At 31.6% G+C, this 105,304-nt stretch overlaps 3 protein-coding genes and 4 long non-coding RNA genes across 10 annotated transcripts; 3 read left to right on the forward strand and 4 right to left on the reverse strand.

Annotated features, from left to right (window-relative positions):
* Positions 1-7,240: 7,240 nt before the first annotated feature.
* On the reverse strand, positions 7,241-26,861 carry LOC134691004 (pyrroline-5-carboxylate reductase 2-like). The gene is made up of 6 exons (XM_063551190.1): positions 26,674-26,861; positions 17,552-17,616; positions 12,659-12,838; positions 11,632-11,844; positions 10,833-10,925; positions 7,241-10,063 (listed from the first exon to the last, which is right to left on the reverse strand). The coding sequence occupies exons 1-6, from the start codon at positions 26,738-26,740 to the stop codon at positions 9,812-9,814; spliced, it is 870 nt and encodes a 289-aa protein (XP_063407260.1). The 5' UTR covers positions 26,741-26,861; the 3' UTR covers positions 7,241-9,811.
* Positions 26,862-52,272: 25,411 nt separating this feature from the next.
* On the reverse strand, positions 52,273-57,321 carry LOC134691005 (uncharacterized). Its single transcript, XR_010102076.1, has 5 exons — positions 56,941-57,321; positions 56,288-56,897; positions 55,491-55,560; positions 55,103-55,161; positions 52,273-53,996 (listed from the first exon to the last, which is right to left on the reverse strand). It is a non-coding gene; the product is annotated as an uncharacterized LOC134691005 (long non-coding RNA).
* Positions 57,322-61,201: 3,880 nt separating this feature from the next.
* On the reverse strand, positions 61,202-62,641 carry LOC134691006 (uncharacterized). The gene is made up of 3 exons (XR_010102077.1): positions 62,572-62,641; positions 62,205-62,266; positions 61,202-61,305 (listed from the first exon to the last, which is right to left on the reverse strand). It is a non-coding gene; the product is annotated as an uncharacterized LOC134691006 (long non-coding RNA).
* An 8,312-nt stretch (positions 62,642-70,953) lies between these two features.
* LOC134691007 (uncharacterized) lies at positions 70,954-78,022 on the reverse strand. 4 transcript variants are annotated; one of them, XR_010102078.1, is made up of 5 exons: positions 77,849-78,022; positions 75,835-76,125; positions 75,492-75,607; positions 72,173-72,608; positions 71,405-71,690 (listed from the first exon to the last, which is right to left on the reverse strand). It is a non-coding gene; the product is annotated as an uncharacterized LOC134691007 (long non-coding RNA). The 4 variants fall into 4 exon arrangements; XR_010102081.1 differs by having other exon boundaries at positions 71,677-71,690; positions 72,173-72,193; positions 77,849-78,010; XR_010102080.1 differs by lacking the exons at positions 71,405-71,690; positions 72,173-72,608 and adding an exon at positions 70,954-71,284 and having other exon boundaries at positions 77,849-78,009.
* Positions 78,023-89,582: 11,560 nt separating this feature from the next.
* On the forward strand, positions 89,583-91,486 carry LOC134690318 (uncharacterized). The gene is made up of 3 exons (XR_010101905.1): positions 89,583-89,714; positions 90,630-90,710; positions 91,051-91,486. It is a non-coding gene; the product is annotated as an uncharacterized LOC134690318 (long non-coding RNA).
* A 3,288-nt stretch (positions 91,487-94,774) lies between these two features.
* LOC134691009 (uncharacterized) lies at positions 94,775-98,242 on the forward strand. The gene is made up of 3 exons (XM_063551191.1): positions 94,775-94,901; positions 95,953-96,127; positions 97,009-98,242. The coding sequence occupies exons 2-3, from the start codon at positions 95,956-95,958 to the stop codon at positions 97,986-97,988; spliced, it is 1,152 nt and encodes a 383-aa protein (XP_063407261.1). The 5' UTR covers positions 94,775-94,901; positions 95,953-95,955; the 3' UTR covers positions 97,989-98,242.
* A 1,309-nt stretch (positions 98,243-99,551) lies between these two features.
* Positions 99,552-101,906, forward strand: LOC134691010 (zinc finger protein OZF-like). The gene has a single exon (XM_063551192.1). The coding sequence runs from the start codon at positions 99,642-99,644 to the stop codon at positions 100,848-100,850; it is 1,209 nt and encodes a 402-aa protein (XP_063407262.1). The 5' UTR covers positions 99,552-99,641; the 3' UTR covers positions 100,851-101,906.
* Positions 101,907-105,304: the final 3,398 nt, after the last annotated feature.

The raw sequence follows: 105,304 nt of genomic DNA on the forward strand, positions 1-105,304 counted from the left end.
GGACCCCGCTAGACCTCATTTCCCGTTTTCACAACACAATAATTTGACTTTCAAGTGTCAGCAATTCCGCGTCACTCTTAGACCCCAATGAGACCCATATGCAAGGCTATGTAATATTTGAACTTTGTTGAAAATTTATACCCAAGGTTTACTTTATCAATAAAATCTATGAGGTTTATTTTGATGAAAAACTTATAATAATGAATTCACAGAAATTTGCATTTATAACTTTACGCAATCCAAATGGACATGAGAAACTGTATGACTGGACTTATTGTGGATTCATTATTATTCGTTGGATACCAATTACTCATGGATACAGGTGAACCATGAAATTAAATGTTCAATGAATGACAAATTTTAAAAATTCATGAAAATTGATGAATCTACAGTAAATTTTATTGTAAGATCCAGACAGTTTGAGAGGAAAATGTGGAAATGATGATTTGTAGTTAATTTTTTATTATTTCTTTACTTTATAATTATTTTTATGATTTAGTTGTTATCATTAAATTCCATTTTGTTATTTTTAAAATGTTTAAAAAATGTAGATATTTATATATGTATATTGGATAGTAGAAAAAAGATATTTTGAAAGTTACTTCGGTTTAAAGAGCTTTATTTAAAATGGGGCTCTAGATGGGGTCAGAATTGAAAATAAATAAAAACGCAACTTATAAATTTAAAAAATAAATAGTGAAAAGTAAGCTTAATATAAATAGTAACACATTGTGCATTTTTACATCTGATTATGGACTTGATAGTGAAAAAGTAAAATATTTTCTACATTTTGTTTTGATTGATTTTTTTTTTAATTTTGAAAGAAAGAAAAAATAATACCACAATGTGCAGACTTTATTTAATCAAACTTCAACTTATAAATAGAACAAAATATTTCAATGATTTAGTATTATTCCTAAGTCGTAAAGATGGCCAGTTACATATAGAAATACATATTTGTTATAAATCATTGTTATAGGTCATTTAAATATATCCACTTATAATCTGTTGCCTTGTGCGATAACATTATTTTATAGTTATAGCCAAAAAATGCTAGTTGATCATTAGCCTTATAAATTTCATGCAAAACCACATTTTTTTTCTGTTCAATTTTTATCAAATCTGCACCATTAAATGCAAGAATCTTCCATCTTCTCACTCATAATCATATATATACAGTTGAATGCATAAGTTTATAGATTATAGTTTAAGATATGATTTAAAAATTTGGATGGCACCTATTTAAAATCAAACTGTCTTTTTTTTCTTTTTTTTTTAGAAAATCTTTCAAAAGAAAAGTTTTTGAAATAGTTGTTGCAGAACACTTCTGTTTGATTCATTACTACGGAACAAAAGAAATTTTTAAATCATGCATACGACTAAACTAAAAATATTGGCAAATGATTTTTTTTTGTCAAAAATTTCTTTTTATGTACATTCCATTTTTTCCACACATGTGATTTTGTTATTTTTTGTTGAATTTATTGAATGCTTTATAGGGCTTACAAAATCATGGCTTTTTAATTATTTCAGCAGATTTGTTTTCAGTTTGAATATGACCATTACAAGACAGAATATTTTTCTCTGTGTAATTTTAGACCATTTGGCCAACTTAAATTAAAAAGAAAGAAGATTCTCATCTAGGCTACAGGTCCAACAGATGTTTTGGGGATCCTGGTTCAAACTGCCAAATTCATACCAGATGTATGGCATGAACAAAACTATATGTTGACAGTTTCCCAGTTTATTCAATTTTTATGTCTTACTGTTTTCCAAAAAAACTTTTTAAGACCAATTTTTAGAATGCAATGGTTTAAAATTGTTAAAAACAGAATAAAATGCATATTTTTTTTATGAAAAGTCAATTAAATTAAAAAAAAATGTAAACAAAAATCTGTGTAAATTCTTGTTAACTCAAATATGAGGGGGGATAGGAACTTTATCAGGACTCCAGGATCGGGTGTTTTTAAGCTCTGGATTTCGGGATTGGCCCTTTCGGGATCCGGGAATTCTTGTTTTTGTGTTTCTGGACCTCGAGATTTTGTGTTTTTAAGCCCGGGATTTTGGGATTTTGTGTTTTTAAGCCTAGGAATTCGGGATCAGGACCCCTCCTACCCTCCCTCAAATATGAACTTCTTGCATGAGAATCTTTTAACTTTATTAACTTTGCCTCATTTTTGTTATAATTTTAACTGTGATTATGTTATAGTATGAATCAAAAAATTATTGTTGTACATTTGTATTTGTTTACATTGGTACAGATTATGTGTTACACACTTTTTATATATGTATATATAGTTTATACTTCTACACAGCTACTTTTGCATGGGTGCTATTTCTGTACTAAAATTTTGTAGTACTGGAAATCTACTTTTAATATTCAGTACTATTTTGTTACTCTAAAATTATTGTAATATTTAGGTACCTGAATTAACAGTACTTAATTTGTACTTGAAATTTAGGTACTACAGATTTTTGGTTACTACTGCTACATTTTCAGCATTTTGAAAGTTTTTCTATTTCAAATCTCTTAAAGTAATGATTTTCAAACATGGAATATTGTATTATTTCTGTACCAAAATATTTAGTACAAATCAAGTACTGTAAAAGACAATTACCTAAATATTACAATAGTTTTAAAGTAAAGAAATAGTACTAAATATTAAAAGTAATTTTCCAGTACTGCATTTTTTAGTACAGAAATAGTACCTATGCAAAAGTAGCTGTGTATCAATGATATTAAATATGTAAAGAGGAAAATGGGTGCAGATATAAATCTTCATATTAATAGAAGTAGATAAGATTTGAGAAAGCTGAAGATAGCTAACATCATCTAGTAGTATGCTAGAATTAGCATGTATTTTATTGAAGGATATTTATTGTTGTTTCTTTTGTTATATTTCTCAGTAAATTTATTTTTAGTTTGTATTATGTAGAATCATTCTACAAAAAAAAAAATATTAAAAAAATTATTGAAGATGCCAAAGTAAAAAGTCAGAATCACAAGATTTTTCAATAATTCTTTTCTATTTAATTAAAAATCATGTATACATAGGATTTTTTTAAATGACAATACTGAAATTCAGGGTGAAAATGTTTTTAAGAATTGGAACAAAAATAAGAACTAAATGAATAATCATGAATTCTTTTCGGAATTGCCCTTTAATAAGTAAGGAATAATCAAAAGATAGTATTGAGAGGTATTATTTTATCCTTTTTCCCCTCATTTTTGTTGAGCCTGCGATTAACAGCAAAAGTAGGACGAAACATTGGGTTCCCTGGAACTTTTACAAATTTTATAGTGTAAGGTTTGATTTGTCAGGTTTTTTGTACCTTTACCTTTTGAAATTTACCTTGGCGTTTGGTATTTTGAATAATGCCTTTTTCACAGTACATGTGTGTATAATTTATGAACATATACATGTATATCCTAAATAATTTTTCAAAATATTTCCACTATATCTTTTCAAATATTATGTATGTATAATATTTTTCTTCCGAAGTTTGATAAGTACTATTTGTTATAGAATAAGCATGAGACTTAGTTGTTTATTTGTTGAATTGTTAAATGTTTTTCTATTGTGTCATATTGCATGTAAAGAACCTTAACAATGTTATACCATTAAATAAAGAAAAAAAAAACGTCTTCCTGTCTTTTACATCCAGACTGTATCTATTATTTCTTTCCATGGTAACTGCTTCAATAGATATAAGAAGATATGGTTTGCGTGCCAATGAGACAACTCTTCATCCAAGTCACAATTTGTAAAAATAAATAATTATAGATCAAAGTACGGTCTTCAACAAGAAGCCTGGGCTCACAAAGAACAGCAAGCTCTAAGGGTCCCAAAAATGACTAGTAAGTGTTAAACCATTCAAATGTGAATACCAACCGTCTAATCTTTAAAAAAATAAAAACGGAGAAAAACTTATGAACCACATAAACAAAGACATCTACATACATCAGGTTCCTAACTTAAACCTTACCCTTAACTTAAACAATAGTGTAACATCACAACATAGAAAGACACACTATTAAATACCAATTGAAATGGCTTCACTCAATCAAAAGACATATATACTTTCAGGCTTTCTATACAAGCTCTATCTTTCTTTCTTTTCAGTCCCCAGCACAATGTCATGTAGAGGACATTAAAATACAATGTGTCCAAGAGTCTGTATGTCCATGTGTCTGCCAGTCCCGTCTTGTAAGCCTGCTCATCTACACATTTAACACATTTCTTCCAAGATTTGAACAAAAAGGTTTTTATCAGTTGTGTTAAGGACTTTTCAAAATCAGAACCCAACAACTATTTTTAATGGAATTATGCACCATGGATATACAAATTATATTTAAATTCATGAAATTGCATTGTGAGCACTTCCACACCTACATTTCTTGTTGATTTTAATAAAGTTTATATCAAAGGATTATTTCAGAAAGTTCTTGGAAGATTGCAAACCAACAACCTTTACTAAAGTTATGTCCCTTGGAAATATATGGAAAATAACATTATTAGACTTAATTAGTGATCTCATACACAAATAAGATGGGGTATGATTCTCAGTGAACAACTCTCTACCAGAGACCATATGATGTAGAGGTTATTTACTATGAGTCACTATACTGCCTTCAATAATTAGGAAAACCATAGTACCGTGAGGATGGTAAGCTGTAATTGGAACCAAAATGGGAAATCGATATTTAGTCCTATTTTTTGAAAAATTTTGGAAATTCAATATCAATCATTTGAAGTTGGTTTATTCAGCCCCTGCCTTTTACTTTTTTACAGATTTTCAAAAGTTCTTGGTAGCATATGAAAGCACAGTCTGTTGAATCATGCCAGATAGAGATATAGATCTTACAATCATTTCATACACCAAATATAGTTGACCTATTGCTTATAGTATCTGATGACATGACAAAATTACAAAAACTAATCATTTACCAATGATCTATGAAAATGAGGGCAAGGTCATATTCATCCTGCCTGATAAACATGTACACCCTATAACCGTTCAACACCAAAAATAATTGACCTATAACGTCTAATTCCTTAGACATGAAACAAACCATCAAAGTTTAACAGTCAAATGAATTATCAAATCTAGGTCAAGGGCAGAAGACAAATGCCAGTTGGACTTGTTCACCTTACAATTATTACATACACCAAACATAGTAGACCTATTGCTTATAGTATCAAGAGATGGACTTTGACACAAAAAATTTACCGTGTTTACTGATCCAAGTAATGAGGTTGGAGTCAAGTGAAAACTGTCTGACAGGCATGATGATTTTGCAAGGTACATATCAAATATGGTATTCCTATTTCGCATAATTAGAAAAATAAACATTACAAAATATTTTTCTTTTTCTTTCAAGTTATCTATGAACCAAGAAAATTACGTCAATGACAATGGACAAATGCCAGATGAAAACTTCATTTCATAAGGCATATAAATACAAAGTATGAGGCATCCAAGTATTCTACCTTCTTAAATATTAAGCTTTTAGTTAGTCAGTAATTTGTTAATAGAGTGGCCTCTGCTAGATCACCATCCCTTTGTTTTGCTTTTTGTGACAGAAGTCCAATGCGAGGGGAAAAAAAATCCTGAAAAAAAGATCTCATCATTTAGCCAAATTCTACAAATAAGCCAATAGGAAGTTTGAACTTTAATTAGACATTTTTATCCCTTGTTCATGTGTCGACTTGTGAGACTCCATACCTGCTTTAAACTTACATGAGCAGCATGACAGGTGCCATATGTGGAGTAGGATCTTCTTTCATTTCCACAGCACCTGTAATCACCCCTTTTTTTTGGCTGGGTTTGTGTTGATCAAGTTTTCAGTTTTCTATGTTATGTTTTGTATACTGTTGTTTGGCTTTTGTTTGGGTTTTTTTCTTCATTTTTTTGCCATTGCAATGTCAAAGCATTCCAGATGAAGGTAAATCCAGAAAAGCGCTTTGGATGCATTGAAATTATTAAACGTGTTGTTTTCAATTTTTTTTTATTATTTTCAACTTATGAATTTGAATGTTTGTCCATTTGGTATCATTCAACCTATCTCTGACATTTGCCATAATGGATCAACAATACAAACAGCATAGAATCATTTTCATAACAGCATGGACAAGACTGTTTGTTGTTGTGCTCAGGTTATCATTTGACTGGGTCAGATGAGGTGAACATTCGTCTGAAACAACCATTACCCTGGGTAGTCATATCGTAGGTGTTATTGACATTTAAACAGTGGGGTCTCCAAGGTTTTTAAATGCCTTAATCAGAGGTGGATTTAGATGGTTTTTCAGGGGCCTGGGCCCCCTTTTTCTGGGGAAAAATTGGTTGATTATATAGGAAAGCACTAAAGCATGATGGGAGTGAGCCCCTCTTTGGCAGTCAATGGGCCCCCACTTATGAAAATTTCTGGATTTGCCACTGTAAATCAAATAATACGAATAATTAGCAGAGGGCTTATTTTTGTGTGTGCATCTGCATGTACCTTACTCTATTTTTTTATTTAAATGCTTGCTGGAAATCCTCTGACAGATTGAGTGAGCCTAAAATCACTGCTATTGATAGCCGATAACAAACAAGTTAAAGGTAAATAATTCAATATTATTACCAACATAAGTATTGCGGTTGTCCATGCTGTTATGAAATTGATTCTATAATGAATGATTTTATAACTATCGGATAGAAACTGTATGATTTCAAGAGAAGGACGAAAGATACCAAAGGGACAGTCAAACTCACAAATCGCAAAATAAACTGAAAACACCACCGCTCAAAATGAAAAAGACAGATCCTGCTCCCCATGTGGCACCTGTCCTGTTGCTTATGTGATAACGAGTCCAATAAATAGTCTAATACTGTAGGTCACATTCATGAAAGGGAAGAGGATTGTAGTTACAAGGTAAGGAACATATTCAAAACGCGATCTGAAAATTACACACACATGTATGAAACCTGGCTAAATAATCATAACAGGATAAGTTTACACATTTAATTATCACAAAATATCACATTCATAAACATTTAGCGTCTAATTTTTTACTTAAATGTGCACTTAACAATAGGATTCCATCAAAAATAAAATGTTTTCATTCACACATAGGTCAAATAAGGATTTCAAAAAACAATACCCCAAAAACATTTATTTTATATTCTTATTGTGGACACACTAGAAATAGTGTGTAAATTCATTTGATCGGCTGTTTATGATGACTGCGTATTTGAATTTAAGATTTGGATCTCAAAAAAATTAAAATAACTGCAACATAACTTTTCTATATACAGTTTTCAGTTGAACAATTGAACAAGAAACTCTTTCTGAACACATCAAATAGTTAGGATGTATGCAAATTGATGACTTTCTATGATATATTGCACTAATACAAAAATTGCTTCAAATCATGGGAGATCATAAGTTACAAAAATAATTCTTTAAAAGTTTTTCAATCTTTGGTGTATAATAAAATGGTTACCCGGTATGGCATAAATATTAGTCATAGTGAATATTACCCCTCATAGAATATACATTACTCAATGTAAAATCTACTTCATACAATTTTCACCAATATAATTTGCACATAAACCCTATAATGCTGTCAAAAATAAAATATTTCTCTATTTTAACTTTCTGCGTAGTTCTGACATTGCAATAAAATCAAACTTTTTTCGTGTACTACAAATTTGATAATATAAAAGTAAAATAAAGAGATTGAACTGTAACAACACAATTTAACAGGGTTTGGATGGGAGGGTCATTCATTTCTATATTCTTTATACTGTTTAGGAAATTTTCTCTATTCTTTTTCCTTTTTCCCCAATATTCTCTAATCTTTAAAATTTTGGTCAATTTTCTCTTATCTTTGTACTTCCTCTAATCTTAATGTTTAGGGACAATTTTCTCTGATCTTTATATTATTGGTCCATTTTTCTCTATTCTTAATATTTTTGGTCCATTTTTCTCTATTCTTAAAATTTTTGGTCAATTTTTCTCTTTTCTTTATATTCAGGGTTCATTTTTCTCTATTCTTAATATTTTTGGTCCATTTTCTCTATACTTAATATTTTACCACCTCATATTTCTCTTTTCCAAATATTTCTTATTCTTTCTACATTCTACATATTTTTGGTCCATTGTTTCTCAATTATTTAATTTTTGGGTCCATTTTTTCTATTCTTTACATCATTGGTCCAAATTTCCCTATTTTGTAGACCCCTATCCACACCCTCATACAATAATGCTGTAACAATTTAACATATATTTTACAAATTCATGTCATACAGTAAATAACAGCTGTTGAAATACTACACATATAATTCTTTGGTGTGGTTAAATGTTTTTTTTCTAAGATGCAAAAATGTCATTTGTAAATAACAATCAATATTCTATCACATACATTAAATATGAAAAAAATTATGAAATAACAATCTAAATCTAGCTTATGAATATGAGATACAAAGAAAATAATGAAATGTGATATGATTGCCAATGAGACAACTATTCTCAATCAGAGACCAAATAACATAGAAACTATAGGTCACCTTAACAGCCTTAAACAATAACCGCACATATAAGTACAGTAAACTATAAAAGCCACTAAAGGACAAATGAAAAACAATTAGAACAAGAAAATAATTTGGCTAATTGATGTAAAAACCAATAAACGGTACTAATTGAAATGCTGTAAAAGTAGTTTTATACTCACACAGACAGGCACACACAAATAGCACTTTTTATTTGTCTTTCTTTTCACAATTTTTTACAAAAAAAATCACAAACATAAATAAAAAAAAAATTAAATGTGTCGATAATGACCTTTCACCCCACTCATGCTATCACATTTTTATGTTTAGTGAACCCAAAAAATAAATGGGACAAAATATTTTTTTAAACTCACATCATGATGAACATGTTTACATGTTTTCTAAGTTTTGTTACTATGATTTCATGTTTCACCAACTTAAGCCATAACTTATACCTGAGAATGTACTTTTTTCATCTCATCACAGTTGTGTGTTTGGTGAACCATAAAATCTGCGTCAAAACTCAACTAAACATATATATATGTATTCTTAAAAAAAAACCAGGTTATTCTAAAAAAGAGTTTGTTTAAAACAGATTTCACTGTAAATGAAATTGCCATTTCTATAAATTGTTTACATGAAATATTTGAACTTTTTAAACATTAGGAATACTGTATATCGGTAGGTTTCTGGGTATCACATCTTTTATGTACAATTAAAATTCTTAAATATGATTTTTTTTTTTATTTAACTATAACTTTATTCTAAAAAATCCACTTGCATGGGAAAAATCAAGAAATCATGTCAATTGATATAAAATTAAAGAAGATGTGATATGATTGCCAATGAGACAGTTCATCTCTCCATCAGAAGCTGAATGGCATAGACACTAACAGTAATAGGTCTCTGTAAAGCATTCAACAATGAGCAAAACCCATACCCCTTTAACTTTGAAAGGCCCCAAAATTACAAATGAAAAAAATGTAGAAAACTAATGGTATGATCTATAAGGTACAAAACAATAAATGAAAAACAAACATGATAAACAAAAACAAACAACAACCATTAAACGTTTTTTTGTTCCTCCTTACAAAAGTTTTCTGGATACTTCAGAATATTTCTTCTGTTTTGAACAAATATCAGAAAAGAAACTTGAATTCCAAGATGGATATTACAATGTTAGTAAAACCTCAGATATCTGCTCAAGGATCTATTTCTTTTTTTGAGATTCAAAGTTCTCTGGCTTTTTTAATGTTTACTTTTCAACATAATTTATTTAATCTTGCTCTAAATCCAGCTCTTCTAAGCTTTCCTCTAATTTCTGCTCTTCTGCGGCCTCTTTCTTTTTTTGCTGTCCAAGTTCTATGGCTTTTAATGTTCCAATTTCAACAGCATTTATTAAACTTGCTCTAAATCCAGCTCTTTCTAGAGTATGCATTGCAGCTATTGTGGTGCCCCCTGGTGAGCAGACTTCATCCTTTAGTTGACCTACATGTTTACCCGATTCTAAAACCATTTTAGCAGATCCCTGAAAATAAAAAATATACGCATATATTTAAACTAATGAAAAAGATGTTATATGGAAATTTGATGAACATTTTCTGTGTACAATTTGGTGAACTGAAATTCTAAACTATCAGCTATAAACAGAGAGGAAGATGATAGCATTGCTAAAGAAAAAAACAATTTTTTAAAATGTCCGACTATGACACAACAGGATATTTTAATCATACGCAGAAAAATGAGTACTTTGACCAATCATTTAAAAAAATTCTATTTGATTATGTTTGCAGGTTATTTGTACTCGGTTTGCAGGGTGAGAAATTAGTTCACTTTAGAATATCAATAAAATTAAGGACTTAGATAGTAACCCCATTTGATAGTGTCTTCCCAGCTAGTGATAATTATATATTATCAGGTTTTCTACACATTGATATCATAAACCATCAGCTGCAAGTCACAACGTGAACTATTTTGGCTATTGAGAGCAGAGAACAAGCAAAAAAGCTTCACATTGTGTTGAGCTGAATGACATCATGCAATCGATATCAGTCACAGTGTCAAAAGCTTTATCCAACCCTAAATACGTATTATGTCATGTTTCTTCTGAGAGATCAGTTGTACTTGAGGTACCGGTACATATAAAAATTAAAGTGTATTTGATATGGCTTTTTTAATATCACATCTGTATTAACAGGAGACACAAATAAATTTTCCAAGAGCTTCTGAGGGATCATTTTGGTTGCGGGTTGATATTCTCTTTTTATCATATATCATTACAGTATATGAAGACTCACCAGTAATGTCTGAGCAGCTAATTTAATTGCTAAATCCCTTGGGAGCCCCATCTTCACACCACCATCAGCTAGAGATTCTATTGCAGTAAAAGCCTGAAATAAATAATATTGATAAAGCCATGCAAGATTTTCACAGGTTTATAGGATTAATAATGTATATTGTACTTTAATACATGCAGGAACAATAAAAAGAAGCCTATTTAATCTAATTTTCATTACATGCATTAAGAGACAGGAATTAACTAAATTGGATGTAATCAAACTATATGCTCTTGTACATGTTGTATCTGTATTTAAATTGTATGTTTCTCTGTAAAGGAGTATTTATAATTTTTAGAGAATAAAGTATCTATCTATCTCAGTGTATTCTTTAACATTTTAATTTAGGTGGGAAATGGTTTTAGTTAGATTTTAAACTTACAAAAAAGAAGCTGTTAAGAATAACACATAATTTCCCCTTCCCTCTTATCGATTTATTTTTTAATTATTTTTAGTATCATAACTATATATTTCCTCAGATTGCTTTTTCTTATATAATTTGTGAAAATGTAGATTTTTAAATACCATACAATTTTTTTTCAAAAATATAAGGCTGAATTTATTTTTTTAAGTTGCTCTTTCTTAATCAAGTATCAGAATATCCTACCACAGAATAGGTGACCTGTTGACAATGTATACACTCCAGAGTCAAAAGTCAGGCATGTCATGAAAATAGCCTATTAAATCTTGGTAAATTTATAAATGTCCAGAATATATATGACCATATTGGAAGCCATGGTCCATTCTATTTTATACTTACATATGCAGGCCCACTGCCACTCAGTCCTGTGACTGCATCTAACAAACTCTCAGATCCTTCTTCACATATCCCTATACACTGTAGTAGTTCCCGTACCAGTTCACTATCATCAGGCAGGGCACCAGCACCTAGAGATATCACAGACGCCGCTGCTTGTACAGTGACAGGAATGTTTGACATTACTCTAACCACTCTCGTATCTGGAGGTAGATTCTGTAAGAATTATATTTTTTTAAATTCAAGTTATTATAAAAAAAAAGATGTGGTATGATTGCCAATGAGACAACTATTCACAAAAGACCAAAATGGCACAAACATTAACAACTATAGGTCACCATACAGCCTTCCGGGTCTCTTTCAAGGGAACCGATTAATTCTTATATACAAAAGATCATTTGAAAAGAAGAAATAAGTAAAATATATAATATGGGTTTTTTGATGGGTAATTTCATTGCTTGTACATGCTTGGCCTATTTTTCAGACAAAATTAGTATGGTAATAAATCTTGTCAGTTTTAACTACAGGTAAGCATATTTAGCTGACTATTTCTTTTTCTGTGATTTATAACTGAAAGGACAATTGTTGAGACTATGCAGATAAACAGATAATTTAACATTAGGTGAAAGGGAAATGGTTTTGTGCAGCGAAAAATATGTAATAAACGGAATTAGGCATAATATAAAGCAGTAGTTGGTAAATGGGAGTCTCATTGGGGGGTTCTGATCCCGGATCCTGCCTACTGTTTTGTCAGATTTCTGTATCCGGCTTACACTATGTATGTAAGTTATTCTCAGTTTTTTTTGTAATTTCCCATGTCCCCCTAGGCTTCATTTCCTGTTTTCACGTCACAATAGTTTTACTTTCACATGTCACGCTTACAAAAAATTGGCAATTCTGCATCACGCTAAGACCTAAATGAGACCCACTTAAACTGGTGTCACCTGAGTATCATGTTATAACTTGAATTTATTTCAGTTCTTACCATGCTTACCAGGCAAAATTATTAATTTTCAATATTTAGACATACCTCTTCTAATATAGACAGGGGAACTCCTGCTACTATGGAAACCATTATTTTGTCCATCGTCACATGATCTTTGACCTCTTTAAGTACTTTAGATACAATGGAGGGTTTAACTGCTATAACTATCATTTTACTTCTATCCACTACTTCTGTATTCTCTAGTGTTGTTGCGATACCAAGATTCTGTAAATAAAAAATAGTAATTAGGGGTATTGTCATTTTTTCTAAAGTGTTTTAACAAAAATATTTATCCTGTGTAAATCTTTTGAATGAATGCCATTGTTATTGCAGAAACACATCATTTTTTTTAAATTTTTAATTTTCATATTTATTAGAAATGCCAGCATAAAAAATGTTTATGAATATCATTTTTGAGCGTAAACAAAAAAATCTGAATTATATTTGATAACAAGAGTGCACACACTGAAATGTCTCGCCTTCTTTACTAATCATTGATATTATGTTGAAAGTCCTAAATATAAATAAAGCTTTATTACAACTGTCACACAAACCAAGTAAACTAAAAATTGACCTTTGAACAATGAAAATGAGGTCAAGGTCAGATGAACCATGCCAGGCAGACAAGTACAGCTAACAATTTTTCCAAACAACAAATATAGTTGACCTATTGCTTATAGTTTAAGAAAAACAGACTAAAACACAAAAACTTAACACAGAGCAATGAACCGTGAAAATGAGGTCAAGGTCAAATAAAACCTGCGCGACTGACATATAGATCATAAAATATTTCGCTACACCAAATAAAGTTGACATATTGGTCAAGGTCAGATAACACCTACCAACTTGACATGTACACCCTACAATCATTTCATACACCAAATATAGCAGACCTATTGCATACAGAACCAGATGCTTCACAGGGCGTAGCTTTATACGACCGCAGAGGTTGAACCCTGAACGGTTGGGGCAAGTATGGACACAACATTCAAGCTGGATTCAGCTCTAAATTTGGATTGTGATTAAATAGTTGACACAGCATAGGTTTCTGACACAGAATGAATGTGTTCTAATGAACTTAAAATTTTTGTTTTCTCTTAGAGCAATTCACTATGCTGTTCAATATTAATCCTCTCAAAATAATGTTTGAAGAAATTTTCTTTTTATTTATGAAATTTCAAATGAGAAAAATTGAACCCAATTTTTTAATCACATCCCCCTTTCCCTTATTCCAAAATTAATCTCAATTAAAATATTCTAATGGAGTTTGCAACAATAACTACTCATTTAAATACATCATAAAATAAACTGTAAATAAAATGTAAAAAAACTGCTTGTTATCACTGAATGGTAAAGATTATTTAAATTTATCAGTTGGTAGTAAAAAGTGAATATACATTGTATATTGTATATAAAAAAGATTTAAGTTGATTCTGGACAAAGAAAGATAACTTCAATTAAAAAAAAATTCTTGCAGTAAGATATTTCTTGCTTACTATTTTGGACAAAGAAAGATAACTCTAATTAAATTTTTTTTTGCTATTTCACAATATTGTGAAATTAGATATTTCTTGCCATTGCACAATACTGTGCAATTGAAAAGACTTGCTATTCCACAATACTTAATATAATAATTTTAGATCCTGATTTGGACCAACTTGAAAACTGGGTCCATAATCAAAAATCTAAGTACATGTTTAGATTCAGCATATCAAAGAGGCCCAAGAATTTAATTTTTGTTAAAATCAAACTTAGTTAAATTTTGGACTCTTTGGACCTTAATGTAGGCCAATTTGAAAACGGGACCAAAAATGAAGAATCTACATACACAGTTAGATTTGGCATATCAAAGAACCCCATTTATTCAATTTTTGATGAAATTAAAAAAGTTTAATTTTGGACCCCGATTTGGGCCAACTTGAAAACTGGGCCAATAATAAAAAATCTAAGTTCATTTTCAGATTCAGCATATCAAAGAACCCCAAGGATTCAATTTTTGTTAAAATCAAACTAAGTTTAATTTTGGACCCTTTGGACCTTAATGTAGACCAATTTGAAAACGGGACCAAAAGTTAAGAATCTACATACACAGTTAGATTCGGCATATCAAAGAACCCCAATTATTCAATTTTGATGAAATCAAACAAAGTTTAATTTGGACCCTTTGGGCCCCTTTTTCCTAAACTGTTTGGACCAAAACTCCCAAAATCAATACCAACTTTCCTTTTATGGTCATTAACCATGTGTTTAAATTTCATAGATTTCTATTTACTTATACTAACGTTATGGTGCGAAAACCAAGAAAAATGCTTATTTGGGTCCCTTTTTGGCCCCTAATTCCTAAACTAACTCCTAAAATCAATACCAATCTTCCTTTTGTGGTCATAAACATCATGTTTAAATTTCATTGATTTCTATTTACTTAAACTAAAGTTATTGTGCAAAAACCCAGAATAATGCTTATTTGGGCCCTTTTTTGGCCCCTAATTCCTAAACTGTTAAATCCAAAACTCCCAAAATCAATCCCAACCTTTCTTTTGTGGTCATCAACCTTGTGTCAAAATTTCATAGATTTCTATTAACTTAAACTAAAGTTATAGTGCGAAAACTAAGAAAATGCTTATTTGGGCCCTTTTTGGCCCCTAATTCCAAAAATGTTGGGACCAAAACTCCCAAAATCAATACCAACCTTCCTTTTATGGTCATAAACCTTGTGTTAAAATTTCATAGATTTCTATTCACTTTTACTAAAGTTAGAGTGCGAAAAACTAAAAGTAATCGGACGACGACGACGACGACAACGATGACAACGACGACGACGACGACGCCAACGTGATAGCAATATACGACGAATTTTTTTTCAAAATTTGCGGTCGTATAATAAGAAAAACAAACCAAAACACAACCAGATGCTCCGCAGGGCGTAGCTTTATACGACCGCAGAGGTTGAACCCTGAACGGTTGGGGCAAGTATGGACATAACATTCAAGCTGGATTCAGCTCTAAATTTGGATTGTGATTAAATAGTTGACACAGCATAGGTTTCTGACACAGAATGAATGTGTTCTAATGAAATTAAAATTTTTGTTTTCTCTTAGAGCAATTCACTATGCTGTTGAATATTATTCCTCTCAAAAAAATGTTTGAAGAAATTTTCTTTTTATTTATGAAATTTCAAATGAGAAAATTGAACCCAATTTTTTTAATCACATCCCCCTTTCCCTTATTCCAAAAGTTATCTCAATTAAAATTTCTAATGGAGTTTGCAACAATTACTACTCATTTAAATACATCATAAAATATTAAGATGTAAAAAAACTGCTTGTTATCACTGAATGGTAAAGATTATTTTAATTTATCAGTTGTTAGTAAAAAGTGAATATACATTGTATATTGTATATATAACAAAGATTTAAGTTGATTCTGGACAAAGAAAGATAACTCCAAATAAAAAAAAATCTTACAATTAGATATTTCTTGCTTACTATTCTGGACAAAGAAAGATAACTCTAATTAAAAACAAAATTGCTATTTCACAATATTTTGCAATAAGATATTTCTTGCCATTGCGCAATACTGTGCAATTGAAAAGACTTGCCATTGCACAAAACTTAATATAATAATTTTAGATCCTGATTTGGACCAACTTGAAAACTGGGCCCATAATCAAAAATCTAAGTACATGTTTGGATTCAGCATATCAAAGAACCATAAGATTTCAATTTTTGTTAAAATCAAACTAAGTTTAATTTTGGACCCTAATTCCTACACTGTTGAAACCAAAACTCCCAAAATCAATCCCAACCTTTCTTTTGTGGTCATAAACCTTGTGTCAAAATTTCATAGATTTCTATTAACTTAAACTAAAGTTATAGTGCGAAAACCAAGAAAATGCTTATTTGGGCCCTTTTTGGCCCCTAATTCCTAAAATGTTGGGACCAAAACTCCCAAAATCAATACCAACCTTCCTTTTGTGGTCATAAACCTTGTTATAAAATTTTATAGATTTATATTCACTTTTACTAAAGTTAGAGTGCGAAAACTAAAAGTATTTGGACGACGCCGACGACGACGACGCAGACGTCGACGCCAACGTGATAGCAATATACGACGAAAATTTTTTTCAAAATTTGCGGTCGTATAAAAACTTAACTATTTATAACCACTGAACCATAAAAATGAGGTCAAGGTCAGATGACACCTGCCAGTTGGGCATGTACACCTTACAATGCTTACATACACCAAATATACTAGACCTACTGCTTATAGTATCTGAGATATGGACTTGACCACCAAAACTTAACCTTGTTCATTGATCCATGAAATGAGGTCGAGGTCAAGTGAAAACTGTCTGACGGGTATGAGGACCTTGCAAGGTACGCACATATCAAATATAGTTATCATATTTCTTATAATAAGAGAGAATTTAACATTACAAAAAATCTTAACATTTTTTTCAAGTAGTCACTGAACCATGACAATGGGGTCAAGGACATTGGACATGTGACTGACAGAAACTTCGTAACATGAGGCATCCACATACAAAGTATGAAGTATCCAGGTCTTCTACCTTCTAAAATATAAAGCTTTTAAGAAGTGAGCTAACACCGCCGCCTCAGCCGCCGCCGGATCACTATCCCTATGTCGAGCTGTCTGCGACAAAAGTCTCAGACTCAACAAAAACTTAGAATCAAGAATTCCATATATACATGATGTCACAATTACCATTTATACAAATCATAATCCTTACCTACTTCTTGAAATTTAAAACTCTTATGCAAGGGTGTGAATGTTTTAATTTCTAATTTTTATTGTGACACTTTTTTTCTTTCTTTTTTGGGGCAAATGTTTTGCTTTTTTTTATTTATCAGATAAATTTGCCCTTAAAATATTCTGCAATTTTTGTCCAGTAAATCTGTTTTTTTTTTCTTTCTTTACCTTTAAATACCTAAGCATTCTGGGATCTGGATCACTTGCTGTAATGTTTTGTGCCTTGATAACACCTACAAAGATAGAGCAAAGATGATTTGGTCAATACAATTTGAAACATTACAAAAGCATTAAAAATACAAATTAATAATTGTCCATGTGATGTCTGAGGTCTGAATTTGATGAAATTTTTAATGAAAAATCATAAATGTGTACAGCATGTACAGTTCTTTATGATTTGAAATAATTTTCTGACATGTCATAACTGAGAAATCATCATTAGTACTGGTATACAAAAATTGAAATAAATGTGGTACATTTACCGGGTACTGTAAATTCAGAAATTATTGCAATGTTTTTATTATTGCGAAAAATGCGACAGGGTTATAATATAAATCGCAATAATTTAAACTGGCATTTAGAAATTTTTTATATGAATTAAACAGGATTTTTCTCTATATCGCAAAAATTTAAATCTCATTTTAGTCAAAATCCCAATAGCAAATGCACGCAATAATTTCTGAATTTACAGTACTTATAACACTACAGGGAGATAACTCTTTAAATCAGCTTAATATTTTAATCACATTTTATTGTTATTTAAAGAAAATATTAAACTTCTAAATGATCAGAATTAGAGTTTGTCACACTGATATATATATATCCAACGAATTTTTTTTGAGAAAGTGATTTTTTATATTTTTGTCAAGGGGTCAAAGTAAATATTTTGTCAAAATATTATGCAAATTAAAGTAGCCAAATTAATTTTAGTCAAGGTGTTTAGTACCACCTTAAGTCTCATATTTTTACACTATAATCAGTATGATTCTTGTATTTAAATTCATAATATCGGTATTTGTCTTTAAACAATTACCAAGTATTTTCCTAAATATAATTATCATAAATATTACAATTAACACGATTAACAACATTTTTCTGTATAAAAACGAGAGAAAAATATCAACATGATCAATTTCAGACAAGAATCATCTCTTAAGGACCTGTAGATATGTATTTAAACAGTGTTCCTAATAGATATAGAAAGGTTATTTCCAATAGTGGAACACTTATGACCTTAGACTTTGGACTTTACATGTATACATGTCTTAAAATTAGAGGACAAAATACGCTTCAGAAAACAATACAAATTCACTAGTAAAATTCCAAGTCATCCTGGTATTTAATATATTTGACATTATATCAATACTATTCCCATATTCATTAAATAATTTATGAAACTGTGCTGGTAGAAAGTAATTCTAAATTACAATAAATTACTTTCTTAAAATGCATTTCTTTTACAAAGGGAGATAAATCATATTTATTAAACAAGTAAGAAACAAGTTATATTTTCATACCTCAGTTTGTTTTTTCTATACAAAAAATAATGAAATTGTTGTGATAATTTCATTCCACAGACTATAACCCTGGTTAATAGTGTCATAATCATCTTTCCCGTACTTTTTCATGCTTACTCTTCATTGGACAAAATGATGTCATTGACTATTCTCACCGGCACTTGTTTCTGTCAATATGGGGTTTTATATCCATACCTGTACGAAAAATTACTTGACAGGTATGGATAGTAAACCCCATATTGACAGAAACAATTGCCAGTGACTATCATGACTATTCTGCTTGAATTTGTGTGCTTGGCAACGTCAAGCTCTAATATGTAAATGGCATAATCTGTTTGTGTCGATTGTAATTTCACTTAATATAATTATATATAAGAAGCAATTATAAAAGATCTAAAATATAGCACCTTATTCATAATAGATCATAATATGGGCTTGATCTTCGTAATCTAAAAGTGCATTTGCGTTTGGTGTACTTTAGCTTAAATTTATCATATGCACAAGTATTTCTAGCATTGTCTAGTCTTGATAGCAATTAATGAAATATTTACAAATACAACACGAGCTAAAAAAAAACGTATTTTTCATTTCTTTCACATGTTTCAGATGTTATATCTACACTTTTAGAAAATTAGTTAATTTGGTAAATATAAACACTGGATGACTGTGTTGTTCAGTTTTAATAAAACACCTAATGACTGGTTGTGTAGGTAATAGCAAGTTTTTTTGTACCTTCGCATACCAACTATTGCTCTCAGCTTTGTTTCAAGCAATAGTTGGTACCTCAGGGACAACAAACTTGTTATTACCCGCACACTCAGGCCATAGGTGTATACTGTCTCTTTGTTTCATCCACTCAATACAGCTTACTTAAGAATTGTATCCCAAGGGTTGTCTGTCAGTTTTCTTCAATGTATCCGAGAGAAATTAATTTTAAATAAACCTTAAGGTCACATACCCAACACTTTCACTAAAATTAATTTGACCCGTTTAAATTTCATAAAATTTTGTCAAAGTAAATCCTTTAACATGTTTAACAAAAATATAAAAAAATAAAAAAATTTGAACCAACTGTTTTGTCAGAAAAATTACACTGGTTATATAGCAGTTTGACAAACACCAATTTTGATCATTGAGAAGCTTAATATTCCTTTTACAACACAACATAATTAAAACATTTAGCTGACTTTACAGAGTTATCTCCCTGTAGTGTTAGGTACCACCTTAAATCAAAAAATGTCAACATGTGAGACATATATGCTATACTCCCTCTTAAGGATTTTCTGTCCAGATTTACTTTGTGCTTTTAACAGAAACATGAGTACACAAGCTGAAGTTGTAAATATAAACCAGATGCTCCGCAGGGCGTAGCTTTATACGACGGCAGAGGTTGAACCCTGAACGGTTGGGGCAAGTATGGACACAACATTCAAGCTGGATTCAGCTCTAAATTTGGATTGTGATTAAATAGTTGACACAGCATAGGTTTCTGACACAGAATGAATGTGTTCTAATGAACTTAAAATTTTTGTTTTCTCTTAGAGCAATTCACTATGCTGTTGAATATTAATCCTCTCAAAAAAATGTTTGAAGAAATTTTCTTTTTATTTATGAAATTTCAAATGAGAAAAATTGAAGCCAATTTTTTAATCACATCCCCCTTTCCCTTATTCCAAAACTAATCTCAATTAAAATATTCTAATGGAGTTTGCAACAATAACTACTCATTTAAATACATCATAAAATATTAAGATGTAAAAAAACTGCTTGTTATCACTGGATGGTAAAGATCATTTAAATTTATCAGTTGGTAGTAAAAAGTGAATATACATTGTATATTGTATATAACAAAGATTTAAGTTGATTCTGGACAAAGAAAGATAACTCCAATTAAAAAAAATTCTTGCAATAAGATATTTCTTGCTTACTATTCTGGACAAAGAAAGATAACTCTAATTAAAAAAAAAATTGCTATTTCACAATATTGTGAAATTAGATATTTCTTGCCATTGCACAATACTGTGCAATTGAAAAGACTTGCTATTGCACAATACTTAATATAATAATTTTAGATCCTGATTTGGACCAACTTGAAAACTGGGCCCATAATCAAAAATCTAAGTACATGTTTAGATTCAGCATATCAAAGAGGCCCAAGAATTTAATTTTTGTTAAAATCAAACTTAGTTTAATTATGGACCCTTTGGACCTTAATGTAGGCCAATTTGAAAACAGGACCAAAAATGAAGAATCTACATACACAGTTAGATTTGGCATATCAACGAACCCCATTTATTCAATTTTTGATGAATCAAATAAAGTTTAATTTTGGACCCAGATTTGGACCAACTTGAAAACTGGGCCAATAATCAAGAATCTAAGTACATTTTTAGATTCAACATATGAAAGAACCCAACCGATTCATTTTTTGTCAAAATCAAACTAAGTTTAATTTTGGACCCTTTGGACCTTAATGTAGACCAATTTGAAAACATGACTAAAAGTTAAGAATCTACATACACAGTAAGATTCGGCATATCAAAAAACCCCAATTATTCAATTTTGATGAAATCAAACAAAGTTTAATTTTGGACCCTTTGGGCCCCTTTTTCCTAAACTGTTGGGACCAAAACTCCCTAAATCAATACCAACCTTCCTTTTATGGTCATAAACCTTGTGTTTAAATTTCATAGATTTCTATTTACTTATACTAATGATATGGTGCGAAAACCAAGAAAAATGCTTATTTGGGTCCCTTTTTGGCCCCTAATTCCTAAACTGTTGGGACCTAAACTCCCAAAATCAATACTAACCTTCCTTTTGTGGTCATAAACATTGTGTTTAAATTTCATTGATTTCTATTTACTTAAACCAAAGTTATTGTGCGAAAACCAAGAATAATGCTTATTTGGGCCCTTTTTTGGCCCCTAATTCCTAAACTGTTGAAACCAACTCCCAAAATCAATCCCAACCTTTCTTTTGTGGTCATAAACCTTGTGTCAAAATTTCATAGATTTCTATTAACTTAAACTAAAGTTATAGTGCGAAAACCAAGAAAATGCTTATTTGGGCCCTTTTTGGCCCCTAATTCCTAAAATGTTGGGACCAAAACTCCCAAAATCAATACCAACCTTCCTTTTATGGTCATATACCTTGTGTTAAAATTTCATAGATTTCTATTCACTTTTACTAAAGTTAGAGTGCGAAAACTAAAAGTATTCGGACGCCGACAACGACGACGACAACGACAACGACGACGATGACGCAGACGACAACGCCAACGTGATAGCAATATACGACGAAATTTTTTTCAAAATTTGCGGTCGTATAAAAAGTAAAGGTTTTACCTCAACATTTGTAAAAGTATCCCACATTTAACATGTTTAGGTAGCTAGATAAAAACCTGTCAGTCATACATAGAAACCTTACAATTATTCCATGTACCAAATATAGTTGACCTATTGCTCTTTGTATAATAGAAAAACGAAAAAGCCCAACGCTTCACATTGAACAATTAACCAGAAAATGTGGCCAACGCTTCACATTGAACAATTAACCAGAAAATGTGGCCATGGTCAGATGAAAACTTTTTGACTGTCTGAAATTTAATTTGTGCCTCTTACACCATTAATATTTGGAGTGCATGTGATACTTGTAAAAAGTCTATATATGCATAAATCATGTATGAAGCTTTATAGAAGAAACCCTGTTCTCCTCCCCCTCCCCACTCATCCTAATCTGCCCCTGGGAATCACTTAAGGAAAATACCAAAGTGAACCTTGAAAGTTGAAATTAAATATATATAAAAAAAAGATGTGATATGATTGCCAATTTTTAACTCCAGTTTTTTTTTAAATCTTTAACACTTATTACATATATATATATATATATAAATGTAAGTACGTCTGAGCCAGTGAAAACTCTACAACAGATTTATCCATCGGATCACCAGCAGTGATGGTGATACATGGCTGTGTACATTATGTATATACAACTCGTCTAAACATCAACCAACAATGTTTAGACCTGTAAATTTGCTTTTAGCAAAAGCAAAAGCAAAAGCAAATTTACAGATCTAACATTATTGGGTTGATGTTTAGACGAGTTGTAAATGTATATCATGTATATAGTACTATCCATAAGGTGATGCAACTATTTGTAAAGTAGTACATGTAATTATTTTTCTTTTCTATACAAATACCAGATGTTACACGTTATATAGTCATTTTTCTACTGTAGATGTTTTATCACAATTTTTCATTCATAATTCACTTTTAAGTATAACTATCAAATGATCAAATGGACTACTGATAAGAAATTAAGGCAAATAGGCCTTTGTTTTTGCTCACACAAGTTGTTTGAAATATTGAATAGGGAAATAAAATGATCTTTACATCACATTGTAAGTAAAGAATTGTTCAATTTTAATGTGTGGTTTTGAACTTTTGAACATGTTGAACAATACTGATTTAAAATTATGGATCATGCATATGGATCATGCAATGTTTTTGGTAATTTCTTAGGTGTTTTTAAAGGGGGGGTCCAACTATATGCTCCCATTCAAAAGCATTGATCGTCCAAAAAAAGTGGGTTCCAACCCCTGGACCTCCCCCCTGGATCTGCCACTGCAGGGACACAACTTAAAGGATCAATTAGTCTAATCCTATTCTAGTATTATTTGGAAGGTTGAGGAGATGGAAATCAAACCATTTATTAAATTTGGCTTAACATTATTTCACATTCACATTATCAACATAGTAAAATGTATTTGTCTTCATAAATGATATCAGCCCCACATCAAAGTCAGATCAATAAACTTTTTATACAGTAAACAAATGTATTTGCCCTTTTTTGTATTGCATCATTTTTCTAACCGATTTATCACTAAGTTTATAATCAGGTGAACTAAGCTTCCTATTAAGATGTTTGTTCTGCACATGCTACAGGTTAAATAATTCGATTTTTTTAAAGTAAAAATATTGAGATATTGCATCATATTATACTTCATAAATATTTCAACCTTTTCAATCATTCATTTTGAACAATTTTTCAATTGTATAATGATATCAAATGTATTATATATTTCATCCATTAATCTATAAGATATTAATGATTAGTTCTGTGATTAATTTAAAACCATTATCAGACCTTTATTTTTTATCATGTTATGGTCTATACTGTATGGTTATGTTGAAGGCTGTACAGTGCCCTATAGTTGCTGAAATGCTGATGTACCTTCGCTTGTACTATGATGGATAGATTTCTAGATAGTTGGCATTGACATACTGCATCTTCTTATTTCACAATTGCATGTGGTGCTCTTTTAGGAAACTAATTATGTTATTTGTATATGCATGATGTGATGCTGTTGAAATGTTTAAGTTATATGTATTATATTTTTTCGAATAAAAACTCAATAGAGCAAGACGTATAATTCAGTGGTGTATCCAGTAATTTTATAAGTGGAGGCCCATTGACTGCCTAGGAGGGGCTCCCGTAATGCTTAAATTATTTCCTATATAAGCAACCAAATTTTTCCAAAAAAAGGGTGACCAGGCATACATGTAATCCACCTCTGAGTATTAAAGTCAATATGACATGTACATGATGTATGACATTCTAAAAAGTTTTCTGTATCTACATTGTATCTAATCATGCTTATCTTGGTCGACACTAATTTATACATGTTATAAATGATCTGGCATTTATAATTTAAAAAAAAACACTTAATTTTTAGTTTTTAAATAATTAACAAACTTTTTTAAGCCATCCCAAATGCCACGTCATTATCACTTGTCTTGGGGAAAAAATCCCCAGATTTCTTATTTCAAACTCCTACAAAAGTTAACTAACATGACTAATAACAATTTCTGGTTGAGATGCACTTCTACATATTATCATGATTATGTCGTCATTAACTACAAAGGTTGAGAAAATTCTGTAGTGTGGAAACTGAAGATTAAAGGGAGTTAATGCACTTACAAGCTGTTGCAATAGTTTATCAAGGTCAAATTCAAATTAAAAGGGGCATAACTCCTAGAAATGTATTCTCATGATTATAGCTTCCTGTCGATATGCACATATAGTGTCTTTATCAACTACAAAGTTTAATCAAATTATATTGTGTGATTTCAGAAGAGTTTTAATTAGTACATGTACCGGTAGTAATACTACCAAAATTCTTAAGAGGAATAACTCATAGAAAAAAACATTGAACCATAATTTTTATTGATATGCACACCTACCTATTATAACCTTATGATTTACAGTCTCCTTTAATTTTGTTGGGTGCATGTGGTTTCAGAGTTGCAGTAGTAATTTTTATACTAAGGCGTGCAAACTTTCATAACTCCTATACAAAAAAATTTGGAACCTCGCTTTTTTTTAAATCACTCTTTTTGAATGGGGACATATGGTTTCTAACACCCCAACCTCCCCCCTTAGGCCTACAAACCCCCCCCCCCCCCAAACCCTTTAAATGGCTAGATTGGCCCCTGCTTCTAATATTGACTATTATCTATAGCATCAAAAGTATTAATAATTGCACTTTACTAAAAATTGGGATGCCCAGTTTTCTGCTTATAGACAGAACTCCCAATCTATTGTCTCTCCCTATCCAATTACAAGATCACCAACAAAAGGGACAGTTGACATTTAAATTTCATGTTTAATCTACTATAGAAATCTGTTCATTGAGCATGTTGAGGCATAACTGAGTGGAATTTAACTGATTAACTTTTAATTAATATGAACAATAGATTAATTGTATTTACTTATTCACTTAAACCAAAAACAATAGACATGTGCATATTAAATGAAGTACATAAATTCAGTGGTGGATCCAAAAAGGGGGAGGGGTGGGGGGTGGGCTTGAAGTTCCTGGGGTTAAAAACCCCCCTTTTTTGGACGATCAATGCACATTTCAAAGGGCACATTTAGTTGAAACCACCACTCTCTCCCCCCCTTTTTTTATCCTAGGTTCGGAACCACCCTTTTTTTTTTTAAATGGATCCGCCTTTGCAGTTGGTGCATCCAATGATGCAGGTTACTGCCATAATAAGTAGGAAATGTGCATTTCAAGGAAGGATTCTGTTATTATTAAAAGGGGGTTCAAAATCTATGATAAAGGGGGTACCATCCATATGTCCCCATTCAAATGCATTGATCGTCAAAAAAGGGGGCTCCAATCAACCATATAATAAGAACCCCTTTTTACCATTCTTTATCTTTTTGACCCATTTTTTATTCTTTTTTTTCCCTTATATTTCTGTAAAATATATATATAGGAAAATTATTCTCTATTCTAAAAACCCCATCCAGACTCTGAAGTAATCTCAGTATACACATGTACTAATTAACTATTACATACATGTACACATTGCATTTATGTTATAATGCTGTATAAAAGAACAATGATATAATAATATCAGCACAAATCCCTGAAAAGTAGATCAATAACCTTTTAGGTGAATCGACATAATTACATGTCTTATCTATTTCCTCTGACATACATACATGTATAATCATTCCCTCTGTTTATAGACATGGAAATATATGTTTAGAAGAAGCAAATTAAAGATTTATTGTTTATACTAGAAATTAATTTGGTAATTCTACTCAATAATATTGTCACATAAAATATTTTTCCAGAAATTAACCCAGACACAAAGAAACATTGCATCATCAACATCTCAATCAGCTGATTATTAAAAATAACTGGTTTATTTCCCTTTAAATGCCGGCTCTTGGGTTATAAAATAACACGTTACATACCCGTTGAAATAAATCCCCTTGCCATGGCTTGGGCCATTCGGCCAGCACCTATAAATCCAATTGCCATTTTTAAAAAAGAGTTGTTTCCTGATGTAGCACACACTAAAAGTTCAAATATTTGACGATCGATTGCATTTTTGTGTATATTTATTATAGCACGTTTTCACCGACTGACTGGTTTCTCCAGATTGAAGTTTCAATTGGTTGAAATTCCAATGGTTCCGCCCACAATATGCATATTCATGATGGAAAACAGTTTACTTTTTTCCATCACTACGGTAATAGTATGGTACAAGCGAATTCCAGTTTAGCCCAGTCTACAATGGAATTATTTGATCGATTTTGGGTAAACGGAATAAAACACGGCTTATTACAATATCAAAATTAGGGATTTTTTATAATTGATTAAATACAAGTGAAATTAATAAATGCGTTTTAGATATTTAAACATTTCAATAAAGATTTTTATAGTTGCCCCCCCTTTTTCAAACAATATGACCGTTTATATATATAGTGTGAGGTATTGACAATTTTAAATTTGTTGGCAATGTTTGAGTGACTATGTGGAAGAACAAACATTGATGTTCATTAACAAAACTTGTGTGCGGAATATTTAAAACGAGTTAGCAGTTCTGAGTACTACTGTTTGAAAGCGTTATAGAAATGAGAAGTACAGCAAACGGATAAAACAAAAGGGGGGGGGGGGGCTGAAAATTTCAGATTATATTATCAGTCACATTCAATATTATAACATTGCATCAGAGGTTCTGAGATCTAGTGCTTAAAGTGAGAGAAGCTATGGTGACTTCAGGGAACTTTTAACTTTATTGGATATACAAATGTAAAAATATAACTTGATACTGAGGAACTGATGTCATTGCCAATGAGACAGCTATCCATCAGAGTACTACCCCCAATGGAGACTGGGAAATTGAAATATGGTCATCGTAGGTCTTCGTCCGACCGGCAGTAAAACACTTGCCAAAGTTGGGCGTCTGATACGGTGCTTTTTGTCCGCAATTTGCTTCTTGTCCGATACTTTTGCTTTTTGTCCGTATCGCTTTTTGTCCGATATTTTTTGCTTTTTGTCCAACACGTACGGGTCCGTTTGAATAAACACAGCAAAGTGCGGCCGGAATCGGGTATTGAATCGTGTAGAGATAGTTCCACGCCCACTCTAGCACGGTAAGAACCCGCTTGAAACAGCCCTTTGAGTGGTCTGTAGGTGGACAGTTGCAATGAAAAATCAATGTCCCTATTCAATATACCGGTAACACTCATTAATTAATGTCAGTTGAAATTTCTCCAACCCTCACTCCGCACAGACTCTTGTAACAACAGGATATATATATTGTATCTATTGTTGTTTTTTTTCTCGTTCTGACACAATATAATTAAAATATTGATCTCTGATTACGTAGTATAACGTAATCAGAGATCAATCAATATATATATATTAATTAGATTGGTTCTGACACGCATGAAATATTTGCCACTGGGTCACAGTTAATTTATAAGGGACCTACCATTTGATTTTTATGGGGGGGGCTAGGATGAAATTTGAAAAAAATAGGCAGGACAGGAGTTTTGAGTAAAAAAAAAGGCAGGATGAGCATCTTGGTAAAAAAACAAGGCAGGATGACAATTTGGGTAAAAAAAAGTCAGGATAAACTAGTAAAAAAAAAGGCAGGACCGAATAGAGTAAAAAATAAAAAGGCAGGACAGAGATTACAACTTAAAAAAAAAGCAGGACAAAATTTTTCATCCTAGCCCCCCCCCCCCCCCCCCCCCCCCCCCCCCCCCCCCATAACAGTCAAATGGTAGCTCCCTAAGCCACCAACAATCAATCAATCCATCCATCCACCAAACAGAGTTAAAACAAAGTGATATTTGTTCGAGTTGATATGCATTTGATTCTGGATTTTGGAGAAATAATGGGTTGTACCGGGTAAAATTTGACGATGAACACTGAAGTATAAACTTTCTTTTTACCTCCTTTTTTTGCAGATTTATTTAAAAGAATTGCCGCAAATTGACATGAAATGGCAACCCATTATAATGCCAGGCAAATTGGCAAAGTTTCGTTGTGTCTTATCTCCATTTCCGAAACTACTTTCTCTAATGTTTGTGCTATTTTCACATTTCCTGACCGGTGTGAGAAAAATATTTCTCCTCACTAGTGAAAAATCTGTTCTCGGCAAATGATTAGTCGAAATTTTATTATGACGTCAAAATGTTTTGTTTTCTTCTCAACTTTCCTATTGTGACGTCATGAAAAAAGGCGACCTTGCCTGATGACGTCGCATATAAAGAGCACAATTTTATGAAAATCTTTGAAAAAGAACGATAAAAAGCATTAGAGAAACAGATTCTGACACTATAACTCGTGTATTACGATATTTCTCCACTCTCGACAGTTAAATTTTATTACTTAAAGGGCTCGGCAAGCCTCGCGCTTTAAATAATAAAATTTAACTGTCTCGAGTGGAGAAATATCGTAATACACTTGTTGCAGTGTAAGAATCTATATTTCTAATATATAGACATGTTATTTTTCTCCTTTTTTTGTTAAATTGTTATACGATGATGACTGATGTTCCCATATTTTGACTATTTTATTGATTGTGACTGTTTATTTAACGCATCATGTAAATGTAACGGAATTTGATGAGACTGTTATTAAAGTGAGAGGGTTATAGCGCTATAGAACCAGGTTTAATCCACCATTTTCTACATTTGAAAATGCCTGTACCAAGTCAGGAATATGACAGTTCTTGTCCATTCGTTTTTGATGCGTTTTGTTTTTTGATTTTGCCATGTGATTATGGACTTTCCAAATTGATTTTCCTCTGAGTTCAGTATTTTTGTGATTTTACTTTTTTCTAGTCTTTTCAAATTATCTTTATTGATCTCCGTAGCATTCGTACTTTCCGATAAAAAAAAATGTTTGAACAATGTTTGAAATTTTTTGAAAAATGATGAAAAAGATGTATGAATACACAATATAACATTGGTTGCAATGAATTACATTGATTTCCCAGTTAGATAAAAACCGATAATTTCACATGTGAAATAAACGTGGTTATTTCACTCTCTGACGTCATACAACAATAGGCGTTGTCAAGACGTCGATAACGTCGAAACAAAACATGCGTAGGAAAAACATATAGTTCCTTACATATTCTACATTAATTTTTTCTGATATTCAAATACGGCGATTAGTTATACTATAATTAAAAGGACTAGGGGCTATAAGGGCCATTTTTGGCCCCACCCCAAAATTTCATTTAATTTGTCATGTTGTAACTCTATACCATAGACCTTCTGAAAATAATCGAATTTTGGGTCTAGCTCGTTTATTCTGTTGCCTAGCAACCACTAAAATGGCGGGGTTAAATTCATCAAATATGATTATTATACAGCTTTAATATATCTTTATTTGAAATTGAACCTGTTTAGCATGTAGTGAACTTTACACTTGTACACTATTTAAATATAACATAATTAATTGCACATTTTTGCCAAATTCACTGTTGTTTCTCCCTAGCAACATATCTGTGCCCATGGCAACCGCGATTTGTTTTCTATTTACAAGATTTAATTTTAAATATATTGAAACAGAAAGGCAATTTAAGATGTAAATTGTAAAAAGAAACGAACTCCAAGGTAAATATTAAGGGGGAAAGCAATATTGAAACAGGAACAAACAAAACAAAACACCGGGTATTGCTGATATATACAGATTGTGCATCTGATGCTGGGTTGGGTCTCACTTATCAGCGACAAGAAGAATGATATAAAGGCAAGACACATTTAGCGCTAAGAAATCTTAATATTGATTATCTTAAATAAATAGATACAGACACATTCCAAAGTCAGTGTATTTCCATGGCAGTAGTTATGTTTCCGGAAGGGATTGGGGTTGAAGGGGGCACTTCTATTTACACCTTTTTATGCTTGAATAAGTGAAAAGTTAAGAAAACTATCAGATATATATGATATAACTTTTTTTCCTAAGCAAATTATGAAAAGGTATATATTTTTAAAATGTAAAACTGGGTAAGGTGACAAAACAGCTGCACCCCCTATCATTTAAGTATTGAAGTACACCCCCTCCCCTTCTAGACTTATGTAAAGGATCGTTAGGGTTGACTTTTTGAAATTCATCTTATTTCTATTATCTATTTCAGTCGTCCAGACTTATAACCGTATCATTCTATAGAATTACAAAACTGGAACATGCTACTATATCAAATAAATCTGTATTCTTAGATTTTTTCTATATTCATTATATATATATCATTTGTTTTTTTGTAGTTTTTGTCAATGTGACTAGTTTACTTTTCGCCTTTACTAATCTTAGTGTCGTATGACTTGGTCTTTGATCATCATGACAATATTCATTATATATTCGTCAAAATTATTGAAAACAAGAATGTGTCTTTAGTACATGGATGCCCAAATTGCAAGACTAACAATGGCCAGGAAATCCTAGGTTAGGACAGGCCCAAAAAATCGGCAGATTTAAACATGTTATTTTTGCTATCTCAAACCCCCTCTCCCTTTACCTCTAGGCAAAGTAGAAAAAAATCAAACACACAATACACACAGTAAAATTTACTTCAAAAAAAGTCTGATGTCAGATTCAACTACCTTGACCAAACACTTAAACCTGAAGCGAGACACAAGGACAATCGGATGAACAGACTGACATACGCACGGACGAACAGACTGACATATGCATGGACAAACAGACGCATAGACCAGAAAACATAATGCCCACAAATGGGGCTTAACAACAAAGCCGGGTCACATTTTAAAATGTACACTTCATTTTTACGCATGATTATAAAACTATTCAAAACATAGCCTTTAAAAAGGCAACAGACATGTAGTATGCTTACAGACTTCAGGCTCTTGTTTCTATGCATGGAAAGGTCAATTATCCATATATATAATCCCCAAGGGTGACTGGGGTATAGAAATATGGTCACTTGGTCTTCTCCCGACCGGCAGTAACACACTTGCCGAAGTGGGGCGTCCGTTTGGCTGTGCGGGATGTAACAAGTTCACAGTCACGTCCGGTCAGAAGGGGGACGTTAAATCCGATGCCTCGTGTAAAGAGTGGGCCACGCTCTTTGCGCGTTTAGAACCTTTGCAACAACTCTCTGAGGGGTCCGTAGGTGGCCTGTTGCAAGGCAAATTTTCTGTCCCTATCCAATATGCCCTCTTTTTCCGGTGGCAGTCCAAATTTCTCCGACCTTCATCCCAGATGACCTCTATTGTATCAACCTACCTATTGTATTTATTGTGAACTTGTTCTCGTACTGAATATGCATGAAATATTTGCCACTGGACGTTAAGCAACCAACAATCAATCAATCAATCCATATATATATATATATATACATTTGCAAATTTACAGATCTTACATTGTTGGGTTGATGTTTAGACGAGTTGTATATACATAATGTACATAGCCATGTATCACCATCACTGCTGGTGATACAATGGATAAATCTGTTGTATAGTTGTCACAGGCTCAGTCGTACTTATATAATTATATATTTCTACGTTTATACCGGATATATGGATAGTCTACCTTATGCTGTTTCCATTTTTTACCATCAAATTTTTAAGAACTTGTTCTCTATGCACATTCCCCACAAAGACACATCCAATTGGAATATAGGTAGGATCATTTTCGAAATAAATCTCGTGTTTCTCGCCAATTATGGAAATTTAAGTAAAATACACCCCCCCCCCCCCCCCCCCTTTTTTTTCCGTTACATAAATCATGGATCTGACCCTAATACCAGAGAGAGAAGATTGCCCCATTCAAACAACAAATTTTGAATTTATAATTAGCAAAAACATCAAAAATGTACAGATTTTGTTATATTGAAGGTCTATCTAAAATTTCATAATAAAAAAAAATGTCCTCAAAGTTGTTAACAATTATTATTGACTGCCTTACACATGAAGGTCATTGCTGTCGGATTTTTTTAAAGAAACTTAACTAGATATACTTAAGAAAATATATAATTAGGAATACACTTTACATTCATAAACAAAAAAAATAAGTTTCTATAGGCATAAGAATGTACAAATGTATAAACTAAACTTTGTCAGATGAAAAGGTCCAATTTGGACGGCAAATTTCAGCTTTTTATTGCTCCGCTTGGCTATAAAAAATATAAAATAAACTATCGCACCAACCTTGCACCAAAAAGATTTTTTATCCGAAGTTTGATATGTATGAACTTGTCAAAATGTTAAAATTTCTAATTGGTGCAAGCATGGTGCGGTGGTCAAAATTTAGAAAAACCATCAAATTTTCGGTAATTTTGCTTATTTTCCCAATAATGACGTCATTTACACCTACCATTGTGACGTCATTGAACCTTTTGTAGTTAAGTAAAAACATTTTTTTTAAATAATTTACTCATATTCTAATAATTTATAGAGAAAAATCTGCTCTGTTAGAATTTTTATTATCTTGTAAATCTGGGGCCATTTTAGGCCATTAAAGCCCCTACTCCTTTATTACGGCAACAACCTGACGTCGTTTCGAATAGCGAAAACAACAACACTTTGAAGAAGAAAAAAACGGCGCCATAAAAACACTCAGATCAAGGGCACTACTTAGTCGATTGTCGGTGCATGCATTAATTGTTCATCTACATATATAGAGAGAGACTTTTTAAACTACAATTTGATTTATCTATGTGTTACTTATTTTTCGGATCCTTTTTGTTATTCCGTGATATTGAAAAGTGTTGCCCTTGACGCGGAACAGATTGAATCTTCGGGTTTTATTTTGCCCGCAACTTTTAAATTGCATTGGGTGCAGAACTTTCAAAATTTTTAAAACGAGTAAAACTTGGGTGCGTAATTGTATCGTAGCATTTCTTTTCAGAGATTCTATCTTTTAGCACTATTTAAAGAGGCTTCTTAAAAAAAATAGGGACGAAGATTTGAATGTTTCGGATGATGCTCCCAATGTATCTTGAGAACGGTACGAATATATCACTGTGAATTTAAAGGAAAAAAAATACACTTAGAAGAAAATGCACTTTATCGACATGTTATTCTGGGGGTAGGCGGAGTAGAAAGTTTGCCGGAAATTCCATGTATTAGTACTGAGCATTTGTTTTTTGGTAATAAGCCTGGATGAGAAACATGACCAATTGTTTACCCAAAAAGTTCAAACCCGTTGTCAAGGACTATCTAGATATGATTCGATATTACTGATGGACAGGTCAGTTGTCCGGTTCAATATATAAGTCACGAAATTGTTTTGGAATGTTGACCGACATTTGTTCCAAACACGGATATGAACTTTTTATTCGAGATTATTTCGAAACTTCTCACACAAAGGATCATAAGGACGCAGCCGGGGGCTTCTTAAAAAACAAGTAGACATGGCTTTTTTTCGCGAGAACAAAATGATACAATCTGCGGCAGATTTTTTTTTTAATATTGCGGCTAACATTTGAAGGAAACTATAAGTCATTGTATTGTAAGTGCCGAATATTCAGATATGTCGGGAGTATAGATCATGACAAAATATCTTTCAAACCCGTTCCTGGTATCAGAAATTTCCATCAAGTTTTTTCTTCTTTGGGCGATGCTTATTTGACAGTTAGAAAACTGCCTTGTTATTCTTGTGAAAACGGTTTGGTTGGTACTTACAAAGACTGCATATAAATAATTCCGTTTGCAAGAAAACTAATTTGCATACGAAAAATGAATATTTGCAGCAATATTGTCGCAACTATTTGCAGCAATATTGTCGCAACTATTTGCAGCAACATTGCCGCAAATATTTGCAAGAAGCATTATTGTTCTTAGTTTATACTTTGACCAATCAAAAACCAAGTTGCTTTCTTTAAAAAAAAGAAAAAGAAAAGCAATACATGAACCTAAGACCGCTGACTGCCGGGTCACCAAAATATTGTTGCATAATTTGTGTTTGATTTTGAATTGAAATAATTGTTGACTGTGAATAGAAGAAGCCGATTGAACGAATACATTTACAGCTTATATTTGAATAGTTCTTTTAAAGCTCGACTATTTTATATATTACTTGGGAATGCACATATTTTTTTCCGATTACAGCCCATCAATTGGCAAATCCTAATTTCTACTAACCGGATGACTTATGCAAATTGCACAAACCTATTGCAATATAAATTTATGCACTCCGTTTGCTTTATAATATGAAATTCTGGATGCATTTATTTTTCTATCATATCTTTATATTTTGTTTCCTAAATGAATGCCTTTATATTCTCAACTCGTATTTGAAGCTCAGCCTGCTGTCTTTACTCATGGAAGATGCTGTATGCGGTCAAACCTGTTGCATGCAATTGATTGGGACTTCTTATGAAGAGATTTATTTTGGTCTCATAAAACATCTCAAATTTTAAGGATTTCCTGATTTTACTTAAACCAATTCAAAAATTATACAGAGAAACAAACTTTGCCAAAGAATTTCTTAACTCCGAAGTTTATGAATACCTGTACACACTTTCAAAATAACCAATTTATATAAAAAGGTATGTAGATATAAAAAAACACGCCAGACACTAGTTAAGTCTACCAAAAAAGCATTAGTAACGCTCGAATGAAAAAAAAAAAAAATATAAAAAAAAAAGAAGTGGTATGATTGCCAATGAGACAACTATCAGGATTATCATTTAATACGCAAGACGCGCGTTTCGTCTACATAAGACTCAATATTAACAGTATAAAATAATCAACATTGGGGTTGTAATTAAATGTTGTTGTAATTATTGTAAATAATTTGTACGGTTGTTGTGAGCTGCAAGGATTTAAAATCATGCTTTATGAATTGAAAACACACAATCAAGTATTTTTATTCACGACCGTTTAAAATTTAAATATTTAATAAATTGATCTTACTTTCCGTTTTATAGATATATTACTGTACAATACAAAAAAAATAAATAATAATTACTCATAAAGTGTAAAAACTAAAATAATTAATGTAGAAATATTATGATTTTTGTTTATACACATCTTTTTTTGTAGGATGCAAGAATGTCTTTAGATTTAATTTTTATTTTTCCTTTACAAATGAATATCTAAAAATACCAAAGCAGAGTATCTTGTCATGTAAAATACTTTAATGCAACTCTGAAAATATTCTGATTCCAATCATTGGTAGTTTCTCCAGGAACATAAATGCAATATTTATTTTGTATATATTTGTTTGATTCCGATTGAATTAAATACTTTTGATAAGAATATTATCTTCCTGTTTTCCGAACTAATATTATCTTTCTGTTTTCCGAACTAATATTATCTTTCTGTTTTCCAATCTAATATTATCTTTCTGTTTTCCGATCTAATATTACAATATTTCAACCAGAATGTTATCTCCCGTAAGTCTAGTATGATGAAATACACAGTATCCCGTGGTTAAATCTTCAAACATAATTAGTTTACATGTTATCGAGACAACAGACAATACCACGCTATAATTGACCCAGATCCACACAGTGCACATTTTAAAACAAATATAAATGCGTCGTCAAGAGCCGTCAATGGACCACATCAAAGACGTAGCCAACAACCTGTTAAGACCTGAATAAATGACCGAAAACTTTAGAGACGTTCCGATAATTTTATTCTGACTTCCGGCCGAGAGATATCGAGTGGCCCATAGACACATCCAAAACTCGCCAATATATAAGCATGAACCCCTCAGGGGGTTCATGCAAAAAATCGTCGTATAAACTATGGATGAGAAACATTCCATCATTTCCATTGCATTTATTATTTAGGTTTCACCAACTCTTCAATGTTTGACGCGTGGAACTCTTAGTCTTCTGGAAACTACACATGTCATTTTATCAGTATATGATGAAAAGGATAGAGCACAATAATGTTCTTGTTTAAAAACCTCTTTGTTCATTTTATCTGTATTGGAATTAGATTGAAATGAATAACTTTAAAAGAGGTCAAATGGTTTGCAAAAAGTGATCATATTTATTGTATTGGGGATACCTATCATTACAGTACAATTGTTATTGATATAAAAAAAAAAGAAGATGTGGTATTATTGCCAATGAGACAACTCTCCACAAGAGACCAACATGACACATAAATTAACAACTATAATGAAGTGTTTACATCATGTAATGAAGTATTCACATCATGTAATGAAGTTTTAGCGTCATGTTATGAAGTTTTCACGTCACGTAATGAAGATTTCACATCATCTCATGAAGTATACAAGTCATGTAATGAATTTTTCACATCATGTAATGAAGTATTCACATCATGTAATGAAGTATTCACATCATGTAATGAAGTATTCACATAATTCAATGAAGTATTCACATAATCTAATGAAGTAATCACATCACGCAATGAAGTTTTCACATCATGCAATGAAGTTTTCACATCATGCAATGAAGTTTTCACATCATGCAATGAAGTTTTCACATCATGCAATGAAATTTTCACATCATGTAATGAAGTATTCACATAATGTAATGAAGTATTCACATACTCTAATGAAGTAATCACATCATGCACTGAAGTTTTCACATCATGTAATGAAGTTTTTACATCATGTAATGAAGTATTCACATCATGTTATAAAGTTTTTACGTCATGTTACGAAGTTTTCACTTCATGTAATGAAGTATTCACATAATCTAATGAAGTGTTCACATAATCATTTAATGAAGTAATCACATCATGTAATGAAGTTTTCACATCATGTAATGAAGTTTTTACATCTTGTAATGAAGTATTCACATCATGTTATAAAGTTTTTACGTCATGTTATGAAGTTTTCACATAATCTAATGAAGTGTTCACATAATCATTTAATGAAGTAATCACATCATGTAATGAATTGTTCACGTACTGTAATGAAGTTTTTATATCGTCTAATAAAGTATTCACATAATGAAGTATTGACGTAATCTTATGAAGTATACACATAATCTAATGAACTAACTATACATCACGTAAAGAAGTTTTCACATCAAGTAATGGAGAATTCATTTCATTTTATAGTGTTTTGAATTGACGTAAGCAACATTGACATCATGCCATTGTGTTTTCTTCTTATAAAGCAGGTTATGACGTTCCATACGTTGTCATCATTGTCGGTGTTACCTACTGCAACAAGAAGGTACGGACAATTCTTTTTTTATATATATCAGCCTAACAAATGCATGGTGTTCTTTGGTCCATCCTCACGATGTCTCTTTTTTCCATCTCGATCATTCAATATCCCCGGTTCCGTATTGACGTTTAAGATTTACTAGTATAACATTTTGCCTGTTACATGGAATATCCGTTCCCATGGCCAGATGACAGCACGTGAGAACCTAATGTCGTAACTCTTCCCAATCCAGCCCCTTTTTTCCCCCGAATGTGACCTACCGACTTAGATTTATTACCGGGTCTGTACTTACATTGGCAACACGACGGGTGCCACGTGCACAGTCGGATCTGTTTGCCCTTCCAGAGGAACCGAGATCACCCCTGGTTTTTGGAAGCATTCTTTTTGCTCAGTCTTTAGTTTTCTTTGTTGTGTTGAGTGTACAATTATTTGTTTGTTTGTCTTTTTGTCTATTTGTCTTTTTCTTTTTGTAAAGCCATGACGTAGTCGATTTATTTTTGACTTATGAGTTTGAATGTCCCTGTGGTATCTTTCGCATCGGATATGATTTTTCTTTGGCCTTTATTTCGTTATCCTCATATAAGACGAACACGCAAGTCAATAGATCAGAATTTAATCAAGTTGAAATAAGAATATTATTTTTTTTACCATTTTTATTCTAAATTTTGAAATTGTGTCATTTTCTATTTTGCTATAGATCCTTTTTATGTGATTAAAATGTCTATCCTCCTACTGGTATCTTATCTTGCACATACCAATGATATAATATAGTATAAGTCCATATGTCCTTAATAAATACTGCAACGCAGGCAAAATTGACGCATCTGCCAATGTGACTCGATATTTGATTCCAGATCTGAAATGAAATATTTAACACGTTTTTACATGATTTGTCAGTAACGTTAAACTTGAAAAAATTGATTAAAACAAATTTGAAAACGTAACATTTTATCGCAATTATGGTGCCTTCCTCCATCTTTGACTGTAAAAACCGGGTTAGAAATTTAATGAAAACTGCAAAAAGGCAGAAAACACCCGGGCTAGAAATTTAACGAAATGTGCAAATTTCGAGAGTAGAATGTCATGGTGAGATAACTCATATAACATTTCTTTTACACAGAAATATGTTATGAATTTGCCCACTGTGTTTTCTTCCTATATTCTATTTTCTGAAAGAACACTATCAAGGCAGTATCTTCTTACATTTTTTTCTGAAAATACAAGAATGATTTAGTTTTCTTTTTACCACACATAATTGGGTTACTTATATCTGAACTATACAAAATTTAACAATTTTGCGCCGCCTGCAGCTTGAAAAAAAGTTCCGTGACCGATAATTCTTTATAATTACATTAGATGTATGTTTCATTATGATACTTTATTTTGATTGGCTAACGGCACATCACTTGTTATGCCGTAAGCAATTGCATCACTCAATAAAACTTTTCATTCATGATAGCACGTGGTCCCAAAATAAAGTGCACAGGTGAATAATATACAAAATTTATAAAATTCGTGTTCTCATGATCAAAGCTAAAAAATGTAATTATTAAGTATTGAATGCTTCTTTTTGTAACTTTATAGGGTTGTAAAAGCGTTGACCGTGCGCACATTTTTAGTATGAAGCGCTTCCGCGCTTCATACAAAATGTACTTCGGTCAACGCTTTTACACCCCAATAAATTTACAAAAAGAAGCATTCAATTCTTAATTATATTTAAGAAAAAGCATACAAACCACATTTTTGCAAATTATTCAAAAAATCAATCGTTTTTAATTTAGACCCTCCAACTACCGTAAGTAAGAAACTTCGTTTGAGTAGCGGTGACAATTTAACAATTGCGAACGTTAAATCAGTAATTGAGGCTCAAAGTTCCTGTGATCAATGCATGACCCTCATGCATGTAATTTAGGTCACATTGTAAAGATAATATTAAATTTGCCGTTTAAACATTCTTACCAGTCTGCATGTAGAGCAAGGACGTATGATACTATGATATCTAAGGTCACGTGCGTCCTTGAGACGAATATGACGAATATGTCCGAGACATATTAGGTCATATTAAAACATTGAATATTTTGTAGACACAGTTTTGTCTCTGCGTGCTTTTAAGGGAGCTAGCTACTTTTTGGTTTCTAGTAAGATGAGGGGGAGGCTATAAGGGGCGGATCCAGGATTTTTGAAAGGAGGGGGCGGAGATTTTGAATTTCGCCGAGCGGAGCGAGGCGAAACATTGTTTTGTACCTTTTTAGTCTTAAAAACATAAAATAAGGGTAATATGCACTATTTAAACGTTTCCTGTCTTGGGGCATGTATATGTTATAGTTGCTGTAAAGTGTAAGGCTTTGACATTTTTTATGCTGTATTCTCCCTATTAATTCTCTATCATAAAATGATAGTATTGATCCAAAGCTATGTACTGATATATTTGATATAGGTAGGACTTGTCAGTAAAAAATAGACAAGGAAATTCGATTAAATTTACAATACGACCGACACGAGTTAAAAAAGACAAACAAGCAGTTTTTATCAAAATGTTTGATTGATATGTTTCACCAAACATAACTTAGAGAACCGAAGTGAGGGGTTCCAAATTCACCAAAGATTACGAAAGTGTCTGAAATGACAACGAAGTTAGAATGAAGGTCGACAAATGGAGACCTAAAGGTTACACCCAGCAGGCAGGTTACAGTCTGGTCTTGAAAAAGTATTCAATATATATAGGTCCGGCGAAACAGACATTCCTGTCAGACATGCAAACCCCGGCCACAAAAAAACTACGCCCGTTTTTTTCATCATGTTCATTTCATGCTAAATAATTTTGTTGCAAATTTTCGTTTTTAATAGCAAAAAAGTGGACAAGACTATTGTTTTCAATCCAGATACGGCCAGAATTTTTGTTTAAGGCAAGAATCAGAGTCAATTATTTCTTTCTCAGACTGCCTCCTCAAATTGAGCTTATTCTAAAATTGAGAATGGAAATGGGGAATGGGGAATGTGTCAAAAAGACAACAACACGACCATAGAAAAAACAACAGCAGAAGGTCACGAACAGGTCTTCAATGTAGCGAGAAATTCCCGCACCCGGAGGCGTCCTTCAGCTGGCCCCTAAGCAAATATATACTAGTTCAGTGATAATGAACGCCATACTAATTTCCAAATAATTTATTCTACACAAGAAACTAAAAATAAAATAATACAAAACTAACAAAGGCCAGAGGCTCCTGACTTGGAACAGGTGCAAAAATGCGGCGGGATGACTGGGGATCATTATTCAACTTTGTTATTTATAAAATAAGCTTGGGCATTTGGGGTTGTTTTCGTAGGTAAATAATATTATGGAACTTTTTCATGAGAGTATAATAGTTTATAGAGTATTTACTATTACTTTCTGTTTGGTGGAATAGTGAAATAGACGTCAATACGTTCTTGCTCAATCCTGTGTCGCTTTGGAGGTTTCCTGATTGTCATGACATTCTCAGCCTAAGCTATGTGTATTACTGTAATTTGAATTTCAAAATGACCGAGTGACGTTTTTTTAACGCACTGGTCAACTCCACCATAGCAAATCACATGACTTTGACAATCAGTAAATACCAGCGAAAAATATCTTTGTAAGAAAAGAATTGTCGTATAAAAATTAAACACTCGGGAAATAACAAAGTTCACGAAGTCTAGTCTGATTAATAATTTTACAAAAAAAAATAAAAAATTAATTCCCGCACCCGGAGGCGTCGAAGAAAAGAATTGTCGTATAAAAATTAAACACTCGGGAAATTGTTTTAAAAATGGACATTTGCGCTTTTCACATAGGACATTTGCGCTTTTTTTATATATATATCTATGACTTCCCTTTTCTTTTATCCGGGCTTGGGACCGGCAGGTTTGACCGGGCAGAGTTAAAGTCATTCTTTATGGTTAAAAGTTTAAAAATCATTTCATAGCACAAACATGTCATATTGTTGATATTTGTTTAAAAGTTTATGTACAGCTAAAAGTACACATTCTTATGAAATAAAACCATGCATGTACTGTCATCACAATTACAGGTCAGTTATAGCTTGATATTCGAAGCCCAATGAGTGAACAAATCTTGCTCTTGTTATCTGTCCTGATTGGTACTTAAATAAATGATCGAGTTTCTACTTCTCAATTCTTGTTTGGGGAGCCTGTTCATTAATGTACCTAATCATAAACATTTTTTTCATTTACTAGTCTCTATAACTTTAAACTCCATGTTCAAGACTCTGTAAATGTGAACTAACTATAATGACAAATATAAGTTATTATTTTTAGCTTAATGATTACTTCTCATTAAGATTACAGGTAGACCACTTTAGGTAAAAAGCGCAAATGTCCGGTCAATTTAATACAGGTGAATCAAAATTGAAGCGCAAATGTCCTATCGTTTTACAGGTAAAAAAGCGCAAACGTCCTGTGCCCGATAATACATGCGATATGAAAAATGCCATGTAATAATCTGATAATACGATTCGAACAATGCTATTTTCAAGTTAGCTGTAGTCAAGTCCTACGGTTTCTCAAAATTAAATTGTCCACAGAGCTTAGAATGTAACGCGCTTAATTCTTCTCTGAAAATTCAATCTTTTAGTCGTGGATTATTATTTTTATAATAGAAAGAATTGAAAATACTGTCACTCATTCAGCAAGCTGTTTTACTTTAATTGAAAACAAATAAGATGCAAAAGATATCATAGGGATATTCAAACTAACAAGTCGAAAATAAACTGACACCACCATGGAGAAAAGAAAAAATTACTAACAAACAAAAGTACACAAAACACACAACTATAAACTTAAGACTGATCAACACGAACCCTACAAAAAAACTGAAGTTGTTCCGTATCTAGAGTGCATTTCTTTCTAACAAAAACGATAAAAACGGTTCAGCGAGCACACGTTTATATCCTTTGTTTCTAACATACGTTTGCAAAGTTTGCAATAACCACTGGGGTAAAGCTGATGACCGTAACTGCATTCACGGTCATCCCAAGATGTCAGCTGAAAAATTAGGTCAGTATTTTTATTGTCTGTTAAGGTGTTTTTACATCATTTTCTTTACAAAGCATACATTGGTACGATGTAAATTTATAAACGATTCACACAGAAGTCACAAATCTCTACCGAGGAACGTGTATAGAACGGGAAATTGAATTTGAAAAAATCGCTAAGATGACCGTAAATCATCTTTAAAATATTTTCAAGATGACCGTAACATATAATAAGGATGACCGTGATTGTTAAAATGATGACCGTAATTTCGAAAGGATGACCGTAATTTATAAAGGATGACCGTAACTTTCGTAGTATAATCGTCATTTCTAAGAAATATCCGTATTAATTCAATTGTATTAACTTTTTTGTATCAAATAATTAATCGTGTTGTTGTAAGGCGTATTTATTAAACAACATTATCATAAAGGTAGACAAAAAATTGATGACCGATAGATATAGGATTATTGCATGCAGTGCTAGCATTGATTTCCTTAAAACAAGTTTATTAATGTAGTTATTGGTTAGAACAAATAAAAATATGGACCAAATCAAGTAAACCTTAAGTTACTCTGCACAAGGTATTTTGAAATTCATGCCAAGAAATTGCCTCCGTTGAAATTCTGCAAACACCCCATAGAGCAAATTACATGGATGATTAATATAGACCATTTGGTATATGGCTGTGTTCTAAGCGACACGTACATGAAGGTCATAAATTAATTTGTTGAATGAAATCAAATCTTTAAATACTAATGGGTGCCGTAGGAGGTCGATCGGAATTTTTAGCGAGGTTTTCTTGGCATGGAGTAACAGATAGAAAACTCTGGGTTAGAATTTATAGAACAAAAAAGAGGCATTGGCAAATATTTCACGTATATTTTGATCACAGAGAGAATTATCCCGGCACCCTTTGCCAAAACACCCTTCTTTTTTCTCTTTTGTGCCTTCGGACTTTATGTTTTGAATTGTAGTTTCACTTTCCATATTCGGTATTTATTCTAATGTAAGCTCCACGTGGTAAAAATCACGTGATGCAGGAATATACGGTATCTTGGAGTTAGGCTATTCCTTTCTTTTCGGGGCATATACTCCAAGCAAGCAACATGCATGTGTATAACGGCACTGTAGATTTTCGTACTGAATAAAGAAAGTTGCCGGTCCGGTACATGAACAGATTGGTTAGAAAGCAAGGTTTTAATTTTAATTAGATTGAAAAGCTTAATTCGAGGGTTGAAAATACAGAGTACAAAAAGGGGGGCGGAGAGGTGTTCCACAGGGAATATTTTATCTTATGAACTCTTTATTTGTCCAAAAGGTTTATTATTATTTGTATTTAATTAAAAGAGAAAAGACCAATGTAAAACCAATTGTGACTGGTCTTTCAACCTTTCTCCCGTACAGGTTGGTTAGAACTTTTGATGAAAAATAAACACTAGCACATCATAGAAAAGCAAGTGAGTAATCTATGTTTCAAATTTTATAACAAAAATCTCTTTATTAAAGGCTGTGGATTTTCGATAAAAATCTTGGTTTATTTGCCACAAAGTATACTCTTTTTCTATTACATGCAATGCACCAGTACATAATAATGATTTGCATCAAGTTTCCCCCTAGTATATGTTTAAAATGGGCTGTTTCTATTATTCATTATATCTGTAGTTTTGATGCAATTGATGTTTGAAAAAAAAATCGTACAAAAAGTGCTACAGAAGGGTTCATAAACCTTAAAGCATGGCAGTACCTTTATGTATGTAAAAGTTATATAAAGTCTATGTTTGAGAAAAAAAAACTAACTTACCTCGTTTTTCAGTTGCATTTTTTTTTAAATATGCAGAAGATAGCAAAATAAACAGACATACGAGTTTCATTTAATACGGTCCACTCAGTTACACAGTTAAAATCACATATTGTTTGCAGGTGTCTATTTTCTATAGTGTCCATTTAAATCAAAACTACCCAGAACATCGATTATGCTATTTACTATCATTTTCATATAAACTCAAAATACGCCAAATAGTTAAAAAGAACTTACCGATCCCCTATGGCGACTAACTCAACAAAAGACAATGCATACATATATGGATATTTCTTTCAATTGACGGTCATCCTTTTAAATTTAGTCATTCTTTATAAATTACGGTCATCCTTAACAATTTACGGTCATCTTTTAACCAATTACGGTCAGCCTTGTTATGAATCGCTAATCCTGTTACGGTCATCTCATTTACGATTTACGGTCATCCTAGCGAATTTTTCAAATACAAATTCCCGTTTTGTACACGTTCCTCGGTAGAGATTTGTGACTTCCGTGTGAATCTTTTATAAATTTACATCGTATCAAAGTATGCTTTGTAAAGAAAATGATGTAGAAACACCTTAACAGACAATAAAAATACTGACCTAATTTTTCAGCTGACATCTTGGGATGACCGTGAATGCAGTTACGGTCATCAGCTTTACCCCAGTGAATAACCCTTACAAACTATAAATTCGCGAAAAATGCGTCTACAGTTTAACTGTTGACAAGCGGATGATGGTAACTGTAGTTTTTGCCTGAATAGAACTTATCACCCTGTTAGTAAAATTGTATAAGATACCGTGAAAAAAAACAGTGTTTTTTCTAAGTGGTCTTGATTTATTTTTCGATTGTCTTCTTACTAGAACATTTGTGGATATCCAAGTGTGTATGTGTTGAACAATCTAGCTTTAGAGGCAGTTATTTCATTGTGCTTTAAATTCAAATAGAAAAAAATGCTCCTGCTCGATCTATAAGTTCATTATATTTTATGCCATTATTCTCTTCTTTTCCCCCAATATTATTATCTATTCATTTTTGTCCATTCTGTCTTCTTTTTCCGTTATTTTCTGTTATATCAACAACCCATCCAGACCTTCATGCATGTGTATGACAGGCACCATTGTTTGTCTAATTAGAACGAGGTTTACATTTTTGTCTTTAAGTTGTTGTTTACATATATTATTCTCTATTGTTATCCGATTGTTTTTAATTTCCTTTTTGTGTCCATTCTGTTGTCTTTTTCTATTATTCTCTAATATATATATATAAACATCCCTTCCAGAACTTCATGCATATATATGACAGGTCAGGCATTGTTATTGGTGAGTTATATGAAAAATATTAAGAACGAAAATTAAATCTTATTCTTTTAGCTTATAGTTTACATATTATTTAAATCTAAAGGAGATACTACAAAGCCAATTAAAAAATACTTACAATTTCAGGGTATTTATTCAAATTAATTCCGACAAAACAATTTAAATTAACTTAAAATGAGAAGAAAATAGTTGTAAATTAGATCTGTTTGTGAAAATACACATTTGTGGATATATTTTATTAAGTTTAAAAACGGTTGTGGAAGAACACAATGTGGTTTTTTTTGGCAATTAGTTAAATTATATCAATAATAGTTTTTTCTCTGAAAACTTAAGACACTGTGCAAAGGGAGGCAAATCAAATTTTCCCAAAAAGGTGCCATATCGCCAGCTGATGGTGCTATATCAGCAGGTGCTCTATCAGCAGGTAAGTGATCTAGACCTTATTGGTCTGGGTTGGTTGGCCAGGTCACACCACACATTTTTTAAACTAAATACCTCAATCAGTGGCGTAGCTTGCATGTAGATAGATAAGATAAGATAATTTTTATTAACCAATCATGGTGCCCAAAATTTGAGCTATACAATCAAATGAATGAATTACAAAATAAAGCACAGAAAATGATTAGAATGATTAAGGTACATTTAGACAACAAAAATCAAAAACAACACATGAATACACATTTACACTAATTAACCTGATATAAACCATCAGATGCTCAAGCATCCACATCATTTTGACCAAAAAAATAAAATAGCAGACTTCAACTCAGAAGTATCCAAATGTATCAAGGCTGAGGTTAATATCCAGTCATTTTCGAAGCAGTATGCCTGCATGGTCTTTCATTCAGGATAAATTAGAATATGTAAACAAGATAGTCCAATCGCAGAATAGTGTTTCAAGTTAACTTTTGTTCGTCAAAAAAATCTACGTTATCGGCTAATTAAGGTAAGCGGAGAGGATGATGAAACGCAGACCCTTGGACATGTTTCCTCTGAAATTGAACCTAGTGAAGTGATGTCTTCTCATCTGACTATAGCAACTAACAACTAAAACACCATATCCTGACTCCTGATATCGTTTTTGTGACATGGTAAACGACGTGATAAAAAAAATCAATTTGTAATATACCGTGAAAATTCCTAGGCTTATGAATTCCCGTTTCTATCTAGGTTCAAATACTAGTTTTATTTTCAATTAAAGAAAAGGTCCAAATTGTTCCCCGCCATGCACATCACAAATGTGCATGTCATGTTTTATCTATCAAAGGGCAAGGAACAAGGGAATAACTAAAAAAGCGCTTGTTTTCTTTTTCTTTTCTCTTTTCAATATCTTCAGAGAAATTAAAGCTTACAGCAAATGAAATGGGATTTCCATTACCATTTATATTTCAAAGGGTCATAACTGGTTAAAAATATTTGAATATTACTTATTTTTGAAAGTGTCAAAGACATTGCTGATGATATGCGTTTCACTTAATCTGACAAAAATTGTACACATGAGAGTGCTAACACGACCGGTTGGTCGGAGGCCCGGTATTTTTATGTCTCCTGCAACGCGTTTAGCTAAATACTAGTAATCAAAAATCAAAAACCTAAGGTTGTAGACGCAAATTCCTGGAAAGAAGAGTCACTTCAGTTCCTATATTGAAGTTCCTTAATTATACAAAAGTGCCGCTGTAATGGGGTCCGTTTTTGATATGTCAAATATAAAATTAGGTGGGAAACTTTTAAATGCAATATTCATGAATTAAATGAAGGTACTTTCGAGGAAACAATAAAATTCAGTTGAAAATATAAATATATGAAAAGGTGGGTATTTTGAATTTAAACAAAAATGTAACTAGTGTCGGATTCTGGGGGAGTACATGTGCTTAAAATGTATGTGAAGTTAGCAGCCGGTTCGTTATTCGATATTCGATATTCAATATCCAACCGGCTGCTAGCAGTCGGTTGGATATTCAAAAATTTGTTGAAAATCTTGAAAAAAAAGAAATACTTGATAACATGATTTTCATAGTTATAATGACTGGTAAGATACGCAGGAAATCGTAAAATGACCTCTCCAAGCTGTTGTAAGTTCTAGTTGTCCTCGAATATAAACCCTTTTCTATGTTGCATATTTGTCTTTATATAATATAGATTGTTGTCAATAAAACAACTTCAAAGATTTACTTTTATTCATGATATTTCTTTAAAGAATCTTTAAACAAAAAGAAAAACCACTAACTCTAGAAAACATTATGAATTATATATAGAAATATTTATGGAATGCCCCAAAAAGAAATATATAGACTATTGAAAACCTATCTGAGACCGCTTAAATGAGTGTGAGACCCCCCTGGTCATTCAATGTTCATAAAATTTAATTAAATTATAGACTCTGTATATATAAAGGTTGTATTAGAAGGATTTTCCAGAATATTGTTATATTCGATATCTATGGAGGGCTTATATTGTCACTTTTCAGTTAAAAATTATCAAAATTTTAGGACAAAGGGCACAGGGCATGCAATGATGATAGCCCCCTGATCTTTCAATCTGCATAATATTAAGCAGACATCTAGTCAATAGGTAGATACACACGTGACTAAAAGGAATTTGGGTACACTTCCTGTTTTCATGTTTACGGAGCGCCCAAAGTGCCAGTTGGATATTCAAAATATACAGTGAAAACCTACCTGAGACCGCTTAAATGAGTGTGAGACCCCCCTGGTCATTCAATGTCCATAACATTTAATTAAATTATAGACTCTGTATATATAAAGGTTGTATTAGAAGGATTTTCCAGAATATTGTTATATTCGATATCTATGGAGGGCTTATATTGTCACTTTTCAGTTAAAAATTATCAAAATTTTAGGACAAAGGGCACAGGGCTATGATGATAGCCCCCTGATCTTTCAATCTGCCTAATATTAAGCAGACATCTAGTCAATAGGTAGATACAAACGTGACTAAAAGGAATTTGGGTACACTTCCTGTCTTTCATGTTTACGGAGCGCCCAAAGTGCCAGTTGGATATTCAAAATATACAGTGAAAACCTACCTGAGACCGCTTAAATGAGTGTGAGACCCCCCTGGTCATTCAATGTCCATAACATTTAATTAAATTATAAACTCTGTATATATAAAGGTTGTAATAGAAGGATTTCCCAGAATATTGTTATATTCGATATCTATGGAGGGCTTATATTGTCACTGTCAGTTAAAAAAATTCAAAACTTTAGGACAAAGGGCACAGGGCAATGGGGATAGCCCCCTGATCCTCCAGTCTGCTGAATATTAAGCAGACATCTAGTCAATAGGTAGATACAAACGTGACTAAAAGGAATTTGGGTACACTTCCTGTCTTTCATGTTTACGGAGCGCCCAAAGTGCCACTTGGATATTCAAAATATATAGTGAAAACCTACCTGAGACCGCTTAAATGAGTGTGAGAATATCGAATAACGAACCGGCTGCTAACTTCACATACATGTGCTTAAATAAAAAATAATTTTCTGCATAAAAAGGTCCAAAATTTTTTAGCCTCGCTCCGCTCGGCGAAGCATCCACATCATTTCAACCTTGGCTACGCCACTGTCAATGATGATTGTGGCCAAGTTTAGTTTAATTTAGCCCAGTAGTTTCAGAGGAGAAGATTTTTGTAAAAGCTTTAAGCTTCTGTCAAAGTTTGGTACAAATCCAGGATAGTTTAAGAAAGTTATTAAAATTTCAAAAACTTTAACCACAGAGTGAATATTTGTGGGGGCGACGACGGAATGTAGGATTGCTATGTTTCACTATTTCGAAAAATGTTGAAGGCTAGCAAAATTAAGACCACTTGTAAGTAATATACAAAAAAACAGGAAATAAATTTTTACAAAATTTCCATCTGAATATTAGCTTGATTGTAAACAAACTTCTGTTCATGTTTAGAACAGAGTTATTAAAATTTCAAAAACTGAGTGAATATTTGTAGAAGACTACAAACGAAATGTAGGATGGCTTAGATAGTCTTGCTTTTGCCACTAAAGTTGCAGGCGCTATAAAAACATGAAAATAAGTTCATGGTCAGATGTACCTCATCAGACAAACATGTTTACCTTTATATAATCATTCTGTATACCAAACATAGTTGACCCTTTTTGAATATCTCTTATAACTTTTACTTATAGTATCCAAGAAATAATCCTTATCACAAAATTTAAATATGAACAAATATCCATGAAAATAAGGTCAAGGTCAGAAGAACCTTGTTAGACAGACATGTGCACCATACAATCATTCCATCCATTAAAACATAAATAAACATTAAATTCTCCCTCGCCCTGCTCGTCCGAATTTAAAGTATTTCTACTCTAAATTCAATTAGGCTTTAAACAAAACAAACACATAAATAGAGTTAGTTGCTCGCAGTAACATTATTATCTTCTCTTGCGATACAAATTTTATTTCACTCTATAATACAAACAACATAATATAAATACATGTAATAAACATAGCAGCCATTAATGTGACTAACTTCGTACTATACGACCTAACTGCGAGCACCTTCGATACTAATACATTTTAATGCCAAACTTTATATAGTACCCCACCCGTAGAAACCGCCAAAACTTTTCTCGTGCTTTGTACACGTAACATCAGACTTTATAAATAGTACTAGTCCTGCAGAACTAGTTCTAAAACTAGTTACACTAATTCCCATCTATATATAATAACTACAAATACCTAAAGGGAAAACCCCAATTTCAAACGAAATGAAATATATTGAAGAATTACCTTGTTTGAGAGAAACAAATAGTACATAATCACAAAACTGAACATTAATCACTGAACCATGACTTGTTTAGGCTAGGCATTCCCTCAGGATGGTAATAATGAATTACTGTTTAAAGTCCTGTTGCAATTAAATGCATATTCAGGACAGGTTCGTGAATATTAAGCCTACTTTGTGCAATCCACAAATAGAGCAGCAGCAAATGCCATTTTTTAAATCATTGGTTTTAACATGCCAGGGGGTCCAACTTGAGACCAACGCAATAACACAAAGACCACTGATGTAATCTTTGTATGAAGGACATGTATACCTTTTTTATAATTTTATAATATACCAAATATATAGTCAGCCATATTACACATAAGGTTGCAACCATTTGATTTTCTGGGGGGGGGGCTATGGTTTTTTTTTCCTGTTCAAACTTTTTTTTTTCGCCTTTGGCGAAGAACAATATATTTTTTTAGCGACAAACCAAAAACATTTTTTTTCTTTCAATTTTAGCATTACATAGTGGCAGCTGAGGGTGAAACCAAAATTTTTTTTTCTCATGGTCCAAAACAAATTATTTTTTCACCAAAACCTGGAAACAAACTTTTTTTTCCAAAAAAAAACATAGCCCCAGCCCCCCCCCCGAAAATCAAATGGTTGCTGCCTAAAAAATGTCAAATTCATGTCATAACAAGAATGTGTTCAAAGTACCCAACATGGATGCCCCCACTCGCATTATCATTTTACATGTTCAATGGAACATGAAATTGGGTAAAAAGTCTTCTTTGGCATTAAAATTAGAAAGATCATACCATAGGGAATCTGTGTACTAAGTTTCAAGTTGATTGGACTTCATCAAAAACTACCTCGACTAAAAACTTTAACCTGAAACTTGCACTTTCCTTTTCTATTTTAATTGGACCGTGAAATTGGGGTCAAAAGTCTAATTTGGCTGTAAAATTAGAAAGATCATATCATAAGGAACATACATACTAAATTTCATGTTGATTGCACTTCAGCTTAAAAAAAACCTACCTTGACCAAAAACTTTAACCTGAAGCGGGACAGACGGACGAACGGTACGACGAACGGACGAACAGACCAGAAAACATAATGCCCCTCTACTATCATAGATGGGGCATAAAAACACTCTGCTTATTGAACCTGAAATATAGGGTAAAATGTATAATGAAACACCATGAGGCATCTGCATACAGATATGGAGCTATCGAGCCTCTTCTACAGTTTGCATAATTATGATTTTACATAAATCCTTTTAGCATTATAGTCACCTATTAACAGCATTGGTAGCTATATGATGGTAATCAGCAAACACAATGATCAATTCTGTAAGGTAGTGCTTAAAGCATCGTTTATTTTGGGTCTTATTCAAACCAGCAAAGAAATTACACAAAAAATTCTTAAAAAAGTTGAATGATGATGATCGACACCTAATGAAAATATAAATCATCTGCATGTGTGTCATACCGTGGACCACAGAAATCTCTTCCCCCATTTACTTATCCAAATTCAAATGAAATGAGGCTGGTTTTTCAAATATATTTTATTTACCAATTATAATTATTATGATATATCACAATGATACAAAATATCCAAATGGAACCAAACACAATCTGCTTTTGTTAGGTGTGTACGAATATCAAAAAACAAATTGATTCTAGGGATATGATTTTGGACACGTCTGTAAATTATCTCTACAATAAAAAGGAGGAAAAGGATCTGCATCATGGGTTTTGTATCATTAGCATAATATTACATTTATACAAAATAAATGTTGACATTACTGAGGATTCTATTTATTTTCCGGGTTGTTTTTATAATATTGTTTTGAATACTAATTAGGGGGAGATAATCCTAATGTAATTTCCAATTAAATAAGCATTATGAATTAAATTAAATCATGTCTAATTTTTGATACATGTATTAAATTCTGTAAACAGAGTAATTATTCTTTGTTTAATAAAAAAAACCTTTTTATTGCTAACCAAACTTATAAAAGAATTCCATAAACAACAGAATCCTCAATTAGTGCCAACTTTTAAAAATGACATTAAAAAAACATTACAATTCTTAAACAAAGGAAATTAAAGCTATGTTTATGCTACAATAAAAAATACATGAATCAAATTATTTTTTGAGAACAAACTCAACTTATTTACTGGGTTATAAAAAAACAAAATAGCAGAGACGTGGATGAAGAGGATTTTTCAGAGGGCCCCCTTCAGTGGGAAAAATTTGGTTTAATATTTAGGGAATCACTAAAACATGACTGGAGCAGGGCCCCGCTGAAGCAGTCAGTGCCCCCCGTATTCCTGGAAAATTGCTGGATCCACCACTGACTAAATATCTTGATCTGTGCAAAAAATTATTAGATCACCAAGGATATGTTTAACAATTCATTTCATATTTTTAATCACATGCTGTTTTAAAATAAAAAGTAAAGTTTATTTACTCACACCAAATTTCTAAGCATATTAATCTTTATTAAATATCCCCCCCCCAAAACCCCTTTCGGAGGAAAAATTTGGTTGATTGTACAGGAAATGACTGGTGTTGGGCCCTTTATGTTAAGTTCTGGATTCGCAAATAGGTAAAGTGAGTAAGTGTATGATATGTTTGTTTATCCATCTACAACTTTAACCCACAATTATCAAGATTAAATGGGACTTTCTCTAAACTTTCAAATAATCTTCAGTATCTGCCAACACTGTGTTCCATTGTTTTCACTTCAAAAAGGTTGGGAAAACCCAAAATTTCATTATAATAAATTAAAAAACATACTGCCTTTAGTACAGAAAATCAGCTGAAAGTTTCAATGAAAATCTACCAAGCTGTGGATGAGAGCTGATGATGGACAAACAAACAAACAATACAAATCTTCTTTAACACCCCATTTCAAAGGCATATTTATGGGGATGTCTCCTCTCCCTGTTGCGGGAAAAATTTTGTTTAATTAATTGCGCTGGCCCCCTCTAAGAAAGTCCTTTAGGACCCCGCAAAATTTAAGTTTTAATGAATCATCAATTAAAAAACAATAATTGAATGCAAATGGAATACAAATAATATAAATAAAAAAATATCCAATTTGAAACTCAATACAGGAATAAAAACAATTTGTTTACAACTCATTCTGCCACAAGATTACTGTCTAAGGATTCTACTAAAAAAAGATAGTAACAGTTCAGCCACGGTTTGCAGGATATTGTCTGAAGATTGTACCACACAAGGCAGCAAAGGTGACACTTTCAACTGAAACAAATAAAGTCAAGTTTTAATTATTGTTTGATTTCGAATTAATTATTATTCTGGAATATAATAACATTTAATGTGCAATTTTTCAAATAAAAAAAGAACCTGATATCACTGAATGTGAAATATAAAAAATAGAAGATGTGGTATGATTGCCAATGAGACAACTCTCCACAAGAGACCAAATGATACAGAAATTCAAAACAACTATAGACTGTATGACCGTCGACAATGAGCAATGCCCATAAACCATTATCAAGTCAACTATAAAAGATTCCCAAAATGACATCTGTAAAACAATTCAATCAAGATAACTAATGGCCTCATTTATGTACAAAAAATGAACAAAAAACAAATATGTAACACATCAACATAAAACCCCAGAAACAGGCTCCTGAAGACAAAAATAAACTTTCCAAACTTTTCTGAGACTTAAGGTGGTACCTTACACTACAGGGAGATAACTCTGTAAAATCAGCTAAACGTTTTAATTACGTCGTGTTATTTAGGGAGGATTAAGCTTTTTAATGATCAAAAGTAGTGTTTGTAAGACTGCTATATAATCAGTGTAATTTATCTGATAAAATAGTTCGTTCAATGTTTTTGAAATTTTTATATTTTTGTCAAAGGGTCAAAAGTAATACTTTGTCAAAATTTTATGAAAATATAAACGAGCCAAATTAATTTTAGTGAAAGTGTTGGGTACCACCTTAACATCAATTTTCCATGAGTAATTATTTGAAATATTCAACATGATGAATGCAGAAGCTGCTGATAAATGCACTAAACAAAAAGTTAAAATAATTGAATACGGTATGTTATTTGTTGTTTAGTTGACACTTACTCCACACAAAATTTATGTTAAAAATGTAGGAATAAAATTCTTTTGAAAGTTGAAACGAATATATGAACCACTGAATGTAAGGCAGTTATTATGCATCTTTTTATAAAAGCTATTTTTTTACTTGATATCAGGTTATATCCCCTTCATATTTCTTGTTCAGGAAAGGGACAAAAAATCAGTAAAAATGGATACATAGATATCTAGGGGCATAGATACATGTATACTTAAAATTTAAATTGTTTGTTGATTAATAAATTCTCACCTTAAACAGCTCTCTTTACTCCTCAAGCAAGTTACCCAAAGGAAACTTGTGATGCTAACCTGTAAAACAAAGTTCAAGGTCAGTTATTCGCAACTTTAAAAAATATATATAGATCATAATAATTGAGTAAAAGTTCTCGAATAACATACAAAATTCTGTGAGAAAATAATTGGTATTCAAAATCAAACTAATGGTTATGTTTTCTGCTCTTTGTATGTTTTTTTTATCTCTCCAACTCATTCTCGATTGCTATTTTCAATTCTATTAAGTTTGCAATACAAAAATAAACTTGTACTTTATCATATAGTATAGTATTTCAAACCTTTAAAAAACAATTGATATCAATTACTATTAAATTATGAAAAAAACTAAAAGCTTGTATACCTACCATCATGTTAACAATATCAGATATTCAAGTCTTACTCCCCACACCATGAAAACATTGTAATTTCAACAACCTGGAAAAAAATGTTTTTAAGATTAAATTGTCCATAAGATTTTTTTTAAAAGTGTAACAAAATTATGCCTTGTCACATTTCTTATGAATTTGTCTTATACTATCATTTTCTGTATGTTAACTTGATACCTAAGGTACAAAACAATTCAATTGAATACAAGTTGTTGTTCACATCCATTTGTATTTTTGTGCATCTGATGAGTTGAGCCTTTTTCAACTGATTTTTATAGTTCGTTCTTATGTTGTACTGTTATACCACTGTCCCAGGTTAGGGGGAGGGTTGGGATCCTGCTAACATGTTTAACCCCGCCACATTATTTATGTACATGCTTGTCCCAAGTCAGGAGCCTGTAATTCAGTGGTTGTCGTTTGTTTATGTGTTACATATTTGTTTTTCGTTCATTTTTTTTTACATAAATAAGGCCGTTAGTTTTCTTGTTTGAATTGTTTTACATTGTCTTATCAGAACCTTTTATAGTTGACTATGCAGTATGGGCTTTGCTCATTGTTGAAGGCTGTACAGTGACCTATATTTGTTAATGTCTGTGTCATTTTGGTCTTTTGTGGATAGTTGTCTCAATGGCAATCATACCACATCTTCTTTTTAATGTGTTATAAAATTGTTCAGCATTGATGTAGATGTCCTCAAAATCATACTCATTATAAACAAATAATTTAAAATGCCTATAATAATATGATCATTAGTTTTGTGGAATATTTCAACTCACCACATATTTTTCATGGTAAGGCCTCAGACTGGGTTGAAGATTTAATTGACCATCTTCCTTCAGAGCTGCTATCCTAACCTTGAAGGTGGTTTATGTCCTCATCTTATTGTCCATTTGCTTTCAGAAATAACATTAGGTAAAAATAAATATCAGATGCACTTTTTAAGTCTTTTGAAATTTCACCTAATCAATTGTAGTTACCCACAATTTCTCCCACCCTCCAAATCTATTATCTATAGCTAGAGCTCTGCTTACATTTTTTTTTATTTACAGAACTCTAAATAAAAGTAATTTTAGCAAGTATACATCTGATATTTAAAGAAAATGTGTACAAAAGTGAATATTTTAATTAAAAAAGTTATATTCCATATAAACACTCAGGAAATTTCAAGTATAATGAGTATAACAAAGGAATTACCTCCCTTGTGTCCTGAAAATTTCACCCTGTTGAGACTCCACACCCTTTAAATATTTAACAATACAAAATTTGTATAATTAAAATAAAGAAATAATATGTAAAAACAACAACACATTTCAATAAAGGGATGCGCTTTAGCACATGATACGGCCGTTGCTCTTTTAAGTTTCACCAAAACTGCATAAAATCCCCCTTTTTTAAGTATAAAAATTCATTACTTAAGAAAACGTAAAACCTAAAATTAATAAAAAGGGAAAGGGAGCTTATGTCAATAGATATAAACAATTCACCAAAGTTTCATGGACATTGGTGAAAGCCTTTTTGAGTTATTGTCCAGGTGTGAAAAATCCCCCTTTTTTATGAATAAAGCCCCATAAATCCAAAACTTAAAATCTGGAATTTATAAAAATTGAAAGGGAGCAATAACAAAATGTATATAAAAATTCAGGAAACTAAAAAAAAACACTTTACATATTTTTTTTTTAGATTCTCCATTCTAAACCAACTGGAGGCCTTTTGACTAGACAGACCATTATTAAGTTGACAAGTAAAATTTGTCTGTTCCATTTCATTTTCAAAGTAAAAATGAAATAGAGATACAGGGGGTGGGGGAATAACGAAGATCTAACAATTGTAAATACAAGCTTCCAATCTAATTGAAAATGGAGAATCTTTACACCTTTTTTTTTTTTTTTTTTTTTTTTAAATAAAAAATTACATTTTTTGAAATATATACAAAAAAAATTTGAATAACATTCTTCAGTTTTATCACATAATCATTGCTGCAGCCACAGCTTCCTGAAATAGAAATAAACATTCTTAAACATATTTGTCAAAACAAGATCAAACCGATATACCGATTTATACAATTATTAGCAAAAAAGGATGATAAAATCAATGGTTGATGTGCATCATGTTTATTTTCCTTTATTAGTTGTATGAATTAATGCATTGGTTTTCTAGTTTGAAACTGTTTCACATTTTGTTATGTTCAGGCAGGGCCTTTAAAACTGGTACTGTAAAACCAGAAATTATTGCATGCTATTCTTGTGATTTTTCAACAAATGGACAAATATGCAAGATAAATAATCCCAAGATTTCAGAAAAATCTGGCCTCAAAGTTTTGCATTAGAGATTAGATTTATAAATACAAGTTCCTATTGTGATATTCAACCAGTTGCATTATTTACATTCATATAGGTTTTGCTCATTGCTGAAGGTCCTACAGTGATTGTAATTTGCTTCTCTTATTGATAGTTGAGTAGTTGGCAATCTTATAACATCTCTTTATTCTTAAATACCCAATCCAGATTACCAGTATAATTAAAACTATTAATTTGGAAAATATTTCAAAATACATGTGTTCATAAAAAAATACATGGTGAATTTAAAAGTTCATTAATCAATATTTTAGTTTCTTACCATAAAATTCAGCTCCAATGGCCGTTTCCCAGCTTCAATCCTTGCAGACAAGCTGTGGTGCTAACTTGAAATATAAAATACAAAATTGTTTTAAAGGATAACTTCTGAAATACTGTATCTATGATATATAAAATGGGTTATATATGCGATAGGTTTTGACAACATTGGTTAGACATCAATCCAACAACACAATTCAATTCTAAAAGGAGTAGGCTTAAAAGGGTTAAGTTGGCCCTAAGATTTTTTATTTTTTTTTAAATCAAGCCCAAATACTACAAATTTAACATATATATTGTTCTGGTATCATTATTGATACAAAATAAACACTTCATTTTGGCATCTGACACTATAAACTATTAAGTTATGACATCTAGATTATGCAATTCTGGTGTATTCGCAAAAGCGCCAATTAAGGTCCAATTTTTCACAATTCAGAACAGTTTTTAGCATATCCAGTAATAGTTTATGTCTTTTTATTTAAATACATGTATTACCCTTGGTTCCTATAAGTTACGAAACATTTTGGATCAAAGGTATTCTTTAAGCTTTTAGGTATGAAAATTCACAAAATTATAGCATTTTGATAATATCTCCCAATATAGCTAATTATGGAGACTACAATGTATTATAAAGAAGCGATTTATTTTAAGTCACATTAAGTTTCTTGAAATATATCCATTTAAGATCCAAATTGGGGCCCCTTTGATATTCTATGATAAAAGTTGAAATTTAAAATCTATTATAAGGCCATACTTTGCCAAGAGACCATTGTCATATGATACTGATAAAATAAAGAGTATATACTGTTGACCAAACTCTTATAAACCTTTAACCCTAGAAAAGTCAGTATTCATTTTAAAATAATCTTATTTATAGATTATTTTTTTTTAAACAGGATTAACAATACTCGTACCTACCTACATATTAGCTGTATTTGACCACCAAGTCTTATTCCCACACCATGAAAATATGCCACAGAAAGTACCTAAAAAGAACTTAACACATTTATTAATTTTACAAACCAATTTCTATGTCAACCTAAAGATTGATTTACACATTTTTCTGATTTCTTACTTCAAGTACCAATAGTATAAAATCCACATATTTTGTAAAGATTGAAAAACAAACAAAAGTAGTCAAGGTTTATGATTTGAATTCTGCACTCAACTAATTTGAATAATGAAAATGAGTTGTCTCCCATTGAATGAACAAATCTTGCTGTTAATTGTGCTAGTCTCCCCTTGAAAGTTAATTCCTATCTTAGAATTTACTCCTGCAATTGTAATAGAAATTCTTGTTAATGTACAATCAAGGGGTACAATCAAAATTACGTGATGGATATACACACACCGGAAGTTACAGTCGAACTCGCCGCTTGAAAGGTTAGTAGTTGCATTTTCTTGTTTATATCAATTAAATTTTGATTAATAAGTTGGCACACCGAATGTCGGATAGTATGTAGTTTTAAAATACACAATTGTTTTTGCTAGAAAGCGTGCAGTTATTGAAAACACTTCGACACAGTTCCAAATTTTCAACGAATTTTTGTGTCGAAGTGTTAGCATTAACTGCACGATTTCCAGCAATGATAATTGTGTATTTCAAAACTAGATAGTATCCGACATTCTGTGCACTACCTTATTTATTAAATTTTATTGATATAAACAAGTAAATACGACTACTTACCTTTCAAGCGGTCTGCTCGACTGTTACTTCCGGTGTGTGTATATCCATCACGTGATTTTGATTGTACCCCTTGACAATGGTATCCCAAAATATTAAACTGGTAAATAAATTATTGAAAGATGTTTTTCATGCAGAAAATAAGGATGAATATGTACATTTAACAAATATTTCTAGAAAATGTATAGAAATTGTTTGACTTCAATAAACTTGCCTTCTCAATTTCATGGTAAAGCCTCAGACTTGGTTGAAAATTTTATTGACCATCTTCCTTAGAGCTGCTCTCCTGGCTGCCAGAGTGGCTGTCATCATTATCTTAATTGCAATCTTTTCGTTTTTGGTCCATTATTTATAGAAATAAATAAAAAAAATATCAGATGCACTCTCAATTAATCATGTATCTTGAAAATTTCACCAAATCCAATTCTACCGATAGTGTCCCATAATTTCTCCCACCCTTAAATCTATTATCTGGAGCTCTGTTTACATTTTTTTTTATTTACAGAACTCTAAATAATAGTCATTGTTAGCTAGTATACATCTGATATTAAACAAAAAACTTATACATATGAATATTTAAGTAAAATAATAAATTTAAAAGAATGAGGAGTTAAACAGTGGAATAATTTATTACCTCCCTTTGCTAAAAATTTCACCTGTTTAGACTCCACATCATTGCTATATCTAACAAAAATACAAGATGGTATAGCTATAATAAATAATAAATAATTTGATATAAATTATTTAAATAATTAACAAAAATATTTAGTACATCATTGTTCACCTAGGTGGTTCACTTCCATTACTCCGATTTTCTCAACCAATTGAAAAAATGGACACCAAGATATATAACAAATCTTGCTTATTGTGGCATTTAACACTAAAAATCTGAATTAATCTTTTCTCACCAAGATGTGTTTTTTTCTATGCTTCTTGTGAAATAATCTTTTTTATAGCTAAAACACTGCAAAAAATAACAAACTAATGAAGAAAAAGAGATACATCCAACAAATCAGAAAACCAAAATGTACATTTTAACAAAATAACATTATTTTTCTTTTTTTTTTTAGATTCTCCATTTTTAACCTTCTGGAAATGTTTGATAACACATTGACCATAATTAAGATATCAAGAGTAGGTCTAAAAGTAAAATCGGAAAATTATGAAGTATCAATTTAGCCAACAACTTCCAGCTTTGTTGAAAATGGAGAATCTTTACAATTTTTAAATTTTTTTTTTGGTAAAAAAATATGAACATTTTTTAAAACATACACAAAAATAGTCTGAATTACATTCTTTAAAACATACACAAAAATAGTCTGAATTACATTTTTTAAAACATACACAAAAATAGTCTGAATTACATTCTTTAAAACATACACAAAAATAGTCTGAATTACATTCTTTAAAACATACACAAAAATAGTCTGAATTACATTCTTTTTGGTTTCAGTTGTATTGCACAATAATTTCCTGCAGCCACAGTTGAAGTCACCTGAAAAAGAAATATACATTCTAATATCTTTCAGAACAATATTCAATGCAAAGGAAAAAGTAACTAGTTAATAAATGCACTTATGATGCATAGAACAATAGAACATTGCTTTTACTTTGCTTTGAAGTGATTCTGTAGACTGAATTTACAAACAACCAGTCTTCAGTAGCAAACAAGGGATGACAAGTAGTTGGTTGTTGTTCGACGTATTTATAGATTATCGTTGAGATGACCACTGATAATCTGTTTATCGCTATTTTACCTATGACGACCTTGTCAATTTCAATGTCAATTTTGTTAGCAACGCCACGTGGTCTCCTTAGTTTCTAGCGATAATTTTTCCATCTCAAGCGAGAAGCATGATATGAAAATTATCACAAAAAAGATCAAAGGAAAAATGCACAAAATAGCGATAATTGTTATTATTTCATGGTTTCATTATAAATCAAGCTGTTGGTTTTCTTGTTTGAATTGTTTCACATTTTGCCATGTTTCTAACTTTTAAAGTTAACTGTAAGGTATATGTTTGGCTCATTGTTGAAGGCCATAGTGACCATTTGTTGCTTACATATCATTTGGTCTCTGGGAGATAGTTGTTTCAGTGGCAATCATACCACATGATGGTCCACATCCCATTCATTATACAATGTATATACGGGAACAATTTTAGAAAACTTACAGATAGTAAGATTTTCTAAGTAACTGAATAATTTTTTTATTTCCTTTATTTATCTTGATACCTCCCTTTAGATTATATCACAGTTATAGTTCAAGAAAAATTAAAGTTTACTACGTCTCAAGATCTGCATAATTAAAATATAATACTTCTTTGCATAACATTCTAGGGTATTTACATGTTCTTGGCTAAATGACTCATTAATTTATGTATTGGTTCTTACCATATTAGTCAGCTCCAATGGCCATTCTCAGCCTCAATCCTTACAGACAAGCTGATGCTAATCTGAAATATAAAGTGTTAAGTCTTACCAGAATGGTTTCAAAAGATCACTGTTACCATATGAAATTATAAAGAAATAGGTTATATATGTGTAATAGAGGCTGAGAACATATATTAACTAGATAGCAATCCAACAAACTAAATAATTAGGTTCGATATTCAAAATTACGTTATGTTTGTACTGATAAAAAAAAAATGCGTAAACTAGAAACCAAACTCTTACAAACTTTCAAGCCTGAACCACATAAAATTTAAAAAGAATATTTATAAAACATTTATTCTATTCGAAACTGTATACTGGCACCTACCTATATACTAGCTGTATTAGACCTCCAAGTCTTATTCCCACACCATGAAAAAATCTCACAAAAAAACCCTGAAATATATGAAAATTTACAATTTATATACTTTATATTTCGATTTCCCTGACATTTACCAAACATTATTCCAATTTCTTACTATAACATAAATAACTGTAAAATCAATATAAAAGATTAAAATCAAAAACAGTAAGTCTTAAGTTTATTGATTGAATTTTCAACTCCACAAAAATAATAATTTAAATATATTCCATTGTTTCTAAAGGTAAATTATGAGTTATCTCCCATTGAATGGCAAAAATAACATTTTACATTAGCAACATCAACTCTATCATATGCCCTTAATATACAATTTTTATCAAATTACTGATTGTATAGAAAATGTTTGGCTTAATTAAACTTGCCTTCTTATTTTCTTGGTGAAGCCTCAGACTTGGTTGAAGATTTATGTAACCATCTTACTTGGAGCTGCTGCCATGGCTACTTTTCATGCTTTTCAACATAATTCTTTGTGATAACTAGTTCACTGAATCCATTTTAATATTCCAATGTCCTTTCCGTTGTATATAATCCAATATACAATTGTCCAAAGAATGTTCCAAAGCATCTCACAATATTTTCTTTTTACATTCATGGCAGCATGGAAGTAATTCTCAATATAAAAAATAATTGTTTGAACTCATACATTTTAAACAGTAAAAATATCAGATGTGCTTTTATACATGTAACTTGAATTTTGAAAATTGACCAAATGTTTGTTTTTAAATACCCACAATTTCTCTTTCCATTTTTATTTAGAACTATGTTTACATTTTTTTTATTTACATAGCTCAAATTATTGCTCTTATATTAGTTAGCAGACATCTGATATGTAAATACCTAAAAAAAGAGGTTATAAAAAAAGAACAGAATATTTATTGGCTAACACCTATAAATCACAAACATTTTTTTAATATTTTGGAGCATAGTTTAATAAAATTTCCCTTGTTTTAAGTTTCTCTTCACACACATCATAAGTATGAAAATAATTCTACAAAAATTGATCATAGCCTTAAGTAGCTCAGTTGTGCAAGTTCATATTTTCCATCAACAAAGGAGAATGGTCTTTACTGAAATTTAAATATATGGAAATATAAAAGGTCAAACATTTGTGATGACGATTAACCTTAATCAATTTGCATGCTCATCATGTGAGTTCTAAACAAAAATTGTTACATTCTTACAAAGGTTTAAATAAAAATCTCCTAATTCAAGAATAGAAAAAATTATAACTGCAGGAGTTGATTACACAAACGAGTACTGTCTGTAAATTTTAATAAAATTTCACAAATTTCGGGAAAATGGGGGGAAATTTCTCAACCAGTTTCATACTAGGAATAACACAACTTCAACGTGAGTGCAATCTTCCTTTGAAGTTTCAATGGTAAAAGAAATGCTGATAATATAAAATACAAATATAATACAAAATAGTGGTATGTTGTAAGAAATCTTTACATTTAGGATAAAATTTAGGATGAAATATTGTAAACTCAAAAAATCCTGTTTCTTTAAATTAAAAAATAATTGTCCAAATTCAACTTCCATGTAATAAAATATTTAAACTAGAATAGTTGAAAGGAAATAGTTTCAAAATTTACAATTCAAAAGTAACATTTTTGTTCCCAAATTAAGTTTGATACATGAACCATATTAATCGGTGATGTCAAAATTTGTTTTTCATAAGAATGCTTCCAAAAAACTTAAGAGAAGAGAAATCACTGATATCTTGACATTAATAGAGATGGACTGACACAAGGTAAACTTTGGGAATGACTGGTTCCTTAAATGGAGGATAACAGTCAGAACTAGCTCCTGTCAACACAAGACAGGAAACACCTCTTTTCTGCCATTTGGAAACAAATCCCATGTAATAACGTAAATAGTTTTTTCCATCTTCAAATGATAAAAAAGCAATTATTCTCCCCCAGGGGTGGTTCCAGCCATTTTTAAAGAGATGGGGCTCCCACCCAGGATAAAAGGCAGGGTTCAAACTAGGTTCTGTTCTCATTTAATTGCAACCAAAAAATTTGTACAGGTTCTGCAGATCCCAGTGTCTCGCTTTTTTTTGCTGTTAATCCCAGGCTCAACAAAAATGAGGGGGGGGGGGGGGGGGGGAATATCAATAAAAATATTCCTCTCAGACTTTCATTTGATTGTAAGAAGCTTCTGTCCAAGTTTGGTAAAAATCCAGAATAGTTTATGAATCTAATAATTGTTTTAAAAACTTTAACTTCAGAATATAAGGTTAAACTAAGTCCATTAATAAGCAAAATACGGAAAAACAGGAAACAAGTTTTAACTATTTTTTGTCTAGATACTAGCTTTTGATCATAAACAAGCTTCTGTCTAAGTTTGTTACAAATCCAGAATATTTGAAGAAAGTTAATAAAATTTTAAAAACTTTAGTGAATGTATTGTATCCTGGCATTTATAAGTAGAATATGGAAAAATTAATTTGTTTCATTTACAAAATTTACTTCTGGGTACTATCTTATGATTATATACAAGCTTCGGTGGAAGTTTTAGAAATCCAGAATAGTTTTAGAAAGTTATAAAAATTTCAAAAAAACTTAAAACTAAAGAGTGAATTTTTGTGATCGCCAATGATGACGCTGCTGACAGAATGTAGGATGGCTAAGTCTCATGTTTTTTTCAATTAAAGTTGAAGGCTCGACAAAAAGTATTAATGGTTTAAAAAGAATGTTAAATAAAATTTGTTGAATAGTGTTTAATCAAATTTTGCAGAGGTACATGCTTCCAATTGGCTTCCCTCAGAGTTACATGCCTCTAATTGGGACCGCGCTGCCAGGGGTACTGCTTCTAATAAGCTTTAGCAGACAGAGGTATATATGTACTGCTTCAAATCAGCTTCGCAACAAGACAGAGGGTATGTGCTCCCAATTAGCTTCACTAAGAGGTACATGCTTCCAATTGGCTTCGCTCAGACAAACGTACTGCTTCCAGTGTCGAAATGGTACGGTATGCAAGTCTGTACTATATCCAGCCTAGTAAATGGTACATAATTGCAAGTCAAATGTCGTCCAAATATACAAAAACATATTTTATTTAACATTCTTGATCTAGTTTATTTTCGCATCTACCTTCACTCTCCTATTTATAATTTATCCTGATGGTGATATTGTGAAATGCAAATTATCATTACAGGATTCTGCAGTTCCCCTGATGAAGGTGCCATAGGATCCGAAATATGGCTATCTTATCAAATTCACTTTAGCAATCCCTTAATTTTTTTTATTATCTTTTGATTAAAAGAAGCATGTCCTAGTTCTGTCAAAGTTTGGTAAATATCCAGAATAGTTTATGAATTTAATAAATATTTTAAAAACTTTAACAGCAGACTGAATGTTATGTTAACTTGAAGAAAAACTAAGTCAGTTATAAGTGAAAAATACAGAAAAATGGAATTTTATTTTTACAAAATTTACTTCTGGGTACATGTACTATCTTATCATCATAAACAAGCTTTGGTCCAAGCTTGGTACAAATCCAGGAGAGTTTAAGAAAGTTATCAAAGTTTTTAAAACTTTAACCACAGAGTGAATGTAATATTTCCCAGGAGAAAAACTAAGTCCAGTTACAAGTAAAATACGAAGAAATGGAATTTTATTTTTACAATATTTAGTTCTCTATACTATCTTATGATCATTTACAAACTTCTGTCCAAGTTTGGTATAAATCCAGGATAGTTTAAGAAAGCTATTAAAATTTTAAAAACGTTAACCACAGAGTGAATATTTGTGGACGATGCCAATGACGGAATGTAGGATCGCTATGTGTCACTTTTTCAACTTAAGTCAAAGGCTCGACAAAAGGAGGATCCAACCTCTCCAGAACTCCCACCCTCTGAATCTACCACTGCCCCTAAAGTATGGTACATGATCTAATTTGAACCTGCTTAGTTATAAAAAAGTAGATGAGGTATGATTGCCAATGAGACAACTATCCACTATCCACTAAAGACCAAAATGACACAAACATTAACAATTATAATATGTTTAAAGTGAATATTGTATGCAATTTTTAAAAGAAATATAAGGGGAATTTCGAAAAGAAATGTCAAAATCTTGTCATGATGAGTAATTGTTAAATGTGACGAAAAAGTTAAAATTAAAAATAGTTGTTAATTATGTACTGATAATTATAAACCAAATAGTTATACCAAACATTTTTAAGAATTACACTGATTTTAGAAAAATATGATGCCGAATGGACAAATTGTCATTTTTAGAAATTTCTTAATTAAATTAAATTTGAAACAAGTTATCTCCCTTGCTTGAAAGTAAAAGTTTTCAGCTGTGTAAAGACAAAGCAAAGAAACAAACAACTATTTCGCTTAAATACAACATTCGAGGCTAATTGATGAAACTTGATTACAAATATTTTTCAAGCAAAATGTGAATACTGTGGATTCCTTATTATTGACAGTTTTTTTTATTATTATTATTCATGTGAATGACAAATTTTAGGTTTTCACAAAATTATTTTTTGGGGGATTTGTATGGAGAATTTGTAAAATGTCTGAATGAAAGCATATTATTGGGGGTTAGAGTTAAAAATGAACCCAAGAATGATATATTTGAAGCAAAATAATTAGATACTTCTGTTTAATACTATGGATTTTTATCTAAATAACTCTGGGAAATGATGATAGTTTCAGATAAATAAGAATGAAGGTTTAAGGGGGGTATTTGAAATGATTTAAATACTTGTTCTTCCCACTTGGTCAAAGCATTAAGTGAATTTAATTTAAAAGGTAGATTATAATTTTGAAATGTTACTTTTACTTCACCATTATCTTGTTAGCAATCAGTGCTTTTAAGAAACAGATACCCTGAAATAATTTTGATGACGCTTAAGTATATAACATTTTGGGTAATTTTTCACAATAAGGTATTTGAATTCAATCTAAGATACAAATATATTTTTAATATTTTGGTTTCCAATACATCATAATATGTCAAAAATAATTTAGAATTTGATTAAAGACCTTTGTTTTTGACATTGTTTCGAAAATTATAAAACTTTTTTACAGATTTAAGCTCAAAATTATAATTTTTTTAATACTTAAACTACCAAACAAATATCAAATATTTTCATTTCAGAATTACATATAAAGATTCCCTCAAAAGCAGAACACCATATCCTGAACACTTGAAAACCATGACACCATTCAAAGAACCAATGAAAAAACAAAAGAAACAACCAGACCCTAGCAACTGCAAGCTACTCTAAAGAGAAACTATGTTAGTAATAGATAAGAAACGCAGCGCTCTGAGCTCAATGTATTTCTGAAATGGTCATTTGATATTTGCTTAGTCTTCAAAAAAAAAATCAAGATGAACATTAATGTTCAGCTATGAAACTTTAAATGCAGATGACAAACTTTAATTTAGTTTCAAGTACAAATGTAATGTTATTCTCCAATTTGACAATCAAGATGTATTGAAAACAGTAAAATATTTAGGGAAGTTGTTAAATTACAAAACTGAAATTTCAGTTTTATCATTTAAACGAGTGTATCACCAAAAACTGCATGAATTGTTTTGAAAATTTCAACCACCCGAAAGCACTAACAATGCAAACAAGACAATGTTTAAAAATGTTTTATAAATATCTGTTGATCATTTGATCCAAGGACCTTAAACTGTTTTACAACCTAATAAACCTCATCCTAAGTTATTTCAACTATCACCCTTTCTGCATTGATCAATTTGATAAAGAAATTAAATAAATGGGCGTTCCACTCTGGGTTAATCTCCAACCTCTTTTTTAGCTTCAAATGTTGTTGCATATATAAGTATGGAGATTTGTCACATTGGCACTCATACCACATCTCCTATATATATCAATTTAACTATTGAAATTGATGGCAAACCATTTTGCTGCATTTCAGAAGAAAATCTTGTTCAATGGTTAAATAGTGTTGTAATCAAATTAAATCAATCTTCTTCCACGGTTTTATCATTTAATATCCAGTTTTTAATGTATATTATAATTTGTATGCCTGAATCTTTTTTTGAGTTTTTTCGGTCAAATTTCTAACTTGGTTGTTCACATGAAATGCTTAATAAAAATCTCTGTCATTTATGTATTCAAGCTGAATATGTTCTCAAAAAAAATACTTTTTGGTAATTTTTAAATATGAAATGAAAATTATTCCAGAATCCACCGACAAGAATCAAATAAGTACCACTTGTATTTATATCGGCATATTTATCTCAATATTTTTAAATTATGAGAAGGTGTCCATGGCTTTAATTAATCAAATTATTATTTGGCTACAGTTATAAATTATTGGATGAAAACTTTTACAACAAAAAAAAATTGCTCGACATAATCTTCCAGAATCGTTGATGGTGAATGTTTGGGATAATCATAAATATTTTTTTTTATTACAATATCAACTAATTTCAGAAATTCAAAATCTTATTCAATTAATCTGAACCAAACCATATTTTCCCCAATTACTAGATACTTTGCAGACATATCTTAATTTTCAAGCAGTTTTTTTACCACTTCCCAAGGGTAAAATATACATGAATTTGATCTTGGCATAGTGTACCTGAATTTTACTTCACAAATTTAGAGCAAAATTGCATCATTTGTTGAAATACCATATCGTATTGATACCCTTATTTTATACAACTTGCCTCCCCTTCTAATTTAGTGAATTTTTATTTCGCTACTCAGTGGCAGAATCCAGAACTTTTCATGAGGGGGCCCCCTCTAGTCATACTATAGTGATTCCTTATATAATCAACCAAAAGGAGTATGTTCGATAAGGTCCTAAAATGGCCCCCTTTTTAGCGTAAATTTCAAATTCAGATTAATCGACCAATATCACGATAAATTACAGCTAATCCAATTTGACTAGCTAGGATATACACCATTTTGTTGGAAATTTTACGTTTCTGCGTTTCATTATGACGTCACAAGTTGAACTCATATTGATTTTCACGAAAAAATCAATGAAAATGGGTAAATTTCCATAGATTATTGGACAGGAAATATAGAGCGCATACGTCGACAACAAAGATCTTTTTAAATAATGTTTGTGAAGACATTTCACACGTCTTATTTGAATCTTAAGCTTGTCGACGCCTGCGCTCTATGTTTCCTGGTCCTTCATTTGGTTGCAATCTGGCTTATTTTGACAAATTTCACCAAAATCCCTTATTTTGACCTTTTTGGGATGTAAAAATTAACATGTTAGAAGTAAACTTTGACAAAAACAGTTCTGTGTAACTTTCTAACATGTCTTTAAGGCAACTTGAAACAGTTATTGTCTTGTTACTATGAACTTTATAATTGGGGCCAAATATGGCTCTTACCGAACTTACTGTTTTACCCACAAAAAGGGGGGGGGGGGCAAGGCTCCCTGGATCCACCTATGCTACTGTCATTCAAGATATCAGTGTTTTCATGTAAACCCGAATCATAATTTGTCATTTTACCTTATATTTTCTGTAAAAAACAATACATTATTATATTCTGGAACAGTTCAATTGTAAAAACTCTTAGAAGCATATCTTAATTTTCTAAAAAAAAAATATAGAAATTTTTTATTTGTAATCTTTTATTTAACACATTTATTAATTTGGTTATGCATGAAAAAGGTTTGAACATTTATTTTCATATTCATTGATTAAAGTAAATTAACATTTCCAATAAAAAAAAATTATTCAAGAAATTATTTACTAATTATTTTTGATAGTCCAATGGAATTTTCAAAAAATTTCAATATGTAAAACATTTTGAAGAAAGAGATGAAAAACACATAAAAATTTCATGTTGCATTTTGACAATTTTTGATAGAATAAATGCAGCACAGAATGAAAAAAAACCATTTTACTTACACAAGTAGTAGATAAGTTAACATATCAAATACTTGCTAACATTCTGTGGTGTCTGAGATCACCCTTTTTTTTGTTTTGGTTGGTGCTTGGTGTCAGATCATTCCTGGTCTTTGGTAAGGTTGTTGTGCCTGAAAGCATCCCTGATCTTTGGAAAGGTTGGTGCATGGTGTCTGAGATCATCCCTGGCTATTTAGTTTAGTTGGTTGCATGGTGCCTGAAAACCTCTTAGGTCTTTGGTTGGGTTGGTGCTTTTTGCCCTAGTTCATGTCTGTTCTTTGTTTTGGTTGGTGCTCAGTGCTGGAGTTCATCCCTGGTCTTTGGTTGAATTGGTGCTTGAGAATCTCTCAGGTCTTTGAATGGGTTGTTGCTGTATAATATTTTGTTGTCAGTGTAGACAATTTTCTGTCACTTTTTTTGGTTATGTGTTGTCTTTTTTCACCACATGGTTTGAGATTGTACCTCTTGTTGATCAAAATATCTGACTGTTTTGTTTGAATTTTGAGGATAGTAGTAAAAATACTATTAGAGATATGCTATTCCCAGATGTTCCAGGACATGGATACCTTCATGATTACACTGTGTGTGCTGCTTCCTTGAAAAAAGGTGAAAACAAGATGTCTCATGTTAAATTTTGTGAGGTAGGATATTTCTCGTGTTCCAGGGTGTTCTCAAATTACACCAGTTAATACTTCTGATTGATTTGTTCTGTGGTTTTACCTCATTGACAAAAATACACAGAGACAAAAATAATAAATACTGCATACCTATACATCTTCATAAGAACTCTGAAATAGATATGAAGAAGAAAGATTAGTTATTTGCACTTCCATAAAAGAAATCTATATGCCACTCTTCTTCTGTCACAACATAGCCAAACTCTAGGGTGTATGACCGAGGTTGCATCTACAACAAAAACAAATTTGTAAATTATTAGTGTTTGAGAATGTTGGTGCCACTTCCATCAAATGAGTCCATGACTGAAACATCCTCTCGGCTGCATCTGCAAAAACAAATCTGTAGTGTCGTGGAGAACGTTGTTGTCACTTTCATCAAACGGGCCCTTTAACAAGCTCATGGTAGAGTGATCTTGCTACTATTGTATAGTGCTGCGGAAACTCTGCGCTACCCTCCCTGGCCTAGTACAACGGAGTCTATCCAACGTCTATGACTGTAACATCCCACTGCTGCAATCTGCGAAAAACAAAATAATAGAATTAATAATCTGTTGTTGAACTCTGAAATGAAATAAAAATACATATACAACATTACACATATAAGAAAAAAATCAATTAAACTTTATTTTATTTTCTTTGAGGTAAATTTCAAAAATTAAATACATATTTTTTTAATTTAACTTTGGTATCTTCCTTTTTTTTATGTAGCTCTTGTTGACCATTATACCAGACTGTTTTAACTATTAGAGGTATTGTATTTCTAGAAGTTCAAGGACATGCATACATTCTTGACTACACTGTGTGCTGCTTCAATGAAAAAAGGTGAAAATAAGATGTCGTGTTAAATTTTTATGAGGTAGGATATTTTTTGTGTTCCAGAGTGTTCTCTCTCAAATTACATTAGTCAAACTTATTACTTCTGATCGATGTACTGTTCTTTGGGTTTTAACTCATTGACAAAAATACACCAAAAGACAAAAAATAATAAATATTTTATACCTATGCATCTTTGTAAGAACTCTGAAATGGATATAAGAAGAAAGATTAGTAATTTGTCACTTCCATAAAAATGGACATACAGAAGTCTATATGCCACTCTTCTTCTGTCACAACATAGCCAAACTCTAGGGTGTATGACTGAGGTTGCATCTACAACAAAAACAAATTTGTAAATTATTAGTGTTTGAGAATGTTGGTGTCACTTCCATCAAATGAGTCCATGACTGAAACATCCTCTCGGCTGCATCTGCAAAAACAAATCTGTAGTGTTGTGGAGAACGTTGGTGTCACTTTCATCAAACGGGCCCTTTAACAAGCTCATGGTAGAGTGATCTTGCTACTATTGTATAGTGCTGCGGAAACTCTGCGCTACCCTCCCTGGCCTAGTACAACGGAGTCTATCCAACGTCTATGACTAACATCCCACTGCTGCAATCTGCAAAAATCAAAATTATAGAATTAATAATCTGTTGTTGAACTCTGAAATGAAATATAAATACATATACAACATTACACATATAAGAATAAAATCAATTAAACTTTATTTTCTTTCCTTTGAAGTAAATTTCAAAATTAAAATATTTCTTTTTTAATTTAACTTTTACTTTATTTTCCCACAAAATTTAGCTTTGTAAATGTTGTAAAAATACACAAATTATTAGTCTGTTCCTTATGTTACCTTTTCTGAAGTTGGACAGACTTCTTTTTAATGAGTTTTACGGTGCAAATTGCTGTGTTTGTTTTTTCTACATTGGCTCATAGAGGTATAAGTGTGGGTTGAGATCTCTCAAAACATGTTTAACCCACTGCATTTTTGCACCTGTCCCTTGTTAGAAGCCTCTGGACCTTGTTAGTCTCGTAGGTTTTTTAATTTCAGTTCATTTTAATATATGTTTGAGTTTAGTATGACATCCACTTTCACTGACCTAGTGAACATTTTTTTGTAGGGGTCAGCTGAAGCCTGCCTCCAGATGCTGGATTTTCTTGCTGAGTTGAAGAGTCATTAGTTGATTTGGCTGTTTTTTGCTCTTTGGTTGGGTTGTTGTCTCAGACATAATTCTTTTGTATAAGATTTGTACTTTGCAAATAATTGCACTCAAGTGAGTAAAAAATTGAAGCAAAAACATTTGAGTTTTACCACTGAAATAATATTTTTTGTTGGCAAAACTGTTTTATTTTGACATTCTGTTCTTTTTATTATCTGACCAAGCTGAGCAACCATCTACTACAATGGTTCTTATTAAATGTTGTATGCATACAGACCAAAATGAGGTTGAATTGTGGTTTTGGAAAAAAATATGAAATCAGCAATGCTTTTCAGATCATTTTTACCAATTTAACTATAAAAATGACTGTTAATAATTACAAGTCATTTCTTCATTATTCCACTTTTATTAATATTTATAAAAAAAACAAAGTGCTGTTATTGTTTATCTAAATCATTGCAAATGCCTCTTTAAGTGATAAATTATCTAATCGAATTTTTTTTAAGCAGAAGGTGGCTAAAATACACAAGATAATGATAATTAAGTAATTTTTATAACAATTTGAAGCTCCTACCTAAGCTTAGGAATTTGATGGTTTCTTTAATGTTTTTTGAGTGAAAGTGACAAGCTCCAGGGGAGGATCCAGCCATTTTAAAAAGGGGGTTCCCAACCCAGAGTCAAGGGGGGGAGTGGTGGGGGAGTCAAACTACATGCTCCCATTCAAATGCATTGATAGGCCCCAAAAAAGGGGGGTTCCCAACCCAGATTAAAAGGGGGGGTCCAACTATATGCTCCCATTCAAATGCATTGATGGGCCAAAAAAAAGGGGGGTTCCAAATTCCAGACCCCCCCCCCCCCCCCACCCCTGGATTCACCACTGAGCTCATTGTGTAAAAGGCATATTCTATTGTGCACACCATAAGCCTTGCTATCAACAATAAATTTGGTGAAAACTTTATCAAAAATGAAAGTCAAATCTTCTTATCACTAAAAAAAGGTTATATTGCCTTTTGTTCAAACTCATTTACACTCTGACGAAACTAAAAAAAAAAAATCAGTCAAAGTCAATCAAATGTTTAGCATTGACAATGCATATAACATTTCAATGGAACTAAAATACATAAGGTTCTTTGTGACTCAAGAGGTGAAAGCCCATAAAACTACTAACAATGACGAAATGCTTTCCATGTCTCCAACAAAGTTGTCACTAGTACCATTCAACAATCAACATTGTGTTTGTCTTAGTCAAAGTCAAAGTGCAGTGCTAGTGAAATTGTCTCAACAGAGTAGAAATGAGTAAAAAATGTTTTTGAAGATACTTGAACATTTATAAAATTATATTTATTTCAAGATGTAGGACACACGTTTGGACATTTTAGTGTGCTGATTAGGGTCTCCATGCTGTGGTATTTTGTTAGAAGAATGGCATCCTACATCTTAGTCTTGGAATTTATTTTGAAAAATTAAGAAAAAAATCTTTTGTTGATTGTAAGCATGGCAAAAGGCAAAACAATTTTTGTATTTCTTTTATCTTAGTTATCAATTATATATGAGGGGGGATAGGACCTATATTGGGACTCAGGAATCTGGTATTTTAAAGCACAGGATTTAGGGATTGACCCCTTCAGGATAAAGTTTTTTTTTTTTAATTTCTCGATGTCAGGATCTAAATTTATTTAAATTTCGGGAGCTCAGGATTTTGTGTTTTTAAGCCCGGGATTTCGGGATCAGGACCCCTCTTTAAGTTTTCAGAATTATTCCATGTGGTCAGAGTTATCTCCCATTGATCAAACAACTCCATATTTACTTACATTGTGAAATTTTGAAAAATGACCAGAGCAACTGAATTAATTCTGAAGACCATTCAGGTAGTGGCCATTGTCCTCAATGATAAGAGTGAAATTTTTCTCTTGTTGGGGAGTCAAGATTTCCATTATTTTTTTAAACCATAAATTGGCTTATTTAAAATTTGAAACCCCTCAATTTGAAAAGTTTTCTGTATGAAATTTTGTCGTTAAATGGTTAGGCATTGCACAAAACAGGCTCAAGCTTTATTTAAAAAAAAAATTTCACCCTGCAACATGCTCATGTGCTTAGGTCAGATATTTGTGTGTATGTAAGTTATTTGTCAGTCTGTTCATTTTATTCACAAATATTTTAGACTTTGGATGATTTACAAGTTCACGTATTGTATAAACATCAGACTATAGTTGAAACCTCTAGACGGTTTTGGTTATTTATTTTCCTTTGGTCACTGTCTTGTTGGAGTATACCCTTGATCCACCATTTTCCATAATGATGCTTAATATTTAACCAACAATAAGAATACTCACCAAGTATAATTTAAGATGAGGTTCTTACCATACTCTTTGGTAACCCCAAATATACTTAATACATTGCTTACTCTTCAAGGTCATACGGTTCTTCTTTCTGCTCAGTTGTTTGGTCCCTACAAAATATCATTTTATTTTAATATATGAAAGGATTGAAACACAAAACTGTATTGTTCATCCTTTTTTAATAAAATGTTTATTCAGTCACATGTTTTCCTTGGTACATCTCCTTTAACCAATGCCATATTTCACCTCATTTCTAATATATTTATTTCAAGAAAGATAAAATTAAACACCACTATTATCCTATAAAACAAATCTCAAAATTTTAACCAATACATACCTGAGTAATCATTTCCAATGCTGTAAAGCTTCATCATAAACTGATTGATGAAATGCAGCTGGCTGATTTTCTAATCATTGTAATGTTGACTATAGTCTGATTCTCTAATCATTGTAATGTTGACTCTAGTCTGATTTTCTAATCATTGTAATGTTCATTGTAGTCTGATTCTCTAATCATTGTTATGTTGACTATACAGTCTAGGTGTCTGTAAGTCTTCACATTTCTCTGGTTCAACAATTCATCAAAATAAGACTGTTGCATTTTGTGGATAATAGTCTTGTAAATTCTCTGAAAAACCAAATGTAATTAACTTTTATATAAAAAATGTATTCAGAAGGTATTGCCAACAAATTCAGTTGGTACAGTCAGTCTCCTAGACATATACATGAATGTGTCCCCTATTCCTGTTGTTGTAGGTAGATACTATTTGGAAGCAATACCTGGTCAAGTTACATGGATCTTTCAACTTGAAATGCATGATATATTTGCCACAGGGGGTTATGCACCCACAATCAATCATGAATTTTACCATGGTTACAGAACTTATAGTTACAGTTCGATGATGTTTATACAAGAGTAAAAGCTTGAAAACAAAACAACTCTAATAAATCAATAAACTTAAAGAAATGGGGTAAAGTCATCATATTGTAATTTCACATGCAACATGAAAAATTAGTGAAATCATTCAATTCTCCAAAAGTAATTTTCTGGAACTTTTAAAATCTAAAATCCAACACAGATCACATTGAATCAATTAATTGCCTTAAAATTCTTTCAAACATATTTCATGTCCCCTAATATTCTAATGAAACAAGAATGTGTCCATAGTACATGTACACGGATGCCCCACTCACACTGTAATTTTCCATGTTCAGTGGACCGTGTAATTGGGGTAAAAACTTTAATTTGAAATCAAAATTAATAAGATCATATCATAGGGAACATGTGTACTAAGTTTCAAGTAGATGTGACTCAGTTTAACTTCATCAAAAACTACCTTGACCAAAAACTTTAACCTGAACTTTGCACTTTCATTTTCTATGTTCAGTGGACCATCGTAGGTGGGGCATAAAAATACCTAGGTCTTTGTCCAAGTAAAAATCAATTTAAACTGATTTGGCTTCTAATTCTAACCTATTGATGACACGACCATATATCGGTTCAAATTCTAACCTTTTGATCACATGACCATATAGGTGTTACACAACAATCTACTCATTTCACACTTTAGTAACTGGCTGTGCAGAAAAATTTCTACTGACAAAGGACATACTGCAAATAAATTATGTAACTGAACTTTACTCAGATCAATAACAAAAACGTGAAAAAAGTGTTAAAACAATTGAGATTAAACCATGTACATAATATTTATTACCACCAAAACGGCTGTAAGTAAATCGAGGATCAAGGACAATATAATGGAGAATCAAGTCTTCTACTTTTTGAATTATGGCTTTATCATCTTTATAAAATACAAATAGACTGCATCTACTATAAACTTGAAAACTGTAAACTTGAAATATAATTCCATGTATCAGTAAAATACGAAAAAGTAAAATAAATATTTTCAAATCTTTGCTATCGATAATTGAGCAAAAATATGCCATCTGCATTTTCAGTTGGTGCAACCTTTTCAAACATCACGATACTTGCTACAGCATCGACTCAGGCACTTGTTTTGTAGTACTGAACCAGTGCATGCTCTAGTTTAATTTTTTTTTATTTATTCCGATGTCAATGAACACGATTGATTGTTGGTTACTTGGTGTCCAGTGGCAAATATTTCCGAGAGAAGCTCTACTGTGATAGTCGAGTTGACATATTTATAGACCCTCATTGATAGGATTTCAACCTCCTGTGATCAATGAACACGAGCCAACTTATTAAATTTCATCAGATAGTCTTCTATATCATATCTTAATTTTTCGAAAAAGATTTCAAAAGTCGTATTTTGATCCATATTTTTAATAATGAAAATAATCTGGGAAAATACCAAGGGGTTAATATCTACCTTGAGTATGTGTGGTTTCACGAACAGTTCAAATCAAATCTTTTGCTTCTGTAAACTGCATGTGTCCATCTTGTTCGTTTGAAGACAAAGTGCTATTTGAAACACTTCGGCGGGAAGTTTTCCACTGGTCAACAATGAAGGGTCTAAAAACTCCAAACCAATGAAAACTCACAAAATAAGACACACCCTCGGTATTAAAACTGCTCACAAAATTTATTTGACAACAGCTAGCCTTTTTTAACAATAAAATTTAGATCTCAAATCGAGCATAAAAAGGTGTAATAATACATTTGATATAAAAATGACTTGTAAAGATCTTTTTTATCCTAAAGACTCATGAAATTAAGAGACCGTGGCATTTTATACATAAACAGTTACAAATAATGAATAAGAAACAACACGAACTCCATTAAAAAAGTTACAATTAAATATGTATCATAATCTAGTTGTTCTTTATCACTTAGATCACATTTTTTTTCCAGATCCATCAATAGAACAAACACTACCAGCTTCAATTAGCAACTTGTGACTTCCACATCTAAATCATTATTAATAGTATACATCATTTCAGGTGGGGAAACAGAGAGATATTTCTCAAAAACAAATTCAGTCTTACAATTCTATAATTAATACACTTAGGTGAGTTAAATATTTGTGCTTTCCAATTTTCAATAAATTTTTCATGAAGAAACTGTTTAACTTGTCTTGACAGAATAACATTTCTTTCCATAATTTGGTTATTCCTACAATGATTATAACCACATTCAAGTAAAATTTCGTTGATACATGGTAACCATTTAGAGTGATACACATCATCTTCGTCAAGTCTATATAACATATCATATCGTGCGTGATATTTTCTTTTTTTTACCATTTAAAATAAGTTGCAAAAAGACAACCATTCTGGCTTTAATACAAATAGGCATAGGTTCTCTACCAAGCTCTCCATAAACAATACAATTTGGAGTACATTTTTTTAATCTTCAAAATATACTTGCAAAATTCTATTGCAAAGATTAAATAATTTCATTGTTTTCGTAACCCCACACTTGAGCACCATACAACAATATAGGTGCAACCATTGCATCAAATATTTGTAACAAAATATCAACTGGTAAACAAAGCCTTCTCGCTTTACACAATGCATCTAGAGCATGGCCTTCCTAGCCTGTTAGACTAGCCGAGCTTTATTTTTTGAAAGTGTACCTTTTCTTAAAAAAGACTGTTCCCAGATATTGAAAATCTTCTATGACAACTATTTATTCATTATTATATAAAAACTGAGTATTCTCACACTGCCTATTTTTGAAAGTAGAATAACATTGGTCTTAGTTACATTGACTTTAAGTTTCCAGGTCTCACAATATAAAAACATCACATTTAGACTTTAGTGCAGATTGCAATTCAGCTGCCAGATTCTGCAAAAATAGCAGTATCATCAGCATATATACTAGTCAACAAAAGAAACGATACACGACTTTAGAATAAAATTTATCAAAGAGTATTAAAATTTTAACAAAATGAGTTACACTATTTCCAAAGGCTTTCATTTGCAATGTATGCAATTGTGATAATGAAAATCAAAACCTTTCGGAGAGTACCTTAATTCCATGTAAACGATCAAAGGGTGCAAATTATTTTTGTGGAAAGTTTGACACAAAATCGTCACACAATTTTCTAAGTACCAAATGGAATTATCAAATTCGTTTAAAAAAATATTCATAACGCTAATCAAGTTAATATGTTCATGTTGTAACTAATTATATATAATGGGTTGAATTGAAAAAAAATGGGTAAAAAATGTGTTTATGAAATCTCAAAATGCAAAAAAATAAATTGTTTTCGTCTCAAATCAATGTTTTAGATATGAAAACAACACACTGTAACTTTAGAACCTTTCGGATTAGTTTTAAGATTGTTAACGTTCTTTTTAATTTCACTTTACACATACAGTCAATGGTAAATCAATTGATAATGTTTACATTTTAACGATTTCTTGTTGGGCAGAACTTTGCTTTACAAATAAACAAAGAAACTGTACGATTTTTAAAAAAGAATTAATGTCAAACATTGTCTTTATTGTCATTGAAAGGTTGACATCATTAGTTAGAACTTCTGTTTTTAAAATTGTTGTTTTATGTAAATTTTGTCAAAAAACTTGAATTTCGCAAAATGACGTCACGAAAGCCCCAAAAAATCTTTTTTTTTTAAACGGATTTATATTTTCATGGTCATTTAATACCTTCAATATTGGTCCTATAAACGAGAAACTTCATCTTTAATTTGAAAAAAGTCTTGTATCGTTTCTTGTGTTGACTAGTATAGTAACAAATACAATTTAACCTTCAATATCATCATTATCAAACAGCAAGTGAGAAATAGTACATACATCATTAAGACCATCATAGGCATCTGATAAGAACTATGTCAGATCATTAAGAAAAAATGAAAATATTAAATGAGAGAGGTTTTCTCCTGGTCTGACTCCTACATTTTGAGCAAAATATTCAGAGAAATTATTACCTTCTCTTATGCATGATTTTGCATTTTCATACAGATTCTGTACAGCAATAAGCATTTTACCATCAATATCATTTCGTAACTTGCCATAGTTAACTATGGCAAAAATTGTTACGAAATGGTATTGATGATAAAATGCTTATTGCTGTACAGAATCTACTAACCAAGTCCGTCCGTCCGTCAGTCCTGTTTCTTGTCATCGCAACTCCTCTCAAACCGCTCAACAGAATTTCACGAAACCTTTTCAGATAATAAGGACATACTATGTAGTTGTGCATATCGACGGGAAATTGCGATTCAATTTTTTTTCTAGGAGTTATGCCCCTTTGAACTTATTTACTTTAACGTACTACTGCAACAGTTTGTCATCGCAACTCCTCTCAAACCACACAACAGAATTTCACGAAACCTTTTCAGTTAATAAGGACATACTATGTAGTTGTGCATATCAACGGGAAATTGCGATTCAATTTTTTTTCTAGGAGTTACGCCCCTTTGAACTTATTTACTTTAGTGAATTACTGCAACAGTTTGTCATCGCAACTCCTCTGAAACTACTCAACAGAATTTCATGAAACCTTTTCAGATAATAAGGACATACTATGTAGATGTGCATATCGACAAGACCTTTTTATTCATTTTTTTTTTCTAGGAGTTATGCCCCTTTGAACTTATTTGCTTCAATGTACTTCTGCAACAGTTTGTCATCTCAACTCCTCTGAAACCACACAACAGAATTTCATGAAATTTTGTAGATAATAAGGACATACTATGCATGTAGATGTGCATATTGACAGGAAATTATTATTCAATATTTTTTCTTATACAATTTTTTTCCTTACACTTATTTAATTTCTCCAATGACAATGTGGGGACGTGGGGTATGTGAGCGTGCTCACTAAGGTTCTTATTGTATTTTATTTTGTGTCAGAAATTTGATCACAATCCTAATTCAGACAGAATCAAGCTTGAATTTTGACCGTATTTGCCCCAACTTTCCAGGTTTCAAACGCTGCGGTCGTATCAGGCTGCCCTTGGTGAAGCATTTCAGTAAATGGCTTATCACACTATTGGAGTGACAGATTTATTTCTAAATTTTCTGTTTCTGAAATGCTGGTGATTATAATCTATATAGGACTGTATAAATATAGTAAGAAATTAAGAGGGAAGAAAGATACCAGAGGGATAGTCAAATTCATAAATCAAAAATAAACTGACAACGCCACGGCTAAAAATGAAAAAGACAAACAATAGTACACATGACACAACATAGACAACTAAAGAATAAGTAACACGAACCCCACCAAAAACTAGGGATGATCTCAGGTGCTCTGGAAGGGTAACTGTTATGTTTTAGACATTTTGAAGATAATTACAGATAAGTTTTATAGATTTATAAAAGACATTGTATTAATGATAAATTAAATTTTTGTGTTATTTTTTTCTTTTCTTTGGTTAATTGTTTGTAAATTTTTGTGGTAGGTTGGTTTGTTATTCTGTAAAAAAAAACACTATTTTTTGGAATGCTATATATTTTTTTTTTAAGTAAGCTCCTTAAAGAACTTATATTGTATATTAATAAACATACAATGTATATTCAGATTTCGAATTTTGGGAACAGTTGGGATCCAAAGGGTCCTAAATTAAACTTTTGTTTGATTTCATCCAAAAATTGATTTCTTGGGTTTCTTTGATATGCTGATGATAACAACGTACTTAGATTTTGGATATTGGACCATAATAGGTAAATGTCCAATTTCAGTTCTTTGACCACATTCATTTTGTGTCACAAACCTATGCTGTGTCAAATATTCAATCACAACCCAAATTCAGAGTTGTTTAAATTTTAAACGTATTGTCAAGACTAGCTCAACTGTTCAGGGTTGCACCTCTGCAGAAAAATCCGGTTTGCTGTCACTCTGACAGCCTTGTCGTTGAAATTACATTACAGTCTTTAACAATATGCAAATCCCATATAAGGTATAAAAAGCTAACATTTTTATCTCAACTGGCTAACCTTGACCAAAATTTTTTACCAAACACTTTAACCTGAAGCTGGACAGACTGTCAGACCGACAGATGGACAAACAGACTATATCAATTAGTCAAATTATAATAAAAGCAATGACACATTAAACAGAACATTGTTTAAATAGAACGTAGGAGTACAATGAAATTTTTGGATAATATCTCCGAAATTTAAGCATTCAGAGTATATCTGACATGGGTAAAAATGTTCATCAGGAATACATTTGTATATTTGTTCTTCAATTTCCAGATAAATCAGACAACAATTTAGAAAAAAAGTAATTTTAAGAATTTTTTGCAGTTTTTGGTTTTTATCTTTATATTAATATAGATGCAGATAAACTGCAAACAGCAAAAAAAATTGAGCAAAGTAAGATCCTTAAATAGGTCCACATGACTAAAACTGTCAATTGACCTGTTAAGGAGTTCTTTATAGTTATTTTTAACATTTTTTTTTTTGTAATCTTTCACAAAATCTTCTCTGAAACCACTGGATCAATTCTTATGTTGGACTTTTATACCACTGTCCCAGGTTAGGGGGGTCCCTATAACCCCGCCACATTATTTATGTATGTGCCTGTCCCAAGTCAGGAGCCTGTAATTCAGTGGTTGTCGTTTGCTTATGTGTTACATATTTGTTTTCTCGTTTGAATTGTTTTAAATTGTTGTAAATTGTCATATCGTGGCTTATAATAGCTGACTATGCGGTGTGGGCTTTGCTCATTGTAGAAAGCAGTACGGTGGAGACTTAATGTTTGCACTCTGTCTGTCTGTCCATCTGTCAATTTTCCATACTTTTTTGTCAAGCCTGCGACTTTTGTCACAGAAAGCTCGACATAGGGATAGTGATCCGGCGGCAGCGTTAGCTCACTTCTTAAAAGCTTTATATTGTAGAAGGTGAAAGACCTGTATGCTTCATACTTTGTATATAGATGCTGTATGTTACGTAGTGTCCGTCAGTCACATGTCCAATGTCCTTGACCTCATTTTCATTGTTCAGTGACTACTTGAAAAGAAAGAAGATTTTTTGTAATGTTGAATTCTCTCTTATTAAAGGTAATAGGATAACTATATTTGGTATGTGCGTACCTTGCAGGGTCGTCATGCCCGTCAGACAGTTTTCTCTTGACATCGACCTCATTTCATGGATCAGTTTAAATTTTGGTGGTCAAGTCCATATCTAAGATACTATAAGCGATAGGTCTAGTATATTTGGTGAATGGAAGGACTGTAAGATGTACATGTCCAACTGTCAGATGTCATCTGACCTTGACCTCATTTGCATGGTTCATTGGTTATAGTTAAGTTTTTGTGTTTTGGTTTGTTTTTCCGTTATACCGTATGCAATAGGTCTACTATATTTGTTGTATGGAAGAGTTGTTAGCTGTACACATCTGCCTGGCATGGTTCATCTGACCCTGACCTCATTTTCATGCTTCATTGGTCAATGTTTAGTTTTCTTGGTTAATGTTAACTTTGTGTGACAGTTGTAATAAACCTTTATATATTTAGGACTATCAACATAATATCAATGATTAGTAAAGAAGGCGAGACATGTCAGCGTGTGCACTTTTGTTTCTTCATGCTTAAAGATATTGATCTGAAATTCGGTATATAGTTTTATCATGACAAGTTAAAGATCAATTTCGAATTATGCTCCAGTCTAATGATTTTTAGGCAGTTAAGCTGCCGCATGCGAGCACACTAGATTTGTGTTCTACCTAATACATGCTGAAATACGTGCCATTGTTATTATCTAGCTGGATATTATGTTATTTATAACTAATTGGACAGTTTTTTCATACTTTTAATTCTGGATTACAAAAAATATGACCAAAAAAACCTTAAATGATCGTCGAATCACCCAAAAGTTTTGAAGTTGCACATAGGAAGTACAGCACATTAGGAATCCTTATGTAGTTTATTATCCCCTGAGCTTTTGGCTAAGATGTCAAAAAACAACTGTATGAAATATCTAATCGCCGAAAATCTCTAAAGACAAGTTGTTTAGATTTCCCAAATGGCAAAAGTCGTAGGAATATTGTTTGTCGTCAATCCGTAGTACAACTACGTCAGTGGTTTATTCCCGATTGTCCCACTTTTTAAAATTTTAGAGTTCTGATTGTCCCACATGAAAAATTCTGAATGTCCCACATTATTTTATGCAGTAAAATGTTCTTAGATAAACAATGCAACTGTTGTTTGTTTTGCTAAATAAACCAGAATTAATTAGTGCACATTTAATATTAATCTTATAAAAGTATGAAAAAATGTTTTTAAACATTGAATATACTCATATCTTTACTTGAAAACGAACCATTTAAACATTAAAGTTTCCATTAACAACATGTGAACATGAAAAACGTTTCAGCATCTCCTTTTCATTATGATATAAGCATTTACCGTAAATTAAAACTTGTTAAATATAAAGACTTTATATAGAATCATATTCAAAACAGTGTGGTCCTGGCCATTTATTGACGACATAAATTATCCCATTGACTGGGACAGATTAGGTGAACGTTTGTCGGTAACAACCACTGCTCACTATGTACTTGTTAAATACACTGAATCTGTGGGGTCACCAAAGGTTCTCAACACCTAAATAAAGCAATTCGAAAAACGAATCCGGAATAATACAATGTGTTGATTTATATCAATTATATAAATCAAAACATAAAGGTTATTCCTGAATAATTTTTCGAATTCTTTTATTATTAGAGGCGTTAAGAACCTTTGGTTGCCCACAGTTTAAATTCTATAATAAGTAAGAAGTGAGCAATGGTCGTTACAGACAAACGTTCACCTAATCTGTCCCAGTCAATGGGATAATTTAGATCGTCAATCAATGGCCAGGACCACACTGTTTTGAATATGATTCTATCTACAAAGCAAAATGTTTATTAGTAAATTATATCCAAACACGATGTATAGCAATCTAATTAAATTGAAAACACCCGGGCTAGAAATTTAACGAAATGTGCAAATTTCGAGAGTAGAATGTCATGGGGAGATAACTCATATAACATTTCTTTTACACAGAAATATGTTATGAATTTACAAATAAGTCAACACGACCGATATAAAAGAGCCTGTGTCGCTCACCTTGGTCTATGTGCATATTAAACAATGGACACAGATAAATTCATAACAAAATTGTGTTTTGATGATGGTGATGTGTTTGTAGATCTTACTTTACTGAACATTCTTGTTGCTACAATTATCTCTATCTATAATGAACTTGGCCCAGTAATTAGTGGAAAATATTTTCTAAAAATCTACAAAAAATTATGAAAAATGTCAGTAAAAAATTGACTATAAAGGGCAATAACTCCTAAAGGGGTCAACTGACCATATCGGTCGTGTTGACTTATTTGTAAATCTTACTTTGCTGAACATTATTGCTATTTACTGTTTATCTCTATTAATAATATTAATCAAGATAATAACCAAAAACAGCAAAATTTCCTTAAAATTACCAATTCAGGGGCAGCAAACCAACAACGGGTTGTTCGATTCATCTGAAATTTGCAGGACAGATAGATCTTGACCCGATAAATAATTTAACCCCATGCCAGATTTGCTCTAAATGCTTTGGTTTTAGAGTTATAAGCCAAAGACTGCATCTTACCCCAATGTTCTATGTTTAGCCAAGGCGGCCATCTTGGTTGGATGACCGGATCACCGGACACAATTTTAAACAAGATACCCCAATGATGATTTTGGCCAAGTTTGGTTTAATTTGGCCCAGTAGTTTCAGAGGAAAGATTTTTGTAAAAGTTAACGACGACGACGACGCCGGACGTCGGACGCAAAGTGATGGGAAAAGCTCATTTGGCCTTTGGACCAGGTGAGCTAAAAAGCTAACACAACAAAATTTAAAAAAAAATCCCCCAAACACCTAATTAGCGTGGTATGAAAAAACAAACTTTCTTACAATAATGGCATTTTGGTTATATTGCTAAATAGTTCGACACAGATAGTCATACACGTGCACTTATACATTACTACCCTTAAAAAAAAGGCTTATGTGATGATTCTTTTTTAAAATATTAAGTTGTTGGCGGTGTGCTATCATGCTTTGTTAAAAATGATTCTTGCTGACCATTTTTTTTAGTTTAATTTCCCCCACCATACATGATATTAATTAATTTGCTCGTCATTAATATTAACTTATCGCAAAAGCGGATACCAACAAAGACACAATGTTATAAGTTCATTATTTTCAGAGATACTATGTGGGAGTGCACCTACAAAAAACAGAGATTCATACTCATATGTTTAATCAGTTGTTATGTCATTTGGCACGTGTCATGCAAATGGTTCATTGATTTTCGGCATATCAAAGAAAAACGGGCACGTGCCTAAATAATGTTGAATATCTTGTTTAATTATGATTATTTTTCTATAAAATTTGAAATGTAAGCATTAAATATCAATCTCTAACATAATATGTAAAAATAATACACATAACAGCACTCCTTCTAGTCCTTAGTGGCATTGTATAGTCCTTAGTGCACTTAGGACTCCTTAGAAGTGTTTAGACGTACCGAAGAGAATGTCGGTCTACAATTTCCTATCTTTCTTTGAATGTTTTGCTCATTAATTTTATTACATATAATTTATTATCTATTTCTTTTTTTTTATATAAATTCTTGTATTAGTTCAGTCCCATTTATGTATTTTTACGTAAATTTTAGTTTGAAGTTGAATTTATTAATAATGCTTTTACACACAAGATAGGCTTCCGAACAACATTTTTTTTCTATTTTGAGGTATTTATTTATATATTTCTAAATCATTTTCTCATATGCTCTCTATTTTGACCGGTCTTTTTTATATTTTTGTGAATTTTTATTAAAAGTTGAAAATTTCACTTCTATATTTGTGTACAAGGGGGCCTTCCGGTCAATTTTTTGCCCTTTTAAAGTAATATATTTATTTTTGTCTTTATATCATATTATTTGTCAATTAATTGTCTTTAAGAGTCTATTCACAGACTTTAACCGGGCTTTTCATATTTTTGTGAATTTTAATTAAAAGTTGAAAATTTCGCTTCAATATTTGTGTACAAGGGGGCCTTCCGGTCAACTTTTTGCCCTTTTATAGTAATATATTTATTTTTGTCTTTATATCATATTACTTTCCATTGAATTGTCTTTAAGAGACAATTTACAGACTTTGACCGAGCTTTTTATATTTTTGTGAATTTTAATTCAAAGTTGAAAATTTCACTTCAATATTTGTGTACAAGGGGGCCTTCCGGTCAACTTTTTGCCCTTTTATAGTAATATATTTATAATGTTCTTTATATCATATTATTTGTCATTTAAATATCGTTAAGAGTAAATTTACAGACTTGGACCGGGTTATATGTTTTTTTGTGAATTTAAGTTTTAATGTTCTAAATGTGTTGCCACAGTTACACTAAGAAAGTCTTCCGGTCAACTTTTCGATAAAAGAACATATTCAAATACATATTTTTTAATTTTATCTTATAAACCATTATGTAAGCTTTCAAAATCAGTTTTATTTATTAATTTAGCTTAAGCGGTTCCAAAGATATCCGTTATAATACACTCATTTTTCTCTTCCGCGTTTTCCATTTCCGCGTTTTAGACCTTCCCAAAAGAAGGGTCTCACTAATTAGCAACAACAAGCATCAAGAAGCGTCAACAAGCGACAACAAGAATTATTTTAGCGACAAGAAGCGACAAGAAGACTATTTAGCGACAAGAAAACATTTTGTTTTTATTAGATATAAAGAAATTTGTCTTTTTTTAAATATACGAGCAGATATGTCTAATTAAAATGTTTTATTATATAGATAGACGAAGAAATGAAACATTAATTGTGAGGAATAAAGAGATTGTGAAGTTCAGTGGCGGCCCACTGACTGCTCTAAGAGGGGGCCCGCTTCAGTCACGCTTCAGTGATTCCCTATATAAGCAACCAATTCTTTTCCCCCAAAAAAGGGGGGCGCCCCTCCCTAAATCCGCCTCTGAAGTTTATTTTAGTATATTGGTAGATGAAGAAATTAAACATTTGATGAAAAAAGAGATTGAGCTCCTTTTTTTGTTCTTAAATATGAAGAATATGTATAAGATAAAGTTTAATAATGTTTACGTGCACATGCACTTGTTTTGGGGATTGTCAGCCCACCATCTATTGAAGTGGTGGACTCCGGGATTGCATTTAACTTTCTCCCATGAGTCAAGAATTTTTGCTATGCAAAAGCCTTTTCTTTCTCCGATTTAATCTGCCCTAGAGCTTTTGTGCATTTAAAATGACTAACTGAGGAGCTTAGCTCAAAGTCTCTATGTCCATAAAGTGCGCCATTGACAAGTCTTTCTTGCAACTTTATTTCTTTGTGAATTTTATCAATTAACTCTGGAAGTTTCTCAGGCTTCCAATCTTGATTTAGTTTCAAGATGTGATTGATTGATTCACAATTATTGTTTTTCCATTGCAATGGAATTCTCGACTCTGTTTTTCGAGCATTGTTCACGTAATCCCTTATAGTAGGAATAACTTTTTGAGTGAGATATGGACCTGGAAGTCTTCATATTTTCTTTCAATATCAGTAACCTTAGTGAAAGAGTCTACCTCGTATCTGCTTCTATCAAACCGTTATCCCCAAATAAGTCTGATAAAATTTGTTTTGCGTCAAATAATTCTTGTTGTCGCTTGTTGTCGCTTGTTGACGCTTTTTGTCGCTAAAATTCTTGTTGTCGCTAATTAGTTAGACCGTAAAAAGAATGATAACGTTGGTCTCTTTCCCTCGACTTCTACTTTCCCTCTAAAGACATTTTTTAGTAAGTTACACAACGATGTTTCCTATTTTTCCATGATTACTGAACAAACTAACGAAAATGGGAGTTTAAATATTGTGATTGAAGGAAAAGCCACATTCAGATGTGTGTAAAAAGTCCAAACACAAAAATACTGAACTCCGAGGAAAATTCAAGAAGGAAAATCCAAAATCAAAAGGCAAAATCAAAAGTCCAAACACATCAAACGAATGGATAACAACTGTCATATTCCTGACTTGGTACAGGCATTTTCTAATGTAGAAAATGGTGGATTATGTATTTATAACTCTTTGATATCAGAATGCGAGATTTTATTATTGGGATCTGAGACTACTATAACACAGAGATTGGTCACTCTCTGTACTGGCCAGTCAAATCGTATTTTCACGATGTCCACGGATGCGTGCGCATTCGGACTGATTAGACAAGAAGGACGATCAGCCATTGTTTACAAGCGTGGTGCAAAATAATAACATATGTGGCTTATTAAGGCGTTTTATGTATCAGTAAGTATAATAATAAGATTAAAAATGTTAATTATTGTTTGATTATGTTCACAATAGCCTTGTTTAGTGAATTTATAAGCGTAAACTTACAAATGAAACCTTGAAAATTTACCGCGTTTGACTTTTCAGTTCGTTAGACCGACTCGAGTTATTTTGTAAATAGGTTAAATTCAGAAGAACAGTTGGTTTTCTAGATAGTATTAAAACTTTCTTTCATATTTTTTCTTTACACTGATGTATACTTTGTCATAATTTGATATACCAGCAAACTGCTATTTATCCCTTTTTGTGGGGAGATTTACCACATGAAGGTTTTTAAAATGGCCGATGTAAATTTTGAGTCAATTTCTGTTGTGCTAGGGTATAATTCAGTTGAATAATTTGTTTTCCCAAATGGCATTAAAACATTCCCTAGGATTTCTTCTTTCTACTAATGTTTACTTTGTCATAATTTGATATACCAGCATACTGCTATTTACCCCTTTTTGTGTGTGTGTGGGGGGGGGGGGGGGGGGGTCCCCATGATGAAGACTCCCAAATGAAAAATGTCAATTTCTGTTGTGCTAGGGTATAATTCAGTTGAATAATTTGTTTTCCGAAATGGCATTAAAACATTCCCTTGTATTTCTTCTTTCTACTAATGTTTACTTTGTCATAATTTGATATACCAGCATACTGCTATTTACCCCTTTTTTGTGTGTGGGGGGGTCCCCATATCATGATGAAGACTCCCGAATGAAAAATTTGAAAAAGGTAAGTTTGTCCACATTTTAAACAAATCAATCAATTTACCATGGCTATTAGTTTGTTTAAGTATAGTTGCAGACCCTATTTTGAGTATTCATTTATCATGTTTATAGTCTAGAAGCATAAGTAAGTTTTCAATGTTACTGATTATAATTTTATTTATTGTAGAAATGCCTCTCCGAAAGAAATCCCGTTTGGGACGACCGAAAAAGAACAGCCATCAGAAAAAAGAACCAAAGCATAAAATTGGTAATTTATTTTTCAACATGATAATGTTTAAATATTTGCTGACTTTGAATACCAATGAATAAGGTTTACTGTAATATCCATTACTTTATACATAGGTCACTGAGTTCATTGCATGTCTAATGCTGAAGAAAAATGCTTCATTCCCTTTGTCATTTAGGTGAACCCCATCTCTAAGGTGGTTATGTCTGAAGCACTTGTGGTTCCAAAATTTAATGCCTGCTGTCTGTGGTGTTTTTTCTGACAAATTGTTATAGTAGTCTCAGATGGCATACATGTAGGAAGTAAGGTTTACAAGTAAGACAAATAGTCTATTCAACTCTATCTTTTTTTTTTTATTTAGAATGCCAAAGAGGAAAAGATGTAGAAATTAACAAATGGAGTTAAAAAGAGAGTAATCCTCGACAATAAACAGCTGTTGGTACCAGTATGGAGGAGACATCTGTTCCAGTTTCAATCCACACTGAAGATGGAAAGAGAATGAAAACATATGAACGCTTAAATTTGATTGTCATGCTGTTTCTTTTTCTAGCACCAGTGAAAGGCACAGAGCAACTGATTGCACAAGAAATTGAGATATTTGCAGTGAATGAGACACACAATAAAGATGAAGAATCTTGCCATCTCCCTTTCACTGTATGCAATTTATTACAAGTTATCATCGCTGATACATGTATATATCCTTAGCTGTACAGATACCGAAATTTGCATAACCCAGATCAGTTGCAGGGAAATTATCATAAAACTCTCAGTTATCATTGACAGTAATATTATGACTAAATGTTTGATAATAAAAGTATTATTTATACCTGGAATTGTTTTTGTTCTCTCTCATTTTGGTTTAGTTATTGAAAAAGGATGGAATAATGTGTAGTGATATTCTAGATATATTGTATACATTAATACATGTACAAGTTCTGATTCTCAGTCTGACTGGTCCTTTTCATTTCAGAATACTGGGATGTATGTAGGTGTCTTTTTACAGATGTAATTTGGTTTATTCAAACGCCACACCACATTTATTGGTTTATAGGTTTTATTGATATGATTACTGTGGGGAAAAAACAACAAACAAGATCATAAAATTGTACGGCTTGTGATTATGGTTAAATCTATTATCATGCCTTTATTATGTATGTGCTTTCCCAAAGTAAGGAGCCTGTAATTCACTGGTGTATTGCTGTATACATCATATTTGGATTTTTTTCTCATTATTTTGTTCATAAATAAGACAGTGAGTTTTCTTGTTTGATTTGTTAAACCTTTTTCTTAAATAGACCTTGTATAGTTGACAGTGCAATATGAATTTTACGCATTGCTTAGAGCCTTTTGGTCACCTTACAATGTTGATGTCTGTATCATTTGGTTTCTTGTGGAGAGTTGGACATTATATTGCATATACTGTTCAGAAAAAAATGAATGTCATACACTCGCAAATCAATATGTAAAAAAAATGAAATATTTGCCACTGGACGTTTAGCAACCATCAATTAAATCAATCTGATCAACAACAACAAAAATGAAATATTTGCCACTGGACGTTAAGCAAGCATCAATTAAATCAGCCTGATCAACAACAAAGGAAGACACCTTTTCGTGCAGTTTGTATAAAGTAAAAAAGGGTTTTAACTAACAAGTCAAAATGATGTTTCACTATTCACACAGGTCCATGTCTGTTTCAAAATTAAAAGGAGATTTTTTTAGTCTAAAAGTAAAAAAAGAAGGGAAACATGTACATTACGCTTACAATATGGTTAATCCCTTTATATTCGAGGTCAAAAGTGAGACTTGTATTGCAATTTTCTATTAAATGATCATTAAGTGTAAGTCCTAACTAAATACACAATCCGTGAAAAGGAGAAACCATAAATTTACCGACAATCATAAATACAACTGAATGCAAGCTCATAGTATTTCGAAAAACACAATTAGAAAACAGTTTACAGACAATCATAAAAAATCAAGCCAAATTAATAATGAACCCAGAAAGTAATCATTTTTTAATGATCTATACAAATTATAAATATTATAAGACAAAGTCGATCATGATAAACGATATTTGTCAAACAATATTTATTATTTAATTCTATAATTTGTAAATAATATTTTCGGAAGTAGTGTGAAAACCTGTGGTGTAACTACTTCGTGTGTTCCAGGTGTCAAATAAAACTCATTTTAACAGGTTGTGATTTACCTGACCATCGGATAATTCAAGCCGAATATACATGTCACACTGTGACATTATGTCTCCGAGACAGGTGTATATTTAATAGAAACCCATTATGAAACAATCAAATAATTAACTCCGATACATGACATACAATTTATTACGTATTGATTATTTAATATCGCATTTTTAATACAATATCAAATCTGAGACTACTATAACACTATATGGCCGAAATCTTCAGTCGTAATTAACCTTTATTTGGAGAAAAAAAAAAACAGAAGCCTTTTTTCATTTTATTTCAATCATTCATGAAAATTTTAAAAAAATATTAAATAGTATCGATAATGAGACTTATATATCTGAATTCCATTTTTAGTTAGCACGTGTATACGTGTATCAAAACTATATCCCAGCCAATTCACAAATGCACCTGTTTTTACAGGTAGGTAAAACAGGTAAAACATTTGTATATTTGATCGGGGGATTGTTTATATGATTCCTTGATTGGATAAAATAAACGGGACCTGTTTCAACAACTTCGTTTGTCGGATTTATGAGAATTAACAATCCATTCTCAATCATAGTCGCATAGCTTATTTTAAAAACTTTTAAAACATGTTTATTATGAAAAACTATCAAAATACATTTATTATTATAAACTATTATAATATAATAATTATTAAAGTAGGATAATCATAATTAAATCATATAATAATAGGAATAATAATGACAGCATTGAAAATAATATTTGCTTTGTATTATTCATTTTTAATTGAACAATTACATGTCGTCTGCTAACGGTAAAATACGAAACTACGTTAAATTAACGCAGCTAGCTTTTTTGAGTGTAGCCGGTTTAATAGGGAAATCGAGAGTGACCATTCTCTGTGTTATAGTAGTCTCAGTTGGGATAGAGATAGTCATACCACTATAATAAAATTTATTTAAACAACATTTACTTTTCATTCTATATTCTCTAACGTAAGGGTACCCAAATTGCACCTATTTAGCAAAAATAGCAACGGAAATCTTACAAGATTTCCTACAGACTAAACAATTTGTATTTTTATTATTTGATACTATGCACATCTTTAAAAGTAGGTAAAACTATTTAAATATGCACAGAACGTTCACATTATTTATCAACAAATGAAGTGTTTACTGAAAAAGCAAAATGTACTGAAACGTCGCCATGCGACGTCATCAAAACGTCATCTTTTTAAAAGGAGCAAATACAATATGTTACAAGTATCAATTCTTAAAAAATAATAATAGAAAGCATGGACTAATATCCAAATGTTCAAAATATTTAAAGAAATTAATCAAATGCTCTGTTATTAGACTTTTGACAATGCAAATTTAAGCATGGATGCAATTTGGGTACTCCTCACTTCAGAATAATTGATGGTTTGGAGGTCAGTTTAGACCAATTTTTCTATGAATCCATATGGATTAAAAATCAAATTGGTGTACCTATATAATAAAGAAGGATAGGGCTACAAAATAAACACATTAAGGACATTTATTTCTTGATGATAAAAAAAGTAGGTGAAAAAACTGTCAAAATAGGTGCAATTTGGGTACCGTCACGTTATGTCATCAGGAAAGGTTGCCTTTTTTCATGACGTCTCAATAGAAAATTTCAGAAGAAATTAAGAAAACTCAACGTCATAAATAAATCTAAACCAATCATTTGGCGAGATATATTTCTCACACCATTCAAGAAATGTGAAAATGCAATGTACATGTAGCACAATATTTGAGAAAATATCTTGCATGTGAAATTCCAGATACTTTCATGAGTTGTCTACTCTTTATAACTTAAATTTTCTCATCTGAACTGGGAACAGAATATCAAATGCGGAATGAATCTTGCAGGTTTTCAGTTTAAAATTGATGAAATCCTGAACTGCACGAGACTTCGCAAGATTTATGGAGTTTGGAAGGATCTGACTGAAAACATTACAAGGCTGCTTATAAATTAACCGCACAACTCAACATGTTCAACAAATTACAATGAATTGGTAAGTTTTGTTGAAAATACGTATACTTAACTTTTAAAAGTAGATATATTTTGTCAAATAAAATACCAATTTATTTGATGTAATTTTTTTTATCATGGGCATGATGGGTTGTGAAGTTCTCAAACACTGGAAATGCCATCAACACCATTTTTTGCGAGACTTAGCGATCCTATATTCCGTCTGCTGTGATGGCGTCCTCTAATATTCACTCTGTCATGTCTGTGGTAAGATTAAAGTTTTTGAAATAATAACTTTCTTAAACTATCCTGGATTTCTACCAAATTTGGACAGAAGCTTGTTTATGATCATAAGACCGTATCCAGAAATAAATTTTGTAAAAAATAATCCTGTTTATCCATATTTTACTTATACTTGGATTTTCTTCTGACAGTTAACTTTACTTTCACTCTTTGGTGAAAGTTTTTTAGAATTTTTATAACTTTCTTAAAAGCTATATCCTGGGTTTCTACCAAAGCCTGGATTCTATATATATATACTTAATTCATCAATACATGACGTAGTTTCATCTTAATCTACTTGACACAAGTAACAGTTAATAATCATAATGAATGCAGGACAGATAGTCAGAGGACAATAAGTCACAATTCAGTTTTGAGATTATTTTTTTCTTTCAACAAAAACAAATTTGTATTTTTCTATATCTAGTATACATAAAGCAACTTTGTTATTAAAATTTATTCAATCAATATCAATTATGATCAAAGCATTGTTACGAAAACAAAATGTCAAAATGGTTTGATTCTTAAATGGCTTCTAGTGCAAATTTATAGAAATATATCCTTTGCTATTTTTGACTGAAATTTGATAGATGAACATTTTTCTAAACTTAATGTATGTTATAAAAAGAAAAAAATCCTGAAATTTTTTTCCTGTGACTTTTGTATTATCAAGTTCGTGACTTTTTGTCCTGTGACCTGTCCGTTTGCCTAATGCGAGTGAGGCATTTGTGTACTGTAAAGGAACAATATTTTTGATATTCTTCATAGATGTGTTGCTTATTGATTTAATTACATGTAAGTACTTTTTGCAGAAAATGCCTAAAACATCAAATAGACGTAGAATTGGCTACAGGGATAAATGTAGAGCAAGGAAGAGAGTTAGAAAACCCAAAGTTTTGGATGCCCATACCATTGAAGAGCATGAGCATATAGTTATTGATTCAGATGCTGATTCCATTGAAGAGCATGATCTTAGAGTTATTTATGGTAAGTTGTATAAATGACCAAAAACTTGGAGGAAAGGGCCGGAACACAGCTGACTATAGATAAATGCATTGTACTTTATAAAAAGATCATGTTTATTCAACGGTTTCACCATTGCTACATTTTGTATATTTACGACATTCCAATCATGGTTCAGTGATTTTACATATTGATATAATCAACAAAATTTTTCCAAGACAGCTACCTAAATGGAAAAAAATATTTTCTGTTTAAAATAAACATGATAAAAATGTATATAAATTGAAAAGGACTTTTAAACCTATGAATGCGCTGGATAAAAACTGCAATTTTAATACATGTGCATGCAAATTAAATTTCTTGGTTAGTGGGGTCTACAGTACAAAAAAAAAGAGTATATTTTAAAAATGCATTTGAATTTATATATAATTTGTCGAAATAACAGTCCAACAATGTAACATGTTCTTCCCTAGCTGGGATTCAAACTCAAGCTACAGAGAGATTGTGGCACCAAACCGTTGTGAACTACACTCTGCATGCTAGACCGCTTGACCATGCACCTAGGTTCAAGTATAGTTTTAAAAGACTGAAAAAATAATTTGAGAACTGGTCATATGTCATGAGTATTGGGTGAGTTGAGAATGGGTTTAGACTGGTTTAGTAATATTTCAGACTATTTTTACAGAAATAATGAGGGTAAAGTACAAGTCAATTGCATCATGTTTGGACATTTATACACAATACTTATAACCACAAACTACAGATCAAGGTTGAATTTTGGTAGAATCACGTTCAACTTTCTTGAGTTACGTCCCTTTATAATGTTGTTTGCAAACAGGGGCATCAGCTGTGCCTGATGGACACATTCTCAATTTATATATTATCAATTCAGTTTTTTATTGCAGCTACTTCTACAGATACAAGATTTTGGCCTGTACCAGAATTGATAGAATTAGGTGATATAAGCAACGTTCAGTCACCAGCTTACCGAAATGAGAATGACGAGACCAATGAAAATATTGAACATTATGTTGTGTTAGACAAAGTCTATCAATACGATCCAAATAAAAGTCTAGATGAATTTGTAACAACCAAGAAGGAAGAGCATTATTCCACACTTAAAAGAAGTTGTCAGAAGCTTGTTGAAGACACGATATATGCACAGCTTGAATTTATGCGCTCTGCTAAAATTATAAGATTTGTATCTGTGTATGATAGTGACAATCCAGGAGTAAAGTTGATTTGTACGATAAAGAAGAATTACTGTGCAGAAGTGTTCGTTCACGGCAAGAAATTAAGTGATCAACACGACCTTTGGCGCACAGTACCAGGAAAGTTCTTTACAATTCAGCGAGTTGAACGTCTTTTGAAAGTTCTGCTTCATTATGATGTATGCATTGGTAATCCTGATGAAGAGTTACAGAAACTATGTTCGGGAAAAATGGGGTATGTTGAAACAGGTTATGGAGCTTATCGGGGCGACTGTATTTTTCAAACAGGTAATGGAGCTTATCGTGGCGACTGTATTTATCAAAGTACAATCCGAACCATATCATGCATGTTATTGACCGACAGGTGGAAACCAAGATGTAAAAATTGTATTATCTATCGTAAAACTATAAAAAAGCAAGAATCCAGAGAAAAACAGAAATCACCTGCATCAAGTAAAAACTGGTTAACATCCAGAAAAGGAAATAGTCGATTAACTGATTGCGAGAAATTTGAAAAAATTAAACAGTTAAAGAACTACAGTAGTCATTTAGAAAGTCAGGTGGCAGCACTGAAAAAGAAAGTTAAGAAGTCTGACGGTATATTGATTAGTGAAAATAACAGTACTAAAGATATGGTAAATTTGATGACATCATGTGAAAATATTGTTGATTAATAATTTACATATAAAAACTGCTGATATATATGTTCCTGATCTGTTGTAATATATGTTTGTTATTTGTTAAATAAATCATAAATATTAGTGATACTTGAAAGTTATGTATAAATATAGATTCTAATTACATTGACATGAGTGGATTATCGGATTTATCCAATCGAGATACATGTTGAATTATCAATTTTAAAGTCTGTTTAAGATATGTTATGATAGAGCTGATTTTCTATTAATGAAGCAATTTTCAACATCTAGTTTTTTGCTCAAGTTATTCTGTCACAATTATATATTAGACCCCTACTGACATAGTCGAAGAGGAATAAAGGTTTGGACTACCTTTATCTGTTTGTCTGTCCATGCATACGTCAGTCTGACAAATCAGTTTTCCACACTTTTTTCTTCGTTCTTAAAGATATTGATTTGATATTTTGTATATATATATAGTTTTATCATGACAATTCACAGATCAAGAATGAATTTTGTTTAGGTCTGATGATTTAGACCAGAATTAGGGTCCATATATAATGTTAGAGTAATATGTTAAAACTTATTTCTGTACAAAGGGAGATAACTCGTTTATAAAAAAACCACAATAGACATTCTTCTGTAAATTGTTTGAAGAATTTTGTTTCAGGTTTGTTTGTAATGTTGTATAAGCTACTTTTCTGAATACTATGATTATGTAATGCTGTGCATTACTCTTAGAATGCTTTGTTTTCTATTTTGTATACATTACTTTTCAGAATGCTATATATATATAATTTTTAGGCAGTTTTGTTCCAGTCTTATGAATTTTAATCCAATAGGGGACTATTTATTGCCATGCAATACTCTCAGAATGCTTGTTTTCTATTTTGTATAAACTACTTTTCTGAATGCTATTATATATATATATATTTTTTTTGTTCCAGTCTAATGAATTTTAATCCGATAGGGGACTATGTATTGCCATGCAATACTCTCAGAATGCTTGTTTTCTTTAAAGTTACAATCAGTATCAGTACACCTCAATATGTTGACTCATTGGATATTCTGTCCTAGAACATGGTACAGCAAGTTCATTTTAATTAGTAATGTTGCTGTCCATCAGAATGTCTCTTCTGAATTTTTTTATGACTGCCATGCAATGAGACAAATCTCCATCCATGTCACAGTGTTTGAAAAGTTAACAATTATAGGTCAAAGTACAGCCTTCAACACAGAGCCCTGTATTAAAATGAATGGTGAAATTTACCAACATTCTTTTTCCTATGAATAAAGAAAATATAATGTGAGTTATATACATTAATGAGACAGTACAGCATATAATATACTTCTTGTACATGTTGTATATAGTATGGAATTAGGATTACCCATCATGCATGCAGATGCATAAATACAGCTGAAGGATGCCTCGGGGTGGGGGAATTTCTAGCTACATTGCAGACCTGTTGTTGACCTTCTGCTGTTGTTTTTTCTATGGTCGGGTTGTTGTCTCTTTGACACATTCCCCATTTCCATTCTCAATTTTATTTTTAGAGAATATCAAAATGTATGTCATGTGTAAATTTCAGAAAGGTATCAAAATGTTTAATTATCTTTATTGTTTTTACAGAGTCGCGAGTGCAAGACCTCGCATACTGGAGATAAACATTATCAATAACTTTGAATAAGATGTATGAAGGAGGAGAGGCTTTAGTTACAATCGATAGTACTTTACAGCAACACATACACACAGAGATTGTTAATACACTTCATGAATATGATGTCTGTGCTAGAGAATTAAGTCAAAGTAGTGACTTAAAGACACATGAGATAACACATATAAGTGAAAAAAAATATAAATGTGGTGTGTGTGCTAAAGAATATGGTCGAAGTAGTCACTTAAAAAGACATATGAAAACACATACAAGTAAAAAAAATCATAAATGTGTTGTGTGCTCAAGAGAATTTACTCAAGAAAGTGACTTTAAGAGACATGCGAGAACTCATACGGGTGAAAAACCTTTTAAATGTGATATTTGTGCTAGTGAATTTTCTCGAAAGGGTGACCTCATGAGACATTTGAGAAGACATACGGGTGAAACACCTCATAAGTGTGATGTATGTGCTAGTGAATTTACTCGCAATAGTGACCTACAGGCACATATGAGTACACATACTGGAGATAAACCTCATGGTTGTGATTTCTGTGGTAAACGGTTCAGTCATATAAGTAATTTGCAGAAACACATCAAAATACATACAGGCGATAAACCTCATGGCTGTGGTGTATGTGGTAGAAGGTTTAGTCAGCTTGCTAATTTACAGAGACACTTGAAAACACATACAGACAATGAACCGTATGATTGTGATATCTGTGATAAACAGTTTGATCGGTATAATAGTTTAGAAAGACACATGAGAACCCATACAGGTGCTAATACTCATGACTGTGATGTATGTGGTAAAGGTTTCAGTGGACCAAGTCATTTAGAGTCACACATGAGAACACATACAGGTTTCAAACCTCATGAGTGTGATGTATGTGGGAAAGGCTTTAATCATCTTAGTAATTTTAAGAGACATATGAAAATACATACAGGTGAACCTTGTAAATTGCACAATTGTGATGTATGTGGCAAAGGGTTTAGTCAATCTAGTAGTTTAAAGAGACATATGAGAATACATACAGTGAAACCATGTAAACCTTTTAATTGTGATATATGTGGGAAAGGGTTTAGTCATTTTTGTAGTTTAAAAAGACATTTGAGTAAAGCAACATGCAATTTACCTTCGACCAGTGATGTATATGGTAAGGGTTTTATTCAGCATTGTGAAAAAGAAATTTTCATGAGTATACAAACAGACAACACACAACATGAAAGTGATGTATATGGTTAAGGGGTTTATTCACCATGGTAGTTTAAAGGGATTTATGAGAGCACATGGCAATATGTGGAAAAGAATTTTCTTGAAGTGGTGACTTAATTAAAGATACAAATTAGAATACAGACTGAAAATGAAACTCATCAATTTTGTTTTGTTTAAAATTTCTATTAATTCATCATTTGTCACTTCTGTTATCATACTGTTATGTTCATCTTTTTAATACTGGTGAATGAAATCATTACAGTGTGTACTGGCTGGTCATTATTGCGTATGATACGATTTTGACATGCCTACATAGATAATACATATTCATGACTTTATAGATAAGATCAGCAGGTACCAGTCTTGTATTACAACTCCAATTTCTGGTGCATGTCAAAACATGAAGGGAAACAAAATAGTGCATTTTTTTTGAATTTTTTTCAGAACTCAATTTTTTCTGTTTGATTATAGGTTTATGCTGAATTGAAACATATATATAGACTTTAAAAAAAATCTAGCATCTTTTGGGGATATCAATCCAGGAAAGTGGAAGGATAACATGTTTACTGGCCTAGTAAAAATAGCAAACAGAAAGTAGAAAAAAATGTTTTGACTTCAGGATTGTGTAACTTTTTATTCTTCGTGGCAAGACCCCCTTTTTACCCCAATTAAATCACAATTTCACATTAGTACATACATGATATGAACATGATTTTTTTTTTCTATGTAGCATTTTTTTATTTTCGAAGATCAGCTGTTATGCATGTAAGCCTATGGAGCAGTCAATTACAAGACTGCAACCAGCATGTGTAGCCTAAACTGAGAGTTGTAGATTTGTAGCATAAATGTATAGATGTAGTTATGAGAAGAGAAAATAGTTACAAAAATATTGATATTAATTATTAGTATCCAAGAAAGTAAAACACGGATCTATCCTGGTGGAGGACTCAAATTGTATATTTTAATATTGTTTTAATTAACAATGCTGTGATGTATTACTGTGTATTGCTATGTATTGCTATGTATTGAGACAATCTACGAATGACTTATTTAATGCCAATTTTATAGAATAAATTTTCAAAACAACATGCGTCTTTATTGTCAACATTTATTGTGCACACACTGAAATGTCTCTCCTTCTTTACTAATTATAGATATTATATTGATAGTCCTAAATATAAAGTTTTACTGCAACTATCACATAAACTTTACATGATCCAAGAAATGAGGTCAAGGTCATATAAAACAAATAAGAAATACATGTACATCTTACAATCATTCAGTACACTAAATATAGTTGACCTATTGATTATAGTTTCTAAGAGTTAGACTTAACCAAGAAAACTAGACATTGACCAATGAACTATGAAAATAAGGTCAAGGTCATGCCATATAGACATGTACAGTTTACAATTCTTCCTTACAACAAATATAGTAGACTTATTACTTAAATAGGTTTTACTTTAAGAAAAACAGACCAAATTTGGATTGTAATTAAATTGTTGACACAGAATAGGTTTTTGACACAGAATGAATGTGTTCTAATGAACTAAAGATATTTAAATTTACCTATTATGGTCCAATATCCATAATCTAAATACATGGCCATGGATGTATTCAGCATATCAAAGATCTCAAGAATTTAATTTTTTATGAAGTTTAATTTTAGACCTTTTGACCTCAATGTGGACCAATTTGATAACATAGTTCACATTTACACTTTCTAGATGACTTCATGAAGGTTGAAGGTGGTACCTAACACTACAGGGAGATAACTCGGTAAATTCAGCTAAACATTTTAATTACGTTGTATTGTAAAGGGAATATTAGGCTTTTCAGTGATCAAAATTGGTGTTTGTCAAACTGCTTTATAAAATGGTTGGTTCAAATTTTTGAAATTTTTATAATTTTGTAAAAGGGTCAAAGTAAATACTTTGTCAAAATTTTATGAAAATTAAACGAGCCAAATTAATTTTAGTGAAAGTGTTGGGTACCACCTTAATTAGGCCACGGTTTTTTAATTTGTTGGTTTACGGATTTTCTCCATAAAAAAGTCGGGTCGGTCGGTCGGAAAAAAAAGAAAAAAAAAAGATCTTTCAAGACAGAAAACTGATATATGCAAAATAAAAATATATTTCACCTTTGTAATAATATGTTTGTCATACTATTTTTTCATCATTCTTAAATTTTAGTTTGATGAAATATTATTGCTCAGCTGTAAACATCGCATGACATTGTCTAATAATTTCCCGTAAAAAAAGGGGGGGTACACTGACAAAGACGAAATTAAATCGTTATTTCACAAACGAGAAAAACAGATTCATGTCAGTTATTTGACTTAGCTTTTAATCAAAACTTGGTGAAAAATAATAAGCACGAAAACTGATAAAGAAAAGAAAAAGTAAAAACGTCGTACGAAAATAAGTTTCAACACATGTGTCAAAAACGTAATAGACTCGTCCACTGGAAAAACGAGAATATCAGGTTAAATAATCTGTTGTCATGCATTCCCGTTTTATATCCAAATGGACGATAATTTTTTTTTTATCTATAAAACATGATTTGTTGAAATTCAGTATTTTAACTTGATGTCTTGAACGACCACTTGTTCACATTTGGACAAGTCTATTTATATGAGAACATGCATCTTACGGACTAGTGACAAATAAGGGAAACGAACTTATTGTGTAATTGGTTTTAAACACAAGTTTCGTTTTGCAAAATTATTTGCGCAAAAGACATTTCAAGGTCATTAATAATTGATTTGTCTATTTTTAAAAACGTAAACTGAAAGTTTCATTTTTCACAACAGAAAGTTTCATCATTTCTGTTAGTGATTAATGCATTCCATTTCATGAAAAGGGATATTTTAATTATTTTTCAGGAATAATGCATTTGTTAGGGTCGGCGAGAATAAAAAAAAGCCTGAAAATTCGATTTTATTTTTATTTTGAAAATCGGCAAAATCGGGTCGGCGGATCCGTAAACCAACAAATTAAAAAATCCTGGCCTTACAAGTAATCAGTCTGAACTGATTATATTTTGATATAAAGGGAACAAAAACCTTTGGTAGTACGTAAAACTGGTCAATCCTAGTCAATTAAGGTGATACCCAACACTTTCACTAAAATTAATTTGGCTCGTTTAATTTTCATAAAATTTTGTCAAAGTATTTACTTTGACCCTCTAGCAAAAATATAAAAATTTTGAACTAACCGTTTTGTCAGAAAAATTACACTGGTTATATAGCAGTTTGACAAACACCAATTTTGATCATTGAGAAGCTTAATATTCCCTTTGCAACCCAACATAATTAAAGCGTTAAGATGACTTTACAGAGTTATCTCCCTGTAGTGTTAGGTACAACCTTTAGATAACAGTTGAACACAGTTGCTATGTGCCAGATTCATAGATGTGAGCACTTTGCTGAAGAAACAAGAACAGTCTTAACATTCATCAAATAATATCGTCTCTTTTACATAACAAGAGTTGGGTAATGTTTGAATCATCATTCCTATAGATATAAGAAGATGTGGTATGAGTGCCAATAAGACAACTTGCCATCCAAGTCACAATTTGTAAAAGTAAATCATTATACTGGTAGGTTAAAGTACGGTCTTCAACACAGCATTGGCCATACCAAACAGCAAGGTGGGCTGTTATAGGTGTTCACTGTATGGTAAAGAAACAAGAATTTAATATTTTGATATTTATTTACCAAGAAACAAGAATATCTCATTCAACAAGAAATTTGTAGTTAATTAACACTCAACACATATTCTTATCTGTTTTACATAACTTTTCTTATGAATAAGTTTAAGTTTTCCATTATTGTACATATAAAATGTAAGAGAAAATTGAGAAAAATCTATATCAACTAGCATAAGAAGTTTTTGGGGAGATATAATTTGTTATTTTTGGATTGTTGGCTGCTTAATGTCAATTGGCAAATATTCCTTGCCTATTCAGAAAGAGAACAAGTTAACAATAAATACAATGGGTAGATCTTATAATAATAGAGGCAATCCGTGATGATGGTCAGGGAAATTTTGACTGCCACTGGAAAATGTGGGTATATTGGATAGGGACAGAAATTTTGCCTTGCAACAAGCTGTTATTTTTGGATTCTTATTACAAGTTTGATTCATGAAGCACAAGCTAGTTCTAATTTCTACTTTAAATGCCAATTTTAAAATGAAAGCATGATCTTCTTATATTAACAAAAATTCAACACTGTACAAATAAAAATGTTCATAATTATTTCAGGAAATTTCTATGACCAAAGTTTTTTTTTATAATAATAAATGATATATTAAAACAAATCCCCAGCTTGTTTTACAGATTCTGAGCTTTCACAACAAAATATTTTGATGAGGAATAATATATACCGACAAAAAATATAGGAATACAACAATGAAGAGAAAATAGCTATGATCAGAAACAATTTAGAGTTATCTCCCCTTTAGCAGAGATGATAGTTTTCC

This window comes from Mytilus trossulus, chromosome 11 (genome assembly GCF_036588685.1).
Source record: "Mytilus trossulus isolate FHL-02 chromosome 11, PNRI_Mtr1.1.1.hap1, whole genome shotgun sequence".
Taxonomy (NCBI): Eukaryota; Metazoa; Mollusca; class Bivalvia; order Mytilida; family Mytilidae; genus Mytilus; species Mytilus trossulus.

Excerpts from the sequence above, each read along its gene's own strand:
- LOC134691009 (XM_063551191.1), top strand. The coding sequence starts at position 95,956 with ATGCCTAAAACATCAAATAGACGTAGAATTGGCTACAGGGATAAATGT. Across the intron at positions 96,128-97,008 it reads TGATCTTAGAGTTATTTATG|CTACTTCTACAGATACAAGA; the intron begins GTAAGTTGTATA and ends TTTTTATTGCAG.
- LOC134691010 (XM_063551192.1), top strand. The coding sequence starts at position 99,642 with ATGTATGAAGGAGGAGAGGCTTTAGTTACAATCGATAGTACTTTACAG.
- LOC134691004 (XM_063551190.1), bottom strand. The coding sequence starts at position 26,740 with ATGGCAATTGGATTTATAGGTGCTGGCCGAATGGCCCAAGCCATGGCA. Across the intron at positions 12,839-17,551 it reads GAATGCTTAGGTATTTAAAG|AATCTTGGTATCGCAACAAC; the intron begins GTAAAGAAAGAA and ends TTTTATTTACAG. Across the intron at positions 11,845-12,658 it reads CCCTGTCTATATTAGAAGAG|AATCTACCTCCAGATACGAG; the intron begins GTATGTCTAAAT and ends TAATTCTTACAG.